Here is a 121,896-nt window from a genome sequence, read left to right as displayed (position 1 = left end):
ACATGACTCAAGATAGTTCTCCAAATTAGAATTTGGCAACTCTTTATATATATATATGTATATATATAGGTGAACAGAGATCCTTAATTTTTTGTAGTGTTATCTCATGCTTAGACAAGGAGACAGATTCTCTTCATCTATTCGCCTTGTCTGTACATACAAATCTGGAAGTGATTTTTCTACCTTTAACTTAGTCTCTTTCCTCCATTTCCCTTCTTTCTGCCGGTAACTCTGGCTGTTTTGAATCATGTAAACAATTTCTGCACACAAAATTTAAACATGCACATGTATACTCAAAGTGCCTGATGAAAGGCAAGAGTTTTAATAATAAATGAATTAAAATAACATTCAAGACCAGAGTCATCCAATAACTCCACTGCACCAAGATTTATAAAACTATGGCCCTCCCATTATTGCAGAACAACTCCTAGCATTCCTCATTGTCCACTTAGAGTACAAAAGTTCAAAGAAATTGCTCCTACTTTGGCTCTCCCTCCCAACCTGTCGTGACATGTTGGGGGACTTAGCTGGATGCGGCTATGTATTATTTCACAAATTATGCTTCCTAACTTCAGTGGATTATCAAGAGCAATCACCCGCCTTGCAACTGTAGGAATGGAACTTAGTGATGCACTGAACATTGCAAAACAAACTGAGAGTGATTTAAAGCAAGCAAAGGGGAAAGTGGCTGAAAAAATTAGTGATAAATTGCAAAGAGTGCTGCAATCTAATCTGGGTTATTCAACACTTTGCAAAGTAAGTAACGTTCTAAATGGACTCGAAGCAAAATTTGAAGACTTCAAGCCAGAATTTTCTCCAGATGAATTTGCTTTTTCCAAATTTGTTCCTATAACCTCTTGTGATGTCGAATGGAGTTTCTCCAGATACAAGAACATACTGGTAGACAACAGAAGGAGTTCTAAGTTTGATAACCTCAAGATGCATGTGGTTATCCAATGCAATTCTGCTGTTAATGAAAACTAATCCAGGGATGACCATTTTACTCTCAAAATGCTCATTTGATTCCTTCAGTACTAGCACTTCTGCACTGGAAGTGAAGAAGAATAAACCTTTTAATTTGTGTCTGTGTGTGTGTAAGCACAGATTTTTAAAAATTGGGTGCTAATTTCAGAAAAATTGTAAAGTCATATTTTTGCTTTAAAAGTCATATTTTTGGTTTAATTGGTCATATTTAAACGGTTTTCAGGACATAAATGCTTGCATATTTCTAAAATTTTTAGGCTGTAGAAATCCTCACCCTAGTGATGAGCTTCTGGGCTAATAGGCCAGGGTCTAATTAAAACTGGTTTCCAGCTTTACATCACACCAAACTAAACCAATGAACCAACCCTATATACTATAGAATCTGTAGCAATCTCACTTGAAATATAATGACCAGCAATGTGTTTCAAAGACAGACCAATAAAAAATAAGCTCTTCTGGAAGTTCTTCAGATTAGACCAATCACAAATTCACCTGGATGAAGAACCAACCAGAAACTGGCTTTCCAGAATTCCGATGACACGGCCCAGTTAGAGATTAGTTCTGTTACAAATACAAGAGCTCAGTTGGTTCCTGCTCAGTTGGCTGTGAACTGCCAAGAAGTGCCCTACAGAACAGATCACTTCCACCTCTGAAGATGCTGGCCACAATTGCTGGCAAAACAATTGCTGGCAATAATTGTTTTTATTGTGAACCACCCAGGGTCCCCTGTGTCAGGGAGATGGGTGGTGATAAAAATTTGATAAATAAATATAAATAAATAAATAAAACGTCAGAATACCAAACAATTAGACCACAGCCTATTAACCTGGAAGCTCTTCACCCCTGCAGGGTCCCAATACTTCGAATTTGTAATGAAGATATCGGTCAGCACTGTTCATGCAAGGCAATATAACTAATCAAAATATATAAAATCAAATGTTATTTTCCTAGCTATTGGCTTTAATAGACAAAAGAAAAACGGGTGGGGGTGGAGTTGAACCACTGCCATAAATTGCAGCGAGAATATAGAAAATGTGAGGAAGTGCAAGGCTGAAATCAATAGTCTGCTCCAAGCTCTTTCAAAGTCTTAAGCAGGCTGTAAGTTCCTCAGTTTTGTTTCACAGCATATGCTTTTATGGAGGCGAAGTTTGAAACCTGGTTAATGTATTCAAGATTCAATCAAGACGTTTACCTTGATTGTATTAATATGTGGAAGCACTAGATGGTAGTATTTCCTTCTCTTTGGGTTGATAAAAAGGCTTGCCAAATTTCAATTCCTTCTGTGATGTGGGGGGGGGGGGAGGAGATTGCCCCAGACAAATTTGATTCAATCCATAAAATAGAAAGGGTTCTCTCTTAAGAAACTTTATTCAGACATGTGTTTACTGTATGTGAATTCCTTTGCCAGACTGTTCTGTATAGTTAGTTTGATAACAGCTTCTGTTTCGCTTTTTTTAAAAAGATGAAATAAGGAAGAATGATAGTAAGTGGCACTTCATTTTGAGGATGGGGAACCATTGGTAGCATGATGCCATTCATATGTGGGACTTCTGAGGACTGCAGATGCAAATTAACTGCCTTAAATATGTCTCATGTAAAATTGATTTTCTGGAAGATATTAATTGTATAATTATATGGATTTAGCTGAGTTTAGTAGGACATTCTCTGAGCAAGTAGACTGGAAGTAGAATAACAGTCTCCCACTTGTATGTATTTTCTCAGCATATACAATAATGATTTCAGTTAAAATTCAATGTATTAAAGTTTTGGCTGTTTGATTAGGCCACAGGATCATGTATTTCATATAGCATGCCATTTAACTGTGTTCCACTCAGGCTGCATGTCTAAACTAAGGAGTAAGCCGCATTATAGGTATTGTCTCACTTTGCCCCAAAAGTTTAGGTCTATCAGGGAGTATGCATAGGACCACAGCCATGAAGTCTGATCTTGTTGCTACTGTTTACTTAGAAGAAATTCCCGTTGAAATTTTCTTCAGAAAGATTCCCAAGTATCAGATCAATGCATTGGATTCATATTTAGTTATACTTAGATATCTTTTGAAATTATTGGGTATTTAGCTAAATGTGACAGATCCCTCTAAAATCTCAATAAGCCAATTCTAATTATGACAAAATCTGCACTCCGCCCATTGACTACTAACCAAATCTGTTTACGTTTGGAATGCTAGATACTGCAGAAAAGAATGCGGCTTGATTAAAGGCAGTTTCACCAAATGATCGCATTTTTAGTCAATTAATCAATTACTTTTGCAGAGTCCTTGCATATAAGTAAAACATTTCTGAAGCCAGAAGCACATTTATTTTTAGATGGGAGACACATGTTGTATGGGACTCAAAGGAGTACTGCTGCTCATGTGAGAGACATGAGAATGCATCCCAGAAGATAAAGCTTGCCACTTCCACCCTAAATGTGCATTTGTGTTAATAATTGTATCTAAATCTGATTCCCAATTAATTGGAGGCATATTTGATGAGTAGGTAAAGGTAAAGGTTTCCCTTGACGTAAAGTCCAGTCGAATCCGACTCTAGGGGGCGGTGCTCATCTCCGTTTCTAAGCCTTGGAGCCGGCGTTGTCATAGACACTTCCGGGTCATGTGGCCAGCATGACGACTCAGAACGCCGTTACCTTCCCGCCGAAGCGGTACCTATTGATCTACTCACATTGGCATGTTTTCGAACTGCTAGATGAGCAGGAGCTGGGATTAACAACGGGAACTCACCCCGCCACGCGGTTTCGAACTGCCAACCTTCCGATCGACAGCTCAGCAGTTTAACCCGCAGCGCCACCGCGTCCCTCATTTGATGAGTAGCTTCAATGAATAACTGTAATGCTATTTTATATCTGTCTTTTAAAATTAAGCCCTGTAGGATCTGAAGTACAGTACTTTCTTTAAGAACTTTATATAGGGATGTACTTAGATATAAAATCCGGTGCAAAAAATAGGGACCTATTTCCCTGCAAACCTATTTTGGTTTTCTGTTTAAGCATATTGAAATAACATGGGCTTGTACACTTAAGTCTATTCTGAATTGGGGGGTGGGTATGAACCATCAATACATTTTCTGATATTGTGCATTTATTTTCTAATAGCTGTTCTGGATTTTTCTGCTATTTTCTGTATAAAGATAACAGGGGCAACTTTTCCATTAAAATTGAGAGGTCTTTTAAAAGAAAACAAATTGTAAGCTAGCAAAGGAACCCTAATCTTTGGTTCAGAAATACTCTTTTAGGGATGTTCCCTGACTTAGTGCTAGATCGTTTTCCTTTAGGATCTACATGTTGGACTTCATCTTAGTTGGCAAGACTGAAGTTCCTATTCATAGCAGAAATCCAAAGACTGTGGATCAAGGGGGTTAAATTTCATGTACAAACATGTCATGACATTGCAAGTCTTTTTAGTATACTAAAAATGGAAATGATTTCCACACTTACTTTCTTTTTTATGGGGCAACAGTGGGTGAATATTTTTATTATGGTCACTGACCAGAATTGCAAAAAACACAAAACAAAAACACATTAAAAATAAAAATAAAGTAAAAACAGAAAAAGATAAAATACTACAACTGGTGATGGGTTTGTCAGTGGATAATCAAAGTCTGCCTAATTGTATAGGCAGTATAACAAAATGTGGCTACGTTCAAGAAGACTGAATCATACTGATCTGATAACAACAACTGTACATTAAAAAATCAGAATTTCCAGGGTGTTTTAGCAGGTAAGGAGTTATAAGGCAGGTCCTTGAGTCCTTAAGCTACAGTACAGCAGGACATGAGCTATAGTTTCAAAAGCGCCTTGTCCACAGAGGCACAGTCTCAGCTCATAGGGGACTTTTTTGTATCGGCCCTCCAAAACTGCTGCAGGGAGAACGTTGAAGCATGTTACAGCTATGTGGTATAAGTATCTTGCTGGTTTGTGGGGCAACAGTTTATCTTGTATGGGTAAGAGTCTCTTTTTTTCCCCACCACCTTCCTTCTATTCCTAACGGATTAAAAAAATATACAATTCCTTATTCAGTCTAAGAAACATAAAATTAATGCAGCAGATTATCTATCTATCTATCTATCTATCTATCTATCTATCTATCTATCTATCTATCTATCTATCTATCACTTTCAGAAAGTGAAACCCATTAAGTGTGATGGGGTTTCATTTTGAGTATACAGCTGCAGTTCTTATTTTCCACAGTTGGCAAATTTGACTGCTGCAGGGCAGGGTATGAATGAGGGCATCTGTTGTCCAAGGCTGATATAAAAGTTGTGTTATTTGCATTTTCTATCAAGTTTCATTTAATTTCTTTTTCACCAGTGTCATGTCAGACATTGAAGAATGTCATAGTGATGGAAGTCTTCCCCAAAATATTACCATTACCAGTTATGATACCAATTATTTTCAATAAAATGAATATGGGAATGTTTTGGGCATTATTTTCTTATTGCTATCGATAAATAAACTGTAGGGTTTATTCAGAGCATGTTCTCTACCACTTAGGTCAGAAATAGACCCAGTGTGGTGTACTAGCCAAGGTGTTGGAGTGGTACTGGGGAAACCTAGGTTCCAGTCCATCCTCATTCATGAAAACTCACTGGATGACTTTGGGCCAGTCACTTTTTCTCAGCCAAGAACTTCACAGGGTTATTCTTGTGGGGGAAAGTGGGAGGAAGGAATGCTAACTATGTCACATTGAGCTCCTGAACAAAAGGGAATAAACCTAGCAAGTAAACAAACAAACAAACAATTGTCCACACATATGACACAGAAGCTAACCTTAGTAAAGAAGGCCAACCCTTCAACCTACAATCCATGTGCATAATAAATGAGAAGTAAGCTTAATACAAAAGACTTAAGAGATTTGTGTAGGATTGCTCTCTCAAAGGATCCTACCCTCACCTCACCCCCCTCCACCCTTTATACTGCTAGTAATGTAGCTAGGTAATTGTATATTATAAGTTTGATAGTCTTATGGATCCTATCTTTAGATAGCATTTATTGTATTGATTGATTGATTTTCAAATGTATAGGGTTTAAACAAATTAATGTTCTGTGTGCCTTGATTGTAGAATAGATAATGCTAAATAAGAGGGACATAATAAATAAGTTTATATCTCCTTCCTTGTGCAATGGCCTGTCATAATACAGGTGGGTTTACACCGCAGATTGCCTTTTGTGTGTCAACACAAGGATGCAAGAATCTGTTCTTTAAGGCCAGAATTATCCTCCTTGACTTGCTACATTTGGATTGTTGGGCCTAGCTCACTGCCAGTCCGGATATTTGCATCCAAAAGGCTCTTGGTCCAAGGGCACCCTCTCTAGAGAAACTGAGAAAAGCCTCTGTCTGCATTTTGAGAACTACACTGAGGGACCCAGAGCAATCCAAATCTGAATAAAGCAGTTTTCTGTTTCCTAGGCTAAACACATACTACATTCTCAGATGGGTTTTCCAAATGCAAAATTGAAAATTTTCAACCTTGTTTGTTGGATTTACATCCTCCGTTTCATTCAGGAGCTTAAGAGGGCATACACTGTGCTCCCTCTTCCCATTTTTCCTCACAACAACCCTGTGGAGTACATTGGCCTGAGAGGTCGATGAAGATTCTCAGTCATCCAGGTGGAATTGTCTGTAGGTTGAGTCATGGCAACTGGATTTCTTTCTTTTTGGTTGAAATGTTCACTGCTTGTCCAAGAAGCTTCTTCATTCTGGGCCAGACTGAAGAAGCTGCTTGGACAAGGAGCGAACGTTTCAACCAAAAAGAAAGAAATCCAGTTCCCATGGCTCAGCCTACAGACATTGGCCTGAGAGAGAGGGTAACTGATCCAAAGTCACCTAGTGAATGGCAGAGGGTGGACTAGAACTTGGGTCTTCCCCGGAACTTCTTGTCAGTTTTTAGCACAAACAAGCAGAAACCAGATCAACCGGGCCAGGCTGAAGAAGGTTGGATTTGTATCAGATGTAATCTAATACTGAGCCAAAATCTGGTCGAGAGTGCTACAGCTGGTACTGTTTTTATCACACATCTTTCATCACTCTGAAACATCCTTGATTGCCAATCTGAAAAAATACTTAGAAGGAGCTCCCTTACGATGCCTTCTGTTTGTATTTAACTAAAGTGTGGGAAGCCAAGGAGACGGTAGACGGCTGGAAGGAAGATGATTGTTGAAGGAAAAGCATGACCCTTAGCAGTGACAGTAGCAGCACCATGGAAAAATCTTGTGATGGCGGTTCCTAATGATGTCTTGCATTGGCTTTTAATTGAAATATGGGAAACCGAGATGGTTGCAGTGGTCTGGAGAGATGATTGTAGTGTAAAGGACAGAATATTCACAAACATCCCTCTTGGTTACATTACAGCTAAATAAGGGCAAATACTTTATACACCACCCATGAGAATTTCACTGAACTTCTCTTTTCCTTTGACAGAAAGCGATTTTTTTCTCATCAAGTTAACTGAACGTTGGTAAGAAAGAATGCAAAATTATTTTTCTGCAGGTCGCTAATTCAGAATGAAAATGCTAAGTTTCCTCCTCTCTACAAATTCCATGCATATGAAATGATGGGTAGAAGGGCATTTAGAATCTTGATTTCTGACTCCATAACTGTTATGGTAAAAAACAGCTAAAATCTTCAAGTGTCAACTATTTTGCTTCAGAGTAAATGCTAGTATATCACTGCTTACAGTATGGAAGCATGTGGATTATTTTGCCCATCACTTTCAAATTTTCATGGCTCAAATTTTTATATCTTCCCCCTCCTTCTCCCCCCACAGAGCAAAAAAAAGGAATGGGTATGTTAAAAGCATTAGGTGAAGTGTGCATTATGCTGCTACATTATTCAAGTCAAATCTATCTTAATAATGTAAGAGTTCTGTGTCCTGCCTTTGGAGAGTCAGAATTATTCTCATGCCAGGCATTTAGTAAAAGAAGCTGTATGATTCCCAAGCAGCTTCTAATGATCAGGAAAGAAAAATTAAGTAGTAAGAATAATCCTAAATGAATAGCGTAAATGCAATCTCACAATTTGGGAATTGCTCTTACCCAAATCCCAATATGTCAATCATTCTGTACCATATGAACAAAGCAGTTAAGCTTTACTTAAGGGACAAGCTAGATGGATTATCCAGTCAAGGGTAATGTGTTATCCTTTCCCCTATATACAGAAATTACACCTAAACTTACAAGTTGGTTCTATACCTTCCCAGTATATCTGCAAAGGATTGCCATGATTCAATTATTATTCAATTTGGGTGTTCATGCTTTGTTTCGAAAAGCTTTTTCCATCCATTTCAGTGAAAGAAATTGATTTTTAAACCTTTCTTTGTACAATTGTATACTAAAATTTATTAATCAGCAAAGGTGATGCTAGATTCTTTCTGATTTTTGCCAGTATAGACTAACATGGCTCTCTTCCTACAAAGTAGAGGTGAATATGGACCTGTACTTGGACTGAGCCAGAATACACATACATTTTTGCATGAATGAGTACACACTATATAATGTGTGTACACACTAAATAATGAAGGTGGCGATTATATTTGTGCAATAGATAACAGTACTTGGGCTCTGTGTCTGCTCTATATGTCTTATCCTGCAAATCCTATATAAATAACTCTTGGTTTTCCTGGAACTGCAATTAATTTATGAGCAAAATTTTAAAATTCTGAGCTTTTTAAAATAATTTACCCCAAGTTTACTAGTGTCTTTCAGTTGTTCTGAGCAGAGCTATTCACTGTTTTAGTTTCTAAGACATGTTTTCAGCCTATCTGGCTACCAAGGCCATTCTTCAAAATTCAGAGGATGTTAAGAGTGGCTGCTTTGCTTTCTAGCATGCCAACTTTCTGTTTAAATAAAATATTCTTTAAAAAGTAGAATATGACACCAAGGATAGTTTATATATCATTCAGTTTCCACAAGCACCATGCTGGGGGTAAAATCAAATAAAATAAAATCAGGTAGATTTATGGTGGGGAAAATCCCTCATGTGACATAGAAGGTTCCTGCACACAAATATCTTGTAGGTTATCAAGTTATTTAGATATATAATGTGCAGAGATGAATATTTTGAATATGAAAGATGCACACAAAGACCCTGCTGCATACAGGCTGTCGCCACAGGAGACAAAACACTTCTGTGTTGTGATTGTCTTTATGTCTACTTCCTTCCAAAGAAGCATAACTATGGATTAATGGTCATCTGGATAATCCAAATAACACATACCTATTTAGGCTAAGCTACCCTGTTCTAGGATGCTGACAATCCAAAAGGAAGGTAAATTGAAGTTTTGGAAAAGCATTATATTAACCTTCTAATGCTATGGTAAGATTTGGAAACTTTTTTTTTAAGTAACTCTTCTATGTTTGATTGTTATCACCCTAGCCAAAGCTTTCATCTCATTTTCTTTCCCAACATACTTGACAGGCAGGCTAATTTGACAGTTGCTACTACTGATTTCCCAAGACAATTGAGTGAACACCTTTTTAAAAATATTTTTAAGGTGGCTAAATCAGTATGTCAAATTCAGTTCATCCTTTTTTTTTCTTTACTAATATTGCCCTTGTACACACATATTCATAATTGACTGGATTGACACATTGTAACTAACTATAAAGTGTTTTGAGAGAATATTTAAGGAACAGAAGTAGCAAGGAGGTAAGAGCTATTTAATCAAATATTTTATTTTATTTTCTCCAGCTGCCTCACTATTATCATTATATTCCATGAAACAGAAGCTTCTCTCTCTCTCTCTCCCCCCCCCCACCCCTTTTTTGCAAAGGAAGATCTGTCAGGAGTGGGGCCATACCTGCCCCTCAGCCCCTTTTCTGTAGTTCTCAGATCTACCCACCAGAATGCAGTACTGAATTTCAACAGCACGATTGTTTTATTAAAAAATAAGAAACAAATAAGCCAATTATGTCTCCACTGGGTTTAATATATCTATTTCATTAACTCATCACCTCCAAAACACAGCAGGGTGTTACTATCCAATGGTGTTCCCAGGGCCACCACAAGCAGGTGTGCAAGTTGTACACTGCATGAAGGCACCATGACACAGGGGGTGCCGAATGATGGGAACTGTAGTAGCCCAGTCCCAGGTTGGGCGAAGGAGCCTGTCCAGTTACCATTCCGTGCATCTGAAGAAGAGGGACAACGAAGCACTGGGAAGCTGCAGCTGCCATGTGACAAGAAACTCCAGAAGCAAAAAACTTTTTGCACAAAAGTGCTTTACAGGTCAGCGGCAGCCCTGGGGGTCCCCATATCTCCACCACGCTTTCTCTATCCCTTGGAAGGTAATTTTGAAAGAAATGCAACCCTAATTATGGAGGGTAAAAAGATGAATGTTCCTGATCTAGGTCATCAATTAAGTAAAAGCTCCACACGCATGCTGCTATCTGATGCTTACAGAGGTCCAGTTTTCTAGAGGTCATATGTCCCTAAGTATGGCAACAGCGCCCAGAGAAAGGCATTCTGCACATACGTATAAATATTCCTGCCTGAGAATTTCCCCTCTTATTAAGGAGAGGAATGATTTGGCTTTAGTATCCCAGGATGATTCCAGATTCTATCCTGCTAACATTTTAAGCCACCTGCTAAACAGTTTGTGTGAGGCTCCCCAAAGCCCTCGCTGCTGAACTGCAATTTTTAATATGATGCAAGCAGAGTACATCGACGGTCCAATTTTAACTAAATACAATTAAACCCAATTTAATTTTATTTATCCTTTTCAGTCTTCTCCCCAGAAAAGGTTGCATTGCCCTGTTCTTAAGTCAGACAGGGTTGCAACTGCAGGGGAGGGGGGGAGAAAGGGGCATATGCCCCGGGCGCCGCGCTGGGGGGGCGCCAAAATGGGCGCGGAATCCATGCTTTAATACATAAATGCGTGAGGTTTTCCCCGCTGTTATTGCTGCTGGGACTTTTACTGAATGAAAGGACACTCGTCGAGGCGCGCGAACTTTAATAAAGTTACCGGCCACGGGCGGGTTGCAGGTAAACAGTACGCCTTACACCGGCGAGCGGTTGCTTTTCCCAGTCACCGCTAGGGGCGCCCGCAAGTCTGTTTTCTGGGCCGTTTTCGCCTCTTTACGCTCCGCTTCGGGCGGAGACCGGGACGGGGTGGGGGGAACGACCACGAAGTTAATTATCATATCTGCCAGTTTAAGGAAGGGGGTTGTACTTGGACAGCGCACAGTGGAAAAGGACCTGACGAAATAAAAGTAGAGATACAACCAGCTCGATCCCACAGTACCGGTGGCGGCGCTAGCAGCGGTAGCAGCAGCGCAGCTTCTGCGATATTTTGTGGGTTTGAATTCGGCTTGCGGGCGAGGTCTTCCTGGACGCTCGCCTTTCTCTTTGCCTGGCCCCCCAACCCCATTCATTAGCAAACGAGCCTCCTCGCCAAGGACCGAGCTGTTCTGGCCGCTGTTTGGGAACAGCCGGATCCCCGAACACGCTGTGTGTGCAAACTTTTTTTTTCCTCCCAACTTTTTGAAACTCATCCTTTTAAAGGAGCTTTCATTATTCTTTATCAGGACTTAATAACGATCGAGAGGAGGCGAAGGGAGCGCACACTTTCCGCGATCTGGAAACTTAATTCTAAGCGGCAAGTCAACCCAAACAAAGCTTGCGACCCTCTCCCATCGCCGCCGCCGCCGCCGCCTCCAGCAGGCGAAGATCCGGACGCGAAAAGCCAGCAAGCGGCAGCGTTTCCAGTGCCTGGATTTTCTGCTTTTTTTTCGCCTGACGTCCCCCTCCATCAGCTAGGTAGAAGACGCCGTTGCTTGGAAAGGCGATTTCGGTTCCCCATTCCCACCAAAACATGCAGAATTACAAGTACGACAAGGCGATCGTTCCGGAAAGCAAGAACGGGGGCAGCACTGCCTTGAATAACAATCCAGCCAAAAGCTCCAGCAAGAAAGCTTTGTTGGTTTGTCTCGACCTCTTCTGCCTCTTCATGGGTGAGATTTGAACCGAGCAGATCCTTTCTCCTGATTTAATTCTCTTTTTCCGGATATCTCTTTAAAAAAAAAAAAAGGCAGTCCCAAACTTCCAGCGTCGGTCGTTGCACAAACTTTTCTCTCCTACAGCCTCCCTGTGAATACTAACCAATTCTCCTGTTCTCGCTCTTCGATTGTTCTGCCTGTTTGCAACTTTCTTCCTCCCCCTTTTTTCTACATACTTGATGACTGACTTTCTCGAGCTGATTTTCTGCAAGAATATTGTTTGGGGCTTGTTTGCACCATGTTCTCATTTGCCCTGCGAGCGGCTCCGGGGGTGGGGTGGGGGATCTCAACACTTCACTGCCTTGCCTCAAGTGACTGTGTGTAAGTTACTGGCAATGCCCTCTTTCAATACGAAGCACAAGTCCCCCCGCCCCCTTAATAGGCTTGATTTTACTCTAGGCAAGCACCTAGCTCTGAGTTTGAATCGAAATAAAAATGGATGTCCTACCAGCGAGCTGAGCCTCGTGTAAACAAAGCATCACATCCCGACTAGCGACTTTAAAGGCAACTGGGCAAATGAGGCGCCGTTTCTGTTGGCTAGATTCAGTTGGTTGCTCCTGGCTAATGGATGAGCTTCATAAGTTTTCTGTGGTGGGGGCGTTTTATGTATGCTCCAAGTCTGAAGAGTGTCTGTGTGTGTGAGAGAATCACAAGGAAAGATGCAATTTGCAGCCGTTGTGACAAAGTTGAAAATGGTTGCTAAAGGGGATGTAGGCTGTATCCTACATATCCACACAATCATAAATACCCACAGAATTGTGATACAACAAAGCCATAGTAATTGGTGGCTTGAAAGCTTGTTTTGTGGGCTTCTGGGAGAATTGAGAACTTTGACAACAGCAGTATCCCTTTTAAATAAGAGTTGTTGTCTTCTGTAACATGTGGAAGGGGCAAGTACTAAATAACTCCCTCCCCTTGCAAGGCTCCTGTGCCTTGAATAACTGTGACATGCCAAAATCCAATAGGGGAGCATGCCTTTGTGCACCTAAAGGTTACACTTTTAAAATTTCATAGTACTCCACAGCTGTTAACAGGACACAGGGACCCTCCCAGAAGACATTTTGGATAATCGTAATAGGGCTTGTTATGCTTTATTTATGATGGCTTCAGTTTTCATGAATGACAAGGAAGTGGTGAATGTACATAAATGCAAGGAGAGGATGGGACTTGCTCAGTACAGAAGCAGATGTTAAGCGATGTTTAGAAATTATGTCCCTGGTAAACATTGATCCATACTGCAAACTATCCAGGAGTGGAAGTTGAATCTGACTACCTGTATTTAAAAAGATAGTTTTTCAGTTAATCCTTCTAATACTGCAAAGAAAATTTACCAAACATAACTGATACTGTATGATACCCTAGATAAAGTACTGGGCTGTTTTTTTTAAATAACCCAGTGCAGAGAAGAGCAAGAATGTGCCACAAATGTCTTATGAAGATACGATCCAAAGGATTGTTCCTTTCAAACTCCTCCAGCTTCTCCACTTCTAATGTATGAGATGTATGGGTGATGTCTTCTTCATTGGTGTGGGGGAGGATTTTATAGCTAGTAAAATAATCAGATCTGTGCACTTTAGTGAAACAGGATTATATTAGGGTAATTTCTATGTTTATCCACTCAACAGGGAGCAGGAACTACTCTTGCTTTCTAATATATAAATGTGTACTCTCATCAACTAATATCTATGATTGCATACATAAACTTATCTTGAAAAAAAATCATATGATAAGCATATTAGCTGTAGACCACAGGAAACTTACAGTCATTTATGCTAAGTAAGAATCTGGCTTTGTTGACCTCTATAATTTGGTTGCAGCTGTCCAGCTTGCACAGTCTGATGGGTTTATAATAATGATGATGCATACATATGAGAGGGTTGCTTTGAACAATTAAACCTTAATTGGAAAATACCTATACTATAGTGTCCCATGACTTAACACCTTCTAAATGGGATAAGATTACGATTTCTAGCCATCGTGATTGGAAATTCTGGGATTTGAAAGGCCAACCCAGTAAACTTTATGGGAACAACTGAAAATACTCTATTAAAAATACATCATAGATATGATTCATGCCACTCAGATTACTGCATTTTAATAAAATGGCATGAATGTGGCCTTATTCTGTGAAATTAGGACAATCTGTCACATTGTTGAGTATCGTATGACAATCAACATTAGGTAAGAAGTAATGTCTCTAGCAGTCTTCCTGACTGATGTTCATACTCTTAAATGCCAAATTAATTCTGTGGTAAGCAAATCAATAGCCATCTATTTCTGTATCACTCAAGTAACTGAGTGAAAGTAATATTTTTTTATTCAAGTGATGTTTTCTCATTAACTTCAGAAAATACAACTAGTCTTATACTTCTGACATGTAAAAATGATGACATTTTGAAGCAAAGTGTTTACTTAATAGTATGTTTATACTTGTACATTCCTCAGTCTTACAGGCTAAACAAATCTCAGAAAGACTTATGTTCCAATTAGCACTTAAAGAGAAGACATTGTTTTCTCCCTCATCTGCCTTATGCATAATGATCTATGGAAGGGAATGCAAACAGGAAAAAGAACATAACTGTAAACTGAGACTAAGGGCGCTGTGGTCTATTGAATAAGGTGCAGTTAAAGGTCTGATCCTGTTTCTTAAGCATAAGATAGCCATATATCTTGGGATTACAGCTCCCACAGTACTCAGCTATTGATCTAGGAAGTGCTAGTTGTAAAGTAACCTAACACTTCTGTGCTTTGGCTATTCATTATAAATAGTTGTGCTGACTTTGGAATATAGTTTTTAAATCATCCAAAATTTTGAGTGATTTGCATTGCTGTCAAATAGATTAGATGATGGAAGGTCACAAGTTTGTAAATAGGAAGCAAATTGATTTTGGCAATGGTGCTGCATAATCTCCTATTAATGGGTAACAGTCCTGAAAAAGTCACAGATCCACAATGCTAACCTTTCTGTTTCATGAAAGACACCACATCACAAGTGTCTTACGATGAGACAAGGCTACAGTAGCGTTATTTATTTATTTATTTGTCTATTTATCTATCAAATTTGTCACTGCCCATCTCCTCCGACTGGAGGGACTTCATTATGGCATAGATTCTTTATAGGCAGTGTTTTCTTACGTTTGCAACCAATTATGTCATTCTGCTATTGCACTCTTCCAACCAGGAGATTAGAGGCTGATTCCTTCCAGATAAGTTGGGTTTCTGACTTGGAATTGTGGGGGTTGTGAGCACCCTGTTATTATTCTTGAGCAAATGTCAGATTCAATAATGTGATATGCAAAACCTATTCCACAAATGATTGCTCAACTCACTATCTTGAACATTTTTCACTAGCTTACCATTAGATACAATCCTTTAATGACTTTTAGACTGGAGAGTGCTAAGCAGGTAAACATATATTTCTGAAAATTGCAAAACAGTGAAACATACTCCTGGAAGTAGGTTAAATAGGAAAACACGCCATCATGGTGATTTATATCATTTGAGCAGTTAAGTCATTACACAGATTTGTCATAAAATTAAGTGAGATTTAGCTGCCTTGTCTCAAGTTCTTTGGGCCCAGTGGATTTGTCATTTTAATGGGATGTCTGGACACGAATTTGGTCCATTGGAGCCACTACATGGGGGTCTGTTAAACTGAGGTTTCACTCTACCAGATTAATCATATTTTTATCTGGTAATACTTCCGTCATCACACTGACATGGTTCATACATCAAACTAAGCCATAATGTGGTTTGTTTAACTTTACCTTGGCATGTTCTGTGCACCCAGCTGTTGTGGATTGTAAATTGTAGCCTAATTAACATATATGGACCCAGCCAATAGTGATTTATTTCAGTGCTTACTAGGAGCAATTCCCATTGAATTCCTGATACTTTCCTTATGAATGAAGTTAGGCTGTCATTTTAAGCATAGAGTACAGTACAACTTTTCTGCTTTAGAGGAGGCAGTTGTAGTGAGAGCTGTTTGGCCAATAAATCAGAACTTGTTTAAGAATAGTAATAACCTGCTACTGTATTCTCTGATGAAGCCTCCAGCTGGACACAATACTATTATTTGCATATTCCCTAAGGTCCTTCTAAAAAAACCCCTTATCTATTGGAAAATCTAGCAGTTATTATTTTTATCATGATGTTATGGTAATGTTAAAAATGCTTTGCTTTATTGCAATAATCAGTTGGCTTTCACATAAAAATACGCAATACAATAGTATGTCACTTTAATATCCACATTCATAAAATAGATTGTCTCTGCTTTGAACATGTTTTTCTTCATTCTGTCAATTTGGCTTAGTTTCTGTAGACTTTTCTGTTCATCTGGTCCCTATTATTAGGTGCTAATATATTAGACAAAGATAATAGTTTTTGTCTTCCCCCCCCCTTTGCTATCCCATAAAAATATGGACCTCAAGGATCTGGAAGAAATAAACTCATAGGTATGCACAACATAATTTTTATAAGTAGAAACGTACAAACCAGTTTTCTAAACCAAAAATTAAATTCCTGGATAGGTGCTTTGCTTTTATCAGCATCTAGAACATTTATATTGTAGTGGAAAATGTGATCCTAAAGTCACTTAATAGCGAATAAGTCTTACTGAACAACAACAGATTATTTTACTTCTGAATAAACATGCATGAGGTTGGCTTGCAAATGTGGTAAGAAATCCATTTTAATTCTTGAAGATCCTTGTGACTACCAGCCATCAAACACTTAGAAGTATGCTCTGTTAAATTCATTGGGGCTTGTAGGTAGACTTGGATAAGATTATTCTGTTTGCATGGTGATTGTGGTGATGACTGGCCAGATACATAGTCTTGGGTCACTGACATAACACAGCTAACAAAAAACCCTTGTGCTCCAGCAGGCCTCTTTTACTTTATATTTAGTGTCATTTTGCATGTTGGAACTTGGAATGAAAAGCCACAGCTTAATGCTAACCATATCTACTACTGTAGGAAATAAATCCCATTGATTTTAGTGGGACTTACTTAATCCCATTAAATAATCACTTCAGAGTATTATGGCCCAGCACTACTCATGTATACTTGGAAGCAGTGAGGTTTCTTTCCAGGTAAATATGAACGACCTAAGATTTATGAGCTGAGCTCACTGTAAACTTTCTTCTTGATAAAGGTGGATAGGATTATTGAGTTATCAAGCATCAAGTGAATTTACATTTCCAATGGTCTCTGTAAATCTAGGAAGAGCAAGTGAATGGCCTTTTCCTGTGAACATTCAATTAACAACACTTAAAAGTGGGCATCTGTATATCTTCCCACAGATCTATGTACTGTCCTTGCACTGGATATGTGCCAGTGTTCTTTCACTCCATGGCAACAGTCAAGGAAACACAGATTTCTTTTTGGCTTTCCTTTCCTTTTCTTGTATAGAATATGTGGATTCAGATTGTCACTCCAATTACTGTCAGTCATTAATTTTCAGATCCCTTTTATGTAAGGGCGTGCAAGTCTTTTACTTATTTAAGTGACTTATAAACCAGAAAATGTTTTGCCCTAGGAGGTCCTTAGCTAATATGTGTTACTGAAATAAGTTGGGGTGCTGTTAAAATCAATGCACCTATGGGCCATGCTCCTGGTTTAGTGTATATTATTGTAGGCCCAGTTCCCTGCAGGGATGGTTGTTTTTTCATGGATTAGAAACTAGAGCATTTTTAGGAAGAAAGGGTGGTTTTGTTAGCCATGCAGGTGAAGTATAACAGGTGGAATGAAAGTAGATAATTGTCTAATTTTAAATTCATGGTGGTAGTGAATGAACATTTCAGCTATCTACTGTATGGCAAAAAAAAATTCTCTGATTAACAATGCAATTATACTCATTAGGATTTCAATAGGACTTATTGTGCTAAGGGCTTGCAACTTCACCAACATGTTAAGAACAACATTAATTAGGGACCTGTTTTGTTGAGATACTGGCAAACGTACAGTTTCCCTTCTTTGCTGGGTGCATATCAGATGAGTCTTCAACCATAATCCTATCGGATTTTAATCCAATGCTGACTTTAACATGGTTTGCAAAACTAGGGAACTGTAGCTTGTTGAAAAAGGGTTTTGTTTAGATTCTGTGGACAGTGGAAAATATTACTGACATTTCAACTGAGTTACAGATGGAGTGGCCTTGGGCAAGTTGTTATTTCTCAGCCTGATTTCTCCAGTCTCCAGACAGAATAACAATATTGTGAGGGCAAATCAGGTAGGAATCGAAAAATACTTTGAACAATGGTGTGTTGCTTTTTATTACTTTCTCTAGATCATGTTCTGGTTTTGTGATGATAGATGTTGGTCAATTGCATAGTATCTAAGGATATTAAACTGCAATTGTGAAGTCCCTTTTTCTATAAATGTAGTCAGAATCCTATATATAGGAAGCTTCTGAGTGAAGTGCAGGGGCTTGCACAACTATGTCAGTATAGTGGACATGGAAATTGGCTTATTTTATCTTTACCTTAGACCAATAATTAGTTTTCTGGGCATCATGAAACCACCTGACTACTCCATTTTGTTCTTTAAAAACGTGAAACTGAAAAAAATCTGTACCTAAAACATATCCTGGGTTGGAGTAGTAGTTTGTGTAATGTACTATGTAGTACCAAGTAACAGGAGGAAAAATGGTCTCCTGAATTTGTCATAATTGGGTGCCAAAAAGAAATATATTTAATTAGTACGTATGAACTTTCCCTTCACTCAGTGTAAATAATTAGGATTTTTTTCATATTCTCCAAACTGTTTATCATATAGGTGGAAGAGTAGTAATTAACAGTGGAGATAAATATCTACTACATTTGAGCAGTTGCCACTTAATTCAGTCAGACTTACTCCCAAAAAAGGGGCATGAGATTGCAGATTTAGCAATAATGTAAGTTTAAACAAAAAAGGTAAGTGGGACTAAAGTTATTAATAAATTGTTAGGCAAGGCTATTTATCCCATTTTTTGTGGCTTACAAATTGCACAGCCTTTATTTCTGAATGCTTTGTTTCCTGCCAGTATTATCCTTTAAATAGACTGTGCATTTCATCTGTTTACTTACCAAGTTTGGATTGCTTACATTCTCTTGAGAATGTATATTCATTACATTTAGATCCTATTTAGAAGTTACTTAGGTAGTGTGATCCAGCTAATGGTTCTGAGTTTGGTTAAACTTTATACTTTTAGTATCCTTTTTAAAAACCTGTACCTGTACTGAATTACTGTAGATACGAAAAATGGCCCTGTACCAGGAACGAGTAACTTGTAGATCTCTAGAGTTGCCATGCTATGCACATCCAGGCAATCAGCAGCAACATTATCTGGAATTGCTAAATTTCAGGTTCCACCAACTCTAATTTGCAAATGACAAATGGTAAGGGAGTTTCTTAGGTACCATCAGTATCAATGGGGAGCCACCAGAGTTTCCTTCGTGCTTTTTACACCTCTGATTCATGATGTTCTGCATCTCCTGGCAAAAAAGCTTTCAAAACTTGTTCATCTCTGGAGGATGCTATGGATTGGCAGATCAGAACAAGTTTTTGTTTATGTGGTAAGGGCTGTGTATATTCAGCTACTGAGGATCTTTCTGTTGCATCAGTCAGTTACTTAAGGGCAAGCAGAAGCTGATGAGCTGATAATGCCTTTGCTATCTCCTTAAACTCTGAAGTTTATCCAAGTAGGTGGATCCTATGAACAATTTTTGGAGTAAGTGGCATTCAAGCACAGTAGTGCTAAAAATAAAAGATACTTATTTTATCTGAGAGATTTTCCAAAGTACAGGACATTTTTAAAGGATAAGCGAAGTCTAGAAGTCTTGTTTCTGAATATCCAAAACAATGAAGGTTGCAGCCCTAAATATTTTATTATGGAATTGAGTCTCGTTCAATCCAATATTCAGTTGTCTAGCTTGTTCACTATTACATTACAAAGCTCAGTTAATGGAAAACAAATGCACTTTTTTTTTCAATCCAAAAGCAATCCTAGAGGGTTTGCTAATCTAGAGGGTCAGTTCTATATTCTATTATTAATCACAGTTGCAGTAATGAATTACTTTGTATTAAGTATGATCAAAGCTGTTGCAAAGTCCAAGAGAATCAGCAGCATGATTTACACCATTCTTGCTTATCTGGTGCTACTCCGATGTGTTAGATTGCAGGTTACATAATTCCCAACTAGTATTGCTTAAAGTTGTTCATACATTTTCCTGCTCCTTCTACATGTTTTCCTGTAGTAATATATTGCAGGTAATATCTGTAGCTAGAGTAGGAAGTCCAAATGCATATGATCCAATTTTCCAAGTTTCATCTAGGATACAGAATCATAAGATATGGTATGTAAATGCATGATTTGAAATCATAATCCCATAACTAGTTCTGATAGTATTTCTACAGGCTAGGTATTATTAAAGTTTCTATTTTAATGACAAAGCAGAAACTAAAGAGACAGCTATACCATTGTATATAAATATTGTATATAGCAAGGTTTAAACCTGGACCATCTGACTGAACAGTCTATGAAATTACTAGTTTTGAATCTCGAACTGTTTGCCAAATCAACATGATTGTCAGCTCTGTCAGCAAATGAAATTCCTGTTTTAATATTCTTAATGTGGGACTCATATGAGAATAACTAATTTCCCAGTAATTAGTTCCCAGTTCCCAGCACGCAAGAGTGGTATGCTCTGGGTCCTGTCCACTAGAGAGTTCCATCTAGCGAGACCCAGGAAGAGAGCCGTTTCTGCCATGGTTCCCTCCCTTTGGAATTCCACCCTCCCTAAGATTAGACTTGCCCCAATCCTGTTGGCCTTTCACAAGGCATTAAAAACTTGGCTTTGCCATCTAGCCTGGGGCCCAGGTGGTATGGGTGAGCCCGTTTCACGGTTAGTTTGAACGTGGGCTGTTACGAATGTTCTTGGCAGCTATTTTATGCTCTTGATGGTTTTTTTTTTAATTAGTTGTTTTATACTGTTTTTTATTTTGTTTTTCATTGTCAGGCACCCTGAGTCATGTATATGAGATGGGCATAGATACTGTACATACAGATTATATTTCTTGGAAAGAGAATCAATTACTCTAATGGTTAATACTACTCTAATATTAGACTACTCTAATACTAAAAAGTTGTCACGTTCTACTTGCTTATCTAAAAGAACATTATTATCTTTAGGTTTGGAAAAAGGTCCTGTTTGCAGAAAGTTCTGGACCTGAAGCTAATCTCAGATAATATTAATTAAATTTATCTTCCTTGTGGGAATAGGCACAATTTTGTTTTCTGCTCTCCATAAAAACCTTTTAAGAAAAATCAGTGAAAAATACAGTGGGAACCCATGGCCAGAGTAAAATAGTATTCATTCATTCATTTATTATACAAATTTATAAGCTATCTACTTTTGTAGATTCAAGGTGGTAGCAGTTGGTAAAAGTGAAATGCTAAAGATACTAAATGCAATTCCACCAAAATAGAAATCTACAAAGAAGGTGTCACAGTCAAAAAGTAATTTACTCAGCTGATGGCCATCTTTTTCCAGGCATTATCCATCAGCATTATTCCAAGTAGGTCCTGTACAGTTATCTCAAAGGCCACGTTGATTGGTACATATCAGGGGAGATCTCCAAAAATAGTTGGATTCCAAGCCCTTCAAGGCTTTATATATAGATAAGGTTTGAGTAAGCAATTGGCAAAAATGACAAAACCTCAATAAGAAATGAAATTGTTACTAAAAGGCACAAATGGTGCAGGTACTATATTGTACCACGTTTCAGATATCTGTTGATTATTCTTAATTCCTTCCCTGTTTTACAGCTTTCAGCACTAGGGATTGCATGTTCCTTCAGTGTACTGATTCTTTTGCTGGTGGGAAACTAGGTCCGTGAATTAGACTTCTGTATATGCAGCTTTTGTTTTGACATCTGCCAGGAGATATTGGGAAGGTAGAGCTTTCATTTGATTGGTGATTGATTTAGCTAGTTACAAGTGTAATATCTCTAATCAGTAGAAGCAGCTTGTGAAATTACAAGGAGTTGCCATCACTTTGAGAAACCAGGCAGGGGACAAAATGGAGTGTTCAGTCAAGTTTGCATGGATTTGGGGTGGCAGTTTTTAGACCAGTGGTCAAATACAACATTTCCAATTCAAGGCAGAAGAGAGCAGATTATACACTGCTTTCTTAGCTGTACACCATCAAACTTCATTTAATGTCTAGTATGCTCTCGAAAAATATTTGTTGACTATTAAGTTTAAATGTAAAAACAGGGCACAATAACTATACCAGCCTTCAGTTAAGGTCCCCATTCTTCCTTGCCTTTTTCTTGATTTTGTTAGGGGGGTCAATTAAAACTCAGTTCACTTAGTAAGAGGGCTTCCTCAGTGGTCAGTGTACTTAGGTCAGTTCATGTTGATGCTCTTCCCATTATCAATACTTATAGGCATCAAGCTGTTCTTAAGACGTAACAACATCTGCAAAATCAATCAGTGGCATGAGTGTGCTGTCATGACATTAAACATTCCAATACAGGGAGTAACATAGGACTATTCAAGTGTGTGTTTCTTTTAACTGCTAGAAGCCTAAATCCAGATGTACCAGATTTTGTTTTCCTAGGACTGGCTTAGGGTTAGGATCTCTGTTATTGGGCTCTAATATTCATGTTGGATGACTCTTGTAGTCTAACGCAAATGCAAGGTAGCATGTTGGGGAAAGCTGTGTTTAAGTGTCCATCTAACATTCTGCATACATGTGCCAAGCAAGGAATTAACTCACTGCCAAGTGACAGTCTTCTGTCCACTACAGTGCCTTCCTCTCTAGAGAATGAAATAGGTCTTTTCAAGCTCTCAGGATCTTATGCCAAGTAATATGCCAATAGGTACTTTTTGTATATTCCTCTCCAGTGTATAGAAAGTTCACGTTTTTCCTTGTTTAAACATTTGGATTCCCCTCCTCCCCCCTCCAGTGATCCTAAACCATAAGGATGAATATGGTACTATATACTTTTTATTCCAGATTTAGATTAGTAGCTGTTATACTCTGGGGGGAAATGGGATCAAGAATTTAAGGCAGATAACCTGGTGCTCTCTTCATCAGTCAAGTCTTAGGAAAGGCAAATAATTCCCAACTGAAGATTGTATTGTGTTGATGATACATATTGGATTTGTAAAATGCATTTTAACTTGCCCCATTGTCCCAGCCTGCTGGAGAAAACTTACTGCTTTGTGTATTCTTGTAGTGTTACAGTATTTTACTGTGGTTTAGAAATCGGAAATGACTTCTTCTGTTCCCCCTGTGGCTCTGTTAGACACTGTGGCTTGAATTGGTGTTCCAAAACACCTGCCTATCCAGGATCTCTGTACTTGTTTGTAACAGGTTGATGGTGTGGTTAGGTCTGAAAGCAGAATCTTAGATGGGAAGGGAAAGTTCAGAAAAAGATGGAAATTAATATGGTGGGTCCTCTATTAGCAACAGTTCATCCAGATTGTTTCTGGTTTCTTTTCCCCAGTCCTATGACTCACTGAATGCTTTGAGTAGTTTCAGTACTTAGTTGGAAGCAACAGATTCAGGTGCTAATTTTACAGCCAGTAAAAGCAGGTATCTCTTTTGGTGTTAAGTTGTTAATCACAGAGCTAAGACTCTCTGGATCAGTTTTCCTCAACCTTGAGGACTTTAAGATGTGTGGACTTCAACTCCCAGAATTCCTCAGCCAGCATGGCTGTCTAGGGAATTCTGGGAGTTGAAGTCCACACATCTTAAAGTTCCCATGGTTGAGAAACACTGCTCTGGATAGTACTTTTAGTAACTCTTTGCTTTTCAATACACTGGCCTTTTTTCATAGGCTGATGCAGCTCACATATTGGATATTATAGTGCTTTTCATGAAAAACGGTGGCAGCATTGCATCACAGCCACAAATCCACAACTTTTTATTTTAAAATGAACTCAAGTGCAATTGTTTTAAGTGAGCTTTTCTTTAAAAAATGTTACTGAGACTGCATGAGTTTGATTGTGCACATGTTGGAAAGAAAATACATCTTGAAAATGCATATTAACTCCATTTCCAGAGTTCTTTTTTTCTCTCATTGTAGACCTACTCAGAGTTTAGACACAATAGAGGCAGGCCTACCCTTTCTTTTCATGGATTTGCTTAAGCATTGCATTCAAACAAAGAGAAAACGAAGAGAACGTGAAGTATGTGTGTGTCCCAGCTCTTTGAAATTTTTGTCAGCTGTTTCAGTTCTCCTGTGTGGGGAATGAGCAAGGGAGGTGGAGAGGCATTTTCCTGCTATTTTTTTCCACCGCTAAAGCTGTTAGCAGAGGTTAGTTCCTGTGGCACATAATTTGCACAGAAACCTGAGCGAGCCGTTTTTCCCACTCTTGCGCTCAGTGTAGGCATTGTACAAGCCTGGTCTCCATGGCAACTGGCCAAGAACACCAAGCTGAGGTCTTCTTAGCAAAAGAGACCCTGTTGCCATGGCTTTGAGGCAAGAATAACACCATCTCAGAAGCCTTTTGAGGTAAACTAGTAATTTTAATTCAGTTAATTGTATTTCTCACCCAAGCAACCTCAAACAGATCCCCAATGAAATTTTTTTTCTTCCTCACAAGTCATCTCCTCCCACTGCCCAGTATCTTAATTAGAGACAGACTAACACATCTCACTAAATTTCTTGAAAGTCAATACTTAGCTGTTAAATATGATCTTGCCCAGATTTGAAGTGGCCTTTTCTGTATCCTGGGAATTCTTAGTCTTGCTTCCTGGGAATTTTCAGCCAACATTTCTGGGCATTCTGCAAATTGAAGTCCCCATACATCTGGAGGTCATCAGCTTGGGGGTGACTGCTCTGAACCAAACATTTGACTTTGTAGTCCACTGTGGAACCCTTCCTCTTCCCCTCACCCATTATTGGAAAGGTTAAATTCTATCTCCCTAAACTGTAACTTAGACTATATCAAGATACTAGGTGAGAATGCTTCTGCACTTTTTCATCTAGTATGCCCAGATGAAAGCAGGATTGTTGAGTAATCTTAAAAGAATACATCTAAGTGGGACATTTAATTGCATCTCTAACCTTCTGGGCTCTTTTTCCCTTTAAATCCTTGTTTTAGCTTTTTTTCCCTCTCCATTCTAAGCACTGCTGTGAAAGCTTGGAATGGGGAAACCTGGTTGGGACAGTCAACTGAAAGAAGGTTGAAACAGCATTGCTCAACCTGATGCCTTTTGAATAAGCAAAGAATGCAACTCCTAGGAGTTTAGTAGTCCTATGGGATTTTAGCCTCAAAAGCATCTGGAGGATACTGTATTGAGATAGGCACAAAAACACATTAAAACAATGCTCTTTTTAAAATCCTAGATGGTGGAACCTATGGCTTTGCTTTCCTTCTCCCTTCCAATTCTTATGTGGCAATTAGCATAACTTCAGTTGTATTCCCCCCCCCCCACAAACCCAGCAACCAGTGATTCTTCCTCAAGACCAAGTTAAAGGGATGTCCACCACTCCATAAGGTGGCAGAAAAGTATAAAGGCCTGAATTGTGCTGCCCCCACTTCTTATTTCTATTTTGCCATGATAACAGGCCAGAAAATGGTGCTGTCTTTACTTATGGCAGGTCAGGTTAAGGACAAAAATTGGTAGATTCCTTTGGCTTTGTTTCCCCTCCCACCAAGCATCACCTGCTGGCAGGACAGACCATTGCCAGTCTTTCTCCCTAACAAGGGATTGGTGGCCTGGGCCAGGTTTACTCAGATGCTTAGAGTGTTGGGTCACTCAACTAAGAGGTGGCATACACTAAGGGGGAGGGAGTACTGCCAGTTCTCCTGTTTGATGCAACCTCTCCTCCATGCCTGTTACTTGTCATTTGAGCTCTTTCTGAAGACTGGTATAGTGTTCTTCTGAATCTAAATCCGTGCTCAGAAATAGCCCACTGATAGGTGCAGAGGGGCTGCAGAGTGAAGGAGGGGGTGTTCCCAATACTGCTGTTTGGTGCAAGCCATACTCCGCACATTGTCATCTGAACTATTGTTGAACAGAAATGAAGTGCTTCCTAAAGAGCAGTAAACCCATGTTCAGAATTAGCCCAACTGACAGGTAACAGGTATGGAGAGGGCTTGGAGTCAAGTGGTGGGTAGGGGGAGTGATTGATATGGCTAATCTTCAAGGAAATGGCAGTGCCGGCACTGAGTCCCCAAGGAATCCTGTGGCAACCTTGTAGCTAGCAGAATCCAGAATTAGCCAAGGAGCAGCCATGAATAACAAGTGCACGGAGTGGACATCTAGAATTGTGCAACTGTGATTGGCCCACCTGTAAGAATAGGCATTACCATGGTACCAGTTACTACCAAAGCAAAATGGAACTCTTCTCCCCCACCAAGGAGAATTATGGTATGTTCTACAAGCCATGCAATCGCCTGAGGCTAGTCCCAGGAATATTGTAGTCAGGGCATAGTTGTAATAGTCTTGTATGAGTCCTCAGCAATAATAAAATATAATAAATACAGTAAAAATTATAGTCACATGAAGCCCCTGGTTGACAGAAGGAGCAGAAAACTCATAATGCACCCAGAGATGACATAACAAACAATATGCAGCTGGCAGAACCCAGTTTTCTCTGCCGCTTTGAATTGGCCTTCTGTGCAGTGCAAAACTAGCACTATTTCTAAAGAGTGTTAAATCTGTGCTTAGAAGAAGCCCGCATAAGACCTGACAAGCATTATGGAAAACATCAGTTACACACTAGATAGGTAGATGCCTTAGCAAAAACCAGAGGTCTGGTCTTTTCTGCAGCCTAAGATAAAATGGCCACAGAAGGCAGTTCCCAATGATCAGAGGGAAAAGACATCCCCCCAGCAGCCTAACTGGCCAGTAAGAGCTGGGCATGTGGCCACCTCATGGTGCATCAGCTACCAGGTGGCCCTTGATCACATCCACAGTGAAAATATTTGCCAGGTGAAGAGGGAGAAGGCTACTTTAAAACCAGAACAGTTAAGGATGACTTTAAGCTGCCCCACAAGTGCTCTTGGGGTAAAACAAAAGCAACATCATGAGGTCATGACAGAAAAATTGATTGCTGTGATATGTTTGTGCCCTGGTTAGGGTAAGTGAGGAAGAGCAGAAGAAACAGTCTCATTCAGAGATTGAGTGGGTTGGTTATTAAAGGGGAATGATGGATCACAGACAGTTTTCTCCTATGCACCCAAGCATTGTTTATTCAGATAACAGAAAGTAATGAAACAACGTTACCAAAGAGTCACAGAGAGCTCTTGATGAGTTTTCCAGTGCCTAAACTTTTTCTTAAGAGTGAGATGTGTCTTGGTTTTTTTTTTTCATCAAAGGAACAGAGGAACTGATTTCTGGGGTCCTGCCGGGTTCTAAAATTGCCTTCTTCAGATATCACCAATTGCTCAGAAGAGGAACACATGAGATCATTTTTAGTTGAGATTAGCTGATATCAACAACCCTGTCTTCCATTTTGATGTAATTATTTGGCTGTAGCCTATTAATCAGCACCACTGTCTGCTCCTGGAATCCCATTGTGTCTCTTTCTGTTTGATTATATCAGTAGCCTGCCTGGTGCTTTGCTTGCATTTTTTAAGGTTTAGATTGTATTGCCAGTGGCATATTTATACAAATAAGCTATTTATAGTTTGGGGCAAAAACGAATCAGAAGCAGGTGGGAAGCTGAGTTTCACACTAGGATCCCTAAGGCTTTTACTGAATGGGCGTATTCCTTGTATTTATTTTGTAGAGGGCTTTACTCCTCTGTCAGAGTGGCAGCAGTTTTCAGATGCTGAAAAACCGATACCTAATTATAGAAATCTTGTGAAGTTTACAAGTTCTGGTTTGTCTCCAGTGCTTGGGTTTCTTTGAGCAGGTGGAGAAAGGCCCCTAAGACATCAGGCTAATGTTCTCATTAAATGGCTGGGTTGTGAAATCCAAAACCAGAGAGCAAGGGCCAAGTTAGACATGACTAAACATGACATCTCTTCATTTGTGTAGGGTGGAGAGGAGACTAATTTTGAGAGCAAGTGGGGCAGGTGGATGAAGAACGGAGAACAATTCCTTGCCCATAGCTTATTTTTCTAGAGCCAAGCCTTACTCAACCTAGTACCTTCCAGATCTGTTGCATTATAACTCCCATCATCCCACCAATGCACCACTACTAGCCAGGGATGATAGGAGTTACAATTAACACATCTGGCCAGCAGATAAAAAAGACTGCTATTGAACCTCTCCTCTTACCTTTTAGATCACCATCCTCCAGATATGTTTGAAAACTATGCTACAATCACTGTAAAAGGAAACTACAAAAATGTAGTACACAGTTGTGCAGGGTGGCAGTACCTGTTTTGCTATAGACACACTGTTAAAGACTCACTTTTTCCAGTGAGGCTGTATATAGTGCTGTCATATTACCTCATTCATGAACCAGAGGTCCTACTCTTTTCTGATTCTTTTCCTTTCCACAATAGATTTGTTAAGGAGGAAATGGTGGAATAACCACACATTTTTTTCTCAGCTATCATCATTAAGAACTATCTGCCAGGAAACATTCTGTATACATCTATTCTGCAGCTTTTCTCAAATCCTCAGAAGGCTTATACTGATACTTGCTTGCACATATGTAGGGCTAAATGAGGAGGACTTTGCTGCACACAAATTCTATTCCAGTGTCTGTGCACATCTGCGTAAAAGTGCTTTAAAGCCTTGTCTGTGATTGGGAACACTTTCATATCAGTATCTCTAGTCACAGATAAGGGGGTTCAGTCATACCTATATATAGCCTCCTTTCACAGCAGCATCTATGAACAGCTGGGTAGGTGAGGTTACTTGAAATTGGGGCTTCTGTGCATGCCTGTACCCTGCCCTCTTTATTTTACTGCTATTTCATGCTGAGGCTTTCTTGGCTTGTGTCTTTGTGGTAATGTCATTCAAGGTTGTATTATTTTGTGAGTGAGCATCTAGAAAATAATATTTTCCAATAGCCTCTGGTCTCCTAAAGGACAAGGTTTGCGACCCTTTCAGTCTTCCTCTTTTTTTTCTTGGCATGAATTATTCACAAACCCAAATCCATGGAAAAGTCAGATAGGCTTTTGGAAAAGGTCCATTTAATGGAAGAGAAAGAAACATCCTCACATGCTTAAAGTTACAAAGAAGTTTCCTGAAGGTTTGGCTCAGTCCTTTCTTGGAAATACATTTCCCAGCCTTTTTTTTTTTTTTTCTGTTTTGCATAGCAAATTGTATACCAGAAACCGTAGGCTTTAGCCAATTCCCTGGCACGGACTTTGCTTGAACTTGGAAAAGTGAACAAACTATAGGCAAGTTTGGGATGATGTTAAATGACTTCTTGCAGTCAGTGTGTATTTTTTTTAACAAGCCTTTTGTCTGAAACTTCAATCTTGACATATGCTGCTGTCTGTGCTGGGTCAAAATCCGATGAGTGAATCTTAACACACACAGAAAATTTAATCTAGTGCTAGATATGCCTCTGATGCTCCTACAGTGCTAGCTGTGGTAGAGCACTGGAAACAGCCAAGAAGTCTGGTTGCCTAGGAACCTCTTCAAATTATTATTTTTTTCTTTCTGGGGAAATACACATTAAAGAGCTTGTCTCCCAGTCTTTGCTTCTTGATTAAGAAGCTGAGTCTCCATCTCACCCATTGCCTCTCAGTAATGTGAAGTAAAAGTGGTCTGGCTTATATTCCATAGGGAACAACATAGTTGCAGCCTTATTGGAAAATGATTTGCTTGCTCTCCCCATGAAATAAATGCCAGCATTTGAGGAGGTGTTTTCCTCAAAATCAGAGCAAGAATAGGAAGCTTTAAATTTTCCCTCCCAGAGTTGTGATCCAAATAATTATCAACTTGACCCCCAGCAGATACTCTGCATTATTAATATCACTCAACATTGTTCTTGAGGCACAGCATTTCTGCTGATTCGGATACCACAGAGTTAGAGCCTTGTGATCTGCTTCCAAAGTTGTCTTCACCAGCAGCAGAACTGAAAGCGCTGTGTGAGTATCAAGTTGTTTCAGAGCACTCAATCTGATTTGGATTTCAGATGTTTTTTCCTCACTGAGTAGTAATGTTCCAGCTTAGAGAGAGTTTCAAACAGAGAATTCTTGATAGCATGCAAAATATGGCTCTGCCACCTACAGTTTTAGTGCAATAAGATTAGTTTGTGTCTGGGGAGAAAGGCTATATAAATTTATTCAGGATGTCATTTGGCACTAATGTATAGCTCATATTGACCCTCAGATACTGATTTGAGTGGCAGAATGGGAGTTTTATGAATGCTTATCCTTCGACGTTTGATTGATTTTTCGTAAGTTCACACTAGAGTATCCTAGTATCATAGCTTTTACAATCATATGTCCTTGGCAGTCAGTGAAAATGATGCATGTGCTACCTGTTGTAAAATCATATTACCAGAACCCAGGTGTCCTGCTGTAAATATTCCTGATGTGAATCTTCAGCAATGTGCCTCTGGGATCTGAATTGACACTGCCATTTCAGGGCCAAGCTGCATGTTACCTTAACTAAGTGGCTTTAGTTTGGGATGCACAATTTCTGATTCAGATCCAAGTAGTTAGAAGGAAGACCTTTAACTTGTTGCCTCACATTGAAGTCTTGATTCAGTTTACCTTCCCCACAAATTGTGTGTGTGTGCCTGCAAGTCAGTGTTGACTTCTTGCGACTGTCTGGACTAGTCCCTTCAGTGTTCTTGGTAAGATTTTTCAGAAGTGGTCTGGCATTGCCTCTTCCTAGGGCTGAGAGAGAGTGACTGGCCCAAGGTCACTCAGCTGGCTTTGTGCCTAAGGTGGGACTAGAACTCACAGTCTTCCAGTTTCTAACTTAGTGCCTTAACCACTACACCAGACTGGCTCTTTCCCCACAAATTACACAAAATTATTTTGTCACATTCACAGAAAATGTATATTAAAGGTACAGTATAGGAGAACCTAGCTCTTACTTCAGGGGGTGACAAATGGTTAAAAGCCCTGACCTGAATCAGCAATTCCATGCTGGCAATTTGTGTGTGCATGTGGAGGAGGATCTGTACTCAAGGCTGGAGCATGCTAAAGGTAGTACATAGATTGGCTATCAGTGATGTCAACACTGAGCTTTCCAAGTCAAATCATTGGAAAATGATTTAGGAAAATAAATGTTTGGATTTTTCTTAAGCAAGGGATTGGCAATTGCCTTTCTGTGTGCTGCCAGATAGTATGGGTTCAGCAGTCTATTATGGAAAGAAGCAGATTCATAATGTAACTTAGAAAAGTCACGTGATAGAAATGTATGTTGAGGTAATGCTTTATTAAAAATAAATGTCCTACATGTGACTTTTTTTTAGAACAAGCTAATAGTCAGGACATTTACTCTGTGACATTCTCATCTGCCAATTTATTTTAAAAATAACAGTCATGGCAATTGTGGCCTTTTTTGGATGTGTTGGGCTTTCTGAACACCGAAGTGCGTATTAGCAAGTAAGTTTATGGATTAGAAAATTACTCCAGAGAAACTGAAGGAAAGAATCCAAAACTTTCAGTATGAAGAGCTTGAGCCAAACAGCTTCTGTCAAAAAATAAAAAGGAAAAAGGAAAAGAAAAGCTGAAGAAATAGCATCCTTTAAATTCACTTTATAATACAGTATTATAATACTAAAGAATGAAAACAACCCATTTCAAGCTTTGTGGTGCTTCTTAACCAGATATTGCTGGAAAATGATGCCTTTTCATGATTTAACCTGGAGTGGGATAACATCAGATCTCGTAGTATTTAAGGATGAAAGTTTCATTTAAAATCATTCTGTGCCATTCTTTCCCCTGCTCAGTTGATTCCCCCACATTTGTTTTAAAATAGGCCCTAGAAAGAGCTCCTTGATAATAAATGTGTCTTAGCAGTGATGCTTGGAAATCCATTAAGGGGAACCATAGACCTGCTAGCAGATCCTCTAGCTGCCAAGGCCCACCAGCCATTCCTCAGGATTAAGGGGTTCAGTTGCAGGGTATGCTGAGTTGGGAGGCAGTGGCAAACAAAGAAGCTTTTCAGTGGCAAAGTTGAGGTTTGGCTTTGCTCAAAACAGCTTGGGGTTGGCAAAGCATCCAGGGATCTTGGAGAGGAGCAAAATACATTGGGTATATGCAGTGAAGTAGAAAAGCACTCAGCAGAGCATGGCTTTCTTTGAAAGGTGAGGAAGTCAGCATTTGGGAGTTATCTCTTCTCTTGCCACCATCCTGGGACAGCATTTCCCTTATTCAAAGTGTTTTTCAAGTTTGCTACTAGAATGTTACTGATGTATAGGATCCTGAGTACAGCCTAATGAAAATCAGGAATTTCTACTGAAATCTTTAATACAGACTAAGACTATTGACTTAAAAACATAAGGATATGCTGCTTATATTCACTTCTGCTGAGTGAACTTGCTTAGTTTTACAGTGTAAATCCCATTCTGTTTTTTTTCTTTTTCAGTGAGACATAATACACTAATTACTGCTTATAAGTTATGTGTACCACATTTGTTCCTCTTTCTCTGACTTGAATCCACATTATAGATAGTAATTGGGGGAAGATGCAGTTGCATTAGGAAGCAGGGAGTAACTAAATCCTTCTGTTATATGAATAAAGCCAATTACATTTTATTTTTATTTTTATTTATAGCCCCTATTGTTTTACAGGTTTTTTTTTTAATTTGAGGCAGAATGGTTTGCAGCATATTAAGCATTCCATCTCTCCATCCTGCTGATATAGCGGCTCTTTTCCCCATTATGCTTGGGTTTTCTATTAATTTTCCATAAAGTGACATTTGCTATTAAACAAGTGTAACCATTCCATTTAAAGGAATTAACAATAAAGTAAATTGGAGGGATGGGGGAAACCACCTGTGTTCAAAGCTCAGCAATGCAATGCCACGTTCATATTCCCCTATTTTTTTCCTAGTTTATTTGAACAATTTCTAAAGGAAAAAGTCTCTTTTATGAATGGTTAAGGCTTGCCACCTTCGATGCATGCGGAAATGTTTAAGACAAAAGGGGGGGAAAAAGGAAGGTTTGGTTACACTAAATGCATTATGAATTCAGCAAGCCACGCAACATAAGCTTTTTTTCTATTCTCTTTGGTAACATTAAGAACACATGTAGATTTAAGTTTAGGGTGGTCCTTAGATCTTGAGGATCACTCTAATTTTCTATCTAGCTTCTATCTCACTATTGTGAATCTAAGGGACTGCTTCTAATAAATTCCAGAAAAAGAATGAACATTTCCTGGGAAGTAAAACATAAAACTTAGAGCAATGTCGAAACATGTTCCCTGTGGTTTGTAAACCTGAAAGCAAACTAGTAGTGTTCCAGTCAAGGAGATCCCCAATGCTGTCCAGATACCTGGTGCCTTCCCGTTATGGTGACAGCATTTCCAATAACTCCCATGGCTAATCTTGATGGTTTAAAGGACTTATAACTCAAAACATCTCCACAGTTCCATATTATATATTTATTTAATTAATGTACTTTGATTGCCTGGTCAGTGCAGAAATACAGTAACTGCTTTAGAGTGACTAAAGAAATCAGTGGGAGGTACACTCAAGGCTTTTGGGTTCTGTCTGTGGTGCTACAGCTCAGATTGTGCATTGCTACTTGAGAATATTAGTCTGAGGACTTTTTGTCTTTAAGTCTTTTTGTAGAACCCTGAACATGAATAGCTCTCTTTCTTTTTTTTAATCGTATGGCATAGCAGTTCGGTGTTCATGCTGCTTTTTCTTGCTGGGAAACCCTTGAGAGGTCCAGCAGCCATATTGTAGACTATTTAGCCGTGACAGGTCACGTTGCCCGGGGTGCACCACGAGGACGCTAGTCTATATTGCTCCTCCAATTACCCCAGAATCCTCACCATTTCGTAGAGACTCATAGGCTGGCTTCACACATCACACTAAAACCAAAGACATGATTTGCTTAAAATGGTTTCTTTAATAAACCCAAATTGCCTGGGTTTGCACAGCATGTTGAACCAAAGTTTAACCAATTGCATTATGGCTTAACATGCTGTCAGAAGCAGGCATCAACTTAGGTTAGGGTCAGTTACAGGGTATTTTAAATTTACAAGCAGCTGTAGTCTTCTAACTTTATAAGTAAATTTGGGGAGGGGGTATCTCTTGTTCAGGATCTTCATCAACTTCTTTTAATAGAGATAGTGAGAGAGATGTAGTGTATACTGTAATATCTGGCTTCTACTGCCTGCATTTTAGAGTATGGAATGGAGGAAGCATAACTGCAGTATATTTTATTTATATTTCAAATTTAGTCCCCGCCCATCTCACTCCAAGAGCAACTCTGGGCGGTTTACAATAAAATGTCTCCAAAGTATCTGGATCAAAGGCACAATAACAGGGCTATAGGACTTAATGTACTGTAACTGCACTTTAATGTTTGTACATGCCTACAGTGCAAGCCAATGGACTAAAGGCACACTTGAAAAAAAATTACATTGCTGTTTACCCCAGCTCTGTAAGTATATACATTATGTACATTATCTCTTTGTAAAATAAGAATATAATTGATAGTTCTTCAGAAAAAAAAAATTAAAAACGTGTTTCTTGTCTATTTAATATTTGTCATTTCTTTAAAAAATAGAGTCTCACTAGACTGACATTTAATTGGCTACCTGCACAGTTCCCTTATTCCGAATCATCTGGCCTATTGTTTGAACTATTTGCTTGAGATTAAGGTTAACAAACATGATAACCTTCATGCTGAGCCTTTATTTAACCACCAAATGACATCCCAAGACCATTAAGCCCTCAACCTGTCCAAAGTCCTATCCATAGCAATAGCAGTCAGATATAGCTTATCATGATTTCATTCTCTAGTCTCCTATCTTCTAAGGTATGTTTTGTTTACAGACTTTGAGAATAGCCGGCCCCTGTTGGGTCTGAGACAGGATCGTATCCAAGAGAGCAATGAAAGTGCTTCAGCTGCTCACGGGTAAAGATTCTAAGAATGCTTTGGAAGGACAATGACAGCATGACCTGTCAGCACAATGGACACATGACTTATTGCTCTCACGATGGATAACAGATTTTGCTGTTTTTCTCTTGCAGTGTTGAAGGGGTTGACTAATGCAGGACACTGATGGATACTGTTGGCTATCAGAAGAATGCATTTGATCTAAGGCAACCACAAAAGTACTCTACTGGGTTGCCAGTGTGGATAAGGAAGATTTGACTTCTGCCTAGAAATTTTGTTAGAAAATGCAGAATTCAAACAAACAACCCTATCAGTGCATATTGTTTCACCAGCAGCCACAAAATAAAATGGTTCAGCAATGGTTTTTAACTTCTGTGTTGGAAATCTAGCTCATATCTGAAGCATTCATCACTTGTTTGTCTGAGCTGTCAGAGTCCTTGTTCTAAGATTTTTCTAACAAGTGGATTTATTGTTGCAAATACTTTTTTATGATGTAGTTGGTTGATTGTCAACAGATTGTACATAGTAAATATACTACATTCTGTACTGTACAAGCTTCACCTCATTTATTTGTGTAGTAGTCTCATTGAAAAAATCCTACTTTGTACATGATGCATTGAATTGGATTTATAGTGAGCTGCCCAGTATACTTTGATATATTTATACACACACACACAAACATACACACACACACACAAATACAGAAATAAGTTTTACGTGTGTTTACACCCTGACTTTAAAGCAACCCTGTGGCAAAGATACATTTGCAGATGTACAGATCATGTAGGTACATTTGTTAGAGGCTTGGAACTGGCCCAGACTCTCCAAGTACACACCCGTGTGGTCTCTCATGCAGGCCTATGTTTTGCTTTCAGTAGCAGCCCATGTTTACCATCATGCAATGGGATTGAAGGTATTTTTGTACATGAATATATGGGTATTTTAATATGGTCCTAAGCACAACACTCTTGCCATGTACATTAAAGAATTAGCCTTGACTCAGTCAGTGAGCACATCTGTTGAATTCTGGAGTTTTGAAGAATTTATAAGGGACTTAACGTTTCTCAACCCTTGTTATGATAGCCAGGCTTCATTAATGCCTGTTAGAATCCAGCTGTCTTCTACCATTGCTCAAAGGCTCAAGAGGAATATGGGAAGAAATCACAGCAGTCTGCAAGAACAGTTTCTAAATGGATGGTGGGACCCAGATGTATACACAAACAACTTCTACTCCCAAAGCTCATGGATTCCTCTAAAGACCATCACATGCTCAGCATTAAGGTCTGCAAGGAGGTTATAGCTCTATTTAGGGGTGAATGCTTTGCAGTTGTCCCCCAGTCTGCTCTATTAGCCTTTGTGACCATTGGAAAAACTATAAGGAGGTACAGCTTCACAGCATTATAAATTGTCTGTGGAACCCCTGTGCTGAATGCAAAAATCTATGGAAGAACCAGACACATCTTGGGTATGGGTTTGAATATGTCTTCTCATACAACATTTTTTTTTATGCAAGCAGAAGCAGATATTAAATACCTGCATTTGGGGCAACCCAGCCTTCCTCAATCCAGTACCCTCCATGTGAATTGTAGTCTATCATACCTGAAAGGCACCTGGCTGGGGAACACTGAGTTAGATGAGGTTGAATCTCTGTGTTCATCCATTTATCCAGTATGTCAATTGCAGTCTTCTTTTTCTATAACTGATAAAATGATAAGCCCTAAGAATACTACTACTTTTCTTGGCTCTGGGTTTCATGCTGTCCTGGCTCCAAGTTCAGAAGGAACATTCTATGTAATGCAACTCACTGAGGAATAATACTAGGAGAGAATTTCTTTCATGGCCACCATGTCTACTTGTTTAAATTATAACATTTCCTACTTTTTCATCATTAAACATAGTTTCTCAGAGGTATCTGACGGAAAGCAAGATGCTGGATTAGATTCTTACATATTGATTTAGCTTTCAAAAAACAGCTTTCAAAAGTAAGGATCATCCTCTTCTGAGCTATCCTCAGTTCAATAGGATTTCCCAGCAGATCGATCATAGTCCAAGGTTTCTCACACAAACGCCATCATTTTTTTCTTACTCCACTGTCTTGCAATATCTTACTGATATATGTGCTACTTACATGTGTATATGCACATGTACACATATTCCTTTGGAACACTACTGATTTGTTCCTGAGAGTTTTATAATACCTGTTTGTTGTGTAGGCTACTTCATAAGTTTTTATATTCATGAACCTGTGAATATCTGACCAGATTTGGCATCCCTTTGTAGATTAAAATCTGACAACAGGAAAGATGCAATCAGCTTATACATTTCTGTGGAGAAATAGATCTTTCTTCCTGGTTAGTGAAGTCTGATAGGCCTTTCCAAATGTCTGTATAGGAAAAGTAGGAAGAGAGAAGAAGCAACTTTGGACAGCTTTTTTTTTAATGTCCAATTTTCTCAACAATTAAACCATCTGAAACATTTCTATTCATCTTTTAAGCAAGGCTGTTTCTAAGAATGGTTGGGGAGTTAGGTTTGACTTCTAAAACCAATCTCTCAAAGAACCTATGTCATTCAATGGGTGACAGAAACGAAGTTTCCAAATTGGAATTCTGGGAGTTGAAGTCCACACATCTTAAAGTTGCCATGGTTGAGAAACACTGCACTATTGTATTATATCTATTGTACAGGTTATATTTATCACCAATATATTTTATTATTGTGTAAGCTGCAGATAACATTACAAAAAAGTTTTGTAATGCTATTGTCTATAGAGGAGTGCTCTCACTTTGATAGACTGTGGGTACTCTATTGAGTACTATCAAATTTAGTTGCTATTTGGTGTGTGTTTGTGTCGCTCTCCCTCCCTCACTCCTTTGTGGTTGTAGCATTTTCTCATAGCTTTGTTCCCAATTCCAATGATTAGATTTCATCGGGGTGCTTCTCCTTTTTTGCTTTTTCCTTTTCATGTCTAATTTGACAAAGGGAGTTGTTGAGCAAAAGGATTTTCCTTGAAAAGCCTACGATTTTCAGGCAATCATACCAGCCTGCTCTCATGGCAGTGCCATGGTGAAAGGGAATAACATTATTTGGCATAGAGTATTTAAGGGGAGGGGAATGTGCTGAGAACAGGGATGCCTTTGTCTAACATTTACTGCAATAAAATGCAAAAAAAGTGAGAAAAAGAGGCAGCTATTCCCTGAGGCTTCTTTCACTTTTTTATCCTCCAATTTATTCACACATTGCCTGACCGCAGGGCACTGCATTGTTACAAGAGGTCTGTACAGGAAAGTTGGCCATTATCCTTTTTTTTTTAAAAATTTGTAAAGGGACACTATATATAGTGTGACCTAAGAGTAGAAGCGAATTGTAGCTCTGTTGCTGCTTGTTCCAGTGGGGATTTAGGAACAAGCTCCAGATTTAGATTGCATATATGAGAAGCACATGTACAGAATAATTTGTTATCTGTGAGGCTGCTCAGCCTGTTTTAAAGATTCAGAGCTATCAGTGTTTCCTACCCTGGATACAAGAGGTACAGCAGTGATAAGTCCTCCATTAAATCATGGTTCTATAGAAATACTGCCCTGGAAATACAAGTAGCTGTATTTTCAGCCTCCTATTAATTGAATTCAGACTATTGTTCTTGCTCTAAAGATCTGAATAAATAAAAAAACATTTGTCATTATTCTGGAATTGTTGGGAAAGTTCCATTTAGAGAAAGCTCCTGTTGATCAATGAGTTGTACAAGATAAAATGTAATGGCTGGAAGTCAAACCAGAAAGTGGAAATGACAGTTGGAAAGGGAAGATGGGAGTTGGAGGTTTTGAACTGTTCTTGTCTTGGTTCCCTAGTGCCAGAATGAAATAAATCAACCAAGAGGGAATGGCCTTTAGCCATCTTTGTTCAAATGCAGCAAAAGGGATGCATACATATTAGAAAATCTGGACCTAATACTGTGAATGCAGTTGTGTGTCTGTGCATCTGACTCTATTTAACTGATAGGTTTTTATTGTCATAGGTATATATGTGTTTAACCTCAGTTGCTAATTGCTTTGTATGAAAGTCTAGACTTACCAAGACATTGCGCTACCAAAAATAAAGCAAAATTTTGCAAAAGTGTGTCCTCCATTTCCTATACAGAAGCTGACTGGATTGGCAATCAAATCTTACTTAAACTATTGGCAGTGGGATAACATTCGTCACTGAATCCATGTCAGTAGATTGTTTAGAGCAGTAGAATAAGCAGTGTTTCCAACACTGAATGACAGTAGGGTTCAAGTGAAATGATCAGAGGATCCCAGCTTCTGTAACTTAGGGTGATTGCCTCCTTTTGCCTAATGATGGGTTGGCCTTAATGAAAGCCTCTCTGGGTAGCTTCTTTCTGTACTTTCAGGGTAAGAGCTTCCTACAATGCAAGTGAAAGGGCAAGAAAATCATAATTGTCAGCAAAGGGATTAGGATACATCTCTAAATGAGCCACACATACAGAAAACTTAAGAAAAATGGAGAGCAAAAAGTGTAGTTGTAAAAGGGAAAGTGCAGATGAAGGATCAACATGAAGTTATTGTGACTGTATTGTGGACAGTGGGGCTAATGTGAACCCCTCCACATGGCTCATATAGATTTATATTAAGATTTATGAAGATGTTCCAGATATAGGGTTCAAGCAATTCACAACCCATGCTGCTGCCAAAGTTTTAAAAAAATATGTCAACATGAAAGGAAAAGAAATCCTTCTTTATTCATTAGGCCCAGTGTTTAGAGTTTGGCATATTTTCTTTGTTTTGAAACATTAAACCAGAATTTCACAGTTCGGTTGTAATAGTTAGCCTGGTTCCTCACTTTGATGGCAGGAAAGAAAAAAAACAGGGAGGAGTGTATGCCCATTTCACTCTTCCACAGCTCCATAAGCCATTGTATATAAAGCTGTAGACGATAATTCGTATGTGCCTACTATGTAAGCTACAATCAGTTAGAGTTTCAGAATTATGACTTTCTCATCCCATCTAGGTCAACCAAGGTCAACCGCATGTAATTTGCTCCTGGGGCTTTAGCAGTGTTGAAATATACAGCATGCTATGATACAGCTTCTTTGGAATTTGATGGAAGAGCACAGTTTCTAAAATACTGTATTTTGATTCTATTTCCTTTTGGCTGCTTCTAGATTCACTTTAACATTTTTAACGGGATTCTTCAGCTACTATGGATTTTTGTGTTAAGCCTTAATGTTGAGTGTACAGTACATAGTATACATTGTATGGCAAACTTCATTAGTGCGAATGTTACACAGTTCTATGCTATCAGGAAGACTGTGGGAGAAGTTCCTAACTACTTAGGGCACTGTCCCTTCCCAATGGGGTTACAGTGTTTTTAGACTTCCCTCATTAATATAAATACACTCTATAAGATGAGATTTATTTATATTATTTATAGGCCATTCCATAGTAAGAAGTTCTCAGAGGCAGGTGGATCTTAAAGAGTCAAATGAGATCTATGAACCAGCCTACTACATTTTGACTGAAGTATCATGTAAACTTTTGTGTTTGGTAGCTAGAGCAAGCTTTGGTATAGTAGCCCATGTTAGTGAGGACTGTAAGGAGCCCAGTGTAGTTTTGAATAGCTCTTACTGCACTGCACAGCAACTTTTTTACAATGACCCTGCTCCACCTTTGACAAGTAAAGGCTGGAGACAGAGAGAAGATAGTTTCAATAGGAAAAACAACTGTTTTCAATCAATGTACAGTAGTAGGGGTGCCGTGTAACGCTACAACACCAAGTACATTTGCATGGATAAGGTTGCTCTAAAACATTTTTGTAAATGAAGTACTTTGTCCAGAAGAATTTACTGTAATGAAAAGCTTGTAATTTTTATGACCTCAACAAAACTGCATGTGTATGCTGAAAAAAAAAAATTGAAATGTGGACAATTGTTCAGAATATCCTGCATTAAATAGTGGTTGTTTCTAACAGTCTCCTTGTCAAAATATGGAAATTTTGACAAAAAAACAGAGCCCAGTTTTGTTCAAAATGAATTATATCCAATCTGAAAAAAATATAAAGAAAACACAGTAAAATAAAGCTGAGGGCACCTCTAAGGTGTCTAGTTATATCTAACAAAATAATCCTTTAAAAATAACCTGCTCAGTTTTGATGGAATACTTGGCAAATCAAACTGGGAAAACATTTCGCATTTCTAGGAGCCAGTGCCGCAGAATGATTTGAAACTGAATGTGTTAGTGTCACAAAGTGTGCGCAGCCTCAATTGCACCAAAGCAAGAAAGTTGGAAGATCTTTTCTTACTCACACAATTCAAACATACCACTGAAGTGGTATGATACTGTTGCCTCTGTTTTATAAAGTATACTGGTTTTCTTGCTTTGTTTGTGCTGGTCTATAACTGTAATAAAGATTGATTTGATCTGATTTCTTTGTAGTTAATATTGTATCTAATATTGAAGTGGTCACAAGGATGGAATTTGGGGTAGATTTAGCCAAATCTTGAGTTGAATTTGACTGTTTTGCTCCAGTTCTGTGGCTTTACAGAGCAAAGAAAGATCCTTTGAAGGTCACTAGGACTAAAGACTGTTTATATTTAAGAGAAAAGACTGTTATATTTAATTTTTCTTGCTCTCTAAAACTCCAAGAAGGGAAGATGAAAGGAAGGGAAGGTGTGCAATTGCATGAATGACCCAGGCTGCTGTATAAGGAGAACATTTTTATTTGGGGCTCTCCTATCACAGCGCTTCGAGAGAGAGAGAGATGCTAAGTTTTAGCGTTGGCCTGAAAAGCTTATTTATTTAACAAATCCCAAAAGTGGGATCCAGGTCTTCCCCCCAAAATCATATTTTTTTTTAAAATAGGCAAATAAGCCAGAATGTCAGGGAGCCTGCTCCAAAAACAGGATTACCATCCTTCAGTAATATAGTACGGTTCTTGTCCAACAGCATTTCTACAACGACTAGATTCACACATTGGTAGCTTGGTTTTGGCCTAGTGTGATGTGTGACTCTAAACATTATGACTTGACGATTAGAGTTCATTGACCCCACATACACATGTATACAAAACACTCCAAAAGACTTTCTTTTCTTTTCTTTTTCCTTGTTATCTATTCTTTATCTTGAGTCAAACACAGAAAGAATAGGAAGTTTGGCTTCTTATCCCAATTTGAGAGATTTGGTAGTGCAAATAAGGGGTTTTGTGCAATTTTAGCTGTTTCAGGTTCTCTCTATCATACTCTGCTGTCTCTGTAGTCATTGTAAGCTAAATACAGAAGGGGAAAATAGTTTTCTAATTATTTTCTTTTATGTAACTCCTAATTTATTGATTTGTAAACCAAACATAAGGCATCACCATTTTAGATTAAACCATGAATAGGCAACCCAGTGACAGTACAGTACTCAAATTTATTCTACAACATAGTATGCGATCTCCTAAAGCTGAGGGTATGGCTTAACACCCTTCCAAATATTGCCGCCAAACTGTAATTTTTAATGAAACAGAATGAAAATTCTTAAACGCATGAGGAATAATTATACTAATTGTATTTCAATAATTTTATTTAATCTGAATATATGTTTGTATCAAATTTATTAGGCCTTGCCTATTTTTTCATTTTTGACTTCCCCAGCTGTTGGAGTATGGCTCTGGTTCTCTATACAAAGCAAAAAAGAAAAAAAATTCCACCTTCTTATCATATTTCCTTAATATTGGCTGTCTTGCCTAGATCTGATGAGAATTCTAGTCTCAAAGTCTGGAGAGCATGAGGTTGCCTACACATGAATGAAACATTTGGGTAAACAAAACACAGCTTTTAAAAGTATACTCAAGGCCTTCTAGAAGGTAGTAAAAACTTGATTGTGTGTGTAAATGTATAAATACACATTCACATAGTGTGTCTGGGTGTACTTTTCTTTTTATTTGACATTTTTATTGTTGAAGGTTTTAACATGTAATTTTATTCCATGTGCTATTTTAATATCTGTAAACTGCATAGAGTCCATGAAGACTGAGATGGGGTGATACGTTGCATAAATAATAAATAAATATACAGTAGAATGGGCTTCTGTAATAGTTACTGGAAATCAACTCAGGTGCTTTATTGAACTGGACTTCTTTCTGCCTTGTAATATCAACAGGGAACTGAAGAGCACGATATGAAAACAAAGCAAAATGAAGAACTTGGAAGGTGGGGAAAGCAACTGTGTTTAATTTAGTGCAAAGGTAGAACTTCAGCTGGGAAGATCAGAGCTGATTGGCTGGGTCACCACAGTGAGTCCATCAATGGGTGGCCAGTGAAAGCTTATCCTCTCTTAGCAACCCTCCCCAACCTGCCTAAGTGTTAGGTTTTCAAAGGTTCTATGTTTCAAAGCATTGAATCCAACAGATGAGTCCTTTGATTTTTCTCTCCAGTGTGTGCTGTCCTGAAAACCCATGCTTTTTTTAAAAAAATCACCTCCTGTGGTTCTGGGGTTGTTAGCATTTGCAGATGGAGTAAAAAATTTAAATGGTTGTGGAGCAAGAGGTTGCTAAAATAATCCATTTGGTGCCTCAGACCCACTAGGATTCACTCAAGCTCTAGAACCCAGTATTAAAAAGTAATGTAGAAATAATATCAACTTTTTTTGTTGAAGCCTCTTTGCACAGAAACAGGACCAGCATAGAGGAGTCAAAAAGTCACTTTGACTTCCCCTCATGGAAAAGAGACATTGATTTTCTTTCTTTTCTTTCTGTTTTTAACCATTGGCAAAGCCTCTTCCAGGTCTTAACTGGACCCATGAATGTTTACACCTGTTTTCAACCAGCACTGCAAGCAGAGAGGGCTTTATTGTGTACTGGAAAGGAAAATAACTCAAAGAGATTTGTGCCAAGCTATTCAATATTTTAGGGCCTAATCTCCAGTTGAAGAATGGAGGAATGAAGAATCAATTTCTTGAACCAGTATATTGTCATGAATCAAAAAGTGTCCCAGTAAGCTTTCATGGCAGAGGATGAAATAGAAGCCCAGTCTTTCTACTCTGAGTCCAGCACCTCACAACATTAAGATGAAGGGGAAGAACAAGGAAGTGATCTGTGCAGTGACCAGCATTAGCATTAGCGGCTGGCTCAGATGTTGATGCCAAGTTATGTTTGCTGCCCGCTCACTTGCTCTTTCACACACACACACAAATAGTTTATCAAGGAACTGGATCTTCTCCAGTTTCACTTTTTCTATACAACAAAATTAAACTCATAACTCAGTGATTCAGCTCTTGTTATTTGATTTCTTCAGCATTATGGAGATTGAATAAACCCATCTCTGTATGGCAAAGGGCTGCGTCCACGCTTACCACTTGCCCCAGTGTGTGGATGGGCTACCTACCATTTTAGGGAGAACAGGCGCTGATGATGTCATCCTCAGCACTGTCCCTAGCCTGCTGGAAAATGACCCCCACCTCAGTTTTCTTGCTCCACATCCAGAGTAGTATTTTATCCCCATCTGCTGGGACAAGAAGGACAATCCAGTCAACCTGCTGTGTTTCATTCCATTCTACCTGAATGCCTCCATTCCAGTTGGTTAGAGTGTGCTTTAGCTGGTGCCCCCCTTTCCCCCCAGTCCCCACTTTCTGCCTTCCATGAAAGCTTGTACTTTAGGGTTTTGTTGTTTATTCATGGAAGGGGAAGTGATGGGCATTTCTTTGCTTTTTTGTTTTGTTTTGTTTTGACTTGATATATTAATAAGAGTTCTATCAAGTTTCCCCTTCTAGCTTAAGTGTCAGGATGAACTGTAAAACAGTTGTTTTCTCCAAGTCAGAGAATGGAAAGCAATTGCTGATTGATACTCTGCAATTGGTAAGGAGGGAAAAGAAGCAAGGGAATCCACCAATTGGGGGCCATGTTAACCTGGTCCGGAGAGAATACTTGGCTATTATTGTGAGTGGGATTTTTTGAGCTGGCTTCATTTTACATACTAAAGACAATCAAGACTGCAGTGTAGAAAACTGTTAAAAACCAGCTTAATGTCCCATGAAAGTAGCCAGTTTAGAACAGAGTGGAATACAGAAGTACCAAAGCTGTTAATATTCCTGGTTTAACTGAAAGCAGAGATTGGGGACCCTTCCTGTAAACATTCACACACCAATGTCTTGGTGTTCTTTTTTCTTTTCTTCTTGATTTTCTTCTGTGGCAACCCCCCAACTGCCTCTCCCCAGGGCCCAGACCCTAGATTTCTAGTTATAGTTTCATTTGTTTTCAGGGTGGCCAGTGCCTAAATCCATGCTGGAACCTCAGTGCTAACCATTCCCATAAGATGGGGTTGATGCCAGACGTTGTGGGTGGCAAATGACACCCAACTCTTCAAACAATCTGTGCTCCAAAAGATAGTCTTTAGAAGCAAGATTACCTTTCCCAGCACATTAGCACCACAGTGTTCTTTCAGAGGGCAATGTGTGGCCAGGCCTAGATGGTAACCTTTCTAAGCATGGCCTCTAGCCCAGGCCTCAGAGTCTGGGCATGTCATGGGTTTTGTGAGCAATATCCGTTCAGCTCCTGAGGGTATGTTTATGTTTCTCATATGAAAATAGGGAATCTGAGGTTACTGTTGTGCTGGAAAAATGTCAAGACTCAATTGGCAATATCCCACTAAACCACAAGTTTGTAGGAGAAAAAAAACAAAACCCTTGAATTTCTAAAACCATGTCTGTATACAATTTACATCATATATGTGTGTGTGTGTATGTATGTATGTATATAAAATCTCCTTACATTATAGTGGTGGCAGTTCTGAAAATAACTGAAAAGGGGAAATACGGCCCACAAGTTGTTCTCTGACTGAAGGGAAGACATAATATACAAGAACAATAGTGTCCCCTCCCCTTGAAAAGCCTCATGCCCCCTTTCTTAAAGCCTGATTTAGCTCTCAGATAGGTTTTATTGTTGGATGAAACATGTGTTTTACAGATCTGTCATGTGAAAACGATTAAATGGAGGAACTAGAGCAATAACCGTAAGCCACGTAACCATGGTGTGTTTAATCCCCAAAGTTTGACTATTAAACTATTGCTTCTTGTGGATATGAAGCCAGATCACATCATGCTGTGTTAGCTTTTCGGCAGTAATTTTTCATTGGGATGTGAAGGGTATTTTTTTAAAAAAAATATTATTAGTATCATATACTTTCGGCTCAGAGGAGCAACTCTGTCTCCACATTGGCTGTCTCCCAACATAATTTAGGTTGTGGAAAGAGGATGTCTGCATACACTAAGTTTTGGGTTGCAATATCAAGGATCATTTGACAAGAGTATTGCTGCTTAGTGATTATGAATGTGTTGTAAAATAGATAGCTCCATAAACAAAGTTGCTTGATTTAATTCCAGGTGAAACATTTCTTTCCTTATTGTAATTTACATTTTCTTTTTTAACAGATGTTTATAAAAAAAAATCTTACTGGTAACTAAATCAGAATTAAAAAGCAAGTACATATTCTTTCTATTTTCATAAAACAGTGGTTCCTCCCACCCCCAAATTTATCCAAGTTTCAGGAAGGTAATTCAGTTTTTTTTAATCTATTTGATTTATATTTCTTTCTGCTTTCACCAGCTCTGAAGGCAGCTAACTAAATGTAGAAGAAAAATAATTTATAAAAAGTTCAATGTATACATTAAAATTAATGATAAAATAAAAGGACATGGCCATCTTTATTTGTGTTCCAGTAAATGACATCTAACACATTGAATAATGAAACCCTAATTCTGTGGGAATTGGGGTTTAGGTTCCAGAGTCTGACAAGTGCTTCCTTCCAGAGATGGGTATCTTCTTCCCACTTACACTGAGATCACCAGCTCTGTGGTCAGAGGGTTCAGAAGCTTTAGAGGTAAGAGGACTATGCCCATCACAAACAGTGTGCATCCAAGCAAGAGCAAGCCAGGAATGGTCCATGGGCAGTACTAGCATCTAGAAGCACAGTTGAGAGGCCCTTCCACCAAGCTCAAAAGCTACTTGGAGCTGAGAGAATAATGTGAACCATGTGATGTGAGCAAGGTGTCTCCTATCAGAAGCCAAAGGGTCACTTTGAAGAAGGCCAGTTGCCAGGAAGAATCCACATGGTCACAATCAGGCTGACCCAGTGAGATCTGGCTAAGCAGGAAAGAAGAGCAATCGATTGGGCAGATTACCTAACCTTAACCCTTCAGAATCGTATTTTATACATGTGCAGAAGTTTGTCCTCCATTTGGCATATACCCAAAGGAACAAACTCTGACCCTGTCTAGCTCTTTGTCAGTGACAGTTTGGGCCACTGTGCAAGGTTCAGTAGGTCTCAAACTATGTCCCCAGTCTGAATTCCACAATCCAATTCCACAATCTAGGTGAAGTAAACAAGCTGGTAGAATGCTGGTCCTGGTGAATGACAGATCCACAGAGGAGCTGCACCTTTCTTAATGCCAGTTGTGTTAGTGTTAGATCTCCCCTTATGCATCCATCCCCAGTAGTCGGCAATGTCACTAGGACAATCGTAGCACTAACTGCAGCCATCAAAGTTGTACTGTTAGCAAGTACCATGGCCACAGGGAGATTTTAAATTTGCCAGTTCTAGGGGAGAGGAGCGTTGGGGAAATGAATTGCAAGGACATTGGAGAGGATGCATATACACTTGCATACATATAAATGTGATTTATATCCACATTCAGAGTTGTCTTTCAGAATTACAGCAGTTTCACAATTGTGGACATCGGAACACTGCATCCATTCCCACCTTTCGTCCAATAGACATAATCTAAAAAAACAGAACTCAGCCAATGTCACTTTAAAAAGAGAACATTTAAGGCACAGTGACTTAGTATACACATAGACAGACTTTTCCTGGAGGAGTATGTTTGTGCATGTGTGTGGTATGTTTAGTCAAATGGTTGAAATCCAGACAAAAATCATTTGTGCCATGGGCAGAGACTACTGTGGCATAATAGGCAAAATGAGACTAGAATCAGGAAGCCTAGGTATAAATGCTCACTCAGCATATCATTCCCTGTTAATGGAAGAGAGCCTGCTGGTAGGAAGAGCTGGTAAGAAAAATGACAGTGTCGTACACTAATACATAAAAGCCTGAAATGCATTGGCACAGTATTTGCATACATGTTGTAGTATGCTCATAATCCTAACTCTGAGAACAAAGAAATTATTTGAATGTGACTTCAGAGAGAAATGTTATTTATCCTGTAATCGTCAAATTGTCTCTTTGAGGTTTAGTGTTTCTGAAGCTTATGGTGACAAAAGAGACAACACTCTACCCTTTCCCTGATTTAGAAAAAGTTGAGGTTAGGGGCACCTTGTATGTTGTTTGGCTATCAAGTAAGTCCAAGACTTGTGGGCCCCTGTGTTTTGTTAAAGGGACATTTCCTAAGCACAATGGTTTCTTTCATCAAGCAATCTGTTGCTTATTTCATAGTAATTCAGATAGATGGAATAATAGAAGCCATATTTCTGTTTGGCAACTTTCCATGTATGTTTTAGAGGTGATTACATTTGTTATTGGTAATGTAAACATTATTCAAGATCTTCATTTTAGTTTTGTGAACTCAGTGGAAAGTTCATTCTGATTATTTGTGGTTGGGCAGCACATAATTTCTGTAGCTTTTGCTGGGTAGAAAAAAAAATCAAGCTATCTATGTCCATCCCCACCTTTGTACTCTATTATTACAATGAGGCCTGAAATAAAATTATTTAAGATGACAATTCTGCTGGACTGGATGAGTGTGCTCTTATGAATCTGTCTTGAGATTAAGTTGCAGATCTTAGTTCTGAGTTCTTAGCAATGAAGATTTCTTGGTTAGTGGAACAAATTGTTGAATTTTCTTACGTTTCTTACAACTTTTTCTTCTCTTGCTTTTCTCCTATTAGCTGGATTGCCATTTCTGATCATTGAAACGAGCACAATCGCACCCTATCCACGGGGATTTTACTGTAATGATGAAAGCATCCGTTACCCTATGAAAAGTGGAGAGACCATCAATGATGCTGTCCTGTGTGCTGCAGGCATTCTTATCGCCATACTTGCTGTAAGTAGGACAAACACAAACACGCGCATCTTGTAACCAAATTTGCAACAGAACGTTTTCTATCTTTAAGCAGAACAATTGGCAAAGCCATAATGAGGTTTGTTTGGTTTGACTTAGCATGCTGCATGACTTCAGCCACGGTGGGTTTTTAAACACCGTGGCTTAAATTAAACTTAGCCACTGAATTGTAAACAAAATGCCTGTCTTTTGGTACTAGTCATAAATAGCTAGTAATGAACACACAGTGTTGAACCATCTTTTGAAAAAAAGGGTTGTGGAGTAACTGGCTTTGATATCATAGTTTCAACTGCAAAGTACATTGGTCACTATACAGACCAAAATAATTTAAATGAAGTTAGGATATCATTATCCAGTCTCTGAGGATGGTATTGGGTGATTAAGAATGTAGCACTTGGAGAATTTTATGAATTGCATATACAAATAAGCTCAGAGTAGGTATATGATGGCCTTTCAGAACCATGCACACAAGATAAATTCCATAAAATTCAATTTGTACCATTTTTACATCTCAGAAAATGTATGCTGCTAGGAGGTTTGAAGGATCAATCTCCAGACTGATAATTTCTTTGGTATTTCTCTATCCCATATTTCATGTTGAATCATGAAGTATGTCCTTTCTTAGAGTTAGCCACTGCCTGGAAATATTTCACAGATGGTGTTGTGTTCCGAGATATAAAGTAAGCAGATATATTTTGAAATGAAATGTGAAACTTGGAAAAGTGAAGAGAAGAAGCGGAGTCTGTATTCCCACAGTTCTTTGCACTGAGAAATAATTTGCTTGATGTTCTTTTGGAGGAGATGTCAAAATAATTATTGGTGCTACAAGAATAAATCTTTGGCTTTGTTTTTTAAACCATAGTTTGTCATTATATGTGATCCCACAAGCTATGATTTACATTTGCTCTGCAGAGTAGATGAAACTTTAGTTTGTTAAAATAAGAAGTAACCAATTCCTTGAATGGTTAAGGAAAGAAGAAAGAGAGAGTCCACGAACTCAAGGGTAATTTTTCACAGCAGATAATGGTTTGGTATGCTTATGAAGTAAGTCACTCTGCTAAATGCTGGAAAGATGGGTTATGTTTCTGATTATACCAGGAGATTTAAGTGCAGGAGCTCACGTAATTGGCTATACAAAACCACTGATTTGTAGACAAACATGATTTCTATATTTCAGAGCAATTAAATATTTACATAGATAATCCTGTGAGAAGAACTTTTTGTTCACAAGAATGGCCAACTTTGTTATTTCCTCTCCCAAACAATTCACTCATTTTTGAATGCCAGCAGGATGACTGCACTGGTCAGTCAGACGCCATATTTTTAGTCTTCTCAGCTGAGAGGCTGTCACTTCCCCATTTCTTGTCTTTTTAATTGTTTTTTTTCCCCTCCAGAAGGGATTTTTTAAAACCATAATATGGTCTGATTGGCATCAGCACCAGCCTGAACAGATTTGGTTACCTTACCCACTACCCCACCTAAATCAGCCCATTTCTGCAGTGGGACGGGGACAAAACTCAGAATGGCCACAAAGAAGGCGTGTCTAGAGAAGTTCAACCATAAGAAACACAAGCTCAGGTAGAAAGTTTGGCTGAGGAAATTATTTTACAAGGAGAAGTTAGTTTAATAAACAAAACAAGGTCTGCTTCTGATTTCTAGTATGCATTACAGGTAGTCCTCGCTTAACGACATTGATTGGGTCCGGAAACTCCGTTACTAAGCAACTCAGTCGTAAGTTGAAAAACCACATGACCACTCTTAGAGGCAGCAGTTCAAGTTGCCTTCGTTAAGCAAGGACCACACAGATTGTTAAGCGAGGACCTCCTGTCACCACGACTTTCAAGTTCCTGCCAGCTGCCTCATTGACTTTGCTTGTGGGAAGCTGGCAGGGAAGGTTGCAAATCACGATCACGTGACTGCAGGATGCTGCAACAGCTGGAACTTTGAGGACTGGTCTTAAGTTCCACTTTTTCAGCGCTGCCGCAAGTTTGAACAGTCTCTGAACGAGTTGTTGTTAACCGATGACCACCTGTATTGTATTGGTCAGTGACTGAAATAAATATGATAAAATGATGAAGTATGTATTACTGCTGAAAATGTGAGCAGTCAGCTAACTATTAATCAGCTTTCTTACAACAAAAAATGATAGGTTAATTAAAAGCTAAAAAGGAGGAAAAAATCAGAGAATAAAAGGAATGCTTCTGGGTTGGATTTGCAGATTTTTTAAAAAATTAATCAGGTATTGGGAAATATAAATGAATTGATACTATTAAGATTTTAAAAAGTAAAGAAACCTTTACTTCTTACAGTGAAATATAGGGATAATATATATCCCTATATATTATCCCATTTATACAATTCTGACTCTTTTTTAAAAAGATAGAGATAGATAAAATAGTTACTATAAAATAAAAAACATCTATTACTGGATACGTTCTAGGTAATACAGCTATCTTTACAGCATAATGCTCCCTACAATAGTCTCTGCAACATACTTCAACTAAATAAAACATTGCAACATTGCTAGTATGCACATAACCTGCTTGTTTAGAAAGGCAATGACTGATTAATAACCCAGTGACAAAGAGAGGATAATTGCTTAGATTACCATTTCTATTCAGTACTAATTTTATTGATGTAATCATGACCTATATACTGATTCTGTACATCCATAGCAGCTGCAAGTCCTACAAATTGAAAAATTATATTTCATTGTTTCCAAAATCTTTAGACTTGCAGACAGCAATCCAAAAGACAAATACATGTATTCTTCTAAAGATATAATTTAGGTTCCAGGATTATTCAGGTAGAATATGGATTCATCAGAAATACACAGAAAGCTTATTCTTCTCTTACTCCATCTGATTATTTTGTTTTCAAACAGCGTAGAAACATTTGGGAAGAATAAGCAAGACAATCATTTTCAACTACAACTTTTGAAGGGTTTTTTTTCTTTTCTTTTTTCTTTTTGGTTATGAACAGAATATCTTCTCAGAACGGAGAGGTCTAGGTCATGGTTTATACAGCTTCCGGGGTCCACAAAGTTCTTGTTAAGTAAACTTTGGAGGTTATGACCTTTGTCTCCTATGGTGCATGAGAGGATATGAATGCACAAGGCACTTGTGATACTAATTGCCTTAGGGACTGTGCCTTCCAGACCTCCCCTAAATATTCCCAGAGTTTATCCCTATGTGTATTTCTTTCACCTTAGAAAATACAGCTTAAGTTTTCAGGTTTTCATTTTATCCACTAGTCCTGGCTGTGATTTAGAAAATTTTCCTTTAATGGCCAGCTAGGAAGTCTCTCAGTTGGAACAAATGGCCTTTCTCTTTCTGTATTTGAGTAAGTAACTAGGGATTATTCATCTCTTGACATCTGTGTTCAGCCAATTTAGAAGAGACACTTGGTGTTTTTTTTACTTCTCCTTTAATAAAAGAACATCCTGTACAAAAGACACAGGTGAAGTGTAGATTATCTGCATACCTATATGGGAATAAATTTAATTGGACACTTTAGCCTTTCTTTCTAAATAAACATACATAGGCAGAGTTGTGTTGCATGACCTTGGAATAGGATTTGAATTGTCTTTTTAGATGGTAGATTGCATTGAAGTTCTCACATGGTAGGAAAATAGCACCTCCAATTAATCATATGCTAGATCAGTCATCTAGATATATTCACATTTAGCTACAAAGTCTGGCAGAATATAGTATATTTTTTGGGAGGGGGAAAGAAAAACAGTTATATTTACAAGAATGTACCACTAAAAATAAGATAAATATGTGTACAGCTAGTCCTCGCTTACCAACCATTCGTTCAGAGATCATTTGAAGTTATGACAGCTCTGAAAAAGGAGACTTATAACTGGTCCTCAAAGTTCCAGCCATCCCAGGACCGCTGTGGTCACATAATTGCAATCTGGGCGCTTGGCAACCGGCTCAAACTTAGGACAGTTGCAGCGTCCCACGGTCATGTGATTGTCATTTGTGACCTTTTCTGCTGGCTTCCACAAGCTAAGTCAACAGGGAAGCCAGCAGGGAAGGTCACAAGTCGCTCCGGTAAGTCGCTCGCCTCCTCCCCTACCCGGTAGCAGTCACCCCTGGCCCTGCCGCACTCACGCCATGCCTTACCTCCTGCCAGACTGCTTGCAAGCTGCCTGGGACTCACTTAATGACCTTCGATCCTCACTTAACAAGGGCAATGGGGAATTCTGGGATTGCCATCGCTAAGCAAAGTGGTCATGTGACATTGCGCTTTATGACTGCATCACTTAGCAATGGGAATTCTGGTCCCAATTACTGTAGTTAACCGAGGACTATCTGTATTTGATTGAAATCTTAGAATTTTCCACCTGATTAGATGCTTAAAAAGTACAGTAACTTGGAAATTAAAGACTCCTACTAGGAGGGGAGGCAATTGCAAGGGTAACTTGACAGAATCAGAGAAGCAAGTCCTGTTAGAGGCTTTTTAAGTATTTGATAAAAACAGTTTTCAGCCCTGTTTTCCAAATAGTGGGACGTTGTGCACTTTCTTCCTAACATCTCTACTCCCTTTTAAACATTCCCAGCAGTTCACACCACATGCATCCTCTTTGCTGGAAACACAAGTCAGAAGACGAGCTTAATATCTTTAAGACTTGTTTATTCAGGATGAAGTTTCAGCTTTTGCACATCTGTACTGAATTAGTTGCCGGAGCATTCTTTCTTTTTCTTCTTACTTTTAAAAAAAACTAGGGTCAGCATTTGCCAAAAGAACAAGATTCTCCTACTTCAGCTTCTTATTAAGGGTTTTGCCACAATTTTGGCTATAGTTGGTTGGGTCATGACTATGTAATGGCACGCTGGTGGGGAGGCTGAACTCTCCAATTTTCAGTCTGCTATATTTGTGCAATTATCAAGACCACCAGCAGTGAAAGCAAATATTAATCTTGTCAAAATACTCACACGTCTCCCTTAGGCAAGGCATCAGTAGTTTTTTAAAGGGTGCATATTTTTGTGTATCTCAAATATAGAATCACTCTGTAGTTTTGTTGCCTTTTTTTTCTAATTCAGACTGTAATTTTACTCCTGGTTATGTAAGATTAAGCTCCATTGTACCCAATATGCATATTAAATTTAAATCTTATAATGTTTTGCTCAATTAGGCAGAATTTATTCCTGTATCTTTGGTGGTGTATGCAAATTAATGAATATCCAATTTGAGATTTGAAGGTAGAAAAATTCAATTAAAATTTGTGATTAGAAATTTGAAGGCATCAAGATTTGATTTCAACTGATCTGAGAGTGGATTTGCTAAAAGATTAGACCATAGGTTATAATGGAGATGCATCAAAATTTCTGCATCTGCTTTAATTTTTTTGGCAGAGTGAGTTGAAAAGAGCAAACATAGTATACCTTTTTAATCTTGGAAATTTAAGCCCTAGACTTTCAAGGGTTTGCTGAAATAATTTTTAAACTTTCTTCTTGAACTTCTCTTAAGGCAAAGATAGTAGGTATGAGGAAGGGACAGCTCCTACTTGTCCATCAAAGGGCATATTGAAAAGCTATGCTTGCTCAGTATAGAAAGTGTCCTCCTTCACAATAAAAACTTTGAAAAATGTATTTAAAAATAAACTAAAAGTCCACTATCTCCTGACTATTTACTTTCCTAGCCAAGCAGGCTTGTTGGCATGGCTAATTGGCAAGGTTAGCTTTTGGGAGGAACACGCATTATATATTCTTTGTGCAACTTTAAAAAAATGGCAGATGAGTGTTACTATCACTACTGTCTATTATCATGAAATCTGTGATACACAAAAATAGTTTGTATCATACACTGTAGTTCTAACAGCGGCAAGACAATCTCAACTCACGCAGACAAAAAGATGATTTTTTTTAATATAAGCCAGGACAAAGAAAGTCGCAGAACAAAAACAAACTATTTTTGTTTATTTTTTAGAGAGAATAGGGAGAGTGAAATGTGGGGACCGAGGAACTGCAAACAGATTGGACAAAGAGACTGACAAATAGTTTGAGAGTTAAGGACAATAAGCATGAAAGGATGTTATATGTGTGATTGTCTGGAGAAAAATGGAAGATCACAGAATGGATTTAGGGAAAGGTAATAAGAAAGAAGAACTGAAAAAGAAACAACTAAATCTGAGTCTGCTTCTCTCCCCTTCCCTCACCTACCCTCTAGCAAAATTGCCATGAACAGCAGAAGAATGCTCCACAAGGAAAATCAGGTGTTATGCACAGATGGCCAAATTTACTGGTTGAATTACTTCCGTCAATATCAGGGAGCCCATTAGAAGAACTCAACCCATTCTTCCTCCTCCCCCCACCCGTATCTGGGTATAAACCAGCAATAATGTTTTGGATTCTGCCAACCAGAAAGCCAACTGAATCTCCAAATTGCCTTCAAATTTCTCAAGCTGTTTGAAAGATCCTGGTTTGATTTGATGCCTTGAATTGATTTGATTATTTGAATTGGGGGATTGATCAGATTTTCTTCAAATCAGATAACCTCTTCAAAGTTGTCCATATATTGGGTGGAAGTATCAATCTCTGTAAAATTTAGGGTTTTTTGTTTTGCTCTATCATGTTTTTTATGGGCTAACCATTCATAGTATATATCCATACCCCAGGAAAGAGATTTGAAATGGTCATATGGAGCAACTTCTATTTGTATATTTTCCTTATATTTAATTATACATATTAAATGTAGGTCTCCTACAGGCCATATTTTCCTATGTATATGTGGTGGAAATACATTCTCAAGTATCCACAGAAACCACAGGGGATTTGTAAGAGACTCATCTTCCTGTAAAAGAGCAATGCTTCAGTTGCCTGTAAATAACTCTAATAGGCCATCTGGCAAATTAATTGCACTCTTCCAGAGAAGGAGAGATTGAAACACAGATGCCTTTATTCATCCCGTATGCAAATCTAGTTTTTGGCTTACTGCCTGCATTTGAAGATAGTCCAACAAACAGATATGCCATCAGCTGTGCAGCACTTGTATTCTTCAGGATTTCCAGCAGATTTTGGAATAGGCTTGGTCCTAAGCCTAGATAGCCTTAGTGAAGCTCCAAAGCTTTCATATCAATTTCCATTTGGGAAAATATTGCAATTTTGTAGTGCAAATAATCCATACAGTTTTTTCATAAGCAAAAAATACCTTTAAGTTTATGCTTTTCTTAAATTTTATACCATGAAGTAGCCATGAATGCTCCAGATTTAAATTAATGTATTTCCCTTTCTTCTCTTTCACATCCTTATTCTGTAGTTTACATAATCTATCTTTGTTTGTTTGTTTGTTTATCAAATTTGTCACCGCCCATCTCCTCCGAATGGAGGGACTCTGGGCGGTTTACAACATAGTACAACATTATACCACAAAAGTCCAGCCTTCTTAAACTAAGAAATCTAGAATCTTACTTGTACCTTTTCTGTAACCTTTTGACATTTTCATCATCTCTCTTGCAAACTGGTTTTGCAGGGCAGAAAAATCTTCTATGAATTATATCTGTACATACTAACTGCTGTATTAGAAACAATCTTCCTTTGCTTTGATCAATGATTGTTCCTTATTAGAAGCTCCTAAGCAACAATCAGTAAGCTCAGTGCCTGCCCAAAACCAGCAACTCCTTTTTGAAGCATCTGTAAACTATATCCCCACTTTACATTATTATTTTTTCTTTCTTTCTTGTGTGAACCTGGAAGAAATATGCTAAGCATTATATATATATATATATATATATATAGGGATCTACTGAGAAATCTGATATCCTCACCTGCATTAAGATCCTCAGATTTTAAGTAATATAATTAGCAGTGTATGTTTTGTATGTATGTAAAGGAGGGCCTTTATTGTGTTGACCCCTCAACTCTGGACTAGTTTCCAATCAAACTGTTTTCATTTGCCTTCCATTTTACATCAGTTTTATTTCCCCTGTTATTTTTAGTTGTTTTGTGGCCTTGCCCTATTGCCTTTTAGTTTTATTGCATTGTGCTATATTGATTTTTTGCATTCTTCTTTCACTATTGAACAAAGCTTGGAAATCTGATTAAGGACACCTTTAGAAATTAAGACAAACTGAAGACCAAATCATGGGTTTCCTTCAGAAATAACAACAATAACAGCACTGTTTCCCTGAAGTATTGTAATCCATTGATTCTCACTTTGTATCTAGAAAGGAGGCTTAGTTCTTGAAAATTATTTCTCTTTTGCTGGAGGCATTTTAAAAGTTTTAGTTTGTTTTTTTTTAATTCCATGTTTTAGTTTCACTAAAAGTAATTAATATAATTGTAAAATTGAAGCCCAGATCAGCTATTTTGAAAATATGGCAAGAAGTAATTAAAATTGTGTTTCAATGCGCATATTTGGACTTGATTAAACTACGTATTTTCATTAAATTGTCTTCAAGTTTTGAGATTAGAAGTTAGGCAAGCATATTTATATAGATGATGTATAGCATTACTATCAAGTCCAAAGCACTTCCTGTATATGTGGAAATAGCTTAGTTAAGGCTTTCGAATTGTGCTAGTAAAAACATGCTACGTATCAGAAGCAATATAAAAATATGAGCAAGTATGAACTCATTCCTGATAGTAAGGATCATTGCACAAATAAGTAAATGTAAACTCAATCAAGAGATGCTCCTGAAAACTTTTAGTCAAATATGCCTAGGCTGATTGCATTTCAAGTTATAGTTTTAGCACCTAAAGTATTTTAGCATTGCTTCTGTGCCTGTTTGATCCTTATGCACGGTCATTTGCATTGATCGTGTCATCTATCTTGAAGCACATACCCTGACTTATACATTCCCATTTCTGTCTCATATACTTCTAGGAAATGGCAAATTTGTGACCCTCTATTCATTATCCTCCATCCAGAACTATACAGAAACTGGATGACATAAACAGATAATTTGGAGGCATGCTATAAATATTGGTTTATAGTGTTCCAAAAACTAAGCACTTGACTGATTGATTTCACTGCAACTCTTGTGCTAAGTAATGCCATGAAGCAGATTTATTTTTGAAATTTCTTTTTTAAATGTCATGGTTCCATATAATGGTCGCTTTAGTAGAAAGTCATTGTTGATGGTTTGAATAAACACTCATACAGCTTTGTTAAAGTGCACAGTACTTTACAGCATAAGCAAAAGGTCATAGATATTTAGCATGACTGTATATTTTTTTAAATGTCCTTAATCTGGTACTCCCAAAACACTTGGGCATCTGTTGTCTGGAATGAGGTTCCCCCTGAGATCTGGATGTCGCCTACTCTGCTGTTGTTTAGATGAGCCATGAAGATCTGGCTCTGCACCCAGGCCTTCAGCAAGGGAAAGTGAGACCTCTCACTTCATCATGCTTGCCATCTTTTTTTTTTCTTTTTTTTTTATGTTTTATTGTAATTTGATTGTTGTGAGCCCCCCAGAGTTATTCAGAGTTGGGCAGCATACAAGTTTAATAAATTATTATTATTAAATTATTATAACTCCCATCATCCCTGCTGGCAGAAAATGATGGTCCAATACACTAGGATTACGAGCAGAATCAGTATAAATAACACTATTAGTTAAGAACAATCATTTTTAACTGTTCAGGATTATTTTTTCCATTATGTGGCCTGTGTATAATAGAAATGAGACTGAACTATGAAGTCCTTTTCAGGATAATTCGCGATTTTGCCTTAGAATAGTAGTATGATAAAAACATCAATTAAAACTAAATATAGAGAGATTTAGGACCCATAAAGAAAGTGCTTCTTTAAACAGTGTAAAATAAAACTGTAGATGAGGGGATGGCCACCACTTGTGATACTTAAACAGGAAGATAAAAAAGATAAGTTTCATGGACATACATGAAGAATATATCTCCCCATGGCTCAAACCAATTCTGGGAGTTGAAATCCACACATCTTCAAGCTGCCAACGTTGAGAAACAATGGTTTAGGCATTTGGTTGCAGTTATAGTAGTAGCACTTTAAAAGCTCTCAATCCTGAAGGCAATCTTGAACTGAGAGAATTAATTTAGGAACTGTTGTGCCTGTGGGATTACTTGCAATTCTTGACTACACCTGAAGCTTATATTTTGCAATGTCTGAAGAGCAATTGTCCAATAAGTGGTGTAATGATACCAGAAACACCCACACCTTTTTGATTTTATTTTATTTGGTTGCTTTCGGGTAATAGGCAGTACATGGCATGTTCAAATGAAACCAGCTGGACTAGTTTGGGTAATTATATCTCCAGGGCTGTCATTGCCTGTAAGCTAAGACCTGGAACAAAGATACTAGGATAATCCTAAAGTTTGCAATTTTTAAAGGACTATATATCATTCCCACTGAACTGAATGAATGGAACTTTTTATGATAAACAGAAATGTGCTATAAGTGAGCAGTATTCAATGGAATAAGAATCAGTTTTCTGTTAAATCACATCTTCTCATCAATACATTAAAAAGCAGTATAAGATCTTGGAGGGGCAGAGAGAAAAACTGATTCAAAGAAGAGAAAAACAAAACATTGTGTTTATATACAGAAGGGATGGCTAGGTGTTGGCAACAAATTAATAAACACAAGCTACATGCTACAACTAGTTAGATACTCAGGGCACTTAAGAGGAGCTAATATAGTCAGGGTTAACCCACAAAATCAGTGGAGCAAGCCCATGTGCCGATAGACACTCCCACCTACAAATTAATATCTGAGAAGTGAACATATGTTTCTCTTAACCTCTATCATCTTCTAGGGAGCCATGTCCAACAGTAACTATTGTGTCTTCACTTCTCTGACAGACCATATTCCTCTCAATGTCAGCTAGAAAATAGTCTGTACACACAAGATGAAGGTTTGGATTTAATTATTGTTGGACTGGTGCTACTATTAGTTGGAAATGAGCTGTTTTGTCAGTGGATCGGGATAGATGATTGCCTGGGGCCAAGTCTTACCTGCTACTGTTCCAAACTGCTACCCAGAACAGCTGCTTCATTATACCTAAGCAGCTCCTACAAATAATATGCTGCCTCATCAGTTTTGCCTGTTGTGTACTTCTGAATGGGTCTCAGAGCAATGCACTGTGAAGTTGTAAAGTAGCTGTGGCTAGTTCATTGCTCTCAACACCCTCTAATCTGTTTTTATAATCTACGTTTCTACCTGTGATGATCTTCATTTTATTGACTATTATTTCCACTGTTATATGGAGAACTGTGACTTAATGGACGAGGCAAATCACCCCCTTTTACAGTTAAGTTAAAATATCCTTAAAGTCAATTTCAACACCAGTGAGATAAGACAATCTGTGGTTTTATTGGCAACAATATGCCATTACATTTTTCTGGATGCTTTCTCAACTTCACAGTCTGGTATTTCCTTGTGATCTCCCAAAAATTATATTGGGTCCAGTCCAGATTACCTTTTCAAGATCAGCCAAGTCTAGCTAGTTGCTGCCAATAATCCATTACTAATAAACATTTGGTGAATGGATTTCAGCAGTTGCACTGTAATCAGCTATTGTGTTAAAACTATATAATCTTTGGTGGTATTTATCTTTGGAAAGATTGTCCAACATGTATAATCGGACTTCAAATATTTGTTGGAAATGTGAACAACAAGAAGGGACTTTTTATCATCTTTGGTGGATATGTGAAAAAGCTAAAAAAATTTGGACTACAAAATTTTGTATATTAATCCGGAAGATTTTAAAGATTAATATACAATCAAAACCAGATACATTTCTTTGGGACTGATGGATAAACATCTGGAAAAATCACATGGAACTTTGTTTTTATATATGATAACTGCAGCAAGACTTTTATGTGCTCAAAGGTGAAAAGGCTTGATATTACTTACAATGGAAGAATGGATGGTAAAGTTGATGGAGTTGGCTGAGATAGCGAAATTGACAGCTTTGGTTAGAGAGAAGACATTGACTAATTTTATGGCAAATTGGAAACTCCTTTTGGACTTTTTGGGTGAAACAGAAAAGAATGAAATTATGATACACAAATTTGATGATTAATAATATTAGTTGACAATAGAAAAAAATGGAAGTTATGTTGTAACCTTAGAGTAAGAGTTTAATGTAAGATTTACTTATATCTGTTGTAAAAGGCATCAGGAGTTACTCCTTTTTCTATTTCTGTTTTCTTTCTTTTTTCTGCACTTCTGTTCTCTTTCTCTGTTAGTTTGTTAGATTTTATCTCTTTGTTTTAATAAACTTAATAAAATTATAAAAAAAAACTATATAATCCTCAATAAGACTGAATATTTTTTTCCAGATGATATCTTTAAAAAAAAAAATTTCTTTCTTTCTTGCAGATTATTATAGGAGAGTTCTATCGGATCCACTGCCTGAAGGAGAAATCTCGATCTTTTATCCAGAACCCATACATTGCAGCATTATACAAGCAAGTGGGTTGCTTTGCATTTGGCTGTGCTATCAGTCAATCTTTTACCGATATTGCCAAAGTGTCTGTGGGGCGCTTGAGACCTAATTTCATTGCAGTGTGTATCCCCGACTTTACAAAAATCAACTGCTCCCAGGGTTACATACAAGAATATCAGTGCCTTAATCCTGATGAAAGCAAAGTCCAGGAAGCAAGGTAAGATTTTTTTTTCCCCAAAAGACATGTGTATCTCAACCAAAATTATGTCCTTTTGTTTACATGGATTTCGGAAGTCCAGCTAAAATATATAATATTTGGAAGAAGAACACAAAAGAATCTTAATGCTGAAGGGAAATCAAAGAAAAAAGCAATTAAAAAGAGGTATTACTGATATATTGAAAACAAGTCATTCTCATAAAAGCATAAAATATAAAGGTCGAAGATGAGCTTGAAAATCGTCTACCCAGTTTGAGAATACATGACTCTGTAATATTTTTGTCTGTCTCTTTTGGTTAGTATAGTACTGGAGAATCAGCCCATGAAACAGAATGGCAGAAAATTTGTGTCAGACCCAAAGGAAATACTCATACCTTGCATAGTCAGGCTGATTTTTTTTAACCATTAGATAGGATTATAGTATTAAGGTTTTTATCTATTTTATCTATTTTATCTATTAAGTATTAATAGATTATAGGATTCAATTGTAAAAGTGAATTGGACAGATTCATGAAGGATGACACCATCTGTGTGTCTTCTAGATACATATTATGACTAGTCTAAGAGGAAGTGTGCTTCCTAGCATTGGCTGCTGGAACTGGTGATTGTGTTGTTTCCATTTTCTGCTTACGAACTTCTCAAGAGTATGTGATTGGACTCCATAGGAAGATTGGATAGTTCTTTAATAAAACCGAACAGAGATATTCATTATGTTTGTACTGACAAATATTTGATTACTATTAATCTTTTTTTTATGTATACTATGCATAGATCAGTTACTAAAACATTTCATCTTAGATGTCTGCTCCCTCCATAGAAATTGAATTAATGGATTTGGAGGTTGTAATTTTAGAATAAAGAGAAGTTATAGTTCTATGGATTTTTCACTTTAAGAGATGGGAAAGCATAGTAACTCTGGTGGGAGGAGATGGACTAATTTGATAGATAGATAGATAGATAGATAGATAGATAGATAGATAGATAGAGTAATTGGCCATTCATTCAAATAACAAAGTGAATGCTATATTTTGTATCTTCCTTTTTAGGAAATCATTTTTCTCTGGTCATGCCTCCTTCTCACTGTATACCATGCTTTATTTGGTGGTAAGTGTAAAGTTATTTTACTTAAAGCAAATCATGTATAATCTCTTTCTGTCTTAGGTGTATAAATGGGAAATGAATGAACATGATGAACCAGAAAAAGAAAATAATCACTAGTACACATATTTCATTCAATAGATTCATAGATTAAAGCTTTATGCTACTAAAATCTGGAATATGGCTTCAGGGGCTTGTATCTTAACCCTTGTATACACTATCAAATTCCTATATGGGGTTGTTTATGCAAGAATAAGTCCATGTACAAAAAAGTGTTATTTATGAAGAAGTGTAGACACAGTAATTCAGATTGCTACTAGTTCATAGGTTGAAACGGACTGACTTCTACATGTTCATGCATCCACGTACAAAATTGCTTGGAAAATGTAGCAGTGTGAACATGGAGAAATGTGGTCATGTGAACAATGTTATTTTGGCTTCCAGACATCATTTCCATATGAAACAATGTGGCACAGATCCTGCAATACTGGTTTCTCTCTTTATAGTTAAGAGTTTCTGATACTGTAGTTGTTTTGCATCCAGCAGATCTTAGATTCAAACCAGAACCATACAAGTTTTTATCTAGAAGTTCCAGAATTCAGGTTGTCAGATAGTGTTAGGAATGACTGAAATACTGGAGGACTTCTGATTCTCAGTGGTAAACTACCATGAGTTTGATAGTCCAAAACATAACGATGCTTGTTCATGAATGTGGTACAGTACTTGTCATCAGTTGGGGCAGAAGTGAAACAGATAAATCACTGTTTTTGGAACTAAAGAAATTGGCAAAAAATACATTGAGAATGTATTGGATGGAATGGAAGAAGAGTTACTGGAGAAGGACTCAGTAACCCTAAATAGAATATATCAATTAGTAGCCCAGGTTAGCTGGTTGATGAACTTTAAAAAGAACACCACATCACTGCTCAGGATGAACAACAAGACAAAGCAAAATAGCAAAGAGGTCCATTCCCTCCCCCATGTGTCAGCCCCACTAGGTAGACCAGACCAGAAAATCAACTCCACCAAAAGGTTGAAACTACTTTTATTGAGATTGATTATAATAACATAATCTTGCAAGTCTGTACTGCACCTCCTCCTCCTCCTTGTATTCCAGTGAATTAGGGAGGCATCTGCTTGAGCTGCTTCCAAATGGTATCTTGTTCTGAACTTAAAAAATGTTTTACCCTTTGTTGTTGTAGCAATAGAGCCTGGATATCTCCATCAAGGTCATCTTTCTTACCCTCTATACCATAACACCTTGATTGATTGATCAGTGATGATGTGATTAAAACAATCACCTTGACTGGTGGCAAACATACTATCAAAACTTTACCCCTTCCTTCTCCCACCATGATGTTTTATATAAATAACAAAATTTTCTCCATCCCCATGGCTGTTGCAGCACCACCAACCACAAAGAAACAGCTTGTCACTAGAAGTGTGCTTAGGCCAAGATTCTGCTTCCCCCGAGGAAAGTAAATGAAAATCCACTCAAAATTGCCATACACTGCTTTGAGATCTAGAGTTCAGTTAAGTCTCATGCATACCCCAGAATTTCACTAGGGAACACTATAGAGACTGATTTTAGATACAAATCTAAAATCTTAATAAAGCTAGGAACACAAGACAGGCTGCATGTTTCTTTCCTACACTTTGGAGGAGAATATTTGTTTTCAGTTAGAGTTCTCTTTCAATTCTAAAAGAGAGAACTCTAATTTTAAAATACTCACTGGATGCAGGATTTTAATACATTAACTAGATTCCTGTCCTAGTTAAACAGCCTAGTTGGCTATTTAACCAACATTAAAACAAATGCAGGTTAACTGATATTACCCATAAACTGTGGTTGGTCTATCTTAGCTATTAACCATCATTTATTAACCTAGAAAAATTGTTAAGGGAGTCAACATAATTTCAGGCTTCCAGGAAAAGAAGATACATCTTTTTGAAAAAAATAAATAGCAGCTCTTTTAATATTAAAAACATAGTTGTGGCCTAGAGCAACAATTCAACCTCTTGTCTGCATCTGGCATGAACCTGAGTCCTCTGAAAGATTGCTAAAAATTCATTGCTTCCTAGAGTGTTGTGGCACCCACATTTTGGAAATGAGTGTCTGACAAGAGCCAGAGTGTAACATCAGGCAGAAACGGGTGGAGGAATACAGTCCCTGAAATGGGTCCATTGGTTTGAATGTCATGCATTCCTCACAACTAAAGAAGCATTTGAATGCTCAAAAAACCCTATCTGCACTGCTATTCCATTCCTAGCTTCATTGCAGCAGCATAAATAATGTTTACTAACTACTAATAATGTTTACTATTTATTAAATAACATTTAATAAATAAAGAGCACAAAGAAAAGCAAGAGCACAAAATATACACACTTGCACATCCTTCATTTTGTCAGAGAACATAATGAGATAATATTAGGCTGCTTATCTGGTATTTGCATATGTTGAGCCAAAATTATAATTATCTCTTTCATTAGGCTAAAAAAAAGAAACCCTCCTTTACCCAGGAGCACTCCAGGAAGCAGGGCAGGTGGATTTACTTGCCCACACAGTTTCACTCAAAACTCTGGGTCTGGTCTTGTTTTTCTTTGTCAATGAAAAATGGCTCTGCCCTTCCTTTCCTCGCTTGTTAGGCGAAAGTGCTTCCTGGCTGGAGCGGCTGGAAGCGAGCTGAAGAGAAGTTCTGAAAGAAGCCTTGAATGGGTCAATTATGGGTGGAACAGCCCTAAGCTCTTTGGAAGGGAAAAAGAGAGACTTAACGAGTGATTTGTGATAAAATATAATATGGGAAAGGCTTTTTTTCCCCCCTTTCGAGGCTTTCCAAAGATCTGTAGGCCCCAGATCTGCCATAACCATGGCAGATAAAATAGTAATGGGGTACCAAGGAGGGACTACAGACTCGAACATATAAAAGCATTAAACATGAGCATATATCTACAAATAGGCCTTTCCCACCACAATTCCTTCTTGCTGCTGCCTGAAAAGATAAATTAAGACAACTCCCTGCTGTTCCTCCTCCTTTCCCCTTTAAGATGGAAGCCATCTTTGTAATTTAATTACCATACATCCAGGCTGTTTGATAGTCTCTGTGAATTTATTTCCTCATATTTTCCTCTTACTTCTTTCTTCTGTGAAGATTTCAGTTACTCTCTAAACATTTATACCATTTCTTCTCAGCAATGCTAAAATAACATGGCCAGTGAACTGGATATGCAGCGTAAAAGGGGTTAAAGCTTGATTTTGGACTCCCATTCCCAGCAATGCATAGATGGAGTGTATGTGTTTGGCATTTAGTTATTAGCAATGAGGCTCGTCTCTTGGACTTTTAGGTGCCACCTTTATTTTTTCAAGTTGTGATTTGATCCTACTTTACAAAAAAGGCAGCCTTGCATGTAAATGATGGTCAGAAGCCAGATCTCTATTTGAAGACATTGTTCCTTTGAGGAATGGAGAGTGTGTGCCCTTCCAGATAATGCTGACCCTCATTTCTAACATCCTTAACTAGAGTAATGGGGAGGAGTCCAAAAGCTTCTAGAAAGCCACATGTTATTGAATCCTGTTAGGTTTAAAGGGCTAGCCAGTCCAAGTTTGGCTTAGGGGTATTGTAGAAAGGAAAAGGCTTTGAAGTTGCCCATCAGATGTGGCATAGCAGAAGTATGAAGGTCACAGTCTTCTAGTTAGGATGCTGTTTTTCTGCTCAAATCATAATAGTCATCCCTAGGTATGGATGTGCTAGAATATGCAGAATCAATCTATCTTTCCTTCCCTCCTTCCCTCCTTCCTTTAGTTTTTAGTGCAGCGTTCCCTTTTATGCTTAGAACATACTCTGAACTGTTTTGTTTGTTTGTTTTTTTCACTTGTTTAACTAAAGGAATGTAACGAAACTTCCTAGAACTGTAGTATGGAGAAGACTTCTTAAAACTTGGATTTACACGTCAAACTAAGTTATGGTTTTTAAACCATGGTTTGTTTAAAAAACCAAATGCCTGGGTGCAAACAGAATGTTTCGCCATAAACCATGTTTGAAAACCACAATGGCTAGGTCTAGACATTGTGCAAGGCCAAGATCAGTCTATACCAGGCCTGCACAACTCATCAAGGCGAAAGAGCCACATTGATAGATTAAAAATCCTCATGGGCCACATAGAAATACTGGAACTGTCGATCAACTATTCTGTGGCTAATGGAGCAGCGGAAACAGTGGAACTGGCAGCAGTGGCTCTAAATTTACTACTTAAAAAAAAAAAATTGGTGGGTCACACAAGGCTGCTTGGCGGGATGCATGAGGCTGGCAAGCGATACGTTGTGCAGGCCTGATCTATACTGTGGATTAGCAGAATGTATGAACCCGGTAATTGTACATTGGCTATACAACAGTATTACAAACCCAGAAAAAAAGGCTGATAAAGGTTGAATCGCATTGGATTTATGAAAGTGGGATTGCCACTGCTAGTGTCCAAATGGTCCTAGAAAGATGAAGTTTTGATTTGAGGCTGAACTGATAACAGGGAGAGTGTATCTGAGTATACTGAAGATCTGTGCATTCTTTCACACTTTCCAAAGGCAGCACATTTCATGGAAGTGTAGCCGTTTGTGAAATGTGTCCCCTAGTTTGGTTCAGCTCTGGAAATCTCCGGGGAATTGCTGCAAATAAAAATAGGTGGGTAAGAAATAGGTGCAAGGAAGTTTTAAGATTCACCTTTGGTTTAAATTACTCACAGTTTTGGATTCCTTTAAAAAAAACACTGGCATGCTCAAACAAGTATTTTATTTCTGCTGTACTGGGGTCTGTCTTTGCATGTTTTCTCTCATATAAAAGTGTTGCTAAATGTTTGCCTCCCTCCTCCCTGCTACATATAATGAAGGCACTTGCTGGTTTTGAACCTGCAGAGAACTTTCTGGCCCAGCTGATTATATCATTAAAAATAACCTGCTCTGCTACTTTCATTTGCTAGAATATAAAAAAAGTAAAACTTGGAAGTGCTGACTAATGGCAAACTATCCCACAAGGTGCTAATTTTCCTTCACTCTCGGATTGAGGAAGGAGACATTCCTGAGCCAACTTTCCTTGCAGAATCCTTTGGTCCACATTCTAGACCTCCAGGGAATGGATCTTCATGAAATTTGCCAAGGTTGCTGGTTGTTTTTGTTTTAAATTCCACCCAGATTAAAATTGTGTTTCCCCAGAATGCTTGACACATTAGAATTTTTAAAGCTTCAGTATTTACAGACTCATGTTTGGTTCCTGTTAAATTTGTAACATTCAAAATAATGCTTGCATATAGTTTGAAGATTCAGATTTTGCCTCTGCTCTTCGACCTTTAGAGCAGATGACATGTCATGTGATATATATAATATCACAGAGAGTATAATATGGCATATGGCATATTATGTATGTATGTATGTATGTATGTATGTATGTAATGGTTTAGGGAAACTATGATAGTGGTCTGTAATACATATTGTAATACATACTTAATAATATGGAATATATGAAGTGGCCTCAAAAACACTGATTTTTTAAAAGGTTTTGATCTTACATTTCAAAATAATGATGCCCCCTTTCTAACAGGTTTGAACAAATGCCTATCTCTGAGTATGTTTGAAGTGTTGCTAGAAGACAGTATCTCAAGCCCATCTTTTTAACATGTTGATCTATTGTTATGTAGAAATAAATTAGCCCTTATTATCTGTAAATATAGAACCAAGTTCTGATTAATTTATTCTCCTTTGGGCTGCACATCTCAGAACTTCCCATATAAAAAGGAGCTGAGAAATTATGCATATTAACAGATAATTGATTGCTTTCTTCTATCAGTGGAGGAAAATACTATTTTAAAAAATAGTTGTTGCTAAGGAGACACTGCCATCATATGCTTTTCACACTTGGACTTTTAAAAATCACCTTAGTTGGGTACATGTCATCTTATGGTAGAAAAGTGATGTTCCAAACTAAAAGGAGACGTTATCTGATAAAATTAGCCATTTCTGCCAAATTTTCATGCTGGAATATCATTATTTAGCTTGTAGATAGGTGCCCCAGAAATACTTGGCTAATAGATTTCTGAGTCTGGTGCTTTGAAATTGAAACTTCCTTTCTAAATTCAAGAACAGAACAATGCTTGGAGAATCAGAGAGGTGATGGTTCCCAATGATTGGTTCAATATAAGCCAGCTTTACTAACCTGATACCATTTAGTTTTGTTGGGAATCAGCTCCCGAATTTAAGCCTTGAATATCTAAAAGACACATTTTGTTAATGAGAATATCTAAATTTTATTTTTAGAGGCATCATTGAGTAATTATGATAGTACTTATAATGTAACAATTATCTATACACATGAAACAGTGTTATATTGTGCCTTTATATTAATCAGTAGTTCTGCAGTGAGTTCAAAATCTCAACTTCTGTAGGTTTACCTCAGAAAGGAGAAAAAAAGTTAGAACAGGGGTGGGCAACCTGAAGCCCCACAACCATATAACCCTTGATCCCTTCCCAGCTGTTTTCAGCCCCAAGGAACCAAATTGCTGAAAATTGGCACCACAGTTTTTTGCCTTTTTGTTGTTGAACAAAAAGTAGAAAGTAATATAAACCCCAGTTAGATATAACATGGTTTGTAAAATAAAGTTTGTAAAATAAAGAGGAAAAAGTCAATTCCGTCCAAATTTAGAGAAAAATAATTCCAGCTATGTCCATCTATATAATGAGATCCTGCCATGGTGGTATTTAGCATTCTTAACAATTGAAAGTGGGGCAATTGGCTACCAAAAGTTTGCCCATCCCTATGTTAGAATTTGTTAGCACAAACTTATTTTTGCCTTAATGTCCTGTTCTGATACAACTATGCCAGTCTCCAAAAACTACATATTCCCTTTGTCCTCCTTAAGTGGAGAACGTCAACTGCTGCCTTAATGTTTGCCAGAGTTTTGCTACTGTAAGTCAAGCACATAATGTTGCCCACAGGAACCATGCATATGCCAACACAGTTTGCAGCTCGTCTCTGGATTGCTTTCTTACATAGACTTGCTGACATTTCTTTAATTGTGTCATGAGGAATTAGGAAATAAACTCCTAGACATCTTTAATATTTAACAGTTGAATTTATAGGATTGCATGATATTTATTCTCAGCTTGATGAACAGGATGTTCGTATTTCCAGGGATACCAAAGCAGACCTAAAACTATATTTCAGTGGGATGATGGCCAATGTATTATTCATTAGATAAACATTGGTGACTGATTTCAAAGCACAGATTCAACAAAGGAAATACTTTAGTCTTCCCCTGTCTTGCATTTTTCTAACTTATCTGAGTGAGGTCAAACTCTAGTACTCCCTCATTTGAAAGATATTAATCTTTACTACTATAAAAAGCTATGAATTAATTTTATAACCACATTTCAATTAGCCAAGTAGTACTTTACATGTTTTCTTATTTATCTCCAAAGACAACATTACATTGTATGCAAAGCCACCCCATCAGATTCATTGCTAATTCAGGGTGTGTGTGTGTGTTTCAAGTGTTCAGCCCCCAAAATATTTATTGTGTGTAGTTGGCTGCATCTCTCTTCTCCTTTCCCTAAACAGCTTCCCAAAATGATATTCTCCAGATGTTTGGAGATTATAATTAAAAACTGTAGTTCCAACACATCTTTAGATGTCAAGTGAGAGAAGGGTGTCCAATTCAAACTGAGTTCCTCCATCCTTCTCAGCAATTTCAAACAACACAAATTCATCCCCGTTTAGTGATACAGATGATCTAAAAATGCTTTTGCTCAGCCAGGACAAATAACAGAAAGTTAATCTGACGTGCACAAGCTTCATAACATAGGTGTTCACTAATACTACAGGAAATAGCAAAAATGACATTACATGGGTTACACTCTGGAATGAACAGCCCTTTTTACGGTGTATTCCAAAATGTAAAAATATAAGGAACTATTAATAGTTTTCTCCTGCTGTTCTAAAACTTGCTGAAGAAACATGGATACCTCATTTTTATTTGCTTAGGATCTCTGGTTGACCACAGTCTATTCCCTCTGACGTCACTGGAAGTCCCCTGGCAATGGCGTATTCCCTCAGAGCTGTCAATTATGTGGTGGTGCAGTTCCTGCCAGAGTTTTAATACATGCATGGTTTTTCAGACACTCTCGTGCCCCATGGTCACTGGGTCATTGCTTTCTTCCCTCCCTCGCTGGTTTTGTCACACTTTTCTAGTCCACACTACTGGTGGCTATTTTTCCCATGGCTGCCCATTGGTCTGCTGTTGTAGTTGTTCAATTTTTTGTTACTATCCAAACACCACATTGGCGCCTCTATAAACTTCCTATGACTGAGTTAGCAGCAGTTGGAGACTTCAGTAAAAACCATGTATAATTCACTGTAAAAACAACTTACATTTTAAAAAAAAATTAAAGGTTTGTTTTCTTTAGCTTGGTTTTACTTTATAATGAAAGCCTTTAAGAAGTAAGGATAGGATGGCAATGTCAAAATGGATCACGAATGAGACATGGGGAGGATTTGGTTAGCAAGAACACAATTAATTAACCCTTCACGTGTAGTAAACTTCTTGGTCAAACCTGCTGTTTTTCCAGCATTTGGTCACAAGTATATTAGATGCAGATTTTAGCCTGAATTCATCTGTGATAAAACCAGCTTCTGTTTCTGTTTTTCTAGGTGTGCTTTTTGCAAATTTGTTACCATGTCACATTTTGAGGCATATCTGAAAAAAATATTGGAAATTTGATTTCTCTATCTGTATCTGTATCTCTCCTATATGATATATCCAAAAAAGTACTGGTTACAAGCCAAACATCTTTTCATCAGAAAAGGATATACATATACTAATTAAGATTTTCAAGTTCAACTTAAAGCTTAATTTTAAAAGACACATTAAGGGTAAAATTTCCCTGGCTTTAGCTTTCCCTTTCAGAGCACTTCAATAGCAAATGTGGCCTTATTGGTGAAATAGTCTATTCATCTAAAAGATTTGTAGGGCCGCCCATCTTAGAACACAACTCTGGGCGGCTCACAACAATAGTAAAACCAAGAAGCTTAAAAACCATAAAAACAAAAACCCAGCACCTCAGCCATCCTCCTCTGATGCCTCCAACAAAACCATCCACAGGTTTCCATTTCACCCTATCCCAGTGCCAGGAGGAATATCCAGTTCTTTTATAGCCTTCCAGAAGGAGAAGAGAGGGGGGCCTGCTGGCTCCCCAAGGAAATGGGGTTCCCCAGGGCAGGGGCTGCTATGGAAAAGTCGCACTTCCGAGGTCCCATTAAATGGCAGCATTTCAAGGAAGGGCTGTTAATGAACTGTTTCCATGCCTTGGTTTTCAAGCAACGATAAAGGCAGCTCTTCTCTGTACAAATGCCCCAGGAAACAGTTTTAATAAGCCAGGTGAGTACTGTCAAAGACGGAGTTCAGGCACAGGGCTTGTTCTCAAGCTGGTCAGCCAGACTGATTTTGTCAGTCAGGCAGCTACATCTGATCTGGGTTATTGCTAGAAAAAGTTTTAAGCATTTTCTTCCTACCTACTTTCTTACACTTCAGCAAAGGATTGTTACCTTGTCGTGGTGCTGGAGCTTGAGCACCTCAATGATGCCATGAGCTAAACCGTGAAGGGCCACCCAAGACGGGAAGGTCATGACAGAGAGGTCAGACTAAATGCGATCCCTGGGGAAGGTAATGGCAACCCACCCCAGTATTCTTGCCGTGAAAACTAAATGGATCAGTACAACCAGAGATATGTCGGTATACCATCGGAAGATGAGACCCCCAGGTCGGAAGATGGTCAAAATGCTACTGGGGAGGAACAGAGGATGAGCTCAACTAGCCCCAGACGTGATGACGCAGCTAGCTCAAAGCCGAAAGGACGGCTAGCGGCCGACGGTGCTGGTGGTGAACGGCGAATCCGATGTTCTAAGGATCAACACACCATTGGAACCTGGAATGTAAGATCTATGAGCCAGGGCAAATTGGATGTGGTTATTGGTGAGATGTCAAGATTAAAGATAGACATTTTGGGCGTCAGTGAACTGAAATGGACTGGAATGGGCCACTTCACATCAAATGACCACCAGATCTACTACTGTGGACAAGAGGACCACAGAAGAAATGGAGTAGCCTTCATAATTAATAGTAAAGTGGCTAAAGCAGTGCTTGGATACAACCCAAAAAACGACAGAATGATCTCAATTCGAATTCAGGGCAAGCCATCTAACATCACAGTGATCCAAATATACGCCCCAACCACAAATGCTGAAGAAGCTGAAGTAGAGCAGTTCTATGAGGATCTGCAGCACCTACTGGACAACACGCCTAAAAGAGATGTTATTTTCATCACAGGAGACTGGAATGCTAAGGTGGGCAGTCAAATGACACCTCGAATTACAGGTAAGTATGGCCTGGGAGAACAAAATGAAGCAGGACATAGGATGATAGAATTTTGCCAAGACAACTCACTCTGCATAACAAACACTCTCTTCCAACAACCTAAGAGACGGCTTTATACATGGACTTCACCAGATGGACAACACCGAAATCAGATTGATTACATCCTTTGCAGCCAAAGGTGGCGGACATCTGTACAGTCAGTAAAAACAAGGCCTGGAGCTGACTGTAGTTCAGATCACGAACTTCTTCTTGCACAATTTAGGATCAGACTAAAGAGATTAGGGAAGACCCACAGATCAGCTAGATATGAGCTCACTAATATTCCTAAGGAATATGCAGTGGAGGTGAAGAATAGATTTAAGGGACTGGACTTAGTAGATAGGGTCCCGGAAGAACTCTGGACAGAAGTTTGCAGCATTGTTCAGGAGGCGGCAACAAAATACATCCCAAAGAAAGAGAAAACCAAGAAGGCAAAATGGCTGTCTGCTGAGACACTAGAAGTAGCCCAAGAAAGAAGGCAAGCAAAAGGCAACAGTGACAGGGGGAGATATGCCCAATTAAATGCAAAATTCCAGAGGTTAGCCAGAAGAGACAAGGAATTATTTTTAAACAAGCAATGCACGGAAGTGGAAGAAGACAATAGAATAGGAAGGACAAGAGACCTCTTCCAGAAAATTAGAAACATTGGAGGTAAATTCCAGGCCAAAATGGGTATGATCAAAAACAAAGATGGCAAGGACCTAACAGAAGCAGAAGAGATCAAGAAAAGGTGGCAAGAATATACAGAAGACCTGTATAGGAAGGATAACAATATCGGGGATAGCTTTGACGGTGTGGTCAGTGAGCTAGAGCCAGACATCCTGAAGAGTGAGGTTGAGTGGGCCTTAAGAAGCATTGCTAATAACAAGGCAGCAGGAGATGACGGCATCCCAGCTGAACTGTTCAAAATCTTGCAAGATGATGCTGTCAAGGTAATGCATGCTATATGCCAGCAAATTTGGAAAACACAAGAATGGCCATCAGATTGGAAAAAATCAACTTATATCCCCATACCAAAAAAGGGAAACACTAAAGAATGTTCAAACTATCGAACAGTGGCACTCATTTCACATGCCAGTAAGGTAATGCTCAAGATCCTGCAAGGTAGACTTCAGCAGTTCATGGAGCGAGAATTGCCAGATGTACAAGCTGGGTTTAGAAAAGGCAGAGGAACTAGAGACCAAATTGCCAATATCCGCTGGATAATGGAAAAAGCCAGGGAGTTTCAGAAAAACATCTATTTCTGTTTTATTGACTATTCTAAAGCCTTTGACTGTGTGGACCATAACAAATTGTGGCAAGTTCTTAGTGGTATGGGGATACCAAGTCATCTTGTATGCCTCCTGAAGAATCTGTATAACGACCAAGTAGCAACAGTAAGAACAGACCACGGAACAACGGACTGGTTTAAGATTGGGAAAGGAGTACGGCAGGGCTGTATACTCTCACCCTACCTATTCAACTTGTATGCAGAACACATCATGCGACAAGCTGGGCTTGAGGAATCCAAGGCTGGAGTTAAAATCTCTGGAAGAAACATTAACAATCTCAGATATGCAGATGATACCACTTTGATGGCTGAAAGTGAAGAGGAACTGAGGAGCCTTATGATGAAGGTGAAAGAAGAAAGTGCAAAAGCTGGTTTGCAGCTAAACCTCAAAAAAACCAAGATTATGGCAACCAGCTTGATTGATAACTGGCAAATAGAGGGAGAAAATGTAGAAGCAGTGAAAGACTTTGTATTCCTAGGTGCAAAGATTACTGCAGATGCTGACTGCAGTCAGGAAATCAGAAGACGCTTAATCCTTGGGAGAAGAGCAATGACAAATCTCGATAAAATAGTTAAGAGCAGAGACATCACACTGACAACAAAGGCCCGCATAGTTAAAACAATGGTGTTCCCTGTAGTAACATACGGCTGCGAGAGCTGGACCATAAGGAAGGCTGAGCGAAGGAAGATCGATGCTTTTGAACTGTGGTGTTGGAGGAAAATTCTGAGAGTGCCTTGGACTGCAAGAAGATCCAACCAGTCCATCCTCCAGGAAATAAAGCCAGACTGCTCACTTGAGGGAATGATATTAAAGGCAAAACTGAAATACTTTGGCCACATAATGAGAAGACAAGACAGCCTGGAGAAGATGCTGATGCTAGGGAGAGTGGAAGGCAAAAGGAAGAGGGGCCGACCAAGGGCAAGATGGATGGATGATATTCTAGAGGTGACGGACTCGTCCCTGGGGGAGCTGGGGGTGTTGACGACCGACAGGAAGCTCTGGCGTGGGCTGGTCCATGAAGTCACGAAGAGTCGGAAGCGACTAAACGAATAACAACAAACAACACTTTCTTACAGCGCTAATGCATGCTTACTCATATTAAAATGATCGCAGAAGAACAGGGCCTAATGTAAGGCTGGGCTTGCCCTAAATAACTTTATGACAATGGATGGCAGTCATAGGATAGTACATAATTGGACCCACTATGCTGATAGAAAATCCAGGGAGGGGGTATTTGAGGGCAGTTGCCCCCAAATCTGCTCTAGAGGTATGGAAGCATTTTCCATCGACCTAGGAGATGGGCTTGGGTGGGAAGGTTTTAAATTCTAACACCCCCCCCCCAAAAAAAAAGAATTACACTCACTGCATTCAGCCACAGATACTTTGATCAGTGCTGGATGTGAATTAGATTTTATTCACAGAATACAGAGAATTGTATCAAATGAGCATTCTAAGGAAGGCTTTGAGAACCTGGGTTTTAAGCACCTGTGCTTGGGATTCAGGCAAGGACTCCCTAGTCACAAAAAGCTAGTGCAACCTCAAGATTTAGCCTTAGTTCATGTAGTTCAGTAATTAGGCTCTGGCAAAGAATCAGAAACTATTGTTGAATATTTTCTAATATGCAGGAGGCTTTTTTTGTGCATTCTTGTAGGCATAATGTAACAGTTCTACTGCTTCAACTTCTATCAATATTACACGCATAGATTCTACACAGGACATTTCTGTGACCTTGTCACATCCCATTCCTTGCCCTGTGTTAACTTCATATGCACAGGAAGGCAGTAGTTGATGAAGTATTCAGTCAGGCCTATATTCTCCACACCCTGACTTTTGGGTTGGGTCAGCTACCAGCATCTTTGATTTGTGAGTCTATGTGTTTCCTGCAGCCTCTTTCCTTTTTGACCTCCCTAGTTCCCACAGGAACCTGAGAAATAGGCTGTGCCCTTAGCTTTTGAGAGGAAACCAGATCAGGATAAATGGGGAGGGGCGAGGCAGGGGACAAGTGCCCATTTGACCTCCTGTTCAGCTTCTTCATCTCAGGTCACACCCTTAGTTTTCATCTGAGTGTGTGTATGTGCATATGTATGTTTCTGTTCCACCACTGTAGCAAGAACATCATTTTTCACTCTAAATTATGTTCAAGAAGGCTTAACTTTGAATTCACAAAGCAGCTAAATAGAACTTGAATTTCAGGCAAAACAAGAAAAGGGATGAAAATCAAACAGCTGGCTTCACAATGTTAGAAACTACATAGTTTAAAGTCCTCTGCAGATATCCAGCAGCCCATTTTGAAAGGGCTTTTAGGTCTTTACAGAGCACAGAAAAAGGGAAGCCAAAAGGATTAGAGCACCTTTCTTATGAAGAAACTCTTAAGTGTGGGATATTTAGTGTAAAAGGAAAAATGACAAAAGGGAACTATTGTAACCTGGAAAAAGTGGATAGTAAGACACTCTCTTTGTAATATTAAGAATGAGACTCAGGGTTACTGAGTGAGTGAAGTTTATTAGCATTGATCCGGGAAAGACAGAAGAGTTTGCTACACTTGGTTTGAAAGTTCAGATTTTAAATCCAAATTGGAGAGGGATGAAGTGTATATTTCAGGGTGGCCCTGGAAAGTAATCCCCCACAGAGTAAGTAATTAATTTTCATCGAGAATGGGGAAACCTGTCATCTTCCAGATATTGCTGACTATAGCTCCCAACAACTATAGCTACCATGACCAGAACTGAGAACCCCTTGAGTTACAGAGTTCTCTGGCATATGATGTCATACTCAGTGACATAGGTACCTTCAGACAGAACACAGAAAAAAATACAATCTTGTATTTTCGTTCATCTGTATCAGCTTTCCCCAACCTTATGCTTGCTAGGTTTAATGGGAGTTGTAGTCTAATATACCCAGGGAACAATAGATCAGGTGAATGAAATCAGTAGCGGGATGAAATTGATACTCCACTATTTGATACTAACTTCTGTACAGGGAGAACTGGCTAAGTTGAAGAGGGTTGCCCAGAAGTTAGTTTTTCCACCATCATTAGCATAGCACTGAGCCAGGATTTTGGAAGCTTCATGTTGGAGAAGGCTGGTGGTGTCATTTGCTTTGAGGACAGCATCATTGTGCTTTTCTGTTACTTTCTTTGTTATTACAGCTGTACCTGCAAGCCAGATTTACTTGGAGAGGAGCCCGCCTGCTGCGCCCATTGCTGCAGTTCACATTGATCATGATGGCATTTTACACAGGACTTTCTCGTGTGTCCGACCACAAACATCACCCCACAGATGTACTGGCAGGCTTTACACAAGGAGCCCTGGTGGCTTATTGTATAGTAAGTCTTCTATACTACCAGCTTATTATTTCAATAAATACCTGTAAATATCTTGGGTTGAAGAACTGTATTCCATTCCATGGTAGAGACTGTGTGATAGGACTTCATTTATTTTAGAGCAACCACCAATTGTAATATGGAAGATAAAACAAAAGCCAGTATTCAAGTACCATGTGTAAGGATTTCATCTCCATCACAGCGTGTGGAATATATATCCAAAAGGGAGACACTGCTAGTGAGACGCTTGGTTTGTTTGTGTATGTAGATTTTTATACTACATTGCATCTGAGAATCTCAATAAAACACTTAGAATTTAAGCAGTAAAATAAACCAAACAGTAATAACACTTAAAAACTGACTAGATTAAAATCTGCAAACAAGGAAGTGACCAACAATATTTCTTAAAACATTTCAAAGATAAATACACAAGTCTAAAAGGCCTGGGCCATTAAACATGTTTTACATGATAATAAAGTTAGCTCTTGGCAAATGTTCCTGCGGAGGATTTTTCCATTTTCCAGATACCTCTTTCTTATCTCTGATCAATGATGGTACCTGGAAGAAAGTGATAGCATATAACCTTAGCATTTGGGCACACTTGTGTAAGAAAAGTATTCCTTTTGACACATTGCAAGTTGCTTATGTTTTTATAAGTATAATGCCACCATCATGATCTCAGAGGTGAAGTTTTTCAAAATTGGCTTTTGTAATACTGCTTTTCTCTAAAAATCAGGGATACATTTTTTAAAACATGAAACCTATTTAGTTTAAATTAAATTTAACTGCATTAAATGCAATCAACATAATTACTTCCTATGAATTTACATTACATTAAAATTACAATTCAGTTGCAACTTTTGGAAGGGCTCAGAGCCACTCACAAGGCTTTTGAGAGCTTGATGTGAGCCAGAACCCAGGTAGTGCAGCTCTCCTATAAACAAACTGAAAACTTTGGATTCACATTCTCACAAAGCGTTCATTAGTTGTTGGCGATCTGTTTACTTAAATTTGTTGAAATGCTAAAAATATGGCAGGCTGCATAGTTTAAAGTGATTAAGTACTAAAATTGGATTTTTGTTCTGTCTGGACTAAATGTTATGTATTAACCTTAATGTGGGATAAGCCTACCCATGTTTATGAAATCAACCATCATAAAGTATAGAATTCGTTACTGTAAGTAAGAAGAGAAAAAGGTTTATAGGATTTTAATACCCTTGTTACAGTCTTGAGCATCAGCTGAGAAGCAAAGGGAGTCAAGAGATGTTGCATGCATGAGGATGTCACTATGCAAATGATGCACTTGCATAATGACACATCCAGTGTCAATTTGTTGTTACAGCTTTTACCGGATACCTGTGGTTACAGGGCATTGGTATTGATATCTGGAATGCTGGCACTGCAATACGCTAGGAAATTATTGTGAGCCCACAGGCACTGTTGACACTGCTACCAACTAAATTTGGGGTAATGGACAGTGCTCCAAAGCTTAGATGGATTGCAGGGGGAGAGAGACATCTGGGCCCTATCAAGCAGCACTTATGTATGTGGAAACAAAAGAGGCTCCAAACTTTGGCACAGACTAAAAAACTATACACTGTTTTCTGAGGGTTGGGAACAATGTCATTATATTAGCTGAAGACATTAGTGGTCAGGATGGTAGGGGAAAGGGAAGAGGTTTACCTGTCAATAGATTGGATTATGTTGGCATTTGTAAAACCAGGCAAGAAGGGGAAGGACACCCTTAAGCCAAGAAAACAAATGTGGGATTTCTCTACACAATGCTGGGAAAATAGAAAGATAAATGCCAAGTGACCTGTAACCATTCAGGTGTAATACTGATAATGCTGAAACTCATATGAAACAGCTGTTTTCTGCATTTCCCTCTAAAGAATGAGGTTTGGTATGTTTAGTGTATGAAAAAAAAGCTCTCTTTGAATGTGTGCGAAACTGGGCATGTTACCAGCATAGTTTAGTTTAGTTTAGTTTAGTTTAGTTTAGTTTAGTTTAGTTTAGTTTAGTTTAGTTTAGTTTAGTTTAGTTTAGTTTAGTTTAGTTTATTCATCAAATTATATGGCCACCCATCTCACAAAAAAGTGACTCTGAGTGGAATACAGTAAAAACTACAAAACAATAATATATAAAAACAACTATTATCCAGGAAAAAAAATCGTGATTAAAGGCTAAGAGAGGGCAGCAGATGTCAACAACAATGGAGCCACCTCAGTACCATGCTGGTCCCCTGGGGCCCCCAGGCCTGATGGCAAAACCAGGTTTTGAGGGACTTCCACAAAATCAAGAGGGAAGGAGCCAGCCTCACTTCAGGGGGCGGGGGAAGGATGTTCCTTTAAGGCGGGCACCACAGCAGAGAAGGCCCGCCTCCTGGGTCCTAAGTGTAGCTCCCTAGCAGATGGGACCTGTTAGCATGTCTCTTCTGCTGGATCTAATGGGCAGTTGTAATCAGGGAGAGGCGGTCCCTCAAATCACCTGGCCCCCTGCCATAGTCCACCTAAGTGAGTCCATAAATGATTACAGAGGCTCTTTTTTCTTCTTTGTCCCTAAAAGACTGAACACTTTTGAAGGCTGCTGAACATTTTCTCTCTCTCCTTCCCCCGCCCCCAGCGGTGTCTCTCCCTCCCCAACCCATTGTCAGCATTCTGTGATTTTTAACATCAGGATTATAAATTTAAGCAGAAAATCTTAGAGCTTGAGGGAAATGCCCAAATCGTTTTGTCTATAAGTAGCATCAGAAAATTAATAGTAAGAAACTTGAGTTATTGCTTGGATTGGAAGTACAGGTACTGTATTTATCTATGGAGATGCTCTGCTTTTCTGGCTTGTTTCAGGATGGTAAAAGGTGTTGTGCCAAACTGCTGTGCCCAAGTGCCCTAATAATTTGTTGGTTAGTGGTTGACTTGTTCTTGAATTCACTTTTCTGAATGTGACCAGGTAGTACAGTGTTCATGTATAGCTTTATGTAGGCAGAGCAGCTTTGCTAAATGAAACTTGTTCAGTGTTTGTTTTTTGCTTTAGCTGCCTTGAGCAGGAAATAAGTGGGCTAATGAAGTAGCTCTTCAGGCCATGAATCCAAATAAAACATCCAAGACAGATATCTATTTAGGTCTGTTTGAACACATTCACTAAAAGAAGCCCACCACTTCTCTGCGTAATTAGTTCCACTGTTAAACTGCACTTATCATTAAGAAAGTTTTTTTTTTCCCCAACAATTGAAAACTAACTTCCTGTTACTAAATCCATTATTCTATGTCTTGCACTCAGGAATAAGGAAGAAGAGAGACTGACTTTCATGTGGCATCCTTTCAAGTATTTGAAAAATGTATTTTACCTCTCCTCAGTTTTTTTCCTATCAAGGCTAATATGCCTTGCTCTTTCCACCACTCTTTGTGTAATTCAGCTTCTAGTTCCCTGAAATTATAAAAACTCTTTAAATATTCAGTTTCCTCACAGAGACAACAATCCAGAAAGGACTTGATCCCCTTTTTCCATAGTTATTTATGAGGGAATGCAGCTGTGTAAGCATTCACATGATGTTTGTAATTGGTAGCATTGTATGTGTCATTGAACCAAATTCAGGCTTTTTCATTTGTTTTTTAAAAAATTGAACCAACCTTTAGGATGTGTTCATATGACACACTAAATCAAGAACTCTGATTAACAAGTGTGTGTATCATCATCCTTCCCATCCCATCCACATCATGTTAACTCTTTCATCTCTGGGGTTTATTGTATTACTAAAAACTGAAGAAACCCCATTTTGCATTTATGAACCTGGAATTTGTAACTAAGGCTTGTTGTAATCCTGTACTTAATAGATACCTAGTTGTCCCATAGATGGGGAACGGAGTCCTGGAAACGCTAATCAGTATGACCGTAGGCAGCAGATCTGGGGTATCATGAGAAGGTAGCAAACTGTTTAATTTTTTCATAGTTTTGTTTCCCTGCCCCAGATGAAGCACAGAATTCAAGGTGTATCAAATTACTGATGATCTCATTGCACAGAAGTGAAAAACTTTAGGCAGACAATAGACGAAATGGACAGTTTCACTGTTTCCTGTGTAATGACAGGTTACAAATCCAACACACTTTTCCTGAGGGGTTAACAGATGGCCTGGTTTACTGAGGCAGAAGAGGGGAGATGTTTGGCGGCTTTGCGTTGACTTTCCTGTGACGAGGTAAAGGCCGTAGGAAGCAGCTGTCTGCTCAATATCACGCACATGTATGACCCTTCCTTTTTCACCCTGAGCATTTTTACCCTGCCTGCTCTTCTTCTGTATGCATCAGGCCTGAGCCAGGATGTGGAGAAAGCATTTGTCACCATTTGCCCAGCCATGCAGTGACAGGCATGACCAAAGAAAAGGAAACTGAGAGAGGGATGGTCAGCAATTTTTTAGGGCCTCCCATGATTTCAGTCATGGCAGAAACAATGTTTATAAGACTGGCTGTTATTTCCTTCATTGTACATGTATATATTTACATCTTAAATTGATATCTCTGTTTCCAAATCATGACTCTACTCTTGGTCTACTCTAGCTTCTATATAATAGTAGCTAGGAGAGGCTGGTCTCTGAAAGTGAGACCCTGGTACAGAACTGGTTGTCTTCTGTAGTTTCCCTCCTATTGCTGAAGGTCTGTACAGCCAAACTGCTTCTTGGTTGCCTGTTTTTCTCCTCTCCCTCTCACCCTACTCTCAGTCTGAAACTGATACAAAAAATGTTTTGGAGAAAAAGATTTGTGAACTCAAGAACTCTTTCTCTCATTTTCTAAGTCAATCAGTAAAGCAAAATCCGACATTGTTAATTGTCTCAGTGCCGATGTTGGGCATCGGCAATCTGGTGTCATCTAGATATGTGGGATTACTACTCCACAACCCTTTGTGATAGGCTGGGTTTGATGGAAAAGAGCTTTTGCCTCAATCATAATGGATTTATTGTTGTTGTTGTTGTTGCTTGGCTGGATAGAGAATCAGGTCCATGCCCTTAACTGGACTTTTTGTTGATAATTCTATCATCTTAGGAATTCTGGGCTCTTGTTTGTGTTGTAGGGCCCTGCTGCACTATGCCCATCTGACTGAGCTTTATTTAGCTGCTTTTGCTAAACTAACCCCCCAAATCACCAGCAAGCAAAAGCTAAAATTTACATCCAGATTGCAATTCTTGGCTTATCTTCTGAAGGGGAGAAAATGGTGGGGGGAGGGCTTGGACTCTAGCATGTTTTGGAGCAACAAGTCAAGAATATAGTCTGATATGAATATAAGCAGTTTGTTGGTAAGCTCCTGGCTTGTATAACCACTTTACTAGCAGGAGCTATGAGGTAATACATACTACAGGCTCTTTTCGCTGAAAAGTCAGAATCCAGAAGGATTCTGATTTGATAGTTACAAGGCTTTAATGCTGGGAAAGGTGGAAGGAAAAAGAAGAGGAGGATGCCCAGCAGCAAGGTGGATAGATTCAATTACAGTGGCAATGAGTGCACTATTGCGAGACCTGAAAGAACAGGTTAGGGACAGATCGTCATGGAGAAAATCTAGCTGTGTGGTAGCTAGGGGTGGAAAATGACAATGGCACATAATCAATCAATCAATCAATCATATGCAAACCAGCCTCTGTGTCACATATTGCTAAGCCAACAAAGAGAATACAGGTCTAGTGATTTATTACTTACTATTGTATAATATTTTTCCACAAGAAGGTTGCAATGTCCTAGCATTTGAATTTGTCTCAATGGTATCAAAAGCTTTTAGGTTTATCTAGTATTATGTGGAGCCTCAAGTGTTAACAAAGCTATATGTACTGTTTGACTGACTTTCCTGGCTAAAAAACGAAAACAAATATAAAATTTATATTTCAAGCCTTTCCAGATGAAACATTCTTGAATTCTCTGTAGCATAAATATACTAAGATTTGCTAAAATCAAAATACATTTTAGATTTGGTTTTAGCAGACAGTAATAATCATGTAGTTACAAAATATGGGAGGACGGGAATCTGAATCCATTTCCCTTTTCATCTTACTCTATTTTCAGATCTTTCCTTAAGTATTCCTGATCAAATAAACTTTTTTTTTAAAATACCTATTGATTATTTCAAATGACTTTGTATAGCACATTTTAAATGGGCGGAGAGCATCTTCCACAGGAAATGAAAGTCCAAACCAAAATACTTTGTGGATTTATCTTGTTTTTTGCATTCAGCATACAAAGCATGAATTGGGTGTTATACTTCTTTAACATTTGAAGATCATGTTTCATGATTTCTTTGCATGTCTGAATAACCTCAAGTCTTCACTAAAGCAAACTACAGTTTAAAAGAGAATTAATGCTATTGCTACCCAGTATCTAATTTAAAGCCACACAAGCCATGAATTGCAGAACTAAGGCTAAGAAAGCCAAGATGATGCTCCATCCATAATTTACTCATTTATAAAATTTGAGCCAGACTGAATGTAATCTCCCCATCTGCCATTTACCCTGGATGACCACCACTCGCTTCTGCCACAAATGGATTTGTCATGGAAATTTCAATATAGAATAGGAATATAGCTGAGATTAAATGAAGTCTTAGAAGGCTTCCAGACCTCTATTCCAAAAAAGCTATAGCAGCAATTGATCTGGAATGTAAATATAAATACATACGGTTGTGTTATAATTCAATTGAAATTTACTCATTCTAATTACAAATCCAGAGAAAACAAAATATGCCAACAGCCCAAAGAAATAAATAGGACAATAAATAGCACATGGCCTCACTGATTACATAGAACCAAGGTTCTCTTTAGAAGTTACCAGTTGTTAGTCAGAGTCGTTTATCCTTTGAATAGATGCCTACATTAACTTCAGTTCATGCTGTAACAACTTTAGGAGGAAACAGACTGCACATCTATCACAGTTCTTTAGCACAAGCAACTTGAATGAATGACAGGATGTATATGTATAAATGCTGTATAGCATACAGCCTAATGAAAGTAAGTAGACAGGTGTGGTCATGATTATATAAGTGCTTTGATTTCAATAGAATTTAGTCAGAGCTAACTTTTGTTGGGCTGTGAGTAGTTCACAGACCCTTTTCTTACAGGATGTTTGCCTGACACTGATCTTGCTCAAGCATTAGTAGCATTTCGGATATTATGAGCAAACTTGTTTCTCAAAAGCAAAAGAAAATACATCTGGAATGCCCATTCATCTTTAATCTAACCTTATTCAAAACAAATGAGTTGTATGCTAACAATGAGGAAGAAAGAACTCCAGAATTGCTATTCACTCCAAAAGATCTTACAATCTAACTATTGTTTCTGCTTGAATTATCTCTTTTTCTCAATAAAGTTTCAATTCCTCAGTGAAGTAACTATGCTTCAGTGCAATATTTAGATGCTGAAACATTGTAAGACAATTAGAAGCCTGAATTTAACATTTGCATCCATAAAATTAATCATTTCTTAAAACTGTCAAGTGTTTTGTGACTTCTCACTCTGGAAAGCCATTGAATGATACTTCGCTGGCATATTAAGGATGGCAGAGGTTGGAGCTAGTCCTGCATATATAATCTGAACAAAACTGACTCTTCCTCTCTTATTATACCCCAGTCAATCTTGTTTGCCATCTTTTATTATCCTTAGTATAATGTCATTGTCATTTCTCTGATTTTAGCTTCTGGTCCTTTATTAACCTTACAATGCTTGATGAGCAGTATCAGTCTAATTGTCACACAAATTATCTAAACTGAAAGTAGAACTGCATAGATACGTGTAGGTATGCATCTATATAAGTAGGATTTTGATAACTGGGATACCATTGTATAAGAGAGATTAACTTTATTCTGCTGTTTGCAGAACCAGGCGCTGTCTGGATCTCTTCCTTTCTGGCCTCAAAATAATATTTTGCAAGAGAAAAAGCACACCCATTAAGTTAGCCTGATAAGATGTTCAACTGTTGTATTAAAGGAGGATGTTAAAGTTTCCTCTCAGGGATTTTTCATTGTGTAGCTACCTCTGTGAATGGCTAAATGAAGACTTTTTCACATCCGTAACAGTGCTTACATCATTGGCTATTTCAGGGAAAAGTAGCTGGGAATTTCTCTTAATGCTGTCCCATAAATACTGAACAGTCATCCTGAGTAAGTGTTAATATATTAATAGAGAGGAAGGGATGGTGAAGAAAAGGAAGGCAGGGGGAAAAGGAAAGTGAGGAAACATTAGACTAGTCCCTGACTAATAATTGCAGATAACTGACTCTTAAGGAAAATTTAATAATAGCACAGTTTAGATTACCAGAAGAAGTGCAACTGTGTGATTTTGTGTGATGATTTAAAAAAACAAAATATAAATTGGACCTCTTCTACATTACCAAAACTTTTCTCCCCCAAATCTCTTACTTTAGTACACACTCTGCCTCAGCCTTTTTCAATCTTTTAACTCTGGAGGAACCCTTGAAATGTTTTCCAGGCCTCGGGGAACCCCTGCACATTCAGGCTCAAATAGAGGCCAGAAGTTACCAAATTATTATATTTGTTTCATGGGTAGACCTGTATATATGCATTAACAGTGTTCTTAAACTAAAAAGAAAGAATGAAACTTACCTCTTTAATATGAAGTTGCCCAAACTGGAAATCTTAAATAAATCGTGATCTCCCAGGGAACCCCTAGTGACCTTCCACAGAACCCTAGGGTTCCATGGAACCTGGGTTGAGAAACCCTGCTCTACCTAGGTATGTCCACACAGCAAATCAGCATAGTAAATTATATTGTGAAAAAGGTTAACCCACTAGAAGAAAACAAATCAAGAATGAAAAGGGAAATTCTCGTAGATAACAGAGTAATGTTGAAATCAGTTGCCAAGGTGCATTCTCTCTCCCTCTCTCTGTCTGTGTGGTGTGTGTTTTCTTGTGAGATCAAGCTTGTTCTATGTTAGACAAATTCAGTTCTCCAACATAGATGGGGACTGTGACTTCTGAACTGCTATTTTAGCCTCCTCTAACAAGGCTCACTTCACACAACTGGAAAGCACCAGCTGGGGACTTTTTTGCAGTATCATCACTTTATGAATGAGAGACTTGACTAAAGCAAAATGAGTAGGAGAAAAACTTCTAAACAGTCATTTTAAATACATTTATTTTTATTTGCAGGTGTTTTATGTCTCAGACCTCTTCAAGCAGAAAACAAAGGTGTTGCAGCCTCCTCCAATCCGGAGGGAGATATTATCACCTGTGGACATCATTGACAGGAATAACCATCACAACATGGTGTAGACTTTTGACTTCTTTTTATTTTTATTTTTTGTTTTGTTTTGTTTTTGCAAAATGACTGCTGACAGCAACTACCTGCTGCTCTCAACCTCATCTGACAGTAGAATGTAGGGAGAGACTTTTGCCTGACCGTCAGGTCTTACTCTGTGGCCTTTTTACTCTTTACAACATTTGCATAAAATGGATGTTGTTCAACCAAGTCAGAGGCAACAATCACAAAACAAGTCAAAACATGCAGGAATTCTAATTCTAAATGTGCAATTGGCTGAGTATTCATGTTGTAGTGAATGCTAAATTGTTCATCCTTTAGTGAACACTAAATAATTGTTAGGAAACTGGCCATCTCTGTTTTCTTTCCCCTTTCCATCTTTCCTTCCTATGAAGATTTGTAATTTCCTGTTAAGAAAATGGGACGGGGGTGCAGAGAGACAAACCCTCACTAACTAAATTATAGCACTATGTACAAGAAATAAGCACTGACATCGATTGTGGTCACTTTTTAAGGATAATCTCTTATATATCTATATATTTTGGGTTCTTTCCATTCCATACTGTGACTTACTTAGATTTAGATGAAGCATGCCCTGTAAAATATTAGAAAATATCTTTTCCTATTGTACATCCCACTGAACAACAATACAGCTTTATATCTGATAAGACATAAACAAATTGACTTGGTAAACAGAACTCAGCTGGTTCCCATGATTGTAAAATTCATTCAGTATTTGCTCTCACAAGTGATAACATCTCTAAAAATTGGAGAATAGATAGGATTAATCAAATATAGGACATTTTAAGATATCCAGAATCCTGATACCTTGAATAGGTATTGTCCATAATACTGTGGGGTATCTCCAGCCTGCATTTACTCAATGGCCCAGTAAATCTTCCCCTTTGCTACCACTAATGGTGGAACTGTATTTTGAACAGTCACCATTCATACAAAATACTTTTGTGTGGACAGTCTTGTTGATGTACATTAGCACTATGAGGTCTGGGGTTGAAACTCAGAACATTAATCCTCCAGGTGTGTGACGGACTGCTGGGCAGGGCCGTCTTAACCTGATATTTAAAGTTCTTCTTGAATTTCCCATGGCCTGAAGAAAACAAATGATTAGTAGCTATTCATTACACCAGTTTCCTCCATTTGCTGCTCTTGGGATGAGCCGGACTGCAATTTCTGTTAGGATTAGCAGATGGGAAGGAGGCGGTTGGAGGACGTGCATTGAGGGCACCAGGTTGGGGAAGCCTGCATTAGCTAATTGGCTGAATGTAGCTCTCAAGAAAACCAAGGGCAAGCAAAGGAGATGAATGAGAGCTGACCTAATTTCTAACCTTCGAGAGGGAATTCTGAAAGACAGATGTTTTAAATTTGTTTTAAGAAGTAAACTGAACAGGCTAACTAAGCAGACTGGCCTTTGCACATCTTTGCCATGCAAAATCCGTCCTATCATTTCAATTCTAGCAAGCTATGTTTTTTTTATATATAAATATATATAAATATATAAATATTATATAAATAATGTATAAAACATTACAAATTAACTATGTAAAATATTATTTCCAAACAATGTTAGATATATCCACTATGATTATAAACTGTGTTTTGACCTGTGTTTATTTACATGTTGCTGCTTAAAAGGAAAGCATTGACTTAATTTTTTTATAGTCGATTAAAATATTGTAGTTCTTTGGTAGCAATATTTTAATGAAAATAACAACTAAAGACAGTTATATAAAATTGTATTAAATTGTCTGTATTTTTGTAATGTTTCTTTCTCCTTTTTTGTAAAAAGAAGAATATGCAAGACTTTTTGTAGAGTACAGAATTAAAGTTTGTATTTGCAAAAATATTGCCGTATAAATGTGCTTTATAAAAAGAATAATTTCTTGGGATAATAACCCTTTTTTCCCTTGTCAAGGACTACATTCTTAGGTGCTACTTGCCTTTGGGGGACAGATGGTGATGGTGGAATGAAACAGTGGGGACACACCAGAGCCAAATGGGACAGGCTCCCTTATTCTGTCTCTTTCTGGCAGAATAATTTTGCTTTTTCTTTCTTACTTACTGAAATCCACTTCTTTATCTCTTCCTTCCTCCCAGTCCTGCAGCCAGACAGAAAAGGGGTGGGGGGGATCATTCTTACTGAGGCCTGAATTGAGCAGCTATGAAATCAATCCAAGGGCCCCTTAAAGCCTTAGACCTGCAGATTCTCCACCCTTGCTTTATATCAGTCTTGGATTTAAAAAATGTAATTACTGGTTAAAAGTTTTTATTTTTTTTAATTAAGGTATCTATGTCTGAATGTTAATGAAAAGGTATACTAAAGTTATTGTCTGCTAGACATTTTTCCAATACTAGCATGTTGTTCATGTTGTTACCAAGGAAACACATGCACCCCTTCCAACCTACTTCTGCCTGGAATAACTGCATATCAATCCACTTTTTGGAAGATAAAATCTCCATGTCATTCTGTGTCCAGATCAAACCTGCTGTTTTACTTCATGCACAAACCACCCACATCTAGCTGCTCTGCGCACAGACACTACTTTGCCCATCCCCTTTCTCTGTATTTTTAGTGCTGGTGTTTGAGTGACAGTATTTATGTAGCAAGAATGGCATCATATACAGAAGATGGAGTTATGAGTAGCCTTGGAAAAACTTCCAAGTTTTAGAAAAGTATTGAACAAAAATTAGAAAAATATTTAAAGAAGTATGTGCATGTTTGTGTTTGAGAGTGAAATAGATGGAGTGGCTCTTAAAGAAAAATGAAAAATATGTGGAGAGCAAATTCTGTAAGTTGGTGGGAATGGAATGGTATGTTTAAAATTCTGAACAGAATTTCACACTGCAGGATATATGATTATTTTTAAAAGTAGTTTGGGGAGCAGAATGACTCAATGAACAATGTCTGAGGATTAAATTAAGTCAATGCCAGGAATTTCCATTCTAAATCTAAGATCACATGTATTGTTTGGATCCAATCTGTGACAATACAATTTTAAATTAACAAATGAAAACAACGGTGTTCTGTATTATTACACTGGAAATAAAAATCATTCAATCATTGACCAAAAATGGTAGATTGTATTCTGTACAAACTGAATCAAAGTGAATTTCATTTAGATGTCATTATCAGTCTTTATTAGAGTTCAACATGTAATTTTCACTTAGTCAACACAGAAAAAGTTTTAAAGAAGAACACTGAGCACCAGAGTGCATAAACATGGGAAACCAATGGAAACTAAGCCCTAATCAGTGACAACTGCCCCAATTAATACCAGAAGCTTGCTGATTTTCTGAACCTTATTTAGATTCTGTTCAAATGTCTATTTACCCAGTGTTCTAAATACAGCCAGATATTAAGAGGTTATGTGTTAAGAGTTATCTAACATCTAACAAAATGTCAAAGTCATGATTTCCAAACATCCAAATACAATAAAGCAGTATGTCCAATCTCCATAAATTGAACATACAGAATTGAACATTGAAATAGTTGTGGGATTATACTAAAATAAAATTTTCCCAAAGAATTTGCCACCCAGGAAGCCTGGTTTGGCATTATTTTGCATGTTACATTTGTGGCAGAATCTGTCTTAAAACTGAAAATTGAGAACTACTACTGGTTTGAATTGAAATTTGAAAAAAACAGAAACATGAGAAGCAGACAATATAGAGGCTTCTCCTGGTTCCCTAAAGGGATGAAGAATAGTTTAAAAATGAATAATTTAGACATTCTCAAATTTTATGATACCATGACCCCCTAAAATGACATGTGCATGAAATCCTGGCCCCACCTGCATGAATAATACTAAATATTTCATTGGGAATAAGGTGTGGCAGGAAAAAAAAAACTATTTTTACAGTTAAATGTAACCTATATCTCTCAGGGGTTTCCATGTTTCATAGAACCTCAGCCACCTGCTTTGCACAGGCAGTGAGGAACAAATCCTGGAGGGTGTTTTGACAGTAGTCATACTTCATCTAGGAGAGCCAGTTTGGTATAGTGGTTAAGGCATCAGGCTAGAAACCGGGAGGCTGTGAGTTTTAGTTTTGCCTCAGGCACAAAGCCAGCTGGGTGACTTTGAGCCAGTCACTCTCTCTCGGCCCTAGGAAGGAGGCAATGGCAAACCACTTCCAAAAAAACTTGCCTAGAAAACTGCAGGGACTTGTGCAGGAAGTCTCCAAGAATCGGACACAACTGAACAACAACAACAAAAAAAACCCTTCACCTATACAGGCAAAGCAGGAGTGCTATCTAAACTCGCTCCAATCTTTCCAGAACTTGTTTCCACAGCCAAAAAGGGGGCCAAAGCCCAGAGCACGTTTTGACAGCTGATCAGATTTTAAAAAGTATGACTCCCCTCTAAATTGCTCACAACCCTGACCCAGAGTTTGAAAATGCCAGATACAGTTGGCTTCATGCTCTGATGCTAATCTTCCTGAAAGCAGCTCAATGGCCACTGTCTGAAACCTGAACCAGGACTTTTTATAAGACAGCAGGACCCTTTTTATAGTCTTAGGTGCCTTCATTTCCATTCATCCATACATTCTCTTAATAAAAACAGTAAGATGAGAAGAATCTATAATCCATGCTATGAAGTAAAGTATAGTCTGCCGATAGATTTAGAGGGTTGAATAATCCCATGGATGCTAACTTAGATATAAATTTTCAGCATCACGGTATCCATCACAGCAATGGGGTTACGCTCATGGAATGAAATAATAAAGCAGAAGATTCCCCACTGAGCCACAGTCTTACCTTTGTCATGGAAATATCAGTGACCAAGCTGTACAGAATTGCTGCAGGGTCTATGGGGAAGGACTGTCTTTTGCAATGGGAATGGGAAGAGATGGATATAATTCAGCAGAGTCTGGAGTTTATTTTACTTTTTCACTGTTGTTCAGCCATTTCCTTCATCAGCTACACATAATGCAACTTTTGCATTACCTGCATATTATATTTCACCACTGCTAATGAAACAATATGTTGCTGGAGGAACTAATAATATTAGTAGCGGTAGTAACAGCAGTGCCTGATAATATCAGAGGACAGCCATGGTGGAGAAAATGTTTCATATATGAATATTTCCCAATGGGGACAGAGAAAATTCATCTCTTCTTGTGCCAAGTTAGCCTTCTCCTTGCTTTTAATACATAACATTGTTCATCTTCTCTACATTGCTTACAGTGTTGTCTTCCAGACTACCACGATCAAAGCATTTACAGAGCTTTCTTTATGCTGAATCAAATATACGTTCCATTTATATGCCCAAAGTTAAAATGCTCTAACCATTGTAACTTAACCTCAAAGAGATGTTTCTTCATTTCCTTGATTATTTTGATTGCCCTTTTCTGCACTTCTTCTAATTTTCTTCTTGACATGTGGAAGCAAGAACTATACACCTCATTTTAGTATGACCATGCAATAGATTCCCGTAAAGAATTGCAATACTGACTTGGTTATATTTTTATCCTTTTGTTAATGACCCCCAACACAGAATTCAGTTGTTAGACACAAGCACACATGGAGTTGATCTTTTTATTTAGCTGGTGTTTTTACTTAGCTATTTGTGAAGTAACTACACCTACTGTTCCCATGACATGATTCCTTGTTGATTTCCCTTTCTATCCATAACCTTGAAAATGTACCATGTATTTAAATGCAACTAAAGAAGTAAGAATGACAACCAAAGCTGGAGACTACAAATAAGAAAGGAAATTAAGATGAACTTGAAAATATTCTGTAAATACCTATTGTCATGAGTGCCGTTGAGCTAAAGTCATCAGCGCAATGGCACACATGACAATGACAAGGAAATAAGTGAAGGGGTACAAGTTAAGTAGCCATCAACCCACAACGACTAACGGCCAACAAACAATAGCTAAACGAATCACGGAGCCACCCAAGCCATCAGCGGCAATACAACGGGGATCGCCCAGCTGAAAGCAATCAGCAGAAGAATGGAAACCTGAGGATGGGCGATCCTGGAAACCCTCAACCAATGGCAGGGCAACGCATGGGACAAAGGGGGGTGACGTGACCGTGAGCGAGGGGGCGCTGACCGGCGCGGGGTATTTAAACCCCGCACCGGCGCGCTCCTGTCACTCTCAGCTTTTTTCTACCAACGTTGTACCTGCCCTGAAATAAACCAGAACCTGATTTGCAAACCAGCGTCTGAACGTTATTCAGAGGTAGGCAGCGCATGACATAAAGCTGAGAGTCATAAACTCAGCCTCGCCGAGCCCCACCGGACGACAACGAGCCGCGGGAGGAGTAGACGGCGAGAAGACCAGCAAGATGAGGCCGGAACGGCGCGGGCAAGGAGGGCGAGCCGCGCGGCAAGAGACAGAGGAGGACCGACCGAGGCCAGAGGCACCGCGGACTCCCGGAGCCATGGACGCCCACCCCACCCGACCCGAGCCTCAGCTCCAACCCCAAGGGGAGATGGCGACGGAGGCAACCCGACCGCGGGAGGGAGCAGCACGACTTCCGAAACCAGCGGAGGACCCCGCGCCCCACATCGCACCCCAGCAACGGGCGTGGAGCGACAGCCCCACGGTGCTCAACACGGAGGAGGACGACGGAGACACCCATCAGACGGAGGAGGAAGCGGACCCGCGGCGGAGGGACGATGAACCCCACCGGCAACCCACCCCCGAGGACGCGCCAACGGAACCGGCCCCAGCGGCGGCGCGGGCTGTGGACGAGGAGGCACGAGCTGAACTCGCGGCCATGCGGGCTCAGCTGACGGAACTCCGGACCATGCTCCAGGCGCTTATGCCCCCCGCGCCACCCAACGACGTCCCCGCACAAGCCCACACCCCGAGCGAAGCACCGAACCCACACGGGCCAGCGGAGAACCAGCAGACGGCACAGGCGGCCGACACCACACCCCGGGAAGCGAGAGGCGGGGCCGCACAAAACGCCCGGGCCCCAAAGGACTTCCCCATCTTCTTCGATGGGACCCCCTCAAAACTCTCGTTTTTTGTTACCAACGCTAGGGAGTTCATGGGGAGGCACGGACACTCCTATGACTCCGAGGCCGACAAGATCGCCGCCGTGGCGATCAAACTCCAAGACAGGGCGGCGGACTGGTACGTCCAACTGTACGAGTCCAGCTCCCCCGCCCTCGCCACCTTCCCTGCTTTCATCAAAGAGATGAAAAACTACTTCGAAGACCCCCTAGCTAAAGTACAGGCGAAAAGCGCACTCCAGAGACTTAAACAGGGCACACGCACGGTCCCTGACTACGCCCTGGAGTTCAAAGCCCTCGCGGGAAAGGTCTGCGACTGGTCTGAGACCACCCTGCTGGAAATCTTCAAAAGGGGGCTCAACCGCGACGTTCTCCAATGGGCCCTCTACCGCGACGACCCAGAAACGTTACACGGGTGGATCCACCTCGCGGGGAAAGCCGAACACGCGCACCGCACCTTCCTTATGACAACCACGGAAGACACAAACTATGTCGGGAAAAAGGTACCCGCACCACACGGGGGGATGGCCGGCCCCATATACCCAAAAAAGAAGTTCAACCGGGAGCCCTGCGGGAGGTGTGGCAAATTAGGGCACAAGACGGCGGATTGCTTCGCCAACCGACCGCCGACCAGCGCGCCCAAGCCCGCCCCGAAAATTAGCCCCAAACCACCCAACCCGGGGCCGCCCCCTCACCGCCGAATGACCGTGGCCACAGCGACACCGGAAGAGGGCTGGGACGCTTACTGGGGGGAAGAGGACAATACCGACCCCGACCAGCCGGCGGGAAATGCTCCCCGCTTGCTCTGAGACGCGTGGCGAGGCAGGCGGTGGGACAGCAACGCGGACCACCTCAACGAAACGACAAAAGCTCCGTAATATTGGCAGCAATCCAACTCTCTGCCGGCAACGGAGCCACCACGGCCGCGGCACTAGTGGACTCGGGGTGCTCAAAAAACCTCATCCACCCCGACCTAGTCGCCAAACTCGACCTCCGCTGCTTCCCCCTCCCCACGCCGCTGGCATTCCACCAGCTGGACGGCTCTACAGCGGGAGGGAAACCAGCCACGCTACAAACCGAGCCGGTCACCCTGCAAATGGGCACTCACACCGAGCGCACATCGTTCGTAGTCACGCCCATCGGACGGCCCATTGCAGTCCTGGGGATGCCATGGCTCGCGAAAAACAACCCGCGGATCAACTGGGCGACCCGCACCTTCACATTCGGCGACGGCGAGTATCGAGCACCAGTACCAGCTGGCAAAAGCAACCCCACGGTAGGACGAGCGGAGGCGACCACACAAGACAACGCCGCTACCACAGCAGACCTACCAGAACAATACGCCGACTTCTCCGAGGTCTTCGGAGAGGCAGAGGCAGACCAACTACCCCCCCACCGCAAGACGGATTGCCGGATCGACCTACTGCCCGACGTCCCCCTACCTAGACCAAAGATCTATTCGATGACCCCGAAGGAGATGGCAACCCTCCGGGAGTTCATCGATAAAAACCTAGACAGGGGATTCATAGAGCCAGCATGCTCACCGGTCGGAGCCCCCGTCTTATTCCGGGAGAAGAAAGACGGGACCCTACGGCTCTGCACCGACTACCGGGGCCTAAACGCGGCTTCCCTGTCCAACAAATACCCCTTACCCCTGGTGAAGGACATGCTCGCCCACCTGTCCACGGGCAAAGTCTTTTCCAAATTGGACCTTCGCGAGGCGTACTATCGCATCCGAATCAGGGAGGGGGACGAATGGAAGACGGCGTTTAACTGCCCCCTAGGCGCCTTCCAGTACAAGGTACTGCCCTTCGGACTCGCGGGGGCCCCTGGGGTGTTCATGCAGCTCATCAATGAGGTACTGCATGAACATCTGTTTAAAGGGGTCCTGGTCTACATCGACGACGTCCTCATTTACACAAAAACACACGAGGAACACGTAACCTTAGTCAGGCAAGTCCTCGACAAGCTCAGAAGGGCGCAGCTCTATGCAAAGCCTACAAAGTGCGAGTTTCACAAAGAGCGCCTAGACTATTTGGGGTATCGAATCTCCGGGGACGGCATCGAAATGGACCCCGCAAAAGTCGAAGCGGTGCTAAACTGGGAGCGGCCCCGCAACAGACGGCAACTACAGAGCTTCCTGGGATTCGCGAATTTCTACAGGTCCTTCGCCCGGGGGTTCGCTGAGATAGCCCTCCCCTTAACGGACCTCCTCAAAACCAAAGGGGTGGGGGACACCCGACGCGCCAAGAACCCAGGCACAGTGCTGAATTGGACTCCCGCGTGCCAGACCGCATTCGACAAGCTGAAAGCGCTGTTCACGACGGAGCCAATCCTCGCGCACCCGGACCCAGAACGGCCGTTCGTGGTCCAAGCCGACGCCTCAGACTTCTCCCTGGGAGCCATCCTGCTACAAAAAGACTCCACGGGGCTCCTGAAACCATGCGCCTACCTGTCAAGGAAGTTCTCCGAGACAGAGAGGCGATGGCACGTCTGGGAGAAAGAAGCCTTCGCGGTGAAATCGGCACTAGAGACATGGCGTCACCTACTCGAGGGAGCCACCCAACCATTCGAGGTCTGGACGGACCACCGGAACCTCGAGGCCCTACGAACGCCTAGACGCCTTAGCCCAAAACAGGTCCGATGGGCCCAATTCTTCAGCCGCTTTGATTTCCAGCTGAAGTTCATGCCGGGCAAGAAGAACTTCCTGGCCGACGCCCTCTCCCGGCTGCCCCAAGACGAAGAGCCCGCCCCAGACACCATTGGGACGGTCCTATCCGCCTCGCAACTGGGGATGGCCGTGACCACCCGAAGCGGCGCACGGAGGCAGCTCGACGCTACGGCGCAGCCGACGGCGGGACAACCGGCGACGGAAAGAAGCCAACCGCAACTACCAGGGGGAATGCGCACGGACCTCGCCGCCGCCCTCAAAACCGACCCCTGGTTCCTGGCAAACCCCGACAAGGTAACGATGGCGCAAGACCTGGCATGGGGGGAAGGCAGAATCTACGTCCCGGACTCGCAACGCCAGGCGATCTTGCATAGGTCACACGACGCCAAGCAAGCGGGACACTTTGGGTTCCTCAAGACCCTACACCTAACACGGCGCCAATTCTGGTGGCCCGCGCTCAGGCGAGACGTAAAAACCTACGTGGCGTCCTGCCCAACGTGCGCTAGGGCCAAACGGGCACCAGGCAAACCCGCGGGGCTATTGCAACGGGTGGCAGAACCCTCCCGCCCATGGGAGGAAATCTCTATGGATTTTATAGTGGACCTCCCACCCAGCCAGAAGAAAACGGCCATTTGGGTGGTGAAGGCCTACTTCTCAAAGCAGGCCCACTTCATCCCCTGCACGTCGGTCCCATCCTCACAACAACTAGCCAAACTCTTCCTCATCCACGTGTACAGGCTACACGGATGTCCCGCACGTGTGGTGACCGACAGGGGCACACAGTTCACCTCCAAATTCTGGCGGGCCTTCCTGAAGCTGACGGGGACCCAACAGGCCCTATCTACGGCTTGGCATCCGCAGACGGACGGAGCCACTGAGGTTCTTAATGCCACCTTAGAGCAATTTATACGATCATATACGAACTACCACCAAGACGACTGGGCTGAACTGCTCCCGTTCGCCGAAGTCGCATACAACAACGCCGTCCACACGAGCACGGGGAAAACCCCGTTCGAAGTAGTCTCGGGGCGCGACTTCGTCCCCATACCGGAGCTACCTCAACCCCCGGAACCCCAGGTGGACGCCAGCGACTGGGGACGGAAGATCGCGGAAGCATGGCCAGTAATCACGGCGGCGCTGAAGGAGGCACAGGCTGCTTACAAAGAGCAGGCCGACAAGCACCGGCGCCAACAACCGACGTTCCAGGCGGGGGATATGGCCTATCTCTCCACCAAGTTCCTAAAGTCAACCCAACCCTCGAAAAAACTGGGGCCTAAGTACATCGGGCCGTTCCGAGTCACGCAAATAGTGAACCCGGTAGCAATACGCCTGGACCTGCCACACAACCTCCGGAGACTCCACCCGGTGTTCCATACCAGCCTCCTAAAACCGGCAACCACCTCCCGATGGCACCCAAGCACGCCACAGCCCACACCGCTAATGATCGACGGGCAACACCACTTCGAGATCAGGGACATCCTCGACTCCCGCAAGCAACGAGGAACTCTACACTATCTGGTCAGGTGGAAACACTTCCCCCACCCGGAATGGGTGGCGGCGCACAACGTTAACGCGCCTGACCTGACCAGAGCATTTCACCGGGCATACCCCGACAAACCGCAATCAAGGTCAGCAAAACCAACCCCCCCCCCGCAGGCCCCCCCCCGCCTCCCGTGCCCCAAGGGAAAGGGCCCCCCCCAAGCCCGCGACTTGGGTGGACCTTCCCCCCCCCGGGACTCACTCCCCCCGCCCCGGGCCCACGGGGTGGTGACAAACGATCGCCAGCACCCTTCCCCCGCCCCCCGGCCGCGGGGGAGTGGCAAGCAAGTCAACAGGGCAACCCGGGGGCAACGCCCAGGAGACACAACAAAGGCGACGCACTCTAAATAAGAAAAGAAGGGCCCTACCTGGAGCTGAGCAGCACCCGACCAGCCACGCCTCTCGCCTCGCCGAACTGAGCCAAACAAACAGGGTGTGGTTGGAGCATGCGCAAGCCAGGTCAGAACCCGAGCATGCGCACCATGGACACACCCTGGGAAGGCACGTGGTAGAGGGAGGAGCAAAGGGAGGGGCGACAACTACTCCGGCGGGAACTTTGAAAAAAAAAAAAAAAAAAAATGTGGCGTTTTGACAGCTCCACGGGGAAAACCAAGAAAACCGGGGGAGAACACGATTCGAAAAGGGGGCAGTATGTCATGAGTGCCGTTGAGCTAAAGTCATCAGCGCAATGGCACACATGACAATGACAAGGAAATAAGTGAAGGGGTACAAGTTAAGTAGCCATCAACCCACAACGACTAACGGCCAACAAACAATAGCTAAACGAATCACGGAGCCACCCAAGCCATCAGCGGCAATACAACGGGGATCGCCCAGCTGAAAGCAATCAGCAGAAGAATGGAAACCTGAGGATGGGCGATCCTGGAAACCCTCAACCAATGGCAGGGCAACGCATGGGACAAAGGGGGGTGACGTGACCGTGAGCGAGGGGGCGCTGACCGGCGCGGGGTATTTAAACCCCGCACCGGCGCGCTCCTGTCACTCTCAGCTTTTTTCTACCAACGTTGTACCTGCCCTGAAATAAACCAGAACCTGATTTGCAAACCAGCGTCTGAACGTTATTCAGAGGTAGGCAGCGCATGACACCTATTAAGGAAGCTGCCCAAGAATCAGCAGATCTACTTGGAGACAGAGCTGCACACTGATGATGGATTATGCCATTATCACTAAAAAGCTTCATAAATTTACTTTTGCAGACAGGATTGTCACAGCCTATGTATCAGTTGTAGTTGCTTAGGAGTAAAGGAAAAGCTAAAGACTTTGAATGCCCTTTTGGTCTGTTCAGCAGAGCAAAGGCCAACTTCTGTCAAAATCCTAATAGAAGAAAGAAAAAGGACAAAAGAAGGATATTACTTTGAAAGCTTAGAAATAAAAAAGGATAAAAGAGTTGTTATTCATATTAGCTGTAATTGTAATTTAAAAAAATAAAACAATTAAAATGGAGGACCCAGAAATATTATTATTATTATTATTATTATTATTATTATTATTATTATTATTATTTTATATTTATATGTTGCCTGACTCCCAGTGACTCTGGGTAGTTTACAACTGTTAAAAACATTTAAAAACAAAGAACAATACAAAAACACAAGAACAGTACAAGACAAAAGAACACTGATGGCAAAGAAAAAACAGGGTAAAACAAGGAAAAGGAAGGAAGAGGCAACAGCTGTCCTCCCATAGGCCTGGTGAAGAGCCAGGTCTTTAAGGCCTTTTAAAATACCAGTAGGTTAGTGGCTGTTTGAATTTCAGGGGGACCCTCATTCCAGAGGGCAGGCACCACTACAGAGAAGGTGTACCTCAGGGGTCCAAACGGATGGCAATGTTTAATTGATGGAACCTGGAAGGGCCAACCCTGTCAGATGGAACTGGCTGGGCAGAACCTAGGGGTAACAGGTGGTCCCTCAATCAACCAGGCCTTATGCCATGTAGGTACATGCTTTCTTATGACAGGGTGATGAAGGATGAAACTATATAACATAGCGATAGGTAATATGGAGCTCTCCAGTTGTTTTGATTGCATTTCCTATCAACAGCAAAGGTTTATGGGAGTTTAGGAACAAACCCAACATTAGGAACAGCTATATTTGCAGCAAACCCTGATGATGCCAAAATAACACCTATGCAGGGACAGCATCATGCAAATCCCACCATTATGAATCTGTGTCCCAACTTCTGATGGAAGTCCATAAGTTGCAGCATTTGTATAATGAATTGACATGTATGTTTTGTCATTTTCCCCACCTTGCTCCCCTGCAGATGCCTATGGAAAGATAGTAGATTTCCTCTTGTTATATAATTTCATTTAGGCTGCAAAGTCTCCCTTGTCTGATATTGCATCACTACCAAATCTGAGCTGCATTTTCACCAACAAACCTACAAATGTGAAACAAGATCCTCCTCTCACTGCAATCTTAAGATACGGTATTACAATACTCAAGAATATTAACCCAGTGATCATTTATAGGAAACTCTTCTCCATATCCATTTTGAATAAGTAAGCAGTGGCTTTGTTCAAAAAGTATAGCAAAACTAGGGAAACTGTAGCCCTCTGGAGATTCCTGAACTACATACTAGAGCAGCTTCAGCCAGAATGGCCAATGGTAATGGAAGCAGAAATTGTAGCTCAGCAAGATCTGAGCACCCATGGCAGTATAGGATTGCCACCTAAATAAGTATATATATTCTGACCTGAAGGCTGGGGTATGGATTCTTCCCAACTGACTAACACAAGATGAACTAATGAACACAGAAATTACTCAGTAGTTGTAGAAGGAAAGTGATATTCTATGCTAATTAGTAGTGGTTTGTATTTATTTATTTATTTATTATTCAAATTTAATTACCACCCATCTCCCCCAAAAGAGGGACTCTGGGTGGTAATTATATATATAATTGGATTGATAAGCTAGTCTATACGCCAAGCAACAACACCATGTAAAACAAGTATCTAGAAAAACTAGAAGAACTAGAAATATGCACTGAAGACATAAAAGTATATTTTAAAACATTAATAATAGAATTTCCTTACTCAGTCTCACTTGTTAAGGTGGTAATTTGAACCGAAAAACCTTACACTGTACTGAGACAAATTCCAGACTTGGCAAACGTCTCACAGAAAGCACTACATTTAAAATGGAAGCTAGTAGATCAGGTGACGAAGCCCAGACAACCCCCTCGTTAAATCTAAAACTGAAAGACATTCCACCTCTTCAAGCTTCCCAATTCCCTTGCTGTGTTGTAGCTCTTCCCAGATCCCTTCTGTTTGGTCAATGTCTTAGAATATCTCGAATTTAAAAAAATTACCTTAGAAAATGATGTCACCCAGAGGCTCTTCCTCACAGCTGCCTCATCATGTCCTCCTCCATTCCTTGAGTCAGCAAAAAAGTATGCCAGCATTGCCCTCTTTGCTGAATTAGTCTGTCACATTGACAGGCCTGGGGAGCGGTCTCCTTACCGTTTTAAAGCAGGACAAATTAAGGAAATTGAGGGGTGAATTGACCTGGTTTCATCTTCCTCCCATCAGGCATTACCATTAGGCCAGAAAAACCTCCAACTATCTCTAACTATAATGTGGGGTGGGTCTGGGCAGAAGGCAAGTTTGATAGATGCCTGTAGAGCAGTGTTTCTCAACCTTGGCAGCTTTAAGATATGTGGACTTCAAGCCCCAGAATCCCCCAGCCAGCATTCCAGCTGGGGAATTCTGGGAGTTGAAGTCCACATATCTTAAGTTGCCAAGGCTGAGAAACACTTCTATAGAGGTTCAGCCTGATGCAACAGCAAAGAATCACACTCCTATATTTTTTGTCACCCCACCCAGCCCTGTCAGCCTCAAGATCAAGATAGAAAGAGGCAAGGTAGAAAGAGAAATTGGGAGGCAGATGTTCCAAATTCCCATGGAGTAGCTCCATGAAATCAATGATATGTCAGGGAAAGAATAAGGTCCCCCTTCACTTCTCTTGCCATCCTTGGAGTCCTAACAACTGGGGATTTGGCAGGAGAAGTAAAGAGCAATCTCTCTTTGGTACAGAAGGAGAGCCAGGTTTGAAAACAGAATGGCTCTGGAAACCCATGGCCAAGGAGTAGAGGCAAGGGTGTGTGCCTGCAACAAGCTAAAAAAATGGCCAGTGGGAGCTGGGCAGATCACAAGCCCTGACTGCATCATCAACCACTTCATCAATGAGGCATCACAGATCCTTTATATGGCTTGTATCAGGAGAAGAGGGATAACACCCTCCAGTTTAACACTGGAAGCGTAAGCATCTGGGGGTGGGGGGCAAAGGGGGCAAATGATAACGTGAGCATGATATCGCGATGGAAGCTCTGCTCCTTTTTTATGTGTGCCATTATTTTGCATGCATGTATAGAAGGGAGGTGATTTGCACTGTGACTCTCGCTTGCCATTCTGGCAAAGTTGTTGGATTTCACAAATCCAGATTGGTGATCAGATCAGAACAGCTAAAGATGAATGGAAACTGTCTCCATTGTGAGCTGGGGATAAGATGAAGGTGACCTCCTGAGGATATGTCCTTTAGGAATGATTAGTAGTTATCTTCATCCCATGGTTAGCAGGATATGAAGAAGAGCCCTAGGATAGTTTCTATTCTAACCTGTTTCTATTTCAAATCTTAGAGAATGGTTTCTGTTAATCCAGAGTGAAGAATAGAAATTGTGAGCTGGATGATGTCTTTGGGAGTGAGGCTCTTAAATTATGGGGAGAATCAGAGAGGGACCTCACTTAAGGCTTCACAGGCAAGACTAGGTCTACTGGCCAGAGATTCCCCAATAATCTGACATTTAATCTATACTACCTGAACAACACACAGGTGATTCACAGGGACACTTACTACTTTATATGTACACTTTCTAATTTTCAACATACAGAACAATACAAATGCAGACTTATGGAATTGGGTTCAAATATTGTTTTGCCTCTAAGTAAGGATTCCTGTTCTTTTGTTTTGGCTTGCTTCTTCACGCCTATATCTCAAAACATGCCACATGTAGACCAGGAAAATACCAGATTTTTAACTTAACTATCTTGATTTTCCAAAGTGGACTCAATCTTAGCTCTTGCCTCCTGATGCTGTTGCTTAGGGCCTAAATAGCAAATGGCGCAGCTGTCTCCAAGTGGCTTTAACAGACGATTCTTTTTGTGCAAACAAGTTAATATCTTAAGTGGGTTCTGTTCCTTTCCATGTAAATAATGATCTTATACAGTCATATCATTGCTCCATCTCATTTTGAAATGTCTACCTTAATTGGCAACAGCTTTGTAAAGTTTCAGACTGTAACTTTCCCAGACATACTTGGAGAGGCAAAGACTGAACTGGCTATCTTCTGCATAGAAAACATATGGATTGTCATTAAGCATATGTCGTCAGCAGCCCATTTTCAAAGCAAGTGATCTGGTTGTGTGGGGGTGGGGATTGGATAGACATTTCTGGGAGGGATCAGTACAATGGAGCATCCATGCATGCCCCCCAAAAAAGGTGGAAGGGGGAAGAGTCCGTAGGGTGACTTATCAAACCTCTGCAGCCGTGTAGTTTTGATAGCTGCATTCACAGAATGATAAAGTCAGAAGTTTCATCAGAAAGGGCAAATAATCCAACAGAGAAGTATCTGCTTTGCTGGTAGAAAGTTCACATGTCTCTGGATAAACTGATCAAATCCAAAGGAACGTCTTATGCACAGAGCCCTAGAGAACTATTCCCAGTTAAAGTTCAAGCTACTCAGCCTGGCACCCTACAGATAAGTTAGACTACAAGTCCCATCATCCAAAACCAGCACCCCTGTGTGCTGCCTGGTTGGGGATAACATGGTCATAGCCCAACGCAATCAAAGTAAGCCTGTGTAAGGTCACACTGTAAATTGTACCATAGAGTAAACTGTATTGCAATTCACTGAAGTGGCTCTTGATGTTATTTGAGAAAGCATCTTTATCAGGAGCTGCACAAAGATCCCTCAGCAATTTTTTTAACCCCAACCCCAACCCCAACTGCAGTTTGGCTGCTTTATGGCCAAATCCATATTTACCTAATTTAGAATTATTTTCAGGAGCAAATCCTATCTGCTACAGAAAGATTGATAATTATGTCATTCAGCAAAAAATTTAGAAAACCTTACACTGATTTAAAGAATAAACTGGAAAACTTCAGAATCTTTGAGCTCATATTACAGTACTATGAAACAGCATAGAGTGGTCAGTAGCACACTGGGCTGTCTAAATATTTGTGTTATTTTTGACAGTGTATCATTCTAATTAGTAAGCAAAAACATATGTTCACAAAGGAGAAAGCAACAACAGTGCTAATGAAGGGTGTGAATCTGAATGTTATGTTTCTAGGCATTTCTTTTTCATCAACTTGGAGTGCTCCAAGACTCCAACTGCTCATACTGCAAAATAATACAATGCAGTCATTATTTTTAAAATAATATCAACAATATGTGTTTTACTCAGAAAGTGTTTTTGATTTTGTAAGTTAGCTGAAATATTGCCAGCGCTATGTCTCCCCTTAGAAGTTAAGGAACAACAGTTATCCCTTCTCTGTATCTCATTTCATTTAAATATGATTTTTTTAAAAAATACCATAAGAACAAACTTTTTGTTTCAAAAAAGGTAGAAACTATAGAAAAATAAAAGCAAAATACTTGACACATAATTTGGAAGTCTATATAAATACAGAAGTGAAATGTTTAAAATATTTATTTAACTTTTATTCAGCAATATTGAATAGGAACATTTAAACATTTTAAATATTCCTATTCAATATTTGAATCCAAACAAGTATCTATATGTATGGAGGTGATCTGTTAGGAATTATTTTCACGGTGTATAGTAACTAAAAATTAGAACCCAAAGGTGAACAGAATTATCTTTGATGCTATGCTCGTTTTTTTTAACTACCTTGTTCCTAATATGGATGTGTAGCACTTCAGTTCCAAAGCCAAGACGATGCTTAGCAGCAGAGGTGTGGGCACACACGCTGCACCTATCAGCACCTCCTTAAAAAGGCTATATCTTTTCCTGGGCTCACTCAGTAGCTGTGCAATCCCAGGGGTGGGGAGTGGGGGAGGGGAATGTGCTTGAGTTAAGGAGATGTCAACAGCACACTCACGTCTGCTCCAAAATGTAACACTTCCTTGATATCTGAATGCCATTGATCCACAGAAACAACGCCCGGAAGGGCTTCTTCCATGCTGCTGCAGTGAGGCACATCAGTACAGGAGGAGCTGACAGCAACAGCAGTTGGCTGCTCTTCCATTCATCCTCCCCATCATGCCTATCTTCCTCTAAAGGCCCATGGTTGGTGGCTTTGTCTGAACTTCAGAAATTCAGACAACCACTAGACATGGCAGTAAAGATGCATACAATTCTGTTTGCTGCCAACTGCCCCATGCAATCAGACTTGGGAAAGGTGGGGGGCATGGAGTGAACACCAAAAGGGCAATCCTGTCAGGCCTCCTGCACTTACAAGCCCCAAAGTGTCTGCCTTTTGCTTTCACAATGTTTGTGCCACTGATCCCTACCTAATGTTCCTGTATATCTGAAAGAAGCCTGTAAGCACACAAGTGATTCTAATTCCTCCTCATGCCAACGAATATAGCGGATTAATTAGAGCAATAAATTTATATTCAAATCCAATTTCCATTAACAAACATTGAAGACATTTGCACTCTGCCGCAGTAAATACTCATCCATAATGAGTAGACCTTTAAGATGCTTAGCTTCGTATACTGTAATATATTGAATTTAATTCTTATTATTAATATGCCTTGAGATTTTTCCTGAAAGCATAGGATGTAAATTTCAGCAGTGGAAAAACAGAAAAGGTTAGGCAAGAGTGATTAAAAATCAGTACAAGCACAGCTACACATACTGTATAGTAAAAATGAAAAGCCTCCAAATATCACAAAGAAACAGTATTTCAGAAATCTAGCAATATTTGTAATGTAGCAAGGATAGATTTTCCTTGGAATGATCTAAAATAATGTAAGGAATACTTGTTTTTTTTTTGTTTATGATCTGAATATTATATACTTTAGGCCAGCCTATTTAGAAGATAAAACCATTTTGGATTAAAGATCTAATATTTGTTCTGGAAACATTTGAGAGCTGTCTTTGTCAGGCCCAGGTTCTTTACTAGACAAAACACAATTTCTAATAAACCCTGATGGCATTCCTCCCCATCTTTCTTGCATTATCAACATTACTAGGCTGATACCTCCCTGTTCTCCCTTTCCCTATAAAATCTGGCTTTACAAGATTCACTGTTACCTGGGTTCCTTAAAGAATTTTGTATGTGATGTAAAATATGTGGCACTCCAGGAAGCTTGAAATTTATCCAGAGATGCCAGAGAACTCACATTACTTGTGATGTTTATTACGCAGAAACCCTTGGTTGACCATAAATTACAGCACAGGTAAATATAAGAGAGGAATCATTCTATATTTTACTGGGTTTTTTTTTCTTTGAAGTGTAAGAATTTTTATGACTGTGTGAATACCTTTCTTCAGTTTGTTCACATATTGGCATCTTTATTCCAGGACTAGAGAAGTTCCTAAATGTAAATCCTAATCTGATAATTACACAGTATCTACAAGCCACTGTCATCCTTTCACATATAGAAACATGTACTAAATGTTGTCTAAGGGTAGCAACCTTGTTGGGCTCAGGGACCGAGGTTGATATTTTGTGGGGAGCCCAAAATACACAGGACAAGAATGGAAAGATGGCTGGGCTATGCCATGTATGTTGAGGTAACTGGGATTTTTGAATGTTGAGGGGCAATTTCAGGCTATGTTGGCTAATTTTCTTTGGATGAGGGAATCATTTGAAAGGATGCTTGGCAAGGCTGGTCAGCATGTCAAGGTACAGTGTATCAGTGACAATCTCAGAAGAAGTATCTTCTATGAGTGGGTTACACATGCTTAGAGAATGCAAGAAGGCCACTGAAATGGCTGCACAAGCCCTCAAGATGATGTTGCACCTCAGATCTTCAAGCAAGGGATTCAGTCATATCCTTAAGCAATCTACTTAGTGGTTCATACAGCCCTATAATTTATGGATTACACTACAATTTTCCCACTCACCTGCAATCACACTGCTTAAATTTAACAACACAGTTGAAGGAGAGTTGGGAGGTATGAATAAGGACTTTGGGTCTGCTAGTAGTCCTTAGGGTGCAGAGTGTACACTTCTGCTTTAGTCTCCATTTTAATCTCTAGTTTCTTGGTAAAATAAAGTGCTTTCAGACAAGTTGTTTATTATGAAATCACACTTTCACCTCCCTTATGATGGGGAACTCTTCTATCTTTTCTCCCATCACTTCTCCCATCTATTTTTTTTCCCTACAAAAAGCAGCCAACATATTTCAACCATGAATGCTTAGACTCTTCTATGTGGCTTCAAGCCAGGAAAATATCAGCTGGTTCAAATTAGCTGGCAGGCCTGCATGAAAATCTCAGATGTGCATGGTGGGGATAAGACTGGGGAAGTGTTCAGCATCATTTTATCAATGGATGTTTTATGTGGGGACTGTCCTTGAGTCGCCATTATTGTTCCACAGTGTCCATTCATTAACAACAATAGAATGGAATCTCTCTCTCTCTCTCTGTCTCTCACCTCTATCTATCTATCTATCTATCTATCTATCTATCTATCTATCTATCTATCTATCTATCTATCTATCTATCTATCTACAGTATATCTTGATAACTTCACTGATTTGGCAGTTTATTTTTGCCATATGACATTCTTCCTCTTTTAACTTCTTTTTCACATTCATGGATATTTGGATCAAGGTGATTATACTGTAGTCTTCTATCTTCTGTAAACAGACCAGATCAGTCCAAAGGAAACTGGATGTAGCTTGACTTCAGGAAAAAAAAAAAGCCAATCAAGTTAGGCCTGGGAAGATTTCTTCTTCTGTTTCCATTAGTGGGAAACATATACGCAAGGAAGTAATATTTATAGTGAGGAAAGCACTGTTTCCTGTTGCCACCTAGAAATGCTAGTTATTTTCAGTGTCCTGCAGTGGGAAAAGAATTTACATTAAAACCCTGGTATAGCCTTCATATGAGGAGTTCATAATCTCTGAGTCAAAATAAACACCTTTTGCAGTAGTGGGAATATGGGGTGGTGGTGGAAGAAAAAGGTTATTTGCAAGCTTTAGTGGTATAGCCCATGGAAGATTAGGATCCTTGATGTCAGCTAGAAGGAATCATCTGTCTGTATGGAATGTGGGAAGACATCAGGGGCAATCAGGTACTAGTGCACAATCTGAGTCCCTGAGATGGAATATGCCCCCTACCCCATCTTGCATCAAAAATTACCTCCCCCTCCAAAAGTTATCATTAAACTGTAAGTTTTGATGTGCTTGTAGGGAGGAATTATTGCAATCATTTTAATTATTTTTTTTTTAAAAATTAAGCTTTTAATTTTAATTAGATGTAGATTAGTCAAATCAGGTTTTTATTTTAACTCCACCCACTTTTTGGAGCATGTCTCAAGGTGTGGCTCTGAGCTTGAATACAAGCTGGAATTTATATTTCAGGGCATAAGGAAAAGATAACAATAGAGTGGTATGGGTCAGACATCAGGTATCCAATTGTACAGGCCAAAAGAAGAACAGGGACCAACATTTCCACAGGTGCTGACTGTAAACCTTTGCAACCTAGAAATAGCTGATTCAGCTATAACTCACAGGCCAGTTACCCTGATGTCTATACTGAGTGAATTGTCGGTCAGTATTATTAAAGATAGGGAGCCTGTTTGGAATGGTGGTTAAGGCACCAGGCTAGAAACCAGGAGATTGTGAGTTCTAGTTCTGCCTTGGGCACACAGTCAGCTGGGTGATCTTGGGCCAGTCCCTCTCTTTCAGCTCTGGGAAGGGCAAGGGCAAACCATTTCTGAAATCTTGCCAAGAAAACTGCAGAGACTAGTCCAGTCAGTTGTCAGGAGTCAAGACTCACTTGAAGGCACAAATAAAATAATCATGTGTATAAAAAATGTTGATACTAACAGCCAGGATTGAAGAGTCAAAACAGAATGAAAAACAATTTCTTCACTGACACCTCAGGAACCTGGTAACAAATTTTATGAAAAGGCATGAGCTCTCATGAGCTGCAGCTCATTTCATCACTCCTGCAAATTAACCACACAGTGACTTACCTATGAGAATCCAACTTCATTGCATCTTTTCTTTTCTTAGTCACAAATGGTGGAGTAAAATATAGCAGAAATTTCTCCATTTTCTTCCATTCTAAAGGAGATAGATTCTTTATTGCAGAGAAGGGCAAAGTCTGGGTGTCCATAGGGTAGCAATTGGTTCTTAAGGCAATTCTTGGCAAGCTCCTTATGATGTACATCCATCTGCTATAAGTAGAGTAAGAAGAAATGGTTAATGCTAAATCAGTCTTGCCCATTCTCTATATGGGTCAGAAATGCAATACACAGATAGGCTCTGAATCAATTTTACTGCTTTTAACGATTTCACCACAGTGTTAGACCTAAGAAATTACAGGTAAGTGTAAATTCAACCCAATTATTTCCGTATCATTCACTGAAGTTCTTTACACACAGCGTTCTTTATGGTTCTCTGTTTCAGAGAACTTTCCCCAATTTATCACCTTCTTAAATGTCGGACAACCATACCCGTCTTCCCAACAAGCACTGCCATCCTCTGTGCTAAGTGGAGTGTTGTACTCCTCCACTCCTGGACACTAATTATCATATCCATGATGTACAATCCCTCACATGAGTGAATGAGCCACAACGTTCAGTTTGCTGCCTGTTTTAAACTGTCAGCCCTGAGGATGTATTAACAAATAACAGACTTACACTTGTAGTTGCCTTGGGAGTAGCAGTGTTCTCAAAACGAAGTAGAAAACAATAGAAAACTTCATTCACACACATGTGGGTAAAAGTATGATGTGGAATCCCTTCCATAATTACACAATTTGAAGGCCCCTTTTGAACTCCACATGGAATTCTACCCCCTTTGAAAACGGTGAATGGTCAGCTTGACAGGAACCATGTTTTCAGCCATTTCCATCTGAACATTTTCATCTTTCTGAAGTCTGATAATAGAGTGAATTTTTATTTTCTTTCTCGCTGTTTCCAGTGAGCATTCCTTTTCTGTAAGAGGTTTAATATTTGCAGTGTACCAGAACCAATTTAACAAAATACTGCAGGAATCAAAGTTCTGGTTCTCCTGTACTGCTGTAAGCTGCTGTGCACTAATTATTTTCTTAACAATGTAGCCTATATAAAATGAAAAAAAAAAAAATCATGCGTGCCACAATACAAAGGATATATCGTGCCTTAAGCCTCCTTAGGTAGAAGCAGCACTAAATCAGTCTTTCCCAGATTGGCTCAATCCAGATGTAGGATTATAAATCCCAGAATTTCCACCCATCGTGATCTTTTTGATTGGTCCAGTCGCAACACATCTGGACAGTGCCAGTTGGGGACTGCTGGATTCAATCAGTGTTAAGAGCGGAGAAGCAGGCCGTTTTGATAAGAAGCCCTGGTAAAAAACAGCTAAAGAAACTTTTGGAGCTTTGCACACGTTTCTGAGAGTTGGTGTAAAGTGATGGATACCAGCCAGAGCTGACTCCAAAGCTGGCTCCACTCTTGCCTGCTTGCATGGAAATGACTGGATCATGCTTCTAGCAAATCTCTAGAACTTGCAGAGGTTGCTGCTGTACAGGCATTTCCTTCCCTCTGAACAAACTGGGGCCTGGCATTTTGACGATGGAAAGCTACAAGGTAAACTTTTAAAGGAATCATTGGAAGCACTTGAGACTACCATGAGCCATTGATAGTATCTGACCAGCTGAGAGGAAACCCTTGCCTTCTTCATCAATTTTTCATAACCTGGCCCCCATGATCAACAATGACAGGGTGTGATAGACATCCCTCTACTTTTTGGCTACTGTAGACCAGAGGAGAGAGCTTCTTGCATTGCTGTCCCCATCTCCTGTTTGTTCAATAATCTCCTCCACTAAGAGTTTTGAGTCAACAGCTGTTGATAACATCTCTCTGATGAGACCAAAGTCTAATGAAAGAGTGTAGGCAAAACCGTAGTGGATACTTGGAACTGGAATTCTGTAGAATATTTTATTGCTTCATTATTTTACTTGTAAATTGCTTTAAGATAGAGAAGGAGATAAAATTTGTGTCTGAACCATTAAGTTGTTCCATATAAGTATACTTTATGATAACGTAGTAGACATAGGAACTCGATGACTAGTAGCCAGGATTTCTCCTTGGGTTATTCATGAGAAAGAAAGGACTACATAAGCACATAATTTCATTTTATTTTTTGTCCCTCAGTCCAGGGAGACCTGAGGTCACCAATCAAGAGTTGGCAACAAGTACTTGGTGTCAGGATTAGAAAACCCACGTACCTGGAGGTGGACTGTTAAGGGTGCTTATTGCTGGGGAGGTCTCTGCCAGGGCTAAACAAATTTAACACCCATAACTTTGTTTATATATTCAGGTAAAAATGCAGGTTCTTCTTGTTTGGGTTGCCTTAAGATAATAGAAGTGTTCTGGAGTAGACATTCCTAGAGTCCAAAAAGAGACATATATCTGCTGAGCTCAGTCTCACACACCCACTTATGTCTTGTCAGTTTTAACAACTGAGTGAAAGATTATAATAATCACAAATGTACTGTAAATAAGGACATTATGGGAGGAAGAGCAAATTAGAATGAGTGAATCATTTGAAGCTTTTCACTGGAAGGAAAAAAGAAAAGGATTGCACTGAAAATATTTCCAGCAGATGAGATAGAAGTAAAATAGATGAATTAAAATGAAATAGAGTTTAAGAAATCATGGGGACTGGAAGAGAGAAGTAATAAGTAGAATAAAATGAGCAGAAAACAGAATGTTGGATTGTATAGGAAGAAAGGAAAATAAAGAAATATAAAGGAGCAAGATGACAGAGACAAGTGAGTTGTTTGGAGTGATTGTACAGCCATCTAGAGTTGTTGAGATTTGGGTGGCATTCAAATTTAAGTTGTCTATTAGTTAGGAAAGGATAGCCACTGGGGGGAAAAGGCTAAAGAGATAGTAAAGATCAGTCAGGTAGCATGCTCAAGAACTGAGTTAAAGGGGAAAAAAATTAGAAATTGGATAAATATGAAAGACTATACTGTACATACTTAATTGGTTTTAAAGATCTTTTTCCCTCAAATAATTGGATTCCTCTTTGCTACACTGACCAAAACGGGAACCTCAGGTCTTTGAGATAGAGATGAAAGTGCTGTAGAGATGAGAAGCAAACATAACAAGGACAAGTTTCACATGATGGAGAAAGCTGGTATGGGGAGCAGCCATATGAGAGAGGAAGGATCATTTGATTGGAAAACTGACAGTGTCAAGTGAAGAATCAACTCTTCTTTCATTGTTTCCCCACTGAAATTATATAGACTCACAAGCAATGTAAGGTACTGTAGTGAACCAGCAGAATTTTGCATAGCTATGTAAAAAGGTGACGGACTCGTCCCTGGGGGAGCTGGGGGTGTTGACAACCGACAGGAAGCTCTGGCATGGGCTGGTCCATGAAGTCATGAAGAGTCGGAAGCGACTAAATGAATAAACAACAACAACATGTAATTTCAAGTGAGAAAACAGTTTACTGGGGAAAGGGTTAAACATTCCAGGGCTGCTTCCACATCAGATTAAAGCTGGAACTCCTGTTTGGTGGGACATTTGACCTCAAGGCTGGGTGAGAAACTTACTAGATTCACCTTTTCATGCAAATACTTCCAATTTCCCAAACCTATAAGCAAACTAGGATGCATTACACACTGACATCTGCACTTTTCCAAAGTTGCTATGCCCTCTACAATTCGAAGTATTTTATACAAAAATATGTGCACCAGGGAGACTCAGGCACTGTGCACGGTTTTGGAGAAACAGCATGAAAAAATGTGTCTTAGGAAAAGTGCATATTCAAATGCATATCTTAAGAGAAACATGCATGTGCAAATTTAAAAAGAAAAACAGAATTAGATGTGAGAATTGAATGGAATGGACTAAAGATTACATGAATAACTGAGTGAAACAAAGTTGAAAAACTCACTCATCCGTCCTTGTAGGAGTGAATGTGTGGCCTGTGTTCTGTCTCAACAAGATCTTTGTATCATTGAAGATGTATCCCTCTGCTGGCACCACATGACTTGTGGAGATATGTTGTTCTATGGGCAGAAAGAGTCAAAGTGGGACTGATCTCCTTTAATTGGCCACTTGGCTTTGTTAACGGTGGCTTTTTGAGGAAAATGAAGTGGCAGGGTTGGGTCCCCTTGACAAGGAGATGTGTGGGGTTGCTTCATGGCTATGCTTTGAAGGAGCACTTTGATTAAACCAAGTGAACTGCTGCTTAGATCTACACTGCTGTCTTACATTTAGATTTTAGGGAGAGTGGAAATTAAAATATAATTAACAACTAAGAACATTTGGGACAGTAGCAGAAAGTTTTGAAAAAAAAAATTTGGGGGTTTTTTTATCTAAAAAATAAATGGCAGGTAAACAACAATAGTTATAAGAAGGTAAGAGAATATTGGAACTCTTTAGGTGACTTTTCAAGAAGGAGACCAGCTGTAGGGAAATCTGCTTACATTATTTTTAATGAAATATATGATTTTCATTATCTGCCTTGATACCAGCAGCTTCCTTCCATTAGAACATTTTAAAAAACAAAACCAACCCTAGATGAAGAATTCTCTCTTCTTTCTTTTTAATGCTATTTTCATACCGTTTGGCATTTTTAGGGAACAGACTTGTGAGAAGGAAGATGTAGAGGATGTGAACAACTCCCACAAAACAAAGAAAGGGAAAGTTATGTATTACAAGTTCTGCTTAAATGCTTCTCAGGAAAATGGAGGTTGCTGTAAAAGTTATAATTACGAAGAAAGTTAGGAGGTGGGGAAAAGCCAGCATGAACTGTCCTGATGGATGGAGTAGAAATTTCTTTTTCATTTTAATACAAGCTGAAGTAATTTACGCTTCCTGAACTAATATGTTCATTGAAAACATGCAACTGAAAAAATTCTGTACTTCTTCAGATTATATAATGCATTTTTTAAAAATCTAGTATAAAAATGTTTTTTGTTTTTTTTAATCCATTCAGTCTTGGCGGATTCTCAGAGGCTGCCTGCACAAGTCCCTGCAGTTTTCTTGGTGAGATTTTTCAGAAGTGATTTGCCATTGCCTGCTTCCTAGGGCTGAGAGAGAGTGACTGGCCCAAGGTCCCCCAGCTGGCATTGTGCCCAAGGAGGGACTAGAACTCACAGTCTACTGGTTTCTAACTTGGTGCCTTAACCATTACACCAAACTGGCTCTCTATAAAAATAATAACTCATATTATGAGTTATTATTTTTAAATATGCTTATTTAAATTCACAATTTTAAATAGGGTTTACTCACAATCAAGTGTGGATCAGATTATAGTATCTTGTGTCTGCATATGGAGAAACAAGAAGATTAGTTGTTTGTTTGTTTGTAGTTGAAGATCAGACAAAGCAAGAGATAGTTATAGATAGCCATTATACCATGAATGCAAGATTCATAAATCCAGGAAGGTTGTACATATTTTGAAAAAGATTTGGAGTGCTTCAGAAGAGAGGTTTTCAAACATTTTCAGGCCAGAGAACCTCTTAATTAAAAATAAATAAATCCTGGTCTTGGTCATTGGCAAAACTGTAGTGACAGAGCATTTGAATTAACCCCCCTCCCCTTTAGAACCCCATCAGAATCCCATCAAGTTCTTGAGAATCGTAGGGTTCCATGGAACACAATTTGAAAACTCCTGCTCTTAGACTGATCAAAGGCAAGCACAGCACCTTTTTAAAGCAGTCCATATAGAAGCATGAAAAAAGATGTAGCTGCTTTAAAGAGGTTCTGAACAACTGTTTCCAAATATTTTTTGAACCATGCATAGCCTTAAAATCCGGTCAGTGTGGGTATAACCTACTCCTCAGGAGAAGACATGTGTAAGAGAAAAGCCATAACACTCTGCTGCTTCCTTGCATTTGTGTTTCACTGAAAACCTAAGAAGGGAGAAAAGAGAGCTTTAAAAGGAATGCCTCTGTCTAAAAAAGGGTGCTTGCTTGTTTACCTGCTTGCTGCATTTGAGTGCTGAATTTTAAAATGTCAGCAGAAAACTTAAAAGACCGAAGAAAAAGAAGAGCCAGAAAGAAGAGTGCTGGATGAAAAAGGTTAGAAGAAAGAAGAAGAAAGAGGCTCAAAGATGCCATGGGAGAAAGAAACCTGTAGCCAGCAGTGTGGAAGTGTGTGTGCATGCGCTATGCAGGGCTGCTGTAGAATTCCTCAGTAGCAGAGATGGGGAAGAAGAAAGACCTTGACAGCCAAACAGGAAATTCCACAGAAATGTAGCTGCAACCAACCCAGCCAAAGCTGGGAGAAGAAGTGGCAACAGCCCAGGTGGAATAGAAATTAAATAAATCAAATAAATAAATAAATAAAGTAAACCCAAGTTCATGAAGGTTGCAGGGTAGCAGAAAGCCTATTAGCAACAGGTTGTGTCCCTGGAGAGGGAACCAAGACAGAAGAAGCAGGGAGGGAGGGAGAAATGGTTAGTTTCTCCATCCTTTGAGTGCCAAGTAACTAGTGTAAGGAAGATTCTAGGGGTTTAGCTGAAGAGCCTCAAGAGATATCTGGCAGGCTGGGCTGAGCGCAACCAATCCATAATCAGCCAATGCCTACAGCCAGCCATGCAATACAACAGCCAGTCATTTCAGCAGCTATCCCAGCTAAGACAGAAAGAGGCAATATAGCTCAACAGGATACTATGAGAGTAAGAGAGATGGCTGGGAAAGACAAGTAGCCAAGAAGAGATGGTGAGAGAAACCTTTTAGGGCCTGAAGAAGGGTGACAGCAGCAAGAGGCAGCTTAAGGGAGCCAGGATGTGTGGCCATACTAACAGCCAGTACTGTCTGCCACAACACCACAGGTGAAGAGAAAAGCCAAGCCAAAACAAGAGGGAAAAAAGGTAAAGCCAGAGTGGTTCAGATACACCAAGTGGCCAAGAGAGGCAAAGTCCAAAGACCCAATGGCAAAGGCCTATCAGAAGAACTAGAGACAGATGAAAGAAGAGCCAGCGCTACAAGATGTGATTTCAAGCAAGACCAGGACGGTAGTAACATCATGATGGCCAAGTCCATCTGAGTTAGATGACAACAGAGACCAGACCAGCAATAAAGCTAGTCAAGAAATAGCTGGTGGTCTGGACTGGGACCAGGTTAGGTAGGGAGAAGATAGAGCTGAAGACACTCAAGATGGACACTCAAGAATGGAATCAGGTAGTTGAAAAGAATAGCAAAATAGACATTAGAATACAGAAAAATAAAGAAAAGAGAATAGATCTTAGAAGATAAAAATAGCCTTTAATAATAGCAAGCATAGGTTAGATGCTGTGATTGTAAATTAGAAAGCAACAGATAGTCTTTTTTTTTCAATGAAAGAATTGACCTGTGTGTGTTCTGCTTGGGTTCTGTACCATTTTAAACCTGTGACAGGATGGTTCAGAATAGCAGGAGTAGAGGGGCAAATATATTTTTTACAAGTTATCTGTTCCAGGATTTGCCAAGACCAAAGCCTATAGAGTGAAACTGATAAATTGGCAGTAGCCAATTTGATAAACTTTGTTGACTGCATGTTAGAATACTCCTTTCCACAGGGGTGGGGGTGGAGGTGGGGTGCAGGGGTCAGGGGGAGGGTATATTTGGGGAGAAGGTAGTATGTCAGTGTTAATTCTGCTCTGGGAAATTACCCACCACAGATTTCTGTGGCTATTCTTAACATGTGTCATGTGTTCACTGAGTATTTCTAAAACAATTTGGCCTATGAAAAAGGAACACAATGACACATACTGCATCACCAAGGATGCAAGTGAAGCTCTTGATCTTAACTGGTCCTCTAATATTGCACTGAGCAGATATACTGTATCTTAGCAATGGAACTTGTTTGCCACTTGGAAAGAGACAGAGATTTAGATTAGATTAGATTAGATTGATTAGATTAGATTGATTAGATTAGATTGATTAGATTTTTTATGTTATGCAAAACACCATAATTTCCCAAACAACGAAAGGATGTTCCATTAACTTGAAGCAAATGGGCTGTTGTTTTTTTAATGGATTTGGACCATTCAGTTTCATTAGCCAACAAACACTTTACCTGTAAATGGAGAGCATATGTTGGCAGATCTTGCTGCAGACATCACAATTTTTTCCAACTGAAACAATGGGGTAGGGGTGGGGAGAACTTTGTTAGGAGAGTGTTTGATGCAAATTCATAGGAAATATAAGCTTTCAGATGAAAGGGCCTTGAAGGTCCTATGAAATTTTTGTTCACTGTACCTGTGAGAGTAGATTTTTAGTATTCACTGCACCCAGGACCAAAGACTGAAATAGGCTGAATATGACACCTATGATAAAACTTCCTTTAACTAATTTCACTCCAGACACTGATGAAATATGCCACCAAATGAATATTCTTAGGTCACATTCAGAATTATAACTGATGTATCAAATGTAAAGTAAAATAAAATGTAATATTAAAATATTTTATTTCAGTATTCCACTTACTGTCCTTTGTTAAAAGAAAAAGACATTGGTGTTCCTCAGTAACAATAATATTATCGTTTTGTATTCAGAAGTTTTGAAAATGTCCATTATTGCTTGTTCAAACTGAGAGGCTTTATATAGTGAGAATAGAATTATTACACAAGATACTTCCTATATTAGGGAAGAATTCTCCTCCTAAATGAGCAGCAAGTTGAAATGGTAGAAATCTCATCAGGTAATCTGCCCATTTTGGGACCTGGTTTTCTTTTTCTTTTTCTTTTAAAAAACTAACTTATTTTTCCCCTTCTTTTCTCTTTATTCGATGTACTGTATATTGATGCATTCTTTTTACAGGTAATCCACCGACATAGTAAACTGCTTATGAAAATATATATCACAATGATCTTTACGGTGCAATAAAACTCAGTATCACTTCCATTTAATTTTATCCATATTCCAAAAATTTGTCAGTAAAACTTTTTCCTGGATTACTGTATGGGGGAATGTCATTTAAAAAATAAAAATAAAAATAGTGGACATGACTAAATGGAGGAATCATTGATTGATCTACCATACAAAATTTGCAAGCAATCTCAAGGTAGCATAACTTACTAGCTACAGTGTCAAAGGAGATTTAGGAGATACAGATTCAGATCTTCACTGAGCCATTAAACTCACTGGATGCTCTTGGATTAGTCATCAACTCTTATATAACCTTCCTTATAGTGTTATTATGTGGATAAAATACTCAGGGAGGATTATGCATGATGATTTTAACTCCAGGGAGATGCAGATATAATAAATAAATGAAGACAAGTATTCTATGTTCTTTAGGATAGATGTCAGTCAGCAGCAGCAACAGCAAGAGTACCTAATTTCAAATGTATGTAAACGGAAAAGTAAACTTTGATCTCAGCAAGTAAGTCATTGAAAACCGGAAGGGTGACCACCTCCCTGGGATGATCAACTGCATTGCAAGTATCTGCCTGCCTCTGAAGGACTTCTAGAGAATTCTGTGCATATTAATGAACACCTAATTAAATACCTCTGGTTTGGTAATTCTTTTTACTAGGTTTCATCTAGCAAAGTGACCCAAATTTTGACCAAGGAAGAAAACAAAACAGACTTTCTTTTGTTCAACAATCAATGGTACAGAGATCTGTCTGAAGAGTTCTGAATTCATTAACATTGTAAGCTTTTCTTTTTCTTCTGGCTCTGAATATAAAAAAGCACTTGTTCTTTAGACAAGGGTACACACACACATACACATAGTCTCATTGCCAAGCAAATGAAATGAACAACTTCCAAAGAGAGAAAAAAAAGCTTCTATCAACAAAAGAAAAAGCAGAATTAAAATAATAATAATACAATAAAACTCCATACAGCAAGCCCAGCATCTGGGAGAAAAGAAGGCCAAAAGTTGAGCCATCCAGGTCTCTTGGGGTAGGCATTTCATAGCTCATCATTTAATCCAGTGTTTCTCAACCTAGGCAACTTTACAATCTGTGGACTTCAACTCCCAGGATTCCCCAGCCAGCCATGCTGGCTAGGAAATTCTGGGAGCTGAACACACTTCAAGTTTGCCAAGATTGAGAAGCACTGATTTAATCTATAGACCCTGTGAAAGAATATTGCTCGTTAAAGAATTTATTACATAGCAACTTACAGTACCATGATATCTATAGAACCACTAGCAATCTATAATTTGGTGTGGAAAGCTGATGTATCATTTAGATGTGCTTTAATGTATGAAGACATTCTTATCTATGATCAGGAACTTAAAAAAAAAAATCTTTGGTGCCTTCCACCCTAAGATTTTCCACGTCAAGAAGTAGCTATTGTCTTGGGCAACTTAGGTTCCCCTGATTTTGCTGAAATTCAGCTCCAAAAGAGGTAGCCATCATGGCCAATTGGGGGGGAGGGGAGGGGGAGGAGTTGCAGTTCAGCAATAGCTGGAGGGCTTTGGTTCTTTACCTGGCTAAAAGTCTGATGGAGAGCAAGAGAACAGAGACAAAGTCTGTCCCCAATATCTTCATCCCTAAGCTTCCCATGTTTATGGGAAATAATGAAGTCTCTTCTTGTGTTCACTGGAACCCACACAGAAATTTCTCCATGGTCAGGAATTCTGATAAAATGAGTGCTGGTCAAAGTTTCAATTGGTCTTAAGATGGATATGAGTAGCAACTACAAATGTGTGCATATAAAACTGATCTGATTTGCTATTTAACATGCATAGCAGATTTACCCTTAGATTGTTTTCTTTGATGTTTTAATTTTAAATACACCCCTCTGTTTAAAGGCATAGGAAATTGGATTTACTTTTTAAAATGTACAGTCTTACCAGATCTCTTAGACACTTGTTTTTTTCCTTTTAACAGCACAATGCAATTCCAAAGGTGTATGTTTTGTACAAATCCCTATCAAATTAGAAAATCCAAATCTATGCTTCACATACAAGACATTTAAATCCACAATATACATGTACAGACCTGAATGTTAATTGGGTTTTAGATCACGGTTGCAATTGCATGCTGGCTGGGGGAATTCTGGGAGTTGAAATCCACACAGCTTTAGGTTATGGAAGTTGAGAAACACTGTTCTAAAGGATGATTTTAGAAAGCTTTCAGGCAACATATAATTGCCGGACATAATCCATTACTAACTAAATACCACTTACCTTGATGTCAAATAGACAACGTTCTTGCTAATCTCCCCCTAGAGTATGTATGCAGGAAGATATGTCTGTCTGTATGTACAGTGTGTATGTGTATGCTGGCAATGGCAGTGGAGGAGGTTAGAAATCATTCTATTCATTCAGATTTACCAAGTACTTTAAGAGTCTCTGGACTCTTGCTCAAATATAGACAACAAAGCCTCAGTTGTTGGTTATATACAAATCAACATGACATCCATTTCACATCCGGTCTTTCCCATTGTAACCAGTGAAACAGAACAGCATTGTTAAAATTGACATTATACTGAAAAGCAACTGCGGCTTCCCTAGGATTCTGTGAGCTACAGAGCATGACTCAGGGCCACATGTCATCTGTGGATCATAGGTTATCATCCATAGAAAGAACACTTTAGTATGACTTCATTGCCAAGGCAAAACGACAATATATGAATAGCAATCATTTGCAAGGAACATAGGCTACAATCATATATGCACTAACTTAGCAATACTGAGTCAATGAAACTTGTAAGTCAACAAGCATAGGATTTCATTGTGTTTTTCTGGGCACCTCCAGTTAGCATCTGAAGTTGGCCAATTGTCCATTTCGATGCAAAAAGAAAAACCATAAACATCCATTTCAGAAATATCATGTTACTGGTCCTTCTGCCAGAAGAATGACATATGGGCTTATTTATATTACCTTCCAAGAATCTTAGGCTACTATTTCAAAGAAAAGCTATAACTGGCCTTTCTACGTTGTCCTTTCTCCCTTCCATGAAGAAGTATCTGAAGGTGAGTGAGCCAATTTTTTTCCCTGCCTGAGACACCCTTCCTGTAGGGTTTCAGGGCTACAGAAACATCATTTTCCAGGCTCTCGGGAAAAGGGTACTGAATGTCTGCTGGCATCCAATACAGATTTCTTGTTAGCAATGGACTGGTATCAAAGGCTGCAATTGTCATCAAGCAGAAGTTTGCACCTCAGTCCAGAAAGATGAAAAAAAAAGGCAAAATATAATGTTTGAGCATTCAGTGCAACAAAAAAGAATTAAAAAAAGAGCAGGAGGCAGAACTTTTGTGTTTTGACAGACTCTCTCCCTGAGCTTTTCATTTCTCTGCTGTTTCTCCTGCCACTTTTTAAAAAATTCTTTTGTTATCTGGGCTGCTGACTTTATACCTTTGCTATCTTGTTCAGGGCCCTGTGAGAGCTAAGTACAAACTGTTTGTTGTTATAGTTTGAAAGAGAGAAAAAAATGCTGAATTTTGTGACTCACTAAAGGACAGTTTTGTGTAGAGAAATGATCAAAGGTACTAAACACACATCTAGAATGTGGAGATGGTTCAGCATTCGTGTTTACGATCACTGCTACTATCCTAGGTTTGACTAACCATTTTTGTTTGCCCAGTAAGAGTGAGGAATATGTGGAGGAATATGAAATTATACTAA

The 121,896-nt window shown here is 39.6% G+C and overlaps 1 protein-coding gene across 1 annotated transcript; it reads left to right on the top strand.

The window, feature by feature from the left end:
- The first annotated feature begins 11,223 nt into the window (after positions 1-11,223).
- Positions 11,224-88,819, top strand: PLPP3 (phospholipid phosphatase 3). Its single transcript, XM_063298009.1, has 6 exons — positions 11,224-11,949; positions 48,805-48,962; positions 61,287-61,570; positions 62,617-62,674; positions 77,537-77,713; positions 86,847-88,819. Exons 1-6 carry the CDS (start codon positions 11,811-11,813, stop codon positions 86,967-86,969), a joined length of 939 nt encoding a protein of 312 aa, XP_063154079.1. The 5' UTR covers positions 11,224-11,810; the 3' UTR covers positions 86,970-88,819.
- The last annotated feature ends 33,077 nt before the right edge of the window (positions 88,820-121,896 follow it).

The sequence above is a fragment of the Candoia aspera genome, chromosome 3, assembly GCF_035149785.1.
Source record: "Candoia aspera isolate rCanAsp1 chromosome 3, rCanAsp1.hap2, whole genome shotgun sequence".
NCBI lineage: Eukaryota > Metazoa > Chordata > Lepidosauria > Squamata > Boidae > Candoia > Candoia aspera.
The sequence above is the reverse complement of the archived record's forward strand: the minus strand, read 5'-3'. Positions and strand labels throughout refer to the sequence as shown.

Bases quoted from the DNA above. Each gene is read 5' to 3' on its own strand.
- PLPP3 (XM_063298009.1), top strand. From the start codon at position 11,811: ATGCAGAATTACAAGTACGACAAGGCGATCGTTCCGGAAAGCAAGAAC. The intron at 11,950-48,804 runs GTGAGATTTGAA...TTCTCCTATTAG, and splicing joins CCTCTTCTGCCTCTTCATGG to CTGGATTGCCATTTCTGATC. The intron at 77,714-86,846 runs GTAAGTCTTCTA...TTTTATTTGCAG, and splicing joins CCCTGGTGGCTTATTGTATA to GTGTTTTATGTCTCAGACCT.